Source organism: Haliotis rubra, unplaced genomic scaffold (assembly GCF_003918875.1).
Source record: "Haliotis rubra isolate DU_JTF1 unplaced genomic scaffold, ASM391887v1 Scf89, whole genome shotgun sequence".
Taxonomy (NCBI): domain Eukaryota; kingdom Metazoa; phylum Mollusca; class Gastropoda; order Lepetellida; family Haliotidae; genus Haliotis; species Haliotis rubra.
The window spans coordinates 379,896-524,074 of NW_025767623.1; the positions used below are offsets into that span (position 1 = coordinate 379,896).

General features: G+C 42.1%; 2 protein-coding genes across 5 annotated transcripts; one reads left to right on the forward strand and one right to left on the reverse strand.

Annotated features, from left to right (window-relative positions):
* The first annotated feature begins 61,056 nt into the window (after window positions 1–61,056).
* On the forward strand, window positions 61,057–80,154 carry LOC124263619 (phospholipid scramblase 2-like). Its single transcript, XM_046698269.1, has 6 exons — window positions 61,057–61,291; window positions 68,875–68,952; window positions 71,424–71,619; window positions 73,266–73,377; window positions 73,826–73,925; window positions 76,497–80,154. The coding sequence occupies exons 1-6, from the start codon at window positions 61,126–61,128 to the stop codon at window positions 76,586–76,588; spliced, it is 744 nt and encodes a 247-aa protein (XP_046554225.1). The 5' UTR covers window positions 61,057–61,125; the 3' UTR covers window positions 76,589–80,154.
* A 1,066-nt stretch (window positions 80,155–81,220) lies between these two features.
* Window positions 81,221–118,760, reverse strand: LOC124263555 (serine/threonine-protein phosphatase 2A 65 kDa regulatory subunit A alpha isoform-like). 4 transcript variants are annotated; one of them, XM_046698216.1, is made up of 16 exons: window positions 118,645–118,760; window positions 115,228–115,318; window positions 107,723–107,823; window positions 104,938–105,079; window positions 103,489–103,579; window positions 102,997–103,144; window positions 101,007–101,162; window positions 97,702–97,816; window positions 97,103–97,259; window positions 95,724–95,946; window positions 95,082–95,142; window positions 94,468–94,622; window positions 93,786–93,928; window positions 92,332–92,423; window positions 83,468–83,505; window positions 81,221–82,447 (listed from the first exon to the last, which is right to left on the reverse strand). In XM_046698216.1, exons 1-15 carry the CDS (start codon window positions 118,723–118,725, stop codon window positions 83,486–83,488), a joined length of 1,776 nt encoding a protein of 591 aa, XP_046554172.1. In that variant the 5' UTR covers window positions 118,726–118,760; the 3' UTR covers window positions 81,221–82,447; window positions 83,468–83,485. The 4 variants fall into 4 exon arrangements, with proteins under 4 accessions (XP_046554172.1, XP_046554170.1, XP_046554171.1 ...); XM_046698214.1 differs by having other exon boundaries at window positions 101,007–101,177; XM_046698215.1 differs by having other exon boundaries at window positions 115,216–115,318.
* Between the last annotated feature and the right edge of the window lie 25,419 nt (window positions 118,761–144,179).

A 144,179-nucleotide genomic window follows, 5' to 3' on the forward strand; every position in this document is an offset into this window, starting at 1 on the left:
TGTAATACAATATCGTCGCACACTAATTTGCATAAAGCCATGGTCTGTTCCAAATAAGTCTTTTTGGACTTAGAAAAAAACCGCATTGCTCATTTCTGCACTAATTTCCCCTCAGTAAAGTCCTTTTTCTCCGTTTCCTATCTCTCTACCACCGAGACTGTAGTTAGGCCGAACTTAGTTTAACAGATATTTCACACTTTCACATATCAACTACATAAATTGTAGAGATAAATGAGAAAATACATTTTTTTTCTATTTCCGACAGTACTATAGTTAGTTCACTCTGTGGAAATCTCGAGATTGAGTTCTGTTTTAAACGCTTCATAAGGCAACATAATCATAAACATTTCAACTATTACTGCAATGACATTAACTGCTGTTTGTTGTCTTAAATCTTGATCAATATGTAAACCATTCACAGAGTTTCAATTCAGAAAGATTATAGTGGTTACGGTCACGGTTAAATTGGTTACATGATGACGTTTTTTATAAAAAAATAGTCATGTTTACAGTAGCGCATACGCATTACAATCATAATAACTAACGAAAAAGTAAATGGCAACTTGACCAGTGCTTACAAAAGGTGTCGAATTTGAATTTATGGAGGCGGCATATTTAGTTAGTCTATAATAATCAGTTAGCTCCCTTTGGGTTTCTTTGAATTCTGTTACATTCTTTTGTGATCTTCTGGTGAATATATAATGTATTGTTATTAATGTGATGATGTTAAGTGGGTTATTATTTCTTTAAGGAAAACCAGGGAAAACAATATCTTTTGGTATACTTATATTTATCTGAGCTTCTGATAGCAGTCAATTTTTCAAATCATTCCAAACTGAGCGTATATACATGTAATGGCATTCCCAGAACAAATGGAATATAGATTCCTTTTCTGTAGAACAATAGCTGCATAGATCGCTTTCAACGTATCTCGTTTTATAAATGCGAGAATTTGTGGCTAGGATATTGTGCAAAATCTTATATTGGAACCATTGAAACTTGGTAGAATCTGTGCATTGTGTGCCGAATTATAGCTTGTGCGTTCTCTGTCGTTGATATCATGGGATACTAGTAATTTATGTTCCCATTTGGCGATTTTATTTTTACATTGATGTCTTTGTATCAGTGTTTTGTAGAAATATTGTGAACCTTTCTGAGTTTCTATAAATGAGCAATGTGAAATGGTTGTACAGGATATGCAATTGTGTTCATTCATACTATATTTTGTTTCCTACAATATTGTTTAATAGATTGTATAATGCGTACATATTTTAAGTAGTTTATGAAGATGGAGTTTAGCTTACAAAAAGTTTCTATAGGAGTAAAATTGTCCCTTTTCGTCATTAAAGTCGTGTATGTCTCTTACGCCTATTTTGTACAATATATCTATAAAGATTATTTTATATCCCACCGGTATGTTATCATTAAACCAAACTGATTGAGACATAATATCAGTATTACTTAAAGTAGTTTTGTTCAAACCCTCTATGAACAACCACCAATCTTGCATTAGATCTGTGTAAAACGGATTATGTATGTTAGAAAGGAGACGTGCGTTTTGTTGTTTAATCAGGATTTCATACACACTATGGTTTTTGACAGAATGGGTATTTTAAAAAAGCAGGTGTTTCCACTTAACGTTGGTAGTAAAGACGCGTCGTAATATAGCGATTTTTTTAGAGTGTATAGTCTCTCTTATTTTAGGGCAGTCTATTCCCCCATCGGCTTTATCACAAATGATTTGAGATCGTTTTATCTTATCAGGTTTATTACTCCAAATGAAGTTAAAACATTTCCTTTGAAATGTGTCAATAACACTATCAGGTGGGTTTGGAAGTGAAGAAAACAGAGGATTAAGTTTGGAAGTATCAGTGATTTAAGAATAGCGTTTTTACCAACTGGAGTTAAGTTACGAGCTGACCATATTGCCATTAATGTTTCACATTGTCTAGGTTTGCTTTCATAATTCATGTCGATCATTTCATTCAAATCCAAGAAAAGCTTAATACCAAGCAGTTAAACGTTCTTGTTTCCAATCTAGGTTACATGATGATATGGGTAAGAAAGCAATTTGCAGCCACATCACATCTACCATGTTTTGCGTGTCATAATGTTTGTAGGGAATAAAGTAAACATACTGTGACCGTTCAGCAATTCAGTATAATCTGAATTGTTTATTTGCCAAGGTTTAAGTAGGTCAACGTGTCACTTACTTTTGAAGGAACTGTTGGCATCAATCAGAACTGTAACAAGAGCACTAAATGCCACGTGCCGAACTCAAGGTGTTCCCGTGGCATCTGCAAGTGTGTTCAGGGCTACTACCACCAGAAAACGAAGAACAAATGCTCGAAAAGTGAGTTTGGTGTATTTACACATAGTTAGTTCACTCTGTGGAAATCTTGAGACAGAATTCTGTTTTAAACGCTTCATAAGGCAACATAATCATAACCTTTTTTAACTATTACTGCACTGACATTAACTACTGTTTGTTGTCTTTAATCTTGGTCTAATATGTAAACCATTCACAGAATTTCAATTTAGAAAGATTGTCGCAAATTATGTCCGTTTTCTTGCTATCAACTTACCAATGATCATTCTAAAACCGTCACGGTTAAATTGGTTACAGGATGACGTTTTTTTATAATTATTTATTTTTGTTGCATGTTTACAGTAGCGCATACTCATTACAATTCATAATAACTAACGAAAAGTAAATGGCAACTTGATCAGTGCTTACAAAAGGTGTCGATATTTGAATTTATGGAGGCTGCGCATATAGTTAGTCTATAATTGTCAGTTAGCTCCCTTTGGGTTTCTTTCAATTCTGACACTTTCTTTTATGATCTTCTGGTGTATATATAATGTTTTGTTATTAAAAGTGATGATGTCAACGTGTCACTTGCTTTTGAAGGACCTGTTGGCATCAATCAGAACTGTAACAAGAGCACTAAATGCCACGTGCCGAACTCAAGGTGTTCCCGTGGCATCTGCAAGTGTGTTCAGGGCTACTACCACCAGAAAACGAAGAACAAATGCTCGAAAAGTGAGTTTGGTGTATTTACACATAGTTAGTTCACTCTGTGGAAATCTTGAGACAGAATTCCGTTTTAAACGCTTCATAAGGCAACATAATCATAACCTTTTTTAACTATTACTGCACTGACATTAACTGCTGTTTGTTGTCTTTAATCTTGGTCTAATATGTAAACCATTCACAGAATTTCAATTTAGAAAGATTGTTGCAAATTATGTCCGTTTTCTTGCTATCAACTTACCAATGATCATTCTAAAACCGTCACGGTTAAATTGGTTACAGGATGACGTTTTTTTATAATTATTTATTTTTGTTGCATGTTTACAGTAGCGCATACTCATTACAATTCATAATAACTAACGAAAAGTAAATGGCAACTTGATCAGTGCTTACAAAAGGTGTCGATATTTGAATTTATGGAGGCTGCGCATATAGTTAGTCTATAATTGTCAGTTAGCTCCCTTTGGGTTTCTTTCAATTCTGACACTTTCTTTTATGATCTTCTGGTGTATATATAATGTTTTGTTATTAAAAGTGATGATGTCAACGTGTCACTTGCTTTTGAAGGACCTGTTGGCATCAATCAGAACTGTAACAAGAGCACTAAATGCCACGTGCCAAACTCAAGGTGTTCCCGTGGCATCTGCAAGTGTGTTCAGGGCTACTACCCCAAGAAAACGAAGAACACTTGCTTGAGGAGTGAGTTGGGTGTATTTACTTTATTTAGTTAGTTCACTCTGTGGGTAACCTGAGATCTAGTTGTAAAGACGTAAATCATTTGCGCAGCGTCATCGAGAATATGTGGATACACGTGTTAAGATTGGCAAAACAGTCGTTTGAATAAGACACTTTTTTTGGTGAGTGTCCATTTTTGTAAACATAACCGAGTGCGCTTAACTTTATACAAGGTGTATATTCGTAAAGACTATCTGTTCATGTCTTCTTCGCATTTATTAAATAATGTTTGGTCCTCACGTTTGTGGATGAATCATGAGAAAATCAGAATTGAGGTACAGAACCTGTTGTAAACAGTCAATTTTCTCACACTGGTTGAGTGTGACTCAAGAAAGCGTTGGCGTCAATCACTGGCTATGCTGATTATTTATGGTGTTCTTGCAGGTGCACGACGTAATAAGAAAAACCGACAGTCGTTTCAGCCACTAAGCTATCCAGGTCATTTATGATAATAACCTCGCAACACACACTTTAATGATTTTATCGTCCCTCACGCATCCTGAAAATGGGTACACGAGAAGATCCGGATATGAACTGGTCTCCAGCAATCCATGCTTGTCGTGAGAGACGACTAACGGGATCGGGTGGTCAGGCTATTCACTTAAAGAAATTCTCACACTGGTTGAGTGTGACTCAAGAAAGAGTTGGCGTCAATCACTGACTGTGTTGATTATGTTAGGTGTTGTTGCAGGTTCACGAGGGACGAAGGAGAGGCGATCTTCGTTTCAGCAACGAGGTTTTCTAGGGAATTAGTTGCTTCTTATTTGTGGTGGTCTTGGTCCCACAACACACACTTTTATGATTTTATCATTCCTTACACATCCTAAAACTGTCACGGATATGTTGGTTACCTGATGACATGGGTAAGAAAGTAATTTGCAGTCATATCACATCTACCATGTATGTAGCGAAAAAGGTAAATATACAGTGACGTGTTACATGTGTTTGACTGACTGAGTTTAGTTTTACACCGCTTTTAGCAATATTCCAGCAATATCACGGAAATGGGCTTAACACATTGTGCCCATGTGGGGAATCGAACCCAGGTCTTCGGCGTGACGAGCCAACGCTTTAACCACTAGGCTACCCCACCGCCCCTACTTGTGTTTGAAGGAACTGTTGGCACGAGGTAATAAGAAGAACCGACCGTCGTTTCAGCCTCTAAACTATACAGATAATTTATGATAATAAACTCGCAACACACGCTTTTAAGATTTTATCATTCCTCACGCATCCTAAAAATGGGGTACACGAGAAGACCCGATTAGAACTTGTCCTCAACAATCTATACTTGTCGTGAGAGACGACTAACGGGATCGGGTGGTCAGGCTACCCATTTAACAATCTGACGCACCCTTTTGAACATATTCAACAGATTACGAATTTTGGGAATGTTATTTAGGAGATAAACATCATGTGTTGGCCAATTTCCGGGTGTTATTAAGTATTTGAAGCACGGGAATTCATTTGGAACCGACGGCGTCAGCCGGAGGTTTCAAATGAAATATCCCCGTGCTTCAAATACTCACATGATGTTTATCGACATTGTAAACACAAAAGTAAACCAAAAGGACCAGACACGTTTTTGTGCCTGCACTCATTGACATCGAGTACGGGTACAGCAGTGAAATGCCATCAGCCGGCCGTTTCGGCTGTTTCCCACGGTAGCATCGGGAGCTGCTTATTTGTGACGTCATTCCGACTCTACGTCACAATATGATTTTAATGACGTCATCACAGCTGACGACGTAACAATACAATGGTGTGAGCGATGTTTGCATGTATTAATACGCAGCGAATTTCCGGGAATCGAATACCATTTGATCACGTTTTTCAACCAATCAGATTAAAGAACACAGTGACTTTTGGTTTACAATATTACTTGATGATAGATTCTCCATCTATCTTTACTGTCCAAAAGCAAGAATAGATTCGGAATTGAGGCCTAGAACCTGTTGCAAATGGTCAATTTTCTCACACTGGTTGTGTGTGACTCAATAATGCGTTGGCTTCAATCGCCGACTGTGCTGATTATTTAAGGTGGTGTTGCAGGTGCACGAAGGACGAAGAAGAGGGGATCCTCGTATCAGTCAGGAGGCTATCCAGGTAATTTATGCTTATAACCTTGCCACACACACTTTCAACATTTTACCATTCATCACGCATCCTTAATAATGGGTTACATTTAATGTGTCACAAGACCATAGTAAAAATATGACACTTTTAATATACTTAAATGATTTTAAACAATTCTGTTGATAGACATTGATAAAAGCTAATGAACTGAGTTCTAGAATTTGTTGAGTGTGACTCAAGAAAGCGTTGGCGTCAATCACTGACTGTGCTGATTATTTAAGGCGGTGTTGCAGGTGCACGAGGGATGAATGAGAGGGGATCCTTGTATCAGTCGGGAGGCTATCGAGGTAATTTATTATAAAACAAACTTTCAAGATTTTGACATTTATCATGGATCCTTAATAATGGGGTCCATTTAATGTCTCACATGAACGTAGAAAAAAATATGACACGTTTAATACATTGATATATTTTTTAACAATTGTGTAAATAAACCTTGAACCAGGGATACTCTACAACCTTATAAAGTCTACCTGATTGAACACAGTGATGCTTAGAGAGCACAGCATGTCAATGTCCTCTTTGATGAACAAAACCATTCGTACGGTACTTGTGGCACTTAATACAATACATCAATTATGACTGTATAGGAAACGCTTCATAAGGCAATATAATCATCAACATTTCAAATGTAACTGCACTGACACTAACTACTGTTTGTTGTTTTAAATCTTGATCCAGGATGTAAACCATTCACGGAGCTTCAATTATGAAAGATTGTTGCAAATGTGTAGAAATATCATTACCATAAAGATGTAGTGGTTTGGGTGCATTAAAGTCTGGTTTTGTGTCAGTACGTCCCAGGTAATGATTCAAGGTAGTACTTTTACGGGTGCATCTTTGAACTTGTATGTTGCCCAGCGTTATAGTTGGTTGTGAATTGGAATTGCAAATATGCCTAAATTGTGAATTTACCAAATATTTACGAACTATTCATTGTGGGTTAGCTATGTTTACCACCGCATTCAACCCATGAAGATCAGGTTAGAACAGCAACCCATGAAGATCAGGTTAGAACAGCAACCCATGCCTTGTGTTCTTAAAACGCTGATCAGTCATTCTAGAATGAAAATAAAGCGTCTCTGTTTTCAAGTTGTCTACCTTTAATCGTTGATTTAAGACCGCTATTAAACAACCTCACGCTAACGCTAATGTTTGTTGTAAGAGGCGACAAATGGGACAGGGTGGTCAGGCTCGCTGAGTAGGTTGACACGTGCCATCGTATCCCAGTTGTGTATATATGCTCATAATGTTGGTCACTGGATTGTGTGGTCCAGACTCAATCATTTACAGACTGTTGTCATAATGGAGGAATATTGCTGAGTGCGGCGTTAAACAACAAACAAGCAGAATGAGCACCAATCTGTTTGGACGTGTGAACGTTCTAAGTTATTAGTTCAGCCACGGATCGAGTTAATGGTTAAGGTCACATTTTCTGTAAACAAAACTTGTGAGCGTCGGCTTCAGAGCCATGTGGACAGCTACCCACCCATTGTAACGCATTATGCCGTCTAAACCAGTTGAAAGTGTTCATTGTCTGTATTTCAATCCTCTGCGGTGGCTGTCTTGATCATGCGTTGTGAAGGTTTCTTAACAGGTAATTTATCAATATAAAAATCGTTACTCACCATCTCCTCATTGTTATGATATATATCAAAATGTAAATACCTAAATAGTTACATAGTGGTCTCATCTGATGTCATTAGAACCATTAAAACATAATACAAGACAAATATATGGATAACAACATTTGTATTTGTTTCTGACGACGTTTCAAATGAAGAATTCGAAGTTATTATCCAACTTCTAAATGCCTTTGAAGAACTTTTATTAAAACGTCGGAAAATAATCACCACAAAGGTCCTTCAGCTTCTGCAAGTTCTGAGGCATTTCATGTAATATCTGAGTGTTTGTGCCGTTCCTTCTTCGTGGAAGAAGCGGTCTTAAGATATGGGAGCCTGCGCCTGACAGTCTAGTGATTCGGTGACCTGCACCAATGACGTCTGACGGAGTATTACCCGATCCCGTTGCTTCCGGTTTCTCTGCTCCAACCATATGCGAATGAGTGACTTTGCATTCAACCATTTCATGGTGTATTCTCATGTTATCAAACTTCATCCTACAGAGTTCTTTTTTAGATATAACAAATCATATTATTAATGATGAGGGTTACGCCAATGAGTTAATTATTGTTAAAGGAACTGGCGGCATTAAGCAGATGTGTCCACGGAACGGTCAGTGTCGAGTGGTCAACTCTGTTTGTCATAAGGACAGATGTAAGTGTACTCCAGGCTTCAGCTACAACATACCTGCGCAAACATGCGTCAGAAGTAAGTTGGGTTTCATCATAATTCATTAACATTCAGCATGACCGCCTCCGTGGTGTAGTGGTTAGAGCGTCCGCCCGGAGAGCGGAAGGTTGCGGGTTCGATCCCCGACCGCGTCATACCAAAAGACGTTAAAATATGGTACTTGTTGGTCCCTGCCTGGCGCTCGGCATTAATGGGTACAACAAGGACTGGTCGGCTCGGAGTCAGTATACTGTGTCTGAGTGGGGTATTCATGCTTCACTGCGACATGGTATCTCAGTGGGCTAGCACTATAAAACCAGCTTTAGTCTGGGCTAGTACAAGCAGCCGCACATACACATACACACGCACGCACGTCGTCATATAAGTGAAATATTCTCAAGCACGACGTAAAACCCAATTTCACCTCACCTCACCTCTTATATTTAGCTGAAAAGGTGTAATCACACATTTATGTAATGGGTCACTTTTCTATACTGAACCCACCCTTTTTTCTGATATTTTTTTTTAACATCAGGTAATTTTTCCAAACTATGATGAAGTGTTTCATAATGTAGATTATGAAGATGTGCTTACCATGATCACTTACTCAAGTAGACGTTACTGTTATATTATCAATGTTATTGTTTATCATTGTCCAAGAGTGATGGACAGAGCCAACAAGCATGTCCTTTTGAACAAATTTGTCATTTGGGGGGAAACAGAATCTGAGCATTGAGCTGTGCCAATTTACACGTATCAGAGGGGCACACGAAGTCCGTGGTCTAGAACCATGATCACTGTTAGGAATTGTAACATGATGCTTTTTCATTAATATCGTTTTAATATATATGGGGGATGTCTATAGGAAGGGAAAGATTTCCAGAAATCTTGTCGATTTAAATGTAAAAGTGAAATAATTACACTCTGTTTCTAAGAATTTTTTAACTGGCTCACGTCGCCCTAAAACTATAAGACTAAGATTTGTTACAAAAGTTTGTTTATCAGTGTGCCTGCACTTCAAATGGTTATCAGGCATACACGAGTAGTAAACATAGTTTTTGACATTGGTTTGTATCACCCAGATACTGGAATATCTGTTTGTGTTCCAGGGTGCCAACGGTACGGTACGACCGCCTCTATGTATATGGGTCTCGGAATTACAGGTCACAATGACAAGAATCTTGAAGCACATTCTTCCTCGGAGTGTATGTCTATGTGTGCTTCGGAAACATCGTTTCTGTGTCTCAGCTTTGATTATAAACTAAGGGAAGGATGCCATATGTCTTCCTATGGGTATCTCGACGTCAGAGAAAAATATCGCGAGACTGATTCCACGGGCTGGATATTTGGAACCAGAAATTGTGCAAGTTATCCTCATCTGTGAAGTTGCCACCTTGAGAATGTCAGTTCATCGAACCCCATCGCCTCCATATATCTTCTCAATTATCTGGAAATTTTCGATGTTAAGGCAGGACACTGGTTAGGGAATGCAGTACATCACAGAGCATACTGAGACTTTCGAACTTCAATTAAATTATGCTTCGTGGCATCTGTTTGAAAACACATTTTATTTCCATTTCGAAGGAGAATAGAACAGGGCCAATCAGCAGCCCTGTTGAACTGATCATATTCTCCAAAAGTGTCATATAATTTCAAATCTCCAAAATCGATAATGCTGACATTTTATTTCAAAATCGGTAAATCACTTTAGAAAGAAAGAAATGTTTCGTTGGAGGTTTGTACTGATTATAATGCTGGATATATGCATTGAAATGTACGGTTAGTGACACCTTTTACCCGGAAAGATGCCATAATAAACTTGCAGTACCAATATTATGTTGTATTATGTCTAGTTGCACAGCTTATTCATCTAGCTACCCGTGAAGGTCCGGGTAAGAATATTGATCTTCAGTAACCCATGCTTGTCGTAAGAGGCGATTAACGGGATCGGGTGGCCAGGCTAGCTGGCTTGGTTGACACATGCCATGCGCAGATCGATGCTCATGCTGTTGATCACTGGATTGTCTGGTCCAGACTCGATTATTTACAGACCGCCGCCATATAGCTGGAATATTGCTGAGTGCGGCGTAAAACTAAACTCACTCCCTCACTATTCTTCTAGCTAGATGTTGGTGGCTGGACAATCGAGTCTTGATCCGATAAACCAGGGATAGGTACATGGCGACGATGCTCACCTTTGGGATGCGAGACACCCCATAAACAAATTTAATTAGCCTGATCACACCACTGATCTGATCGCGATCATACAGAAAATGCAGAGGACAAAGATATGTTATTTAGTTCATGAGATAACATTTTATAGCAACGTCAATATGAAGTTCAGGTTTCAGACTCGTACAACACAATGTTTCATATAAAGATCAGTTAATAGCCTTTCTAAAACTCGTTTTTGATAACAGGGAAGCAGTATCTGCCTGCTTGGGATATGTTTCGTAGAACGCTCATTTAAATGTTGAAGTGTTATGGAATTTTGACGTATATAAACTGACGTTCAAAAGAAAGTACACACCTGATTCTTTGGTAAAATAGTTTCTTTAAAACAGCAGTGATATTTAAAAAGTGTTTTGATTCTGCCTTGTCAAACATTGTGCAAGTGTTTCCAAAACACCACAGACATTGTACCAAATTACAACATTGCTAGCAAAAGATTTATGGTTTTAATGGGAATAGTCCCAAAACACCAGGTGTGTACTTTCGTGTGTACGTCAGTATAGTTTGTATATTGCTTGAGATTGGTTCCTCAAGATCAGTCCTTCTAGTTGTAAAAGAAATGGAATTGATTCCAAAATTTTGACTGACTATGCATTGTAAATAGTTAAACATTATCTCGTAGATTGTCAGTTGCTGTGTCCTCAACGGGATTGAAGTATCATGAAATTATTTTGCCCCTGAGAGAGTACATTAGTCCATGTTATTCAGTGTGTTTTCATACCTACTGGTATTTTCATAGTATACGATGAGTCCTCAGGCATGCTTGGTTCAACCAGAAGAGGTGGAAGAAGATTGTGAGTGACGAGTCACGCTTCACATGGAACTGTACCGATGTCAAGGTAACGGTGTGGCGGTGTAACGTCACCCATCGGACCTGACCGAACACATTTGGCATGAGAGGGCGACAGCAGATGAATCAACCTAAGATCTTGCAAGAACCTCGGAGAATACCCGTTGACCAATGGCGACGATTTCCTGTGTTTCGACAGATTCGACTGCCCATGAGAAGACATGTTATCGTTACGACCGCCAAAAGAAGTCGCACTTCAATCCCAATAGTTAGTTTTATCAGTGTATACATGACATTGGGCTGGGGAGTTGTGCAACGTTGTGCAAAATCCACATTTCATCGTATGCATTTTTATTTGGACAATAGGGGTAAGATACACTAGTTTCATCATAATCCACACACATCTTCCATTGTGGGATTCAAAATTAAGACGTATCACGTCTTCAATTTTTCCAGTAGCTATACTCTTTGGTGCTTCATTCAACAACTATGTTGGCACAATAACACGCTCATTGCTGATAGTGAATGATTTTTTTTGATTTTTTTTTGATTTTTTTTTTATTTTTTTTTTTTTTTAATAATTTATTTATTATTATTTTTATTTTATTATTTTATTTTATTTTATTTTTATTTTATTTTTTGGGGGGTGGTATGTTGTTGTTGTGTTTATTTCTTTTCTTTTTTTGGTTTTTAAGTGGGTTTTTTTGGGTTTGGTTGTTTTTGGGTTTTGCTTTTTGGTAATACAGTAGAACATGGTTATAGCGAACACGGATATAGCGTACAAACGGATATAGCGAACAAATTTAAAACTCCCGTCAACAGTCCTTTATAATATCATTAAAATTATACGTGAATAACGAACTCGAGAGTAGCGAATAAACGGCTATAGCGAACTGATTTACTACCCCCAAGACCCAATTAACGACGTGATTAGCGAACTCACTCAGTGTCAGCTCAGTCACTTAGCGGTATAGTATATCCGTGTTCTACTGTAACTCATTACTCATATATCAATCTTACAGGAAAACGGAAATTTCCTTTTACATTTTCATTTACTGTTTTTCAGGTACTTAGGTGGGATTTATTCCCGGAGTGGCCCTTCCCACAGTAGCCCCTGAGTTTTCACGCCTTGTTAACGACCCTTCCTAGAGTGGCCCCCGAACACTTAAGTGTTCCCACACTGGCCCCTCTTAATCCAATCAGCTTAATTACCAACTGTGTTGGACTAATCAGGGAGGTGTGATGCTTTGAAAGAGCTCTGATGAAAAAGAAACAACAAACCAAAAACTGTTTTACGGTACATTTACATTATTCATGGCTTTACATTTACATATCAATACATCCTCACTTTGAGAGGGGAGCAACAAGTCAATACACAAGCCATATCACAAGTCACATATCACACGTCACAAACCATTAATGGTAACCAGACTCATTTTTTACTCTGAAGTTACCACCTTCTACTCCCAGTAGCAGATTAACTCTTTGTTTGACAACGTTCACACCAGCATCAGCAGCCTCAGCAGATTACTACTACTGTCTTCTGACTGACTGACTGACTGAGTTTGGTTTTACGCCGCTTTTAGCAATATTCCAGCAACATCACGGCGGGGGACACCAGTAATGGGCTTCACACATTGTGCCCATGTGGGGATTCGAACCCGGGTCTTCGGCGTGACGAGCCAACGCTTTAACCATTAGGCTACCCCACCGCCCCTACTACTGTCTTCTACTCACAGTAGCAGATTAACTCTTTGTTTTGACACCCAACAACTTGTCCCACACTGGCCCCCACGTTCACACCTTCTTAACGAGTTGTCCCGTAGTGGCCCCTGAATTTGGTTGTTACGTAATAGACAGAGGGGCCACTCTGGGAATACACCTTATGTAGGGATATATTTACGGACAAATCTATATTGTCATCGCGTTGTGAATTTCAAACGAAAAGGGCTTTGCTCATCCATGTTGAAACATTAACAACACAAATGCATGCACAACTTGATTTGCCTGGTGCGATATTATTTTCATTTTGTATATTATTGTATTAAGTGTTAAACACATTAAAGGATGAACAAAACCCATAAATGATCAAACCGTCATTTCAAATGTAAGACAAATCACATTTTCTTTGTCGAAATATCATCTTTTCTCCTTTGTTGAAAAGGTCCACCTCTCATATTGTTTGGAAAATATATACACCTAAATCTGATCATAATTCTGTACATTCTATGATAAGAGTACGGGTTCATGTCAACACTGGACGTGAGATTCTGACTTCTTGAACAATGACATCCCAATGCTTCAGGGAACAATGTCACCACTCCTGGTCCTTGTTAAGTATAGTCGATGGTTGCACTACCAATGTTCGTGGTATCAATGTATGTATATACACATGTTGACGAGAGCATGTGGCTTTGTATGCGGTTCTCAGTACATGGTCATCTAAAGAGAAGGGCGAACGTCGGCATTGACACTCATTGACATTGTTCTCTGTAAGGCAATGTGTACACATTTGTAGGGAATAACATCCATCTTTGCTTTCAGCTACGGAAGCCTAATGCTGCCAGTTTTGTAGAATAAAATATTTTTTCACTGCTTCGAGTATTTCCTCGTTATTTCGTTATTCCCCTTATCAAAGCAACGAGAAATTAATCGAAGCAATGAGAAAGTAGTTGAAGCTACGAGAAAATACTCGAAGCAACGAGACCTTTCGCTGAATAAAAAATATTCGACATTTCAAGTTTTTGAAAGAATGTATAAGCAAAGAAACAATATTGGAGTAACGAGAAAATACTCGAAGCAGCGAGAAAATATTCGAAATTTCAAGTTTTTGACAAGCTTGAAGCAAAGAGAAAATACTCGAAGCAACGAGAGAATACTCGAAAGTTGAAGTTTTTAAAAAAAAACTTTTTAACGAAGAAATACTCGATACAAAGAAACAATACTCGAAGCAATGAGAAATTATTCGAAGCAATGAGAAAATAGTTGAAGCTACCAGAAAATACTCGAAGCAACGAGAACTTTCGCTGAATAAAAATATCTTATGCTACAAAAGTGGCAGAATTAGGCTTTCCAAATATGGCTGGTAAGTTGCATGTACTTCCGGGTATCCCAACTTACTTCCCTAGTATATTCCATCCTTGTGCATCCTTGTTACATCTCTGTATCCTCCTGAGAGTGTACCTAAATCCCGAAACATTCAAAATACGTTTAGACCTACCACTTTATTTAGTAGTACAATATATGTGTTATTTTAATTTCTGGCTTGATTTGTGTACAGTCCCTAACATGTAAATCTACTTAGGGTCAACGCAGGTAGTAAAAGTACTGTAAGTCCCCATGGTCTCTAGTATGGTGATCTACCTTTAGTTGATTGTGATTTATAGTCCGGTTTTATGAAATGTCACGTCTTGAAATATCGTTTCATGGTTACTGGCTAGTTTTATATGTAAATCTGTGATATTCTATTTATTTTACTGTACTCTATAGATCTATATCTATAGCTGTATCAAAAGTTGTTTTTATCAATATATAGCTTTCATAGTCAGGATATGCCTGAAATACTTCCGATGTGACTCAGTCACTCACTCACTCACTCACTCACTCATCACTCACTCACTCACTCACTCACTCACTCACTCACTCACTCACTCACTCACTCACTCACTCACTCACTCACTCAAACCACTGACTTTGGGAAACATGTAGAATGGTATTCTAGCTAAATTGTATGCAATACTTTTACTCTGTTAGAAATTATATTACCACTTTCATCTTTGATTTTCAAGAAACTGTTCTCATTTAACTGATAAATTAATTACAAACACTTCAAAGGAAAATCATCTGACCTGATTTCGATCACTGGATTGTCTGGTCCACTTGATTATTTACAGACCCACTTCATATACCTGTGTTGGTTGGTTTGTTGTCTAACGCGGCACTCAGCAAGATTATACCTATATGGCGGCGGTCTGTACATAGTCGAGTTTGGGCCAGATAATCCAGTGATCAACAGCATGAGCATCGGTCTACGCAATTGGGATACGATGACATGTGTCAACCAAGTCAGCGAGCCTGACCACCCGATCCCGTTAGTCGCATTTTCTCGACAAGCCATATAGCTGGAAGGTGTCCTCCCATTTGTGAGAACTCCCAGTTGTGAGACACATTAATTAATGGTTCAGTGCACACAGGTGGTGCTTCCCCATCCCTACGATGAAAGTGGGAACAGCCCTGTTGCTGAAGAGTACCCGCAGGAGGCATAGTTCATTAATGAGTTAATTAACACAGAAGACATTGTTCGTTGAAGAGCATTGATTGTTTTCAATAGATACTGAATTACTGAAAAAGATTATCCTGAACTGGTGATATATTCTACTTGTTGAAGGCCTGCCATAATGGTGATCGGAAAGAGCAGTCAAAGGTTAATAAATACATTTGGGTTAATTATAGTGACAACAGTTATTGCTAGATTTTTCAAACACGTAAATCTGAGTAGGTAAATTAATTTCTCTTTCAAATGATCACGAAGTTACCTACACAAAGTGTTTATTTTTTAAAGCCATTTATCTGAGTAGGTTAATTACTTTATCTTTTGAGTTTCATTAAGTTACCTCCACAAGATTCAGTTAAATAGCTAATCCATAATTAGCTGGCGTTAAATCCATTCTATCAGATAGGGGAGTGAGGTGCATTTTCTTTGCTAAGTACCTGCTCCACTGTCTCACAACTGGGAGTCTCACAACTGGGAGTTCTCACAAATGGGAGTAGACCAGCTGGAATATTGCTAGTAAACAACAAACAAAAGACAAAATAAATCTAATTGACAGGTCAAATGTGACGTGAAAGAGGATCCTAGATTTATGACACGTTACATTTTCTTCATTGCTATATGATCCCGAGAAAGAAAGACGCTATTGCGTGACACACCCTAATGATAGAAATCTGCAGATTAGATTACCAGAGGGGCCACATATTTAACCCGCGCATGTTTCCACTCAGCGGACCAACGTGGATTCCTCCAGTAAACAATGGGGCCACAATGCTATCACGGATCTCCAGAAACTTTCGCTGTCTGTTTCCCATTGTTATACACCGAGGACAGATAAGTAGGCAAACGGGTAGTCTCCGTGTTCGTTGTGCCGCCCGTGCTCTCACCGAGTTGTAAGCGGTACCATGCGAAATACAACGGACACTTCAGTCGTGTTTTCCACGCACGGTTTGGTCCTGAGGGGGGACCTTTGGATCCTGATGGAACTGGTTTGATCCTGATGGGAGCGGATTGATCCTAACGGCAGCGGTTTGATCCTGAGGGCAGCGCTTTAATCCGGAGTTTGATCCTGAAGGGAGTGGTTTGATCCTGACGGCAGCGGTTTGATCCTGAAGGGACCGGTTTGATCCTGAGGGGAGCGGTTTGATCCTGAGGGGACTGGTTTGATCCTGTGGTAACTGGATTGATCCTTTGGGCAGCGGTTTAATCCTGAGTGGAGTGGTTTGATCTTGAGAGGAGTGGCTGGATCATGAATGGGAAGCGGTTTGATGCTTAAGGAACTGGTTTGATCTTGAGGGAGTGATTTGATCCTGATAGTTGAGTGTTTTGATCCTGACAAGGTGTTCATCCCGAGGGCGTAGTGATTTCATCCCGAAAAAGGAATGGTCGATTCCGAGAACGGATTGTTTTGATCCCGAGAACTGATTGTTTTCATCCCGAGAGGGTAGTGATTTCATCCCGACGGGGTAGTGATTTCATCCCGCGGGGGTAGTGATTTCATCCCGCGGGGGTAGTGATTTCATCCCGAGAAGGGTGTGATTTTGTCTCGAGAAGGGTGGGAGTGTGATATATCTCGAGAGAGAGCAGGGGGTGATTTTATCTCGAGATGGGGGTAATTTTTTTCTCGACAGTGGGGTGCTAATTTCTGGAGAGTGGGGTGATTTTATCTCTCGAGAGTGGGGGGTGGGGTGGTTTATCTCGAGAGGGAGGGTTTGATCCCGAGAGTAGGGTTCCATCCTAAGACGGGACAGATTTGATCGTGGAATAATTTCCCTCTAGAATGTATCAGTCCAGGGTCAGGTTACAGTGTGATCCTATCCTCCGCTCTTGAGTTAAATGTAGGGGGAGTGATGTAATCCCTCCACGCCGGCTATAACCCACAATAATATCGACGTCACCCACCCTGTAGGATAGTGCCCTGTCATTACAGGTCTGCATTTGGGCCCCATCGCACGAAGCGATAGTAACTCTCATACTTCAACATAGACTTACGACAGTCGTAGCGCTATGATCGCTTTGAGGAACGGGGCCCTTGAGTCTATTTGGCAGCCCGGAACCTTGTCACACACAAAAATATGAGAGGGAAGGAGTACTTGAAGCATGTCGCCTAAATATAGCGCATGTCAAAGCCAACTACTTATGTTGAAATCCGCCAGAGTAAATAAGGCTGACTCACCGGAGAATGAGATTACTGGAGCGTTTATACCAGTATACGCGTACTACTCTGGGTCCCCTGGATATAGTTTTGTTGATCAAGATACAATCCATTTCGACATAGAGGATTTCGCAATTAATCACATGATGCTTTATATTATAATCCCGGGATATGTAACGCCAGACACGCTATGGTCGTCAAGGTGAATCACCCAGGATCACCTGAGGGTACGGCGTTGGGGGTTTACCCTCAGCTAGCTCAAAAATGAATCACTGGATCTCAAAATCAGTTGTGTAACGATGCGGTAAATTGACATGTCTATAGCCAATTACTGACTGACTGACTGACTGAGTTTGGTTTTTAGCAATATTCCAGCAACATCACGCCGGGGGACACCAGAAATGGGCTTCACACATTGTACCCATGTGGGGATTCGAACCCGGGTCTTCGGCGTGACGAGCCACTTTTAACCACTAGGATACCCCACCGCCCCTTATAGCCAATTAAGCTATAGCGCGTATCAGACTTCGGGTCGCCGGTAAGGCAGAATTGTGACCCTCACATAAGGATATAAAGTTAATTAACACTATATATCTCCAGTATATCTTCTCCTTGTAACTGTTCTTCTTTGTGTACTCATAACCAACATGGAGTAATATACTTGACCTGAACGTTAGCATATTAGCCATGGTGAATGATGTTCCTGTACAATATCAACACACTAAATCCAACCGACACTAAAGGCACAACACAACTCAGACAACCATAACAACACAGCACAATACAACAGAGTACAACAGTCACAGTACAACAGAGTACAACAGTCACAGTACAACAGAAGCAATACATCACACACAACACAACGCAACATTTCTTTTCGGAACACCCAGTAAAGATGTTGCTCGAGTGGCAACACTAAAATTACAACTAAGTGTAAAACAATCCGTGATAAAAGCTCGTGGTTATGTTCCGACACCATCACGTTTCAATGTGTTCATGTGAGTCTGCAGTCATGAGTGAGGCCAGTTTGTAAGGGGGCGAGGGAGGCCAATTATGGGGGCGATGGGTGGGTGGGTGTGGGTGGGTGTGTGTGGTGGGTGTGTGTGATTCTGTGTCTCTTCAGAAAGTACCATAAATCTGAAAACATCTTTGTGGTCCATTTATGCCTAGTTTCTCTAAGTAAATTATGTTTATGTTAATCTCGAGTCTGTGAGGGGACTGTACCGGGCCAAACACTGACTCTATTTGCATCCAATCCCCCAGACCACAGGGGTCATAAGACTCATAACATACTAACATTGTCATACCCCCTTTCGCAATGCACAGACATTCCCCACTACTGACTCACCCGTGAAGATCCGAGTTAGAATTTATCTTCAGCAACCCATGCTTGTCCTAAGAGGCGACTAACGGGATCGGGTGGTTGTCACATGTCATCGTATCCCAATTGTGTAGATTGGTGCTTATGCTGTTGATCACTGGATTGTCTGGTCCAGACATGATTATTTTCAGACCGCCGCCATTTAGCTGGAATATTGCTGAATGCGGCGTTATACAACTAACCAACCATCCACAACTGACGCAAGCGTTGTCACTGTGTACATGTTGCACAATGTCAGTGATGGTCAAAGACACATTGTGCAGCTGACAGGGGTCGCTGCATTGTGTAAATATTCTACAGATCAGGAGGTAGAAGATGAATACCATTTCTAGCTTGTTTGTCCATTGTATACAAATATCAGAAAAGAATATATACACAAAGAAATATTTCTATTTGAACCCCCGAACAGACAAATTCTATACCCTCATGTCATTCCAAAATCAACCAGTCACAAGTATATTGTAATGTATATATACCATGCAATGTATATCATATCCTCCGCATTACAGATGTGATACTATTTATGGCATATTAATTTCTATTGCACCCTTTGCTACTATATGTAAAAATGTACTATAGGCCTATGACCTCTTCAGTAGGTGTCCTCCCATTTGTGAGAACTCCCAGTTGTGAGACACATTAATTAATGGTTCAGTGCACACAGGTGGTGCTTCCCCATCCCTACGATGAAAGTGGGAACAGCCCTGTTGCTGAAAAGTACCCACAGGAGGCATAGTTCATTAATGAGTTAATTAACACAGAAGACATTGTTCGTTGAAGAGCATTTATTGTTTTCAATAGATACTGAATTCCTGAAAAAGATTATCCTGAACTGGTGATATATTCTACTTGTTGAAGGCCTGCCATAATGGTGATCGGAAAGAGCAGTCAAAGGTTAATAAATACATTTGGATTAATTATTGTTACAACAGTTATTGCTAGATTTTTCAAACACGTAAATCTGAGTAGGTACATTAATTTCTCTTTCAAATGATCACGAAGTTACCTACACAAAGTGTATATTTTTTATAGCCATTTATCTGAGTAGGTTAATTATTTTATCTTTTAGAGTTTTATTAAGTTACCTCCACAAGATTCAGTTAAATAGCTAATCCATATTTAGCTGGGGTTAATCCATTCTATCAGATAGGGGAGTAAATATAAGAAAGATTGATTGATTGACAGATGTCACCGAAGAAAATGTTTGTTTAGCACCCCTCACATCACCTGCATAGGTATTGCCCAAGACTATATACCCAGTAATATTTAAACCCTCAGGTATTAGGAGCTCTCAATAGCAATGTGACCCAGATGTTATATACAGTATTGAGGAAACGAGGAGCGTTCATGATCCCTTAGCTATTTAATAACCCAACAGTATTAAGCAACAAGAGTTTTACAGAAAGCACCAAGTGTTGAGGTACCTTGAAGTTTTAGGAAAATGTTCATAGATATTGACTTCAAGGGTGAGAATGTGAGGAGTAATGACTTCCAGTGAATGAGAATGTGGCTGCTAGGGCTGAGGTTGTGAGGAGTTTTTGGCTTCTGGGGCTGAGAATATGAGGACTATTGGCTGCTAGGGCAGAGAATATGAGGACTATTGGTTGTTAAAGTATTGGTTGCTAGGGTCGACAATGTGAAGAGTATTCACTGCTGGGGCTGAGAATGTGAGGAGTACTGGCTTCTGGGTCTAAGAGTGTGAGGAATAATGTCTTCTGGGGCTGAGAATGTGAGGAGTATTGGCTTCTGTGGCTGAGAATGTGAGGAGTATTGGCTTCTGGGGCTGAGAATGTGAGGAGTATTGGCTCCTGGGGCTGAGAATGTGAGGAGTATTGTCTTCTGGGGCTGAGAATGTGAGGAGTATTGGCTTCTGGGGCTGAGAATGTGAGGAGTATTGTCTTCTGGGGCTGAGAATGTGAGGAGTATTGTCTTCTGGGGCTGAGAATGTGAGGAGTATTGTCTTCTGGGGCTGAGAATGTGAGGAGTATTGGCTTCTGGGGCTGAGAATGTGAGGAGTATTGGCTTCTGGGGCTGAGAATGTGGGAGTATTGTCTTCTGGGGCTGAGAATGTGAGGAGTATTGGCTTCTGGGGCTCAGAATGTGGGGAGTATTGGCTTCTGGGGCTCAGAATGTGAGGAGTATTGGCTTCTGGGGCTGAAAATGTGAGGAGTATTGGCTTCTGGGGCTGAGAATGTGAGGAGTATTGGCTGCTGGGGCTCAGAATGTGAGGACTATTGGCTGCTGGGGCTGAGAATGTGAGGAGTATTGGCTTCTGGGGCTCAGAATGTGAGGAGTACTGGCTTCTGGGGCTCAGAATGTGGGGAGTATTGGCTTCTGGGGCTCAGAATGTGAGGAGTGTTGGCTTCTGGGGCTGAGAATGTGAGGAGTATTGGCTTCTGGGGCTGAGAATGTGAGGAGTATTGGCTTCTGGGGCTCAGAATGTGAGGAGTATTGGCTTCTGGGGCTGAAAATGTGAGGAGTATTGGCTTCTGGGGCTGAGAATGTGAGGAGTATTGGCTGCTGGGGCTGAGAATGTGAGGACTATTGGCTGCTGGGGCTGAGAATGTGAGGAGTATTGGCTGCTGGGGCTCAGAATGTGGGGAGTATTGGCTTCTGGGGCTCAGAATGTGAGGAGTATTGGCTTCTGGGGCTGAAAATGTGAGGAGTATTGGCTTCTGGGGCTGAGAATGTGAGGAGTATTGGCTGCTGGGGCTCAAGAATGTGAGGACTATTGGCTGCTGGGGCTGAGAATGTGAGGAGATTGGCTTCTGGGGCTCAGAATGTGAGGAGTATTGGCTTCTGGGGCTCAGAATGTAGGGAGTATTGGCTTCTGGGGCTCAGAATGTGAGGAGTATTGGCTGCTGGGGCTGAGAATGTGGGGATATTGGCTCCTGGGGCTGAGAATGTGAGAGTATTGGCTGCTGGGGCTGAGAATGTGGGGAGGAGTATTGGCTCCTGGGGCTGAGAATGTGAGGAGTATTGGCTTCTGGGGCTGAGAATGTGAGGAGTATTGGCTGCTGGGGCTGAGAATGTGGGAGTATTGGCTCCTGGGGCTGAGAATGTGAGGAGTATTGGCTGCTGGGGCTGAGAATGTGGGGAGTATTGGCTCCTGGGGCTGAGAATGTGAGGAGTATTGGCTTCTGGGGCTGAGAATGTGAGGAGTATTGGCTGCTGAGGCTGAGAATGTGGGGAGTATTGGCTCCTGGGGCTGAGAATGTGAGGAGTATTGGCTGCTGGGGCTCAGAATGTGGGGAGTATTGGCTCCTGGGGCTGAGAATGTGAGGAGTATTGGCTTCTGGGGCTGAGAATGTGAGGAGTATTGGCTTCTGGGGCTCTGAATGTGGGGAGTATTGGCTGGGGCTGAGAATGTGAGGAGTATTGTCTTCTGGGGCTGAGAATGTGAGGAGTATTGGCTGCTGGGGCTGAGAATGTGGGAGTATTGGCTTCTGGGGCTGAGAATGTGAGGAGTATTGGCTCCTGGGGCTGAGAATGTGAGGAGTATTGGCTGCTGGGGGCTGAGAATGTGGGAGTATTGGCTCCTGGGGCTGAGAATGAGGAGTATTGGCTTCTGGGGCTGAGAATGTGAGGAGTATTGGCTTCTGGGGCTCAGAATGTGGGGAGTATTGGCTTCTGGGGCTGAGAATGTGAGGAGTATTGGCTTCTGGGGCTGAGAAGGTAACATTATATTGTCGCGACATCACGAGGGTCCGTATATATGTCCCGCCTCAACGACTCAGTCTTCATCATAAATTACCTTTGGCCTATCATCAAAATAATACTATTTCTATAATTGCTTAAAGCTATTTACACAAATAGTGATAAACAATATTTAATTTCTATTTTCCTTGTTTATCTTTTCACACGACCGCCTTCATCCTGGTTGAAGTCGGAAATGACCTTCTGTTGTTCGTTGTTGTTGCGCAATATCAACGAGAAAAAAACATGTACAATATCAACACAAACTGTAAACTATCAAGACAACACAACCAAACTACGGACCTTTGACAATTTGCCAAAACAACGATACGTAAAGAAATATCTACTTACACGTCTACTTATCTATACAAGTAGCGACATCACATGCAATTAAACCTGGCATGAACCATATCTATGATTTGTGTAAGGCTTGTCGCGTGATATCTTTCCCCAATGAACTGTACACTGTGATTGCTGCCTAGCAACCGACCACAACCGGTTATACAGGGTACCGTGAGATGCACAATACCTCTTACTTAATATGCCCGTTTCCATTGCTGCACGACAATATTTACCGTTATGAGAAACGTCCTTCACTTAACGTTATATCTAAACTGAACGGCAAAAGAAAGTATACCAAAAGTTAACATTTCTCAAATTTTAAAGAAATATTTTGTAGGTAAATTATACACTGAAACATGTTGCCCCAACGTAGCAATTTGATACCTGCAGTGAAATTCACGTGCACGTCGTGAATAAAACGTCGAAGTTGTAAATTGTATAAATCATGATTTTGGGCCCCTGTCAGAGTTCCACATGCACTAAGGGTATAAAAGTTAGTGTGCGGACAAGTTACACTTGCAGTTTGAAAAAGATCACCACAGATGTGCCACGACTATCAGCAGTTGAACGTGAGAGGGCTATAGGTATGCTCCAGATGGAGTCGATACACGCCAACGTTGCAAGAACCTTCGGCTGCACCCGTGTAGCCGTCTCCAGACTGTTGCAACGTTACAGGCAGACGGGCCTGACACAGGACAGACCAAAAAGTGGGAAAATGCGAGAAACAACACCAGCTGAAGACCGGCATTTGAGGACGTTACACCCGAGAAACCGTTTTCTGACGGTAACGTCATTAGCGGCGAATTCCCTTGATCACCGTGTCAGTCGATACACGGTGGCTAGACGTCTTCTGGCAGCAGGTATCAGAGCCTACAGGCCCTTCAAAGGACAGGTGTTGACCCTTGAACACAGACGTCACGGATTGCGTTGGGCCCAAGTTGTTCGTCGTTGGTAGCGACGAGAGAAACAACGTGAACATTCTACAGTGGCCAGCGCGTTCTCCAGACATGTCCCCGATCGAGCACACGTGGGATGCACTAGACAGACGCGTGCGGAAACGCCCTAACCCACCACAGAATAGACAGCAACTTGCACAAGCCCTCCAGGACGAATGGCGTCGCATACCACGTGTCCTTGTCCGGCGTCTGACGTCTTCGGCTAGAAGGAGGCTGCGTGCCTGTATTGATGCAGGGGGTGGACATACAGGATACTAAAGTGATGGTAGTGAACATTTATTGTGTGAAACTCATTACCTGCTTATCCTCCATGTGATTGAACACTGGTTTTAAGGAATCCCAGTGAACTTACTGAAAAAAAAAGTTCATGTCTGACATCACTTGCCACATTTTCTGACTTGTGTGGGCTTTCTTGATATATTTGCTTCAGGGTCTGTACGAGAGACTAGGAATCCCAGTGAACTTGCGCATGTCTGACATCACGTTTCTGTAGTATGCGTGTAATATTTAGCTCAGGTTGAGTACAGATGTTGGTAACACCACTGCATTATGTTTGTGTGTCTAGGTAGTCTGGGTCAATGATAATGACCTCTTGAAAACCTTGTATACTTTCTTTTGCCGGTCAGTATATATCACATCACGTAATGGTGACACAATACTGTAATAATGATTGGTCAACGCAGCAATATTCCATGTGTCAACCAAGTCAGCGAGCCCATTTCTGGCGTCCCCCGCCGTGATATTAATAATAGTAGTAGTTTATTATAGTGTCATGTGTTATAAATGATGAGACAGCATAGTACAGCATATAAAATGCAAACACCAGGCCTCGAGAGGCCGAAATGACACCTTAAAAAATAATATTAGCAATATTTAAAAAGCGTTTAAAAAATATGAAAGGATTGTTGACATATATACACACTTAGATACATACATAGGTACGTATATACTAGCATCGATGCGTACAAACATAGATATCTACAAAGATACATTCATACATAAATTCATCCATACATAGACGTATACATACGTAAATACATACATAGACACATGCATACATATACCTTTACATACACACATAGATATAAAACAATACACACACACACACACACACACACATACATACATGAACGCCACATTTTGACATTCACACGGGGCTTGAAATAAGTACAGTAGAACACGGATATAACGAACTCCAAGGGACCGAGAAATTTAGTTCGCTATATCCGTTGTTCGTTATTCACATTTGACCGCCATCTTGGATTGTAGAGATGTAGAGACATGTATATGCTGAGGCTACAAATCTTTATTCTTGTACATGTACATTGACATAACACTTAGTGTTCGGTGGAAGGAAGACCAGTTTGACGTGTGTCCGGTGTTTCACAACAGGATGGGCAGGACAATTGTCTACAAACATCAGGATCTTACGTTTTTGTCTCGTCATACTCTTTTCCGCTTGATGTATACCGCTAAGTGGCTGAGCTGACACTGAGCTGACACTGAGTGAGTTCGCTAATCACGTCGTTAATTGGGTCTTGGGGGTAGTAAATCAGTTCGGTATAGCCGTTAATTCGCTACTCACGAGTTCGTTATTCGAGCAATATCACGGCGGGGACATAAGAAATGGGCTTTACACATTGTACCCATGTGGGAAATCGAACACGGGTCTTCGGCGTGAAGCGCGAACGCTTTAACCACTGGGCTACCCCGCCGCCCGGGACTTGACGTAAACACAGATGACGACTTCCTCATTCCTGAGCAAAACCAGGAAAGATTGATTGACAGATGTCACTGAAGAAAAAGTGCATGTTTGTTTAGCACCCCTCACATCACCTGCATAGGTATTGCCCAAGACTATATACCCAGTAATATTTAAACCCTCAGGTATTAGGAGCTCTCAATAGCAAGGTGACCCAGATGTTATATGCAGTATTGAGGAAACGAGGAGCGTTCATGAGCCCTTAGCTATTTAATAACCCAACGGTATTCAGCAACAACAGTTTTACAGAAAGCACCAAGTGTTGAGGTACCTTGAAGTTTTAAGAAAATGTTCATAAATATTGACTTCAAGGGTGAGAATGTGAGGAGTAATGACTTCCAGTGAATGAGAATGTGGCTGCTAGGGCTGAGGTTGTGAGGAGTTTTTGGCTTCTGGGGCTGAGAATATGAGGACTATTGGTTGTTAAAGTATTGGTTGCTAGGGTCGACAATGTGAAGAGTATTCACTGCTGGGGCTGAGAATGTGAGGAGTACTGGCTGGGGAGCATTGGCTTCTGGGGCTTAGAATGTGAGGAGTATTGGCTTCTGGGTCTAAGAATGTGAGGAATAATGTCTTCTGGGGCTGAGAATGTGAGGAGTATTGGCTTCTGGGGCTGAGAATGTGAGGAGTATTGGCTTCTGGGGCTGAGAATGTGAGGAGTATTGGCTTCTGGGGCTGAGAATGTGAGGAGTATTGGCTTCTGGGGCTGAGAATGTGAGGAATAATGTCTTCTGGGGCTGAGAATGTGAGGAGTATTGTCTTCTGGGGCTGAGAATGTGAGGAGTATTGGCTTCTGGGGCTGAGAATGTGAGGAGTATTGGCTTCTGGGGCTGAGAATGTGAGGAGTATTGTCTTCTGGGGCTGAGAATGTGAGGAGTATTGTCTTCTGGGGCTGAGAATGTGAGGAGTATTGGCTGCTGGGGCTGAGAATGTGAGTTGTATTGACTTCTGGGGCTGAGAATGTGAGGAGTATTGTCTTCTTGGGCTGAGAATGTGAGGAGTATTGGCTTCTGGGGCTCAGAATGTGGGGAGTATTGGCTTCTGGGGCTGAGAATGTGAGGAGTATTGGCTTCTGGGGTTGAGAATGTGAGGAGTATTGGCTTCTGGGGCTGAGAATGTGAGGAGTATTGGCTGCTGGGGCTGAGAATGTGAGGAGTATTGGCTTCTGGGGCTGAGAATGTGAGGAGTATTGGCTTCTGGGGCTGAGAATGTGAGGAGTATTGGCTCCTGGGGCTGAGAATGTGAGGAGTATTGGCTTCTGGGGCTGAGAATGTGAGGAGTATTGGCTGCTGGGGCTGAGAATGTGAGGAGTATTGGCTTCTGGGGCTGAGAATGTGAGGAGTATTGGCTGCTGGGGCTGAAAATGTGAGGAGTATTGGCTGCTGGGGCTGAGAATGTGAGGAGTATTGGCTTCTGGGGCTGAGAATGTGAGGAGTATTGGCTGCTGGGGCTGAGAATGTGAGGAGTATTGGCTGCTGGGGCTGAGAATGTGGGGAGTATTGGCTCCTGGGGCTGAGAATGTGAGGAGTATTGGCTGCTGGGGCTCAGAATGTGAGGAGTATTGGCTTCTGGGGCTGAGAATGTGGGGAGTATTGGCTCCTGGGGCTGAGAATGTGAGGAGTATTGGCTTCTGGGGCTGAGAATGTGGGGAGTATTGGCTTCTGGGGCTCAGAATGTGGGGAGTATTGGCTCCTGGGGCTGAGAATGTGAGGAGTATTGGCTTCTGGGGCTGAGAAGGTAACATTATATTGTCGCGACATCACGAGGGTCCGTATATATGTCCCGCCTCAACGACTCAGTCTTCATCATAAATTACCTTTGGCCTATCATCAAAATAATACTATTTCTATAATTGCTTAAAGCTATTTACACAAATAGTGATAAACAATATTTAATTTCTATTTTCCTTGTTTATCTTTTCACACGACCGCCTTCATCCTGGTTGAAGTCGGAAATGACCTTCTGTTGTTCGTTGTTGTTGCGCAATATCAACGAGAAAAAAACATGTACAATATCAACACAAACTGTAAACTATCAAGACAACACAACCAAACTACGGACCTTTGACAATTTGCCAAAACAACGATACGTAAAGAAATATCTACTTACACGTCTACTTATCTATACAAGTAGCGACATCACATGCAATTAAACCTGGCATGAACCATATCTATGATTTGCGTAAGGCTTGTCGCGTGATATCGTTCCCCAATGAACTGTACACTGTGATTGCTGCCTAGCAACCGACCACAACCGGTTATACAGGGTACCGTGAGATGCACAATACCTCTTACTTAATATGCCCGTTTCCATTGCTGCACGACAATATTTACCGTTATGAGAAACGTCCTTCACTTAACGTTATATCTAAACTGAACGGCAAAAGAAAGTATACCAAAAGTTAACATTTCTCAAATTTTAAAGAAATATTTTGTTGGTAAATTATACACTGAAACATGTTGCCCCAACGTAGCAATTTGATACCTGCAGTGAAATTCACGTGCACGTCGTGAATAAAACGTCGAAGTTGTAAATTGTATAAATCATGATTTTGGGCCCCTGTCAGAGTTCCACATGCACTAAGGGTATAAAAGTTAGTGTGCGGACAAGTTACACTTGCAGTTTGAAAAAGATCACCACAGATGTGCCACGACTATCAGCAGTTGAACGTGAGAGGGCTATAGGTATGCTCCAGATGGAGTCGATACACGCCAACGTTGCAAGAACCTTCGGCTGCACCCGTGTAGCCGTCTCCAGACTGTTGCAACGTTACAGGCAGACGGGCCTGACACAGGACAGACCAAAAAGTGGGAAAATGCGAGAAACAACACCAGCTGAAGACCGGCATTTGAGGACGTTACACCCGAGAAACCGTTTTCTGACGGTAACGTCATTAGCGGCGAATTCCCTTGATCACCGTGTCAGTCGATACACGGTGGCTAGACGTCTTCTGGCAGCAGGTATCAGAGCCTACAGGCCCTTCAAAGGACAGGTGTTGACCCTTGAACACAGACGTCACGGATTGCGTTGGGCCTAAGTTGTTCGTCGTTGGTAGCGACGAGAGAAACAACGTGAACATTCTACAGTGGCCAGCGCGTTCTCCAGACATGTCCCCGATCGAGCACACGTGGGATGCACTAGACAGACGCGTGCGGAAACGCTCTAACCCACCACAGAATAGACAGCAACTTGCACAAGCCCTCCAGGACGAATGGCGTCGCATACCACGTGTCCTTGTCCGGCGTCTGACGTCTTCGGCTAGAAGGAGGCTGCGTGCCTGTATTGATGCAGGGGGTGGACATACAGGATACTAAAGTGATGGTAGTGAACATTTATTGTGTGAAACTCATTACCTGCTTATCCTCCATGTGATTGAACACTGGTTTTAAGGAATCCCATAGACTAACAACTAGTCTCTGAAATGAACATATTTTACTGAAAAAAAAGTTCATAGTAAAAAAAATATATATAATGAAAAGGAGCCCTGAGACTTTCTTCATTTTGACTTGCCACATTTTCTAGACTTGCGTGGGCTTTCTTCGATATATTTGCTTCAGGGTCTGTACGAGAGACTAGGAATCCCAGTGAACTTGCGCATGTCTGACATCACGTTTCTGTAGTATGCGTGTAATATTTAGCTCAGGTTGAGTACAGATGCTGGTAACACCACTGCATTATGTTTGTGTGTCTAGGTAGTCTGGGTCAATGATAATGACCTCTTGAAAACCTTGTATACTTTCTTTTGCCGGTCAGTATATATCACATCACGTAATGGTGACACAATACTGTAATAATGATTGGTCAACGCAGCAATATTCCATGTGTCAACCAAGTCAGCGAGCCCATTTCTGGCGTCCCCCGCCGTGATATTAATAATAGTAGTAGTTTATTATAGTGTCATGTGTTATAAATGATGAGACAGCATAGTACAGCATATAAAATGCAAACACCAGGCCTCGAGAGGCCGAAATGACACCTTAAAAAATAATATTAGCAATATTTAAAAAGCGTTTAAAAAATATGAAAGGATTGTTGACATATATACACACTTAGATACATACATAGGTACGTATATACTAGCATCGATGCGTACAAACATAGATATCTACAAAGATACATTCATACATAAATTCATCCATACATAGACGTATACATACGTAAATACATACATAGACACATGCATACATATACCTTTACATACACACATAGATATAAAACAATACACACACACAAACACACACACATACATACATGAACGTCACATTTTGACATTCACACGGGGGCTTGAAATAAGTATGTATTTTTAGCAATATTCGACCAATATCACGGCGGGGAACATAAGAAATGGGCTTTACACATTGTACCTATGTGGGAAATCGAACACGGGTCTTCGGCGTGAAGCGCGAACGCTTTAACCACTGTGCAACCCCGCCGCCCGGGACTTGACGTAAACTCAAACTCAAACTCAAACTCTTTATTCTCTATAAACCGCCCACGGCGGTACATGAGATAAACGTATATACATTTACATCATATACAAGACAGCAGCTTACACCATAGAAAGATATAAGATAATTACAATATTTCATTTTTTAAATGCATTAAATACATTGTTCAGTAATTTAGAAAGGCCTTTAAGGTCGCTTATGCTGGTAGTAGACAAGAGTTTCTTAAAGATGGACAAATTTGGAAATTCTAGGTATTTAGTGTTCAGAGACTGACGTCGGAATTGGAGAAAAGCTTCACATCTAAACAAGTAGTGAAACTCGTCTCCAACAGCGTTTGATTCACAAAGTGGACATTGTCTGTCTTCACGTGGAATGCCCAACCATCGGCCTGTCTCAATTGGTAATTTATGGTTAGATGTTCTAAACTTCAAAATTGGGTAGTATATATTTTTGGGAAGAAGAAGATATTTTTCTAAGATTGGTTGAGTTTTGAAATATTTATAATAATCCCCCTTGGAACTAGAATCAACATTTGACTTCCAATTTTGGAAAAACTGGGCTCTATAGGTGTTTTCGACCATTGAGACAAGCCAGGGCGTAGAACATACAGACGGATTTAGAAACATGTAGGATAGACCGCAGTTATCAAGGATATATTTCACAAAACGTAGCCATGGAACTTTATTTGTATTGTCACAGATGTGGTTAACACAGTTATATATAATCTGGGATGGCTTCCAATATGTGTTCTCAGAGGCTAATTTATGCCAATGTGAAATAAATCGCTTATAGATTTTAATACTCAAAGGCTCTCTTCCAAATTCACCGTAAAGCATATAACTTGGGGTGCTATTTCTCAAACCGGAAGCTAATTTCAGAAATTTTAAGTGAATTCTTTCTATTATTTCTAAGTTCTCGTGTCCCCATATTTTTGAGCCATACAATAGAATTGGAACGACCATAACAAATGCATCGAAAAGGCAATCTAAAGGTAAATTAACATTCCTGGATTTCTTTAAAAGACAATACATTGCTTTGGTGGCGCTTTCCGTAAGTGATTTAATTGCTTGGACAAATCGCCCATTTCATATAACAATATAATAAAATGGTATAAGAGGTCGATGCTGTTAGTTTGCGTTTCATATTTAAAACCAGTACAACTACTATCAAGGAGGTGTTGTTCAAGATCATTTAGGTATATCGAGAACAAAAGAGGCGACAGGTTTTCACCTTGTCGCACACCCTCGTAACACGGGAATTCATCTGATATGGTATTTCCAATCATTACCCTAGATTTTATGTTGTGATACATATTTCTTATGAGTGTGAAAAATCTCCCATCTATCCCAGTTTTTGTTAGTTTATGCCACAACCCAATTCTCCAGACTTTATCAAATGCTTTAGTGAAATCTACAAATACCGTATATAGTTTCTTTTTAGAGAGTTTTAGTATTTGGATCCTCATTTGCATAGTAAAAATGTTATCACATATTGAGAACCCTTGTCTGAAGCCTGCCTGTGTTGGGTTAAGTATATTGTTAGTATCTAAAAATGTATTCAGTCTGTTATTTAACACTCTTGTAAAAAGTTTACCAAGGCAACTTAAAATTGTTATAGGTCTGTATGAGTTGGGATCCAGTTTACACCCTTTACCTTTATAGATTGGCTTAACAACGCCAGTAACCCACGACTCCGGTAGAATACCCGATGATAGTACAAGGTTGAAATGTTCTAAAAACAGAGGCATAAGTAGATCTGTTGAGTCAATCAGAAAATCATTTTCGATTAAATCAACGCCCGATGCTTTATTTCTTTTTATTTGTTTTACCGCAAGTTTTATTTCTTCTCGTGAAATGTCGCTGTTAAGGGTCTCAGTATTGAAAATACATGTCTCAGTCAATTTCTCGTCGAGATCAGCCTCGTTTGGTTCGAATTCCTCACTTATTCCAACAAAATATTTGTAAAAAAGTGTCAACATCAGGGGTATTTTCAGTTTGTTTACCGTGCGCTTTGTTGAGCATTTTCCAATATTCTCTAGGCGAGCTCTTCTTATTCTTCCGGAATAGATCATTTATTTGATGTTGATAGTTTCGTATGTGTTTATCTAAAACATTTTTATAGTTTTTGACATTAGTCGAAAATGTGCTCTATCAATAGCTGAATTTGATTTTTTAACTTTATATTTGGCTTTTTGGAATAATTTTCTACTGTTCCGGCATTCTTGACCAAACCAGGGCTTATCCGTATTTTTGAATGAATGGCATTTAATTTTATATATTTCTTTTCTCCAAATGTTGTACAGGCTGCGTCAATAAGCACATTCCCGATATCACGAGTCACGCTGTTGATCACCTGTTCATTTACCTGTGATCCACGCGCTGCACGTGCGCTCAATCAGTTCACACACCTTGCCTTGATTGATGTTGTTTTGAAATGTGAAGGATAAATCAGAGTCATATCGTTTCGGTTTTCTACTTTCAAATGGATTTCTATCTGGATTACCTTTGGATGTGTTTGCATATCTGTCTGGGGAATTGTGGCCTTGAATGAGAACTTTACGGGGCAATGCACATCAGAAAATAGGGGTGAGTAATCTAAGATTTCAAAATTTGTAAAATGTGATAGACAGAGGGGAGTAGTTATAACATAATCAACCACAGATCTGTCTTTACAGGTTGCCTTACCAACCTTATGATCTTTTCCCAAACGACCATTACATATTAGTAAATTAAGATGTTTACACATGTCGATAAGTTTGACTCCAAAATTATTTGTCCTATCTATATCCTTTGTTGATCTCTCATGAGGTAGGTTCAGTTCGTCTAGAACCAATTGTGGCTTAAGTTCAATATTCAGTTCATTTAAGTCTAGTCCAAATTCATCTATAATGTGTTCATCAAATGCACTAAAATCACTCAAATTTCTAGTCCTTGCGTTAAAATCTCCAAACACAATAATGTAATCGCTCACTGAAGCAAGATTAAGGATTGATGTCTCAAGTTCTGTAAATACATCATGATGCACATATCTCGAACCCTCTGGGGGTATATATACGCAACCAAAGTACAAGTCTTGATTAATATTTACAAGTGACTTACATACTCTGATCCATAGCACATACTCATTGTCATTGTCAAACATTCTCTTTCATTAATTAACACCGTCACGGTATGTTGACCACGCGATGTCGACGCTCCGGGTTCTTTGTTCTGTCGACGGTTAGCAACATCCTATTTTTCACTTGTCGATAGATCGGGCTGACACCCTCTATAATAAGCGCCGAGTCTGGAACTCCGTTGAAAAAATAAGCCTCCGGGCGCGCGCTTATTATAGGAAATACGGTATATTCACCCATTCTTGTCGTAAGAGACGACTAACGGGATCGGGTGGTCAGGCTGACTAACTTGGTTAACACATGTCGGTTTCCCAATTGCGCTGATCGATGCTCATGCTCTTGATCACTGGATTGTCTGGTCCAGACTCGATTAGTAGTATATACAATGGGGGTTCTGGATCACTTTCAACCAAAGCCTCTGCAAAGCCTTATTTCACAAGTAAGGCTTTGGTCGGACCCTTAGCTCTTGCTACCATTTCCCCTACTACAAAAGTTGGGGGATGCGAACGCACCTCCTAGCCGCGCTACCGGGGGCATGGCTGGAGTGTGTTGGTATCCTGAGGTTGCACCATCCAATACTGGACTGCGTCTAACGTGCCGCTATGGCACTATGCCATGTTTACCTCGATGAAACAGTTTAATGTGAATCGCCTATGATCTCTTTGGTGTTTGTAATAAAGGCTTGCCGGGCTTTTTTCACCCCTTGTTCTATGTACTTTTTTTTTTTCTCGTCCTCGCTGATAGTAGACTTACGAGACTTGGATCGAATCTCTTGTTTCATTTTGTTATATTTTGTGAGTTCAGAGAGTATTGAACTAAACTCATCCTCTGAGATCTTACTGTCAGTAAGTGCCGTGGAAATACGCTCACTTACTGTGTTCAGTTTTGCTTCGGGCCAGAACCCTGATCTCGTCGTGTTTCAATGCCTTACGATGCAGTCTACGTGATACCAACTTAAGCGCCAACCCTAACACCCCTGCCACCCCAGCTGTTATTTCAATACCTAGTACTATAGGTGCAGCCACGATGGTAGCTAACAACCCAACACCTGCCGCTCCCAGCCCCATGCTGGTTGCCATAAGGGCAGCGTCAGCCCCGTCCACGATATTGAAAGCTCTATGGTACTTTTTACATAGTGCTTTCCGCGTGTCGCGGTCTTGTTCTAGTTGGCGTTTCACATCACATAACTGCCTCAAGCGGAACCCGTCTACGGTTTCCAGGGTCTTCGCTACTTCCTCTACGACTGGGTACAGCCCCATCCTATAATATATATTACAAAAGATATTTTAATTGAGTATCAGTTAACCTTCGGCTAATGTACTTAAAGCTGATATAACTTAGATTAGTGTGCACGTAAAAAAACGGGGTCTTAACTCTACTTCCATTAAAGAGTCTAACACCATCAAGGCTTGCTACAGGTCTGTTTTTCCCCGATACCTTAGTAATACGGCAACGTTTGCCATTACACCTGGCTTCCCAATTTATGATCATTTCGGCCATAATGTAAATATACTTCCCAGGCGACGGGTTATCTCCGAGATAGACGTCTATGATGAATGTGTAGTTTTCCGCGACATTTCTAAAGACCTCTTGGTGATCAAGTAATTTGATCTCTGTCTTCACCTCCTCCTGGAAGTTAACATGTTACCCGAGTGGTCTGGTATTGGTGCGATATATATATTAGATTCTGGATATAGCACTCCATCTACAAGTAGGCCTGTGGGTTCCGGAACGAACGATCCTATAATTATGCCATTGTTCTTAAGCTCGGAGACAGTACCATCTTGTCTCAAGGTGATATAAGGTGCAGTGAGGGTTAAGTTGAGTAACCATTCAGGCTCTTTAAAATCTGATAACGACACCCGCCTATACACGTTGTCTTTGAAGTGTAGGATGTATAAGGTGTCTTCCTCACCAGGCTGATCGAATCCCTCCGTGCCCCCTAGGCCCTCGAGTGTGGGCTTGGGTAGATGATCGGCCATTGCTGCCCGCCTATACACGTTGTCTTTCAAGTGTAGGACGTATGAGCCTTCCTCACCAGGCTGATCGAATCCCTCCGTGTCCCCTAGGTCGTTAAGCGTAGTGTTGGGACGATGACTGGTCATTGCTATAATACTATTACGATATAATTTCCAACTGGTTTTCTGATAATAGGTCAGGGGTTAACTTCACCCCCATGAAGTGTATGTTGTCAGGTAGGAAGATCTTGGTTAGTGATATAGTGTTTTCCACGATCACGGTGACACCCTGCAGACTGGTGTTGGAGCCGACACCCACCCGCACGTAAACTGTGCAAACGTGATACTGGTGTCGTTTCACCCACCCAAGTTTGATCCCCTTCACGATCTCGACATCATTCCCCGATGGTTCCCCTAGGTAGACTTTGATGATCAGTGTTGAGTTCGCCGGTAGACTCTCTAGTATCCTGACCACGCCTTCAAATTCAGACACCAACTGCAATGTCACGTTTTGCATGCCCGCTTTACTCGATAGCATGTGGGCTGCCATACTGGCGACTGGGCTGATGACTACGCTTACGTCTCTGAGTCGGGACGTAAGCCACGAGCAGGGTTCCGTTGTTAACGACTTTGTTTAGGTGGTTGTCTTTGTTATCCGTGAACACGTAGGGGGAGCCGAGCCTAATATTGAGAAACCAGTCGTCTTTATCTGGTATCAACACCCACTTGTCATCTTCGGTGAAGACGAGCATATATGGCTTGTTTCGGGCGACGGTAGTGCTCTCAACATCGTCTAAGTCGAACAGTTTGCCCCCGAACGATGGGTATATTATCCAATTATCATTACCGGTGGTGACTAGGGTGTACTTAGTGTTGACTACCGCCTTGAGGTATCTACTATATCACCTAGGGCTCCACCGAGGGGACTTCAACGCGTTTGTAAATGTTGTTTTTCAGTTGCAAGGCGTACAATTTACCATCTACCTCGAGCGCCGAAACCGCTGCGGTGTCCCCGAGGTCGGAGATCCCCACATTGACGCATTTTTCACCCCGGCCCTTGTGCGCTGGTCATTTTATGTGAAGCGTTAAGCTGAGGTATCCTATATTCACGGGATTATGATTTATATCTAACACCGATATTATCAGCTCAGGTATGTTGCCCTGAGTCAACCTCTTATACTGCCGCGGTGAAAACGACTCGGTTCTACCGTCGTTGTATTTCTCCGTTTTCACCGGCACGGCTCTCAGTATAGTGGAAGGGTGACCCCCTTGAATGTTGTACGTTGTGCTCACCTGACCTAGATGAATGTACAGCCTCGGTACGGTACTAGGTCGGGTAACTTCGTGCCTGTGACGGTTGTTGTTGGTTTTATCTCGTCAGGTGACATACCGAGTGTCTTCGCCAATGGCCGGCCGAGCCTCAAGGAGTTTCTTCCGTTGTTGATTAACACCACTGTGCCGTTTGAGTCGTTCATCTTGAGTTCGGCCCCAGGGGTTTGAAGACCTCATCACTTAGCGAGCACACGCTGTAGTAGCCGCCAGTTATCTGGCTGCGAGTTCCACTAACGAACAGCTTATTGTTGCTGGCGTTGATGTTAGTCCATTGGCGGTAGGTAGGTGATATCGCAGAGTGCGACTTCGAGTTGACCGGACGATTATCGATCGCGTGCGCCAGCTGAACTGCCTCGCCGCTCGTTATTCCTGGAAGTGTTATGTACATGTTAGAGTATATATGCTCATTATATAATAGTTTTAAAATGTATTCCCAAGGAGGAGCATCCTCGCAAGGAGTGTCTTACTCCCCTGGTGTGTTTTACCCTAAACTGGACATAGATTTCTCACCCATGAAGATCGCGGTTGCTGATGGGATGTATTTCAACGCCCAGCTTTTAGATGTGTTCAGCCTGTATAAATTTTCGGTGACTAACGCTAAGGTAGTTCATGCTTGGTTCAACAACCCGATGCAGTTCTGGCAGAATCAAGTCAACTTCGCCGTGTGGTGCGCTACAACGGGGTGTGGTGTGACATTGACCGACACTCGGCGGGGACCGCTGAGTCAGTCTGTGTTCAAGTTCCACGTGTACTACCAGGTCAGGCGTATCCTTAAAGAAATCAGCGTCCCGCTCCCACAGGACAATGCATGGAACCCATTAAACAACAAGTACGATAGGCGAGCCTATGAACGTATTTGCAACGAATTCGAACTAAACCCGAAGACGGATTGGCGTTTGCCGGGGCCGAACCACGGGTTGGGTATCCCCATCGTTCACCAAATGCCCCTTGTGGAAGCCAGCAAACTGCTGGTGAAAGATTGGGGATACAAGTCGTATCATCTCTTCACAACCAACGAGTGGGATGACCGTTACATGGCTTTCAATGCCAACAAGGAGTACAGAGTCTGGAGGTTTGATCAGGGAGGGGCAGCAGATGACTGGAAAAAGTTTATGTTGGACACGTCGAAAGGGTTTACTCGTGCCGGCACTGAACGCTTAAACGACTCGATTCGAACGTACGTGTGGGCGGTGTTGGGTGCGCAGACGCAAACGCGTTCCAGTATTATCGGTAAGGGGACTGCTTACGACGCTCAGAAACAGTTCGTTGCCAACGTTGAGGATGCTATCAATGCTCCAGTTGATCTCCCGAGTGCCATCAAACGCTACCAAGACGTGTTGGAATATGCCAGGTCGAAAGTTGACTACGTCTTCGACGTGGGGCTGTACATGGCTCCGAGTGATATGCAACTGAGGGTAAAAAAAGTAGTGGGCTACAACAACAAAATAGTTGTAGCCACGGCGGACCAAAAGTTGGGCATCAACCTCGATGTCAACGTCCCCCACGTCCCACCACCCACAACCGGTGAAACGGGTATAGTAGCGCCACCCCCGGAGCCTAGGGTTCAACCAACGCCCCCTGTGGGGGTGGCTCCACACGTTCTGGAGCAGCACATCGATCGTAAAACAGCCCTGGTGGTTGGTGGGGTAGCTTTGGGGCTTATTTGGTTAAAAATTTCTTAGCCGCTACGTACACCAGACCCGCCACGGCGACGATGGCTGCCCACAGGTTTTGACTAAGCCACGTGGCAGTTTTAGCCAGAGCGCCCAACAACCACGAGACGATGCTACCCAGGATGCCGGGCAGGGCTTCGGCAGCCTTACCAGCCAGTTTAGCCAGGGCCTCCCCGAGGGATTTCAGGTGTTTTTTAATCCAGTCTTTAACATCCCCACCACTTGGTGGTGTGCCGCCACTTGGGGGTGTGGGCCCCCCACTCAGTGACACCACCAGGGTTGATATGATGAAGCCCAATGCAGTCAGAATGCTGGCGATGGTGATGCCTTGCTCCCGGAACAGTATCCGAATCCTGTCAGCTAGCGTGGTGTCTTCATTTAGGACTCGATCGATGGTTTCCGTGACTCTACTGATCTGTGATCGGAGGGCTTCCCGTTAGAGGAAGCGGATTCCAACCGAGTCCGTCTCTCGCCTTCCAAGTTTTTATTCTCCTCGATACGACGCTTCATATCACCATCCGCTTCGGTGAGTTTTATTTTCTCGCGAAAGCAATGTGCTCATCGATTTCATTAAGTTTCCCCATGTTGTTCACGAAGTTCTCCGCGCATACATGTTTGTTGTTGCCTAGGCCTCGCAGTTCCCTCAGGGGAAATTCGAGACCCGGCAAGGGTTTGTCATGGTACGTGGTCAATATTTTCTCGATACTGTCTGACGTTTCTTTAGCATCCCCAGTATTGGCCCTGGCTGCTTGCAGATCTTGGACGGCCTTCGGGGGAAGCTTTGGCCGCGCGCCGCCGTAATCTATGAAGCCTAGTTCATCACGGATCAGCTGACCCCCATGGCGACTGGTGAGTGTTGACAAAGCATACGGCTTCCGATCTTTTTTTATGATATCGACCCCCGGGTGAGCCTTCAATCGCAGCGTGCCCTTCTTATCAACGGTAAACTTGGAATAGTCCCTCCCCAACGGCTTGATGTTGTCTCTATTTTCAACTGCGTTGTAATAATCGCCGACAGCAGGCTGTATAAGTTCAGTACTTAAGGGGGTAGTGAATGTGGTGTCATCCTCGAATGCCTGGGCACTATCATCCCACATATCATCCATAGGTATGTACTCTGCCATTATTTAGTATTAAAATATATTTCATTTATATAACAATGTACGGTAGAAAACTAGATCCTTTCAGAAGATCAAGAGAGCCTCTAGGCGCCAGAGCCGCGGCGCCAGTCGGTGACCATCACCAACAATCCCAGCAAGATAGACCAGAATCAAACGCTGCTGGTTAGATTCCCAAACCTTGGTGAGAATGACCTCATTGTACCAGGCACGGTTCGACTGGCATGCTCAACCTCACGCTGACCTCCACCAACGACAAACGCGAGCTAGTGCGGAACGAGGTCGGGCCATCATCAAGAAAACCACCATCAAGATCAGTGGTAACGAGGTGTTGAGCATCGACGACAGCGACGTGTTTCACTGCTACGGGACCTCTGGAAAAGCGAGGGAGAACGTGTCAATGACGGTACCAGGGTATCAGCAAATCGACCCGGTCGCCAAGATAGGGTATGCCTTCACGCAAGACCAGCTAGACAAGATCACGGACGGTGAAAAGGCCATCGCCAAGCCGCACGGGAACCCGGTTCTGGCGCGCGCCGCCGACTTCGAAGTTGCTCACGGACACGCGCCGCTTTACCAGGCCGCTGGGTGATAGGCTTGAATACGAGCTCACGCTTAACGACTATAGCAAAGTAGTGCGTACGCCGAACGGTGATGAGGCCAGTTACGCCATAGACAACATCTCTGAGTTCGACATGGTCACTAGCCCGAGCTGGCCAGGCAGGTTAGAAGCCAGTACTCTGGGAAGATGGCCATCCTGTACGACCGCATACTGAGGCATAGATCAGTCGCTCGAGATAAGAGCGACACTGTGTGGAATATCAACCTGAACGTACGGGCGCCGATCGATGAAAGGCATCCTTGTCGCCCCCGTGGAGGATTACGAACCGCCCGAGGGACAGCGAAGTTTTTAACCCCGAGATTGAAAAGGTGGAAGTGACCATAGAGGGCGTGCCCAACCAGTTGTTCAGTCATGGTATGAGGCCATACCAGCAGTGGGATGAGATAAAAAAGCTACCGAGCAAACAACATTACATAACCAAGGACCTGGACCTATCCTCCGTGAAGATCGGTGAATACCTGACCACCAAGTATGCCCTATGGTTGGACATGCGATCCACAGATGACGATAAACTGCACGGTAGTGGTCGTCGCATAGACAATGGCAGTGAGGGGATAACAATCCAGATTACCAAGAAGGCTCAACCTGCTGGTAAGTTGAAATTATATCTGTACGTTATTATGGACGCGCGCAACTTAATATAGACAATGGGAGATTCGTGCAAGCCATCTACTAGGCCACTGCCTGCCAGCAAGCTATTGCTACCCCGCGACCCACACTGCGCCATAGTGTGCGGGCAGACGGGCTGTGGGAAGACCGTTTTCGTGTTGGATATGTTGGAGGGGTACTACAGGGATGTGTTTGATAACATCGTTATCATGTGCCCTACTCTGAGCATGAATAAAACGTACACGGAAAGACCTTGGGTGATGACGGACCCGGACGTACACAAAGTCGACCCGGGAACACGCCTACAGGACTGGTTGAAAGCTCTTCACGAGAAATTTAAAGGGGAGTCTACACTGTTCATACTGGACGACTGCAGCGCTAATCGCGAGATAACAAAAAAGAGAGACATGCTATCGTACCTGGCCTTCTCCGGGCCGGCACGCAAATCACAGCGTCTGGGTACTAACGCAGAAGTTCAACTCGGTGTTGAAAGACCTCAGGGAGCAGACGCGATGGGTGGCCTTATTTCACTGCAAGGACAGGGATTCGTTCGAGGAGTGTTTGAGAGAGAACGATGTGATGAGCAAATTAGAACGGGAACGGGTGAAGAAACAGCTCGCTGAAACTAAACATGCTAAGCTCGTGCTCAAGACCGACCAACCAGTAGCATATAGGGTGTTTTAGCTTAGCAAAGCTTAGCAAAGCTTAGCAAAGCTTAGCAATGCTTAGCAATGCTTAGTATAATGCTTAGCATTTAGTTATAGCTATGGTATTTGAAGTGTTCGTCGTGTGCAACTTAACCTTCATTTCCCTGTGTTTTGCCTGCATCGGGTATTATATAGTTAAAACTAAATCTTACTTGTTATATTATAAGATGGAGTGTGAGGAATTGCTCGAACAATTGTTGGTACCCCAATCACCACAGGTGGATGATGACAAGCGAGAGAAACTGGTGGCGTTGGCTGTTGGTGGCAAAGCCAAACATTACTTTGGGGAGTACACTCCAGATAAAATTCACAAAATGTCAGCCGAAGAAATCGATAAGCTGTACGCTAGATACGAGTCCCGGCTCGGAGCAGAAATGACAAAGACAATAGGATCGGCTATGACCCAGATATACACTGGTATTGCGGCATACTTCCTTCCCATTCCCCCCGAGAGCCGACTTTACCTGTGGGAAGACCTCGAGAAAGACCCTTTTATCGAGCACGCCTTGAGCTCTATTAGCTGCGAGCTGTACCACAAATATGGTATGTTGTTAGCCCCGGTGACGGCGGCGATTATTACGGCAAAGCATTGCCAATTTGAGAGGAAAAATAATAATAATAGTATAGATGGATGCACAGGAGGAAACCCCACCCCAACAACTGGAGGAAACCTCCAGGGAGGAGACCCCACAACTGGCGGAAACCCCAAAGTTGGGGGAACCCCAACCCCCTACAGTAACCAGGCAGAAGAATCCTAAGAGAGTAGCTGCCGGTAAAAAACGGTGGTGTAACCAACATAAAATTATCAGGGTGACTCACCCGGAGCGATTCTTGTTAGTTGTATGCGTAACTGCTGCCGTGGCTATCTCGTGGTTATATACACGACACAGGAAGGGAAACCCACACAGGAATCCTAAGGATTCCGGGGAGGGAGACCCTCTCCCCCAATTAGAGGTCGACCCGCATATCATGTTATAATTTAATATTTTATATCATATACATAATGTCTGAGGGGAAAACGTTCGTCAACGACGCATACCACGCCACAGTGGTCGCCAGTCTAGCCGTAGGATACGCTCGGTTGACCAAAATGGTGCTTAAACAACCAACTATCAAGCTAGATTTCAACCTGCAGGATATGGGTATGCTCATAATGAACCTTGGTATGGCGATGGCTACAAAAGACATCCTAGTAAAACAAGGGATACTACCTGAAAATATTATGAAGTAAAGATGGCCACGATAGCTATGATGGTCGGTGGGGCGTTAGTGAATGCCCTAGCATTTTCCGGGAGTAATTTCCTCTCTCGAAACTACGAGAGTCACACGCGGCTGAAATACAGGAAGAGAGAAAGCGCATAATCTCGCTATTGAGAAATTACAGGCTGCCCAATCCGAAAGCACGCTAAAAACGCCTCCAGAGGATCGATTACATTAACGAACAACTCAGGCGTGAAAACCATGCCGCTCAAACATTCCACGATGTTGACGACGCAGCTTAAAGAATACTACTTATTAACTGGTAAACGGTTGCAACCACTCAATAAACCCCACACTCGCCAGTACTACACACCATCCAAGGGGCAAATGGACCGTGAACTGGGCTTCATAGCTGGGTATAGCAGCGACTGCATTGGTTGCGTAAACAATTAGACTAAATACCCATATAAGTATGCTAAACATGAGACCTGCTCCATACCGATGCGAATACATACTTATGGGGAAGACCGAGGCCTGTGGTAGGAAATGCAGGACTCAGGGTACTGTTGTTTCCACATGGGAAGCCCTAACTACGTGTGTTCTGTGTGCGGTATAGGGTTAAAGGGCACTACTGTCTATGTAAAGCTCACGGGCTTAACGAGTCAGACATCACCTCATCTACGAGAATAAAAAGGCCTACATAAAAGAACGTAGGCGATTTCTCAAGATAACAGTGTAAGGCTACAGTGGCCCAATTAGAGATTATACACACATACGTATAGCTATGTTTGTGGAAACTGAGCCCAGGGAAGGTTGCCTGAGCAGCTGGCAGATGGACGTGGGGAAAAGTATAGATATTAGTGTCCTCAAACCCATGATTATTAGTGAACTATATAAGGGGTGCTCGTTTACAATCATTGTAAAAGTAGGGTTTGATGTGCCATGGGCTGGGCACACTTGGAATTACTTTGATGGTGGGCGAGTAGATGTGCATGGGGATATAGATATACTTGTTGGGGACTCGTTGCAAGTAATACAAAACACCCTACTATGCTGCGCATATTCCGGGTGGGTTGAGGGAATAATCGATAAGGTGTATCTTGATTTTTACTCCACGGTGGGCCAATTAGACATTGGTTCTCTTAGGTGTGTACGCAACTATGACCACTGTTGGTGAACTTAAGCCGGATCGCCAGGCAGAGGGGTGTAATTGGGTATTCTCGAATGCCCAAACCAGCATTGTTGAAATTACTAGGTTTAGAAGCCCCTCCTACGGTAAAACAATTAAAAGCTCAAGCAAAACAGCTTGGATTCACGGGTTATTCAAACCTGGGGAGAGCCGGGTTAATCGCATTGTTATCACATGCCCCCGTAGCAAAACCTCCCACTGTAAAACAATTGAAAGTTCAGGCACGTGATTTGGGGTTAGGGGGATATTCCCGAATGAGAAAGCCACAGCTTGTAGAACTGTTACGGCAGAATAGAGCTGTCGACCTACAGTTCGTGCGCACTGAGCGTGCTGTAGGCAACTATTTGAGAGGCTGGCGTATGCATGTTGATAGGAACATAGATATCGCAGATATCAAACCTCTGATAGCTGATAAGGTCAACCAGGAACTAACCAGTCTAGGAAGTATCAAATTTCAAATCACAGTTAAAATGTCACTCGATAAGCAGGTGGGGGGAGGTGTCACTGAGTACGTTCAGCCTTACTTCCGGGTAAACAAGAGGTCGTGACCCATATAGAGACCATTGACGCATCAATCGATACTAGTTTTCAGCAGATAAGAGAATACCTAGAACGCTACACACACTTGGGGTCCGGGTGGACTGTAGATAAAATCGATAATGTCTATCTAGACATAGCTAACTACGTGCCGTTCAGAGGCGGGTCATACCTAGACTTGCCTCCCTACTATAGGAAAAAAACATGCCATAGTCAACGTCAGGAATAGAGGAGACGATTGCTTGAGGTTAGCTATCAGGTCAGCCTTGTTTCCAGCTGACACTAATTCGAACAGGCCTTCTAGTTATCCCCAAGACGATGGGCTCAACTGGGATGGTATAGATGAACCCACCCCATATCCCAGATAACCAAAATAGAAAACAGAATAATCTAGCTATAAATGTCTTTGGGCACGAAGGTAACACAACAATAGTGCACAGGGTCAGCCCAGTGGTGGGGAAACGTGTTATCAATATATTCATGATCCAGCGAGGTGACAAGTACCACTCACGCTTGATAAAACACTTTAGCAGGCTGTTGTATGACCAATCGGCACACAGAGAAAAGACCCACTTCTGCGAACGGTGCCTACATGGCTTCACACGAGCTGATTTATTAGAATCCCACCGAGGATTGTCAAGGTGTGGGGCAGACGGCTATACGAGTCGACATGCCTAAGGAAGGTGATAATATCCTAAAATTCGGTAACCACAAGAACCAAATGTCTGTGCCTTATATCATATACGCCGACTTTGAAGCCTTGGTTAAACCAGTTGTTGGGGATACCCCACAGGCGGGCTCCCACAGGTGAGAGCTTCACCCACAAAACACAAGAGCATGAAGCCTGTGGGTTTGGATACATTGTCGTCCGTTGTGATGGGGAAACGAAAGCTCCCGGTAGTGTATAGGGCCCTGACGCGGCTGAAAGGTTTCTAAAGTGTTTGCAGGAGGAAGAAAAATTATTAGGAATGCACTGTATAGAGTCGCTCCCATGCGTATGACCCGAGCCGACAGGCTAGCTCACGCCTGTAGCACTAACTGTCACGTGTGTGACTCACCACTGAATGGTGATTCGGTGAGAGATCACTGCCACGTAACCGTAAGTATAGAGGCGCTGCTCACAGCACGGTAACCTCAAGCTTAGAATCAACCCTAAGACAATAAACATCCCCGTTGTCTTTCACAACTTGAGAGGGTACGACTCTCACTTAATCATGCAGGCCATCGCGAAAATCGATGGTAATATAACGTGCATTCCCAACAACATGGAGAGATACATCTCCTTCAGCTTAAACGGCCTTAGGTTCATAGATTCAGTACAATTTCTCTTGTCTTCATTAGACAGTCTGGTCAAGGCCAACGATACCTTCCCTATCACCGACCGATACACAGATACCGAGACTAGACCCCTGCTTATGAGGAAGGGTGTGTACCCCTATGAGTACATGGATAGTTGGGTCAAGTTCGCCGAGACCAGACTACCCCCCCATCAGAGAATTTTACAGCAATCTGACCGACTCGGAAATATCCCAAGACGATTACTCACACGCTATTAATGTATGGAATAAACTGGGTTGTAAGAACCTGGGTGACTACCACGACCTGTACTTAAGGACAGATGTACTGCTGTTAGCCGACGTGTTTGAGACGTTTAGGCGGACATGTTTCAAGCAGTATAAACTCGACCCCGCATGGTATTACACCAGCCCAGGTCTGTCGTGGGATGCCTTGCTTAAAAAGACCGGAGTTAAGTTGGAATTGCTTACAGATTATGACATGCACCTATTCATTGAGAAAGGCTTGCGAGGTGGGATCTCCATGGCAACCAAACGATACGCGAAAGCAAATAATCAATACGTGAAGGGTTACGACCCTAGCAAGCCAAAGAATCACATTCTCTACCTCGACGCCAACAACCTGTACGGCTGGGCTATGAGCCAGTATCTACCCACAGGGGGGTTCGAATGGGCGTCAAAGGAGGTCGATGTTATGAGCATCGCACCAGATTCGAATAAAGGTTATATCCTCGAGGTTGACTTGGAATACCCCAAGGCATTACACACATCACACAACAGCTACCCCCTGGCCCCCGAACGTATGAGGGTTAACCCAGACTGGATGTCTGAGTACCAACATAACTTGTTAGGTGGGCGTGTGACAGACGTTGAAAAACTCGTGCCCAACTTAATGAATAAGACCAAGTACATCGTTCACTATCGCAACCTACAGCTGTACCTGTCGTTGGGTATGAGGCTGACCAAAATACACAGGGTGCTCGTGTTCACCCAGAGCCCCTGGATGGAGCCTTACATCAGAATGAACACAGACCTTCGAAAGCTTGCCACCAGTGACTTTGAGAAAAATCTCTATAAGCTCATGAACAACTCGGTGTTCGGTAAGACTATGGAGAACCTGAGGAAACGCGTGACCGTGAAGCTGGTTCGGTCGAATGAGGAAGACAAGCTCAGGAGACTGATAGCCAGTCCGGCATTCAACCGTAGCAAAATATTCACCGATGACCTAGTTGCCCTACACATGAAGAAAAGCCACATAAAATTCAACCGGCCTGTTTACGTGGGGATGAGCATCCTCGATTTATCTAAACACCTGATGTACGACTTTTACTACAACGAGCTTAAGAAACAGTACGACGACAGGTGTGAAGTGCTGTACACTGACACGGATTCCCTGCTGATGGAGATTCGAACCGAGGACGTGTACGTTGACATGAAAAAACACCTCGATTTGTATGACACCAGCGACTACCCTAAGGGCCATGCCATACACAGTACGGTAAATAAAAAGGTCCTAGGTAAGATGAAGGATGAGTGTGCTGGCACGCCCATAGCCGAGTACATAGGGTTGAGGCCTAAGATGTACTCCATACTGAAGGCCGACAATGGTGAAATCCGGAAGGCTAAGGGTGTTAAGAAGTATGTGGTGAAACAACACATCAAACACGCCAGATTCAAGGAAGCCCTGTTCAAGACCCGTACCTTTAGGCATAAAATGAACACACTTAGAAGTGATGGGCATAAGATATACGGACTGACTATAAACAAGACGTCCCTGTCGCCTATGGACACTAAACGTTGGATAGCTATTGATGGGATAAACACGTACGCGTATGGGCATGAGAAAATTGAACCAAGAACATAGATATAAATATCGGGACGACATGTCACGGAACCAGAGAAAGTTTGAGGCTATTTACTACAGCCCGCGTGGGTACTGGAAAGGAGCTAGCGCTGTAGATAAGCTAGCTAAAATGGCGCGAGTACCCCTCGAGGAGGCCAAAGCGTGGCTTGAAAACAAGCCCTGTGGCAGATCTATTTGCCGGCACCACGCCACGTGCCTAGAAGGAGGTTCGGTATTAACATACCTAATAGCGCTCACCAGGCAGACCTACTGTTCCTACCCCACCACGACAAGAGGTACAAGTATGCCTTAACCGTAGTGGACGTAGCCAGTCGCTACAAGGAAGCCGAACCCTTGACCGCGAAAGATTCGCCCAGGTAGCCAGAGGATTCGAACGATATACAAACGCGAGTCCGCTGACGTGGCCAACAGAGCTGCAAGTTGACCCCGGACGGAGTTCATGGGTGACGGTCACAACTGCTAGCCAAACACACGATACAAAGGTCAGGCATGGCACGGTTGGAGCCCATCGCAGCCAAGCCATAGTTGAGAGATTTAATAGGACTTTGGCTGAGCGATTATTCGACATCAGTATGCGAGGGAGATGGCAACCCGGAAAACGATCGACTGAATGGGTCGCGAGGTTACCCAAGGTGGTGTCGGCAATCAACCATGAAGTCACCCGCTCACTGATAAGAAACCGGCAGACGCTATCAAACTAAAATCAATAGTTGCAGAGCCGGCTGCTCCATTGCGCGGGGAAGGAGAAACAGATACCAGATAGGGCCCTAGTGAGGTATCTATACCAGCCGGGGGAACACGAGGGTGATAGCCGTAGGCGAGCCACCGATCCTATATGGTCAGTCAAAACTTACAACATAGATAAAGTGGACATCAAAGCAGACGAGCCTAACTTGTACTACTTGAGGGATGGGCCAGGTAGGGGGTTTGTGAGAGAAGAATTATTGATCGTACCGTACGGTACAGTGTTACCTCCAGTCAACACGGCATAGCGGTGTCCCATTACTCCAGCCATGCCCCCGGTAGCGCGGCTAGGAGGTGCGTTCGCATCCCCCAACTTTTGTAGTAGGGGAAATGGTAGCAAGAGCTAAGGGTCCGACCAAAGCCTTACTTGTGAAATAAGGCTTTGCAGAGGCTTTGGTTGAAAGTGATCCAGAACCCCCATTGTATATACTACTCGATTATTTACAGACCTATGTCATATAGCCTGAATATTGCTGACTGCGGCGTTAAACAAAAATCCAACAAGCAAACATCCGATGATAAGGAAGATGTTGAACTCGCTCCTGAACTCAGCTGTAGCGTCGAATATTTCCAGGGCGTATTGTGAAGTACATTTGAAGACGTTTCCTTAAAACTTCATTTACCCATGTATTTTTTATAATAGCCGGTCAAAATACAACGATATCATATCCCCTTTGTCTGCTTACATTCTGCTTTGTCGGCAAACATTCAACGTCTCCGCTCTTATCATAAACCCCCTCCGGACCTAACGCTATATATTGTATAAACGTCAATTATCACGTGCACCTCCTTACGTGGATGAATCTTACGTTTGTACGTGGACGAGGGTCAATGGACTTGCAACAAGTGTAAATCTGACTGAAATGGTCATTCAGAAAAACGAGTCCAGGCTCCGACTTCTGGAAACAAACTTAGGTCTTTACTCAAATTACTTTGAGTTTGAAATTTTGCCTCAGTTGAGTTTTTAACTCGCTTTCAAAGTAAAGTCTCAAAACGAACTCAGATTATCGACAGAAGCGAACATACTGTGTGCCTACTCGCGGCGTCCGTCAAGGCCGTCGCTTCACCTACGACTACGTCGACGATTACAAATCGCCATCCGACTTCTTACAGGTGTACAAGTGACTGGGCATGTCTCCACGCTGGGAACATTGGCCACTCGGCCACGTGACTGTTACGTCACATGACTACTGGTACTTGTACCATTTCGACTTGGTTCAAACCAGTTACAATAAACAAGACTGCTGTCATGTCAAACATCGATCCTAAGTTTTGCAATCTTGAAATACCAACCGCGGGTCAGCGCGGTAGCCTGGGGTTGAGGTGTTCGCTCGTGACACCGAAGGCCCTGGTTTGATTCCCTACATGGGTACAATGTGTGAAACCCATTTCTGGTGTCCACCGCCGTGATATTGCTGGTATGTTGCTAAAAGCGGCGTAACAGAAACTCACTCACTCACCGACCGTGCAAAATAAGCCGGGCCTTACCGTTTCCTTTTCGTTTGTGGTTGTTACAAATGTGTTTCATTTCTAGAAATATAACCAGTTTAACAGATCAGACAAAGGATACTATTGTTCTCCAGAACGTGGTAAATGTAACATCGCTGCAAGATGCTGCGTTTGGACGATGAGAAATGGCGTTATTACGAGACTTACGTATGTACCCGTGAAGGAAAATAGGGCCTGTAAGTCTCGCGAGGCGCTACTTCCGGTACTAAGCTGGATTCCAGTTCCTTTGCGCGCGCCAACTTGCGATATGCGAGACGGGACCCAGCTTACTTCCGGTACCAGGTTTCCGGTGACAAGCGTATATTCCAGAACCAGTTCTGGTTCCAAATATGACTTTATAGACCGGACCAAGTGTATAACCCTGCTTGGCTGTGACAGCTGTTGACAACCATAACAGCTGGCAAACTTTGGGATGGTTAGATCGGAAATTTGTTATTCCTCCAAGGATTATCGGCTCCTTACTGTCAACTGACAACCATGAGACCATTCGAAAAGGTATGAAACGTTGTTTGTCACTGAAAGTACTAAGGTCTCGCGAAATGCCGTGACCTACTTACGGTCCCTATATCCGTGCACATAAGGGTATACAAACGGTGACCTTGGCAAACGAACGTATCAGTCAACAGTATAACATCGTTGTTATAAACGGTATAAAATCATGACATGGGTAACTGCTGAATAACGAGAGTAATTAATTGGTATTGTGCATCGGGGGCAAGTTACGTACCTCGCAAAGACATCTACTGTACGTAAACTACGTACGATCACGTAGTTCAGAAGGCGTTACAGGATGAGAACAGCCGAGAGGTCACATAGTGCAAGACGGATGGTCACGACCACCACCGAGCACGTACAGCAGCGGACCTTGCACTACGTCACCATCTGCCCTGACTGGTCCTGGGCGTGTCATCACCTGTCACGCCATACGTCCAGCAGAGATGGAGAGAGCGTCATCGGGTCACCCTGGTCATTCAGAGGAAGGAATGTTGACGCTTTACGTTCGATACACCACGTTCAACAATTACACGTCATATATACATGAGAGGGTGCGACCACCCCCACCCCAGCCCCACCCCACCTTTTGTCCTGAAAGTTTATTAATGCTCCTCCATTCCCCTTACTCGAAAAGCTGTATCGGCCATGCATATCATTTTCCCCAAAAAACACAATGTCTGAGACAACAAAGTATATGCTCTCTGCTCCGAGTGCTGCGATTACAGGTTATATTTAAGTATCCAGGTAACGCTTCTATGTCTGATGCTTCAACATCCACATTAGGAGACAAATGCGTGTAGTCCTTGTGATCTTCCGACTCCAAGCAGAATATGCACCGATTAGCGAGTCAGTCAGTTGCAAAAACCGAATTAATAAGCCTTGTTTGGAGTAGGTGACACTCCTGGTTACACACACAGTCGGGGTTGCAGAGCGCGCAATCCCCTTTTTCCCCGAAAAATATTTCCCTGAGGAGCATTTCCCCTAACATTTGGACATCATGATTAATGTGCACCCTTTCCAAAATCCTGTAATACATGCTCTCTGCCTCAGTATATACTCCCACATGTTGTGTTCTTCGTGATAAAGAAGTTGACATCCATACAAAGCTCTTTCTAATATAAGTGTGTGTGCGGGCGTGCCTGCGCGCGCGTGTGTGTGTGTGTGTATCCTTTAACTCATAAATGTAATCTGTATTCAAACCATATATTATATGGTCTCTGTTAAAACTTATCCTATCTCACACTAATAGCTCTCCACAGAATGTAGTAAGGCCATGGCCCCAGTATGTGTTGGCTTTCAACAATGTAAACAGCTTAATGGCGCGGGTCCCAGTAGGGTGCGCGCAGAGATCCCCCGCAGTGACGTTGCTTGGTAACAGACCCTGTGATCTGCGCAATGCGCCTCTCTTTCCGTTCGACTCGTGTGTGTCTTTCTTCACAGGGTGAATGAGGGTTCTTTTGTGCCGCAGTGCAGTCGACAGTTTTAGTGATACAACCTCGCGTAAACAAATAGGCTGCCCCTAGCCACCAGTGTGACCATTTTCCCAGGTCGTCGGGAAACAGTCCCATCTTCGTTGTTGTCACGGGTCGATGTTGTCCCACCGCAGTCGGCAATATCCCATGCAGGTGTATGACCGCGGTCTATAAAAGATTGGAATCTGCACCAGACATGCCAGTGATTAATATCACGCACATTGACCTAATCAGTTGGGATATTGAGCTATTTACGACAAGCATGTGTTACGGAAGACCAATTCTAACCCTGATATCCATCTAACGCCGATCCCAGTTTGTTTGTATAATACCTAGAATTCTAAATGATTCAGAATTCCATTCAAGGGCCAGATATGGTCTATATTTAACGTGGCAATGTACTTCCGAACCTATCCAAACAACCTGTGACTTGTCATAATTAATCCTCAGTCCAGATATTCTAGTAAATAAGTCTAATGTATCAATAACATTTTCAGATGATTTTTGGAGTCATCAAGAATAAATTCAATATCATCTGCACATTGTGCAGTCAGACACTCTATATCATCGGGGCGGTTGGGTAGCCTAGTGGTTAAAGCAGTCGCTCATCACGCCGACGGTCCGGGTTCGATTCCCCACATGGGTACAATGTGTGAAGCCCATTTCTGGTGTCCTCCGCTGTGATACTGCTGGAATATTGCTAAATGCGGCGTAAAACTAAAGATACTCACTGTAGAGTAGAGTGAAGCAAATATAGTATGCTTCCGATTGTCTGGGGTAGAGTGAAGCAAATAGTGTATGCTTCTGATGGTCTGGGGTAGAGTGAAGCAAATATTGTATGCTTCTGATGGTCTGGGGTAGAGTGAAGCAAATATTGTATGCTTCCGATTGTCTGGGGTAGAGTGAAGCAAATAGTGTATGCTTCCGATGGTCTGGGGTAGAGTGAAGCAAATAGTGTATGCTTCCGATGGTCTGGGGTAGAGTGAAGCAAATAGTGTATGCTTCCGATGGTCTGGGGTAGAGTGAAGCAAATAGTGTATGCTTCTGATGGTCTGGGGTAGAGTGAAGCAAATAGTGTATGCTTCCGATGGTCTGGGGTAGAGTGAAGCAAATAGTGTATGCTTCCGATGGTCTGGGATAGAGTGAAGCAAATAGTGTATGCTTCTGATGGTCTGGGGTAGAGTGAAGCAAATAGTGTATGCTTCCGAAGGTCTGGGGTATAGTGAAGCAAATATTGTATGCTTCCGGTGGTCTTGGGTAGAGTGAAGCAAATAGTGTATGCTTCCGATGGTCTGGGGTATAGTGAAGCAAATATTGCATGCTTCCGATGGTCTCGGGTAGAGTGAAGCAAATATTGTATGCTTCCGATGGTCTGGGATAGAGTGAAGCAAATATTGTATGCTTCTGATGGTCTGGGGTAGAGTGAAGCAAATAGTGTATGCTTCCGATGGTCTGGGGTATAGTGAAGCAAATAGTGTATGCTTCCGATGGTCTGGGGTATAGTGAAGCAAATATTGTATGCTTCCGATGGTCTGGGGTAGAGTGAAGCAAATAGTGTATGCTTCCGATGGTCTGGGGTAGAGTGAAGCAAATAGTGTATGCTTCCGATGGTCTGGGGTATCGTGAAGCAAATAGTGTATGCTTCCGATGGTCTGGGGTAGAGAGAAGCATATATTGTATGCTTCCGATGGTCTGGGGTAGAGTGAAGCAAATATTGTATGCTTCCGATGGTCTGGGGTATAGTGAAGCAAATAGTGTATGCTTCCGATGGTCTAGTAGACACAATGTCGTAGCACAGCCCACGTTGCGTCTTACCAAAAGACGTTTAAAAGGCCTGACGCTCGGCACAACGGCTAAACCAAAAACCGGTTGACCGGTTGACCGGTTGACGTACCTAGCAACATGTGTTAGTTTCTTACTTTTAGATCCGAGTTAGAATTGGTCTTCAGCACCCTATGCTTGTCGTAAGAGGCAACTAACGGGATCGGGTGGTCAAGCTCGCTGACTTGGTTGACACATGTCATCGTATGCCAATTGCGTAGATTGATGCTCATGATGTTGATCACTGGATTGTGTGGTCCAGACTCGATTATTTACAAACCGCCGCCATATAGCTGGAATATTGCTGAGTAAATCTACACTAAAATAAACTCACTCTCTCTTACTTTCAGTTGTTCAGAGCCGAGGTGAAAAGAAAAGTCTACAGGAGCATTGAGAAAAGGCCCCTTGTTGTATTCAGAAATGTTGCACACCACATTTAAAATCAAAACTAATTGTTTCAGTTTCACAGACAGTTTTAGACAAAATTTGAAACACGTGAATTTCATGTACTATGCCCCATAAACCTCCACGTTCCCAGGTTTTACAGAACTTACAAACAGAAAGAAACAAGAAAAATAGATACGCAAATGCTTAAATAAACTTCAGCCGTTAAATATGCTTATATTACAGGTTTGATAGACTTCCCAAACAGATGACGGTTTCAGAAACAGTACAAATACTAGAATACCTTCATTGTTAAAGCGAGATCGGTGGCCGTTTGCTGAATGTGCCAACTTCATACAGCGATCGAATGGATGCGCCCGCAGCAAATAGTCATGCTATGATTTTGTTGTTTCTGATTAGTGGTAACTTAGAGTGGTGGACAAATTCTAGTGGCTCTCAAGAGACTAAACCGTGGCAATATGTGGCCCACACCGGACAGAGCTGTTTCTCATTAATGTAAATGTGTTACGGTACTAGTAGCGAAACCCCATTATCGTGTTTTACAGGACAATGTAGGACTTCACACAGCTCAACAGGGACGTCAGTTACGGCCTCCCTGGCTGTTCTGAATAAGTCCACTACAAGCACAAACTTCGCGTATTCTGATCTCTGACCCTCCATTAGACAGTATGTGAATGATAATTGAGAACAAAGCTGAAACACTACAGTTGTGAAAAAGCTGCACGACATCAGGCCATGTATTGGAGGTCATATTGGAGGTCTCTCTCGACAGGATGAAGTTGTGTTGCAGCGGTGCCGCATTGGGCATAGCCATTATACACATTCATTTTTTATCAAAAGGTGAAGATGCGCCATTTTGTATCCCTTGCCATAGTCAAATAACAATCAAGCACATTTTGATTGAATGTGTTGATTCTGGACTTGTCAGACAGCGTTTTTATGATAATGTTTATACGGAAACAGAACCTTTCACAACGGTTTCTAACTATTTAATTTGAGCTTTTTTAAAAGAAATCAAATTATATGACAGAACATAGAATTTTACCTCAATAGTCAGGTTTTATCCTTGAATGTAATATACTCATGCCAATAACGGTTTTCACTCCCTTCAATTATTTTAATTGGAGAGGGTGGGGTGGGGGTGGGGTTAGGGTGGGAAGGGGTGACAACCATTATTGGCATGAGTATATTTGCCTGAGAATTTTAGTGAATTTCACGATCACTCTTATTTGTACCCTTAGTATATTTTAATATCAAAGATATTTCTCGCCCGAATAGCTGCAAACTTTATAATGCTGCGTAAAACAACTTGCACTCACTCACTCACTCCTCTCTCCCTGATCCAATAGAAAGAATTCAAAATGGAGTTATCCTTTTGAAAAAAATACAGTAAACCTTAGGTATGAGTTTTCATCGCGCGTAATTGCTATGACGTCACAACGTACATTGTGACGCTAACGATTTGACATTACATTCGTTTATGAAAAGAGCACAATATTCACACATTGTACCCATGTGAAGAGTGAGTGAGTGAGTTTAGTTTTACGCCGCACTCAGCAATATCCTATATGGCGGCGGTCTGTAAATAATCGAGTCTGGACCAGACAATCCAGTGCTTAACAGCATGAGCATGGATCTATGCAATTGGGAACCGATGACATGTGTCAACCAAGTCAGCGAAACTGACCACCCGATCCCGTTAGTCACCTCTTACGACAAGCATAGTCGCCTTTTATGGCAACATTTAACAACCGGGCTTACCTATTGCCCAAGACAGTTTAAAACTAAATTCAACTAAACTTTAGTTATACTCAGATCGATGTCTTTGGATTTAGAGGTACGCTTACGTACTAAAATGATCGATAATCGGAAATATCACCGACAGGAACAATTAATAATGATTATCGATATGAAACTTGTGTTGTCGATAATATCGTACATTAACGTTTGTGATAGGGAAAATGTTTAATCACTCAATATGCAAGTTTAGGACTTTATTCATGGTCTGCTTCTACATTGAGTTCTGGACGCTGTTTTGTTAATAATCCATGCAAAAACATGTCACCTCTCGCCAGTGATGTGAAATGTATTCATTTCTTTCAAACATTTATGGCATTTTTGCTCAAAAGTACGTTTCCGATATTATCATTTGTCGATGTTTAGTTAACGATTATCGCGCACTATGATCTATATCCATAGTCAGGGGCGGTGGGATAGCCTAGTGGTTAAAGCGTTGGCTCGACACGCCGAAGACCCGGGTTCGATTCCCCACATGGGCACAATGTGTGAAGCCCATTTCTGGTGTCCCCCACCGTGATATTGCTGGAATATTGCTAAAATCGGCGTAAAACTAAACTCAGTCATTCAGTCAGTATATCCATAGTCAGCCCTAATTACATAATATACATCTTAATATTCAGGTATACAACACGCATCAACAAATTCACCCATTAGTGAGTACAGATCTATATCAGAGTACAATACTCAATTGTAAAAGAGGCGGTGGGTAGTTTATTGGTTAAAGCGTTCACACGTCACGTCGAAGACCCGGGTTCGATTCACCACATGGTTACAATGTGTGAAATCCATTTCTGGTGTAGCCCGTCGTGATATTGCTGGATTATTGATAAAAGCGGCGTAAAACTAACTCACTCACTCAATTGTAAAAAACGATGGTGAGAAGCCTATGCGTTACCTCGATATAACGCTATGAAGCTGAAAACAAACACAGGGCGATGTGCCGGCACCAATAATACGTTGATATTCCCACACCAGAATAGCAAAAATATATGTTTAACGTTTAATGCCCCAGACTATATGTTACCTCGATATAACGCTATGAATCTGGACACAAACTCAGAGAGGTGCCAGCACTAATACATTATTATCCCCACACCCAAATAAATGTTGTACGTTTGATATCTCAGACTGTATGTTCCCTCGATATAACGTTATGAATCTTGCGTGAGTGAGTGAGTGAGTTAAATTTTGTTCTACGCCACACTCGGCAATATTACAGCTACATGGCGGTGGTCTGTAAATAATCGAGTCTGGACCAAACAATCTAGTCATTAACATCATGAGCATCGATACATTGGGACACGATGACATGTGTCAAACCACTAAGGAAAGTTATGTCCATTATTCTTGGAAGTGTTTTATTAACATAACTGAATAACTGCCCTAGGCAATTATTTCTATTTAAAAGCAATACAATTGTACTTATTTGGATGATCTTCATCATGCCTAATACATTACACGCATATTAAATAAGTATGCCATCGTGGTGTATGCCGTAAGCCGTTTAATCACCCTCACTACAGTTTATTAAATAACTACCTTGTAAGGGTGATTAACCTATACACAACCAAGTCAGCGAGCCTGACCGTCCGATCCCGTTAGTCGCCAGCCAATACAGCAGAATAGCAAAATATGTTTCACGTTTGATATAGTTACTAGCTGTATCGTGTCATGTGACAATTCTACACGTTTTCTTCAAGATAACTATAATCTGTGAAACAGATTACACAGGTTCCGGGTCGTTTCACTCCAAGTAGTAGTTTCACCCGGGTCGTTCCACCCCGGGTTGTTTCATCCCAATTCCAAACTAGTTCAATTCATCCCATATTAGGGGTTATTTCACCCCTAATCAAGAGTTGTTTCACACAACAAATTCAGTATACACGGAGAATGGCATTAATGCTTAAATCTGTTACTCCTAATTAAGCATTGTTTTACAAAAACCAGGTAAGTGCTACTGTGTCTGTGTCGAGATGCCACATAGGGCTTAAGCTTACATCACATCTAATCTCATCTCATTAAAACCTAAATGAACATTTAAATAAGTCAAACCCAAGGTTCAGAATAGTCTTCTATCAAGAGACAACAGGCAGAAATTCGAAAAGATGCACGAGAAGCTTCTTCACCTTCCGGACACGGTACACAGACAAGGAAGTCTCCACAAGTTCATCCCTGTCCCAGGCAGCTACTTGCTATCGTCACTGAAGGACTTCACCCGATCCAACACAGCCAATATGAACTGATACATTTATGTGATAAGATAACACCTCACTGAACTCAAATTACCAAATCAATAAACGTACTCACCCCTAAATTCGTTTGGTTTCGAATCCATAGGCGGATCCAGACGGGGGCGGGGGGTGCAGGGTGCATGCGCATCTCCCCTCCCCCACCCCTTGTCCTGAAAGTTTATTAAATGACCATTGAAACTCACGTGAAAAAGAAGTGTGCACACACAACACACACCACACACACACCCCTTTCTCAATAGTGTGCACCCCTCCTTTCTCAAAAAAGCTGTATCCGCCCCTGGAATCATATCATATATATAGTAACTTGAGCCACGAGAAAGAAACTGCAGAGGTGGTTTGATGGCATATGTTTGTGAAACAACGAACACGGGAACGGAAGATCGGAATATTGTAAGATCTCAAATTGGAGGACATACGGTAACTGTCATCTGTTGCATAAACAGTAGGTGTTTTCGTCTATTAGTCGTATCCTGACGCTAGTGTTGACAGTTATTACGCAGTCTAATAGGTCATATTGCCCACTGGTGCATAGGTTGTTGAATGGTGTATGTTTTGGGGTATAAGTATTCTTTTAGATGCATAAATGCAGAGTTGAAATGCACAGCTAGCATGTACTTAAAGGGCCACTGATCCAGAGCGATTATTGTTTCCAGCCAACAGTCTAATTACGAAACATAGCTACAAACTGGTCAGCCCCTGCTCCCTCGACCATGACGGACACGGGGACTGGGCTACTGTCCACTTTGGTAGAATTTCTTCAACCTAATCAGGGGGACATAAGGAAGGGTGGATGCCCATCAGATGCCGTTATTTGAAAATATCCCCGGTAGTTCTTGTCTGATTGTAATAAAGTGTCTCAGCAGTGTAGGCTTTTTTTCAGATTATCAAATGTTTGGATGGTATAGTGACTGATCCAATTTGATCCTATTTCTGTGTTTTTTACCTCAATATTTAATCATGTAAAAATATGGTGTCTATTACGTATGCTATGATATCAAAACACACATTTGATATATTTGAATCCATTAACTAAACAACCCCACTTTGCCATTGCAAAATAAATCTGAAATTTTACTTAGGTACATAGGTATATACAGTTTTTAACTAAGTACACAGCAAATGCTTATATATATTTCTTATGTAACAATGAAGTTCCGTTCGTATCCTCAAACCAGTGTCGGTCCATAAGTTTTTTTTTCAGACAATCAAACTTGCATGCAATACAGCGATTACTACTTTCTTGCTGTAACCCTTGTTTGGTGGTAAACCTATACACATGTTATTAATTGTCATCATTCACTTGATAGTTTCTGTTCTCAGGTATGAAATAAAAACATAGATATATTTAAAGAGAAAACAACACGTAAACAATTAGATCTGAAATAATGATCATGATTTTTCACTTCGCATTATTTTCCGTCTGTGGGTGTGGAGTGTTTGTCCGTACAGACAACATAGGTGTTGTGAGGTACAATCGAGCGGAACAGACATCGACTTTGAAGCCACTCACCTGAATGGGAACCCATTTAGCCAATCAAATCGTGTCCTAGAAGAGGTTAAGGTTCACGCAAAGGTCAATGTCGTCGCTTGGCTGTTTTGATGTGTTTTCGCGAATGGTTCTAATGCCGGGAACATTGTACACCCTTTACGTGTTGAGCAATAATTATATTTTGCTTTCATATTTATAAGAACAGAATTCATTTTTTACTTTAAGGTATCAAGGCAAAATCGTTGGACACTTTGCGGAAAGTCAATTAATTTTTGTTTGTTATACGAAGAGAATCGTCGAAAATATAACTGTGTGAATGTTTGCGCAACCGCAGTACGGCGTTATGCCGCTTCATATAATAGGTGATGTTCATGAGATTTTTTTTTATATCAGTTGTTCTGAATACACTATAAAATATATTGTTTCTTTCACTTAAATTCCTAATTATTGCTCCAATTTCCAGGTCATGATTTCCCAAGGGCGTTTGTGATTGCTTTAATTATCCAAAACCACTGCACCTTCGATGCTGAAAAGTGGCCTCATATTATTGATGACAAGATTTTCAATATGAACACCACGGCAGCCATATTGAAAGAGTACACAATTTCATCAAAATATAATCTTAGTTCTCGATACCACAAAATGAAGTAATGTCTGATTCAGACCTGATGTCCAAAGGAATATTTACTGCTGGGATACAATACAACCGTAATAACTTTTGCATATACGGGTGACCCGTATACCCGGGATTGGTGGGTAAAGAGTTGGACCCGTGTATCTGTCTCAATACCCGCACCCTTATGATCATGTGACTAATAGATTAAACAATGTAATATGTTTATGATTAAATATGTAATATGTGACTAATGTAATATGACTAAAAGGATGTATTATCTTTAAACATTTAGACATAATTTACAATCGCCTGTTTTGAATAATTATAATTCATGGTTAAGATACTGAAAAATTCGAAATTTAGCCTCAGAGCTGAAAGATATATTGTCATTTCTTGCAAATTTGATGTCAGGAATTAACATAACGGGTATCAGGGTAGGGTAGGTTTATAGGGGGTGGGGTACCCGGGTAGAAAATTTGGACCCGTCCCAGCCCAAAACAATACCCTCCTCATACGCAGGATACTGACTTCGGACCGTCCAGTGGTTGCATTACCTCTCTAGGGGGTGGGGGTAGGGGTGGGGTGTTAGCCTAGTGGTGAAAGCGTTGAATATACTCCAAAAAAGCGAGGTCCTGATATAACAGTAAAACTACACTCAAAAACGCCCAGTTCCTCATAATAGAAAAGTTGGCATCCATAACTCTTTCCCTTTTTGTGTATCACTTCTAATGCCATTTATTAATAATTTATAATATTGCCTTGAAAACGCTAAAATGAACTGAACTCTATTTTGTACGCATAAAACAATCCAATACTTTTATGATTAAAGATAAATAGATAATTTCCTCATCGATTTGCATCCTTTGTTGCACTATTATCATAGAAAATGTATCATTCCTTGACGATAACGAGCTAGGTTCCATAAATCGACCGACTCATGTTTTTCAGCAATAACAGTGTTCTCGGAAATAACGCGTAGCGGTGAAACGCATCCCGGGCGTGTCTCTTCCGGTGGCTTTTTAAGACAAGCCATAAGGCCTCTAAGCTCAGAAGCGAAACACGGACAATCGAGAAAATGGCGGCTGTAGTAACGCAACCAACTGACGGAAAGGGAGCTCCAATGCAGATGATCGCACAGCCCCCTCCGACGGTAGTGATGGCGCAGGGTTTACCCCCTGGCCTGGCATATCTTGGTGGTTTGCCTGAAATTAAGGTTCACCAAATATTTGACATGCTTGAAGGTACGTAGGTTGACAAAAGTCGTTTGGTTGGTTTCTCGAAATGTGAGAAGGGTTTTTTTTTCACGAGATGACAGCTTTGTTTACGGTTTGATTACGTATCAGAAAGATGTATCTAATCGTATTTACGATGTGTCGACGTTGGAAAATGATTTCGAGGCCTGAACTATTGTCTTTTTACCTTGGATTTTACCAAGTGTGCGTGTGTAAATATGTACCGTAGTTTCTCTCATAGTTGTTTTGGTTCAAATTGGTAAAATCTACAGAAAGTGTTCCTCCCATTCAGCAGTGGGAGGACAGAGAGCTCTATTAAGAAGGGTCACAATAATGTAATTTAAGACAAATTTAAATCCAAACCAACAAGGTCGGGAAATAGCAGTTGAGCAGCTCTCGGATGATTAGTGGACAAATTGTGACAATACATAATTACCGTATTAGTTATGCCTTTGTTGCAACATACACTTTGAAGTAATTCTTATTTATATGTGCCAAGCAACACCGTTGCTAGGGTCATTATTATGTAAACTCAACCCCACAGCAGTAATTATTAAAGCAGATCAGTGCTCCAGATAAGGGCCATATCAGCGAATGTACGGATACAAAATATGCACGATACGATAGGAAATAATTTAAAATACGTAACAGATATGCATCACAGCAATGGTGTATGGTCTTAAAATCATGTACAGGTCTATTTATCTGAAATAAGTATTGTTTTATTGTTTATTGACCTGTTTACACAGGAGTAGCAATGTTGTGGTGCATACTGAAACGAAACACAAGATTACTGATGCGCCATTAAATTCCATTCAGTACTCTAAATGTACTCTTAAGTTTTTCCAGTACTCCTGTATTGACAAAATAAGGACTACGTACTCCTGATGTTGAAACATTATCTGGAGCCCTGGCAGATTGTTTTAGGTGTTTTCACATGCATGTACATGCCCCTTCAGTCCAGAAATCCATCCATCTGTGTATGTATATGTATAAACGGTTGTGTCCCACACACATTGTAAATTCGCAAATGATTGCTTGTGTTTAAGAAAATACTGTCTTTATCATATTTTACAATGTTTATGATTGAGTCCAAAACATATAAATATAACATTGAAGGATCTGTTGAACAAGTGACTTGTATGTAATTGAAATGTAGATACATCTAACAGTGTATTGTTGAGATATGCCAATCAGTGGCAGGGCTCCAGATAAGGGTCGTATCGGCGTATGTACAGATCAAAAATATGCAAGATACGGTAGGAAATAGTTTAGAAAGCGTAGTAGATACGCACCACAGCAATGGTGTACGGTCTTAGAATCATTTCCAGATGTAAAAGTATTGTTTTATTGTTTATTGACCTGTTTACACAAGAGTAGCAATGTTGTGGTGCATATATGAAATGAAACACATGATTACTGATACGCCATTAATTTCCATTCAGTACTCTAAATGTACTCTTAAGGTTTTCCAGTACTCTTATATTGAATAAATAAGGAGTACGTACTCCTGATCATGAAAAATTATCTGGAGCCCTGGGTGGTTATGTAGAAGTCTCTCATACAGACCCTGAAACAGATATTTCCAATACAGATCATGCAAGTCTAAGTTACTGCAGTTTCTGAAAATGAAGACTTGTCGGAGTTGGTGTCCATTATATTTTAATATGACAATACAAAAACTGTTTTTTGTGTAAAATTTGTTCATATCCGAGACTAAATGTCTGTTTAGTTATGTAGAGAATATACTGGTGGTAGTACTACTGGTCTCTAGGGCTGCAACGATTCAGTTCGATTCATCGAAAATCGAATCTGACACCTTAGTTTCGGTTTTCGATAACCATTCAATTGTCACTTTTTCGTTTCATATTTGAATACCTATTTAAATTATTTCCACACCCAGAATGTAATTTGGACTTGAACTCGAGCAGTTTTGAGCGCTAAAATAAGAAGAAACGTGAATGGTTGACGCCAGGCTAATTATCCAATGAGAATTGTTGTTAGTAGACATCGTCAAGATGGGGATGGATTTTGTGCTAGAAAAGCCGACTCGGAGGTTAAGTGACATCTGATGTTTTTACTTGTATGAAGAATCGAATCGAGGGACCAATATCGAAAACCGAATAGAATTGAGGTCTGGGTGATTCGTTGCAGCCCTGACCCGTGAAGATCCGGGGTAGAATAAGTCTTCAGCAACCCGTGCTTGCCACAAAAGGCGACTATGCTTGTCGTAAGAGGCGACTACCAGGATCGGGTGGTCAGGCTCGCTAACTTGGTTGACACATGTCATCAGTTCCCACTTGCACAGATCGATGCTCATGCCGTTGATCACTGGATTGTCTGGTCCAGAGTCGTATATTTACAGGCCGCCGCCATATAGCTGGAATATTGCTGAGTGCGGCGTAAAACTAAACTCACTCGTTGCAGCCCTACTGGTTTCTTGATCTTCTTCTGCCTCGAAATCTTCCTGACAGTAGGTCTGGCTAAAAAGATAGATAACTGGAAACAGCATTGATGGGAATCATTATTAATGTTTATCGATATGAAAATTATTCAATTGATGATATAGTAAATGAACAATTGGGATGAATTAATTTACAAATTTACTCAGAAAATACACAAAGTTAGGTCTTTATTCATGAGCTGCTCCTAAAGTATGTTCATGACGACATGTTCTGCTGGTAATCCCAGCCTTAGTGTCACCACAATTGTGAAATGTGTTGATTTTTAGTTATTTTGCTCAAGGTTACTTCTCCGATATTTATCGATAATCGATCGATGTTCATTTAACGTTGATCTTACTGTACAGGGTTCGAAATACCCCATATATTAGTGTGCCATGGCACAGTAAATATTGAAATGGCACGGCTGGAAAATGTTCTCTGTGCCCTTTTGACACGCCTAATTTTCTAGACCCATAACTCACATTCAGTCATTTAATCCCCAAACCAATTATTTTTTTCCAAACTGAATAATACCATACATATTTGAATGCTCATAAACCCATTTCTTTATTTAACACTAAATTTCCAATGATCATCCTCATTGTCATTTATTCTAAAAACATGTGGGCATACTTGATTTCTGAAAGGCACACCTAAAATATTTGTCTGGTGCCCTTAGGCACACTTAGAAAAAAAAGTATTTCTATCCCTGCTGTATGATCTATATCCATAGCCAGCCGGGTGGTTGGGTAGCCTAGTGGTTAAAGCATTCGCTTGTCACAAAGTGTGAAGCCCATTTCTGGTGTCCCCTGCCGTGATATTGCTGGAATTTTGCTAAAAGCGGTGTAAAACCCAACTCACTCTCCATAGCCAGCCCTGTCTGACAGTGATGCTACACTGCGTCAGCAAACCACTGACCAGTCAAAATGCAGCAATGACCTTTTGTTACATTTGTGTGTTGCAATATTCCAACCATGTGGCAGTCGTCTGTACTAAGCCTGGCTAAAATGATCGATAATCAGAAATATGGTCAATGGGGAAAATTATTAATGATTATACTATTTATAGATATGAAATTTGTGTTATTGATACTATCATATATTAACTTTTGTGCAAATTGAGGACTTTATTCGTGGTCTGCTTTTAAATTAAGTTCAGGAGGCTGTCTTTGTTAAAAATTCATGGAAAACATTGTCACCACTCACAAGTAATGGGAAATATATTCATTTCTTTGAGACGTTTTTTTGCATTTTTGCTCAAAGTTACATTTCCGACACTTATCGATAATCAATTGATATTTAGTTAACAATTATTGATCACTGTTTCTATATCAATAGTCGACCTTACTTTGGATATTATCAGACAACAAATAAATAACATTTATTGTTATGTACCTCAAAAATCCTTATTGATGTTGTCATGGCAACCAAGTCTGAGAAATTGTTCGATTGTTTTAAGGCATATATCCCATTTCAGTTGTGTGTTTAGCTAGTACTATTTGAACCAAACAAAAATGTTCCCATTTTCTGTCTATTTTATTCACTTCCAAATTGTATTAAAATTGAACATACCAAAGGCATTGAGAACTGAAATACAACCGTCATGGAGCACTACACTCATTTTTACCGTTTCTTACTTTAATTTAGTAGTCTTGGTTAACTTCAATGGCAGGGCAATAGCGGATTTCATGGAATTTGTTTAACAGTGTTCACGAATAGTGTTTCAAAGTAACAGGACATTGGGTCCTGTAAGTTTCAGATGTCTGGCTCACCCACTGAAAATTCACAGGACCCATAGAATAAAAATTAAACACTCATTTCAGATTTAACATTTTTTATCTTATAATTGGCGTTGAAATTATTAACAAATGTAAAATTTATAGACAGCAAACAAGTGTGACACATATAACAACTTCAGTCGAAGTCATTGTGCAATATACAGTCAGACACTGGGGCTGACGGGTTGTAAACTTCCATCAGACCGTCGGCAAATGTAGCGGATTTGTTTGAGCTTCTGACGCTAATCGTGAACACTGGTTTAATATGCACTCAAAAAGATCAAACTGTGACTCGTGAAATCCCACTAATCCCAGGAAAAACCAACCTGTCAACCAACTAGACTTGCACAAGTCTTTAGCATGTCTGGGGACACAATTATTAGTTTAAATCTTATTCCTAGATCTATATGCAATAAGAACATTTCACCCGTCTTTAACTTGCCATCAATTTAGATACTATTGCAATATTTCCATGGGCGTCTTATTCAGAACAGACTGAGCAAGTCTACTGGCGGACCTAAGTATGGCTTACACAGTTTTGCATGCTTGCAGTTATGCATTTACATAAGGCAAAGCCGATCTATAAACACATGTTGACTAATCGTTCAATAAATAAGATAAGTTGTAGGGGAAAAATTTCCTCCAGAATCTAATTGTTAAAGTTCCTTCTAGTGCTGATAGAAGAAAAAGAAATATGCTAACATTTGATGTCTGCTAGAAATATGCAGACTTTTTGCATCTGCTCAGTTTTATATAATTGGATTGTTTCAGTAAACAGAAGCAGCAAATACAAGCTTTTATAAAATTATCCTAATGGAAACAGTAAGACTAAGAATGGAATCCCCAATTCCAACCTTTTCCCCTATTTGCCTGCCAAGATAAAAAAGTGTTTTTTCCCATTCTCTTTCCACAGAGGTTACTGAAGTCATATCTTCCCAGGTAACCTCTGTTCTAATATATGTCCTGATTCTAGTAAAATCCCCTGGCGGCCAAAAATAGCACCAAGAATTATCTCCCTTCTTTCTATCCAATCAGAACATGTGTTACATCGACATAGATCCAATATGGCGGCCGCCATGGCGTTAGTTGATCAATATGCGAAGGATAGATTCGGTATTTCATGTTTAACTGAAATTAGAAACTAGCAATAGAAAGTATGGCCACAAATATTCCTTCTCTGCTTATGACTTCTGTTGATGTGACACAAGAGCTGGTTATCGTTACATTTTGTCGGTTCGATAATCGCTAGTGTCAGATCAATCGATTATAATCGTTTGGACGGTCATTTCATAGTCAAATACCTACGTTAGCGAACTAACTTCCGGGTTGTCAGCACGTGTCAATTGTTAACGCTAGCAAGTTACTTACTTTTGCAGCGTCTTTGGATCATCAAGTATCCTATCGTCTCACATTTATTGTAATATGTTTTCGATCGGCAATTACAGTTCCCGTTCATGGCGCAAAAATTCGAGAAAATCCATGAGAAGCATCCCGAATGACAACAAGGTGATCCTCGCTATCGGTCTGACATAAATATGCTACGAATCAAGTTTCCATGTGTAGGCACAGTATAAAACCCCCACTAAAGATTCATTTTAACTCCGGGATCCTTAATGCAATCTCTACCTCATAATCAAATGCACAAAAGTCCTAAATCTTTACTTCAAAGATGCCATTAATGTTTTGTCTGCTTAGTTGACATCCCACCTTACAAGATCACGCTACTAGTCATGAGAGCACACTGTTAAATTTATTTTCATGGCATGCCATTTTTTAAAAGAACTTTTTTCTGTCTTGTGTTGATGTTGAAGGGTGAACAAAGACTTTTCCTTAATGTTGAAACACAAAATTTATTCTGTGAAGTATTATAATTATGCATTGTATCGAAAGTTCAAGAGAATTCATGAAACCAAAAATAGCTCTATTCTTACCTGTCTTTCGAAAGTCACGTGTTTGTATGCAAATGCACCTCAAGGAATTCCCTCTTTCAGCCAATTAGAAAATAGCTAACCTGTAATACCTGGGTCTTCAGTAACCGACCAGTAACCTACGTTTGTCGTAAGAGGCGACTAACGGGATTGGGTGGTCAGGCTCGCTGACTTGTTTGACACATGTCATCGGTTACAATTGAGCAGATCGATACTCATGCTGTTTATCACTGGATTGTCTGGTCCAAACTCGATTATTTACAGACCGCCGCCATATAGCTGGAATATTGCTGAGTGCAATCGAGTCTAACCACCCGATCCCTTATGACGTATCCGATCGTTGTTCATGATAACAATCACTGTCTAGGGTTGATTACTATAGCTACTCTCATCATAGAGCCAGAGTACTGTTGACTGTGGTGTTAAACAACAATCACTGGATTGTTTTGTCCAGGGTTGATTGCTAACAGACTCTCATCATAGAGCTAGAGTACTGATGACTGTGGTGTTAAACAACAATCACTGGATTGTTTTGTCCAGGGTTGATTAAACACAGGCTCTCATCATAGAGCTAGAGTACTGTTGACTGTGGCAGATTTACAGGACGCGAATTCCTGCATCCTATAAGCTTAAAATTTGACAATGGACGCATTAAAATGGACGCAACAAAATTTATTAGCATATCCACAGGGACGCAGAAAAAGTCCAAATAATTTTGTAAAAATTCCAATCAAGTAACAATAAGTTATCACTGAGTTTGCTACTAGCTGGGATATGGTATCATTTGCAATTTAATTACTGTAACAATGTGATGATGATGATGATACACAATATAATAACAGTATTAATAATAACATTTAAGTGTCTGGGACCCCCATTTTGTAGTCCAGGACCCCTGAAAGTTAAGAGTATGAGTCCCAAGGTAAATCCCTACTGTGGTGTAAAACAACAATCACTGGATTGTGTGGGCCAGGGTTGATTACTCACAGACTTTCCCATATAGCTGGAATATTGCAAGGTGTAGTGCTAAACCTTGGCCTAAAATGTGAATATCCTTGCCTTGGAACTTTCAACACTGATCATGCTGATCAGACAGTGAATGTTGACAAGGCCTAATAAAAAAAAATGATGTGGTTCCGATTGCACCTCTTTAAAAGTTAGGGTAGGTAGGATTTTTTTATTTTATTTATCACAATGTGTAAATGTTTATTCAGTCGAGCTAGCAGCCAGCATGTCGACTTTCTCTATCAGAATAACCGATGCCTATCAGTGCCTAGAAAAAGACAATGGTATCGGAAAGCCTATTTTATTCATACCGCTTAAAGAGAATAGGGTCGGCACCAAAATTCAAGGGTCGGTCGGGTAGTCGGAAACCACAAAATTTAGGCCCAACTAACCTGTTGTTTCAACTTTCAGGAAGTAAACTTTGTTGTTTTGTTTCAGTTGTTGTGGGCTGGGAGAGAAACAACCGTTATTCCATCTGCAACTCAGGTGAACAACAGTTTATGTTCGCGAAGGAAGGTAAGACTCTTGATGACATTATTCACTGAGGTATCTCCAGATTCACAGATATAACACCAAAATATCTGTAACAATATGGTTCATCAATGTATTTCGAAAGTACCAAGATGGGATACACCTACATATGTCCTATGTCATTATTCAGTGGTTTATTTCTTCCAGTGTTCAAGAAGTTACATAGCCTAATCATTAGTCAGGTTAGTGTAACCTTCTGATTTGAAACCTGTTTTTCAAGGAAAATATCAGCTTTGAAAACATTATTGATACTATACATGTACATGTCATATAGTATTTGAAAGGTCTATTCCTACTGCTAGGGTCTAACCCTTAGCCCTCCCCTGTCCACTCAACCCTCCTCACATGACTTACGTCTCACTACACCCCGAAACCCTTAACCCTCCCCTGTCCACTCAACCCTCCTCACGTGACTCACTTGTCACTACACTCTGAAACCCTTGGCCCTCCGTCCACTCAACCCTCCTCGCATGACTCACGTCTCACTACACCCTGAAACCCTTGGCCCTCCCCTGTCCACTCAACCCTCCTCACGTGACTCACTTGTCACTACACTCTGAAACCCTTGGCCCTCCTCTGTCCGCTCAACCCTTCTCACATGACATCTCACTACACCCTGAAACCCTTGGCCCTCCTGTCCACTCAACCCTCCTGACATGACACATCTCACTACACTCTGAAACCCTTGGCCCTCCCATCCGCTCAACCCTCCTGACATGACTCACGTCTCACTACACTCCGAAACCCTTGGCCCTCCTGTGTCCACTCAACCCTCCTCACATGACTCGCGTCTCACTACACTCCGAAACCCTTGGCCCTCCTGTGTCCACTCAACCCTCCTCACATGACTCGCATCTCACTGCACCCTGAAACCCTTGGCCCTCCTGTGTCCGCTCAACCCTCATGACATGACTCACATCTCACTACACTCCGAAACCCTTGGCCCTCCTGTGTCCACTCAACCCTCCTGACATGACTCGCGTCTCACTACACTCTGAAACCCTTGGCCCCCCATCCGCTCAATCCTCCTGACATGGCTCGCGTGTCACTGCACCCTGAAACCCTTGGCCCTCCTCTGTCCACTCAACCCTCCTCACATGACACGCGTCTCACTACACCCTGAAACCCTTGGCCCTCCCATCCGCTCAACCCTCCTGACATGGCTCGCGTCTCACTACACCCTGAAACTCTTGGCCCTCCTGTGTCCACTCAACCCTCCTCACATGACACGCGTCTCACTACACTCCAAAACCCTTGGCCCTCCTGTGTCCACTCAACCCTCCTCACATGACACGCGTCTCACTACACTCCGAAACCCTTGGCCCTCCTGTGTCCACTCAACCCTCCTCACATGACTCGCGTCTCACTGCACCCTGAAACCCTTGGCCCTCCTGTGTCCGCTCAACCCTCCTGACATGACTCGCGTCTCACTACACTCCGAAACCCTTGGCCCTCCTGTGTCCACTCAACCCTCCTGACATGACTCGCGTCTCACTACACTCCGAAACCCTTGGCCCCCCCATCCGCTCAATCCTCCTGACATGGCTCGCGTGTCACTGCACCCTGAAACCCTTGGCCCTCCTCTGTCCACTCAACCCTCCTCACATGACTCGCGTCTCACTACACCCTGAAACCCTTGGCCCTCCCATCCGCTCAACCCTCCTGACATGGCTCGCGTCTCACTACACCCTGAAACTCTTGGCCCTCCTGTGTCCACTCAACCCTCCTCACATGACACGCGTCTCACTACACTCCAAAACCCTTGGCCCTCCTCTGTCCACTCAACCCTCCTCACATGACTCGCGTCTCACTGCACCCCGAGACCTACAAACCATCTCTCTGGTTACTGTTCACCCTTCCCCCTCAACCTCCCTTCCCACTCAACCTCCCCTCAACCTCCCTTCCCCTCCCTTCCCACTCAAACCATTTCCTCCAATATGCACACTGACCCAGTGTCTCACCTACATGCAAGTGACCTGTGAAGATCTGGGTTAGAATTTGTTTTCATCATCCCATACTTGTTGTTTGTAAGAGGCGACCAACAGGATCGGGCGGACAGACTCGATGACTAGGTTAACACATGTTATCGCATCCCAATTGCTTAGAACAGTCCCTGAATTGTCTGGTCCAGACACAATTATTTATAGCATGACACCATATAGCTGGAATATTGCTGAGTGTAGCATAAACAACCAACCAACCAACCAACCAACCAACCATTTCCTCCAATAAGGGGGCGGTGGGGTAGCCCAATGGATAAAGCGTTGGCTCGTCACACCTAAGACCTGGGTTCGAATCCCCACATGGGCACAATGTGTGAAGCCCATTTCTGGTGTCCCCTGCCGTGATGTTGCTGGAATATTGCTAAAAGCGGCGTAAAACAAAACTCAGTCAGTCAGTCCTCCAATAAGGACATTGACACACTGTCTCAGCTACTCACCTTGATCTGGTTACAGACACAGACTGCTGCATGCGACAGATGTGCGGACCGATGCGAGAGTTCAACATGAACATCACTGACAACCAAGGTCAGCAACTTATCTCCCTTTACCGCCCATACCGATGTCGTGGTAGTCTCCTCTGGTGCTGCTACCTGCAAGAGCTTGAGATCCAGTCTCCCCCCGGCTTGACCATCGGGACAGTCAAGGAGGTGTAAGTACGAGTTGCTGATTCAGGGCTAGGGATGGCCCCCAACAACCTGTTGTTGTAGTCAGAGGTCAGCTGTTGAATCATGAGGTAGGCAGGGATCTATATCAGTCAACTCCAAGGCCGATATTAGTCACAAGTCTGACAATAAAATCTGTGAATTAGGGTTAGAATTGGTTTCCAGCAACCCATGCTTGTCTTAAGAGGCAACTAGCAGGATCAGGTGGTCAGGCTTGATGACTTGGTTGACTTGGTCATCGTATCCTAATTGACGTGATTGATGCTCATGCTGTTGATCACTGGATTGTCTGGTTAAGACGTGATTATTTCCATCATATAGCTGGAATATGGCTGAATGCGGAATTAAACAACAAACAAACTGACAGTAAGAATTACCATTTTGAATAAAAGATGTCCCTGTTTCTCAGAATTTACAAAGATAAAATGTAAAAAAATCCACATTTAAACATATGTTTGTTTTCTTGTTTGTCTGCTAGACACTTAGTTTAGAATTTGGGGTAATCTGTGGGCCTGCGACTTTCACTTGATTTTGTATTCTGGTGTCCCCCGCCGTGATACTGCTGGAATATTGCTAAAAAAAACTAAACTCACTCACTCAACAATACACAATAATACGGTTATTGGATTTAAATGGGCCAGGATCAATGTACCAGGAGATATTGGTTTTTGATAGGTCTGCAACCAACCCACTATGAGGCAAATGTGATACGAGTCACAAATGCAATAACTAGACAGCAGTTTATGTATTTTTCATTATATTCAATGAAATAAAACACATTGGTATGTTTTGACCCTGTTGCAGTGTTAATCTATCAAAGAACAGTAACAGCGTTACTGTCACATAAATATATCAGAGTGTTAACTCATATCCTGCCACTATATGTTCCATTTTGTGTATCTCGCTTTCATGAATGGCACCCGAATTCCAGTAAAAACACTTCCTTTTGAAAATGTTTCGATGATTGCGAATAACGAATTAAGAGTTATTGTTTGATTCACAGTCATGCCTATATCAGATATATATACTGTAGGAGACAAACACCATTTAATAGTTGATAACTAACATACAGTTTGTTAAATGTTAATATGGGGTAATGGATTGAAAAACTGACAAAAAATGGTAATAATTCAGTTATTTGTTGAGGGGGCGGTGGGGTAGCCCAATGGTTAAAGCGTTGGCTCGTCACGCCTAAGACCCGGGTTCGAATCGCCACGTGGGCACAATGTGTGAAGCCCATTTCTGGTGTCCCCAGCCGTGATGTTGCTAGAATATTGCTAAAAGCGGCGTAAAACCAAACTCAGTCAGTCAGTTATTTGTTGTGAGGTTCTGGGCCATGGTAGAACTTGGTGAGGTTGTCTCAAGAAGTTGAAATAACTATGAATTATGTGAAAATAACATGGCAAATTGATTTTTAAGATGAAATATGATATTTGAATTTTAACAATGATAAAATATAAATCAAGTGTAGACTGTGAGTTACTCCCAAGAATTTCTTATATTGAGGTATTTTTGTTATTTTGTTTTGTCATTGACATCTGACATATTGCCTTGGAAATGTAACAGACATGTGTAAGGATTGTCGTAAAGGAAAGTGAGATGTTTATATGATGAATGGTGCTGTTTATTACAGATGGACAGCGTGGACACCAAAGTACCAAGTATACGACAACAACATGACGTTGATGTTCACCATCGTTGGGGACTGCTGCTACTGCAAGTGCTGTGCTGATGTCATGTTCCGAGTGAGTCCGTCTTAACTCGTAGTAACTCCATACTACTACTGCAACATTGTTTCATATTAGGGCTGCAACGATTTACTCAGACCTCGATTTGATTCGATATTGGACCCTCGATTCGATAATTTTTTATTCAATTGTTTTAAGTAAAAAACATCAGAGTCAAACTTCAAACTTTCAGAGTCGGCTTTTTTTGCCGTGAAATCCATCGTAAACTTGGCGATGTCTACTAACAACAATTCTCATTGGATAACAAGGCTTGTGTCAACAATCACGTTTCGCCTTATGCTCCAAACTGCTAGAGTTGGAGTCAACTCAACAGCTGAGCTAGATATCGGCACTATACAAATGTGTGGGTGTGCGCGCGTGCGTGTGTCCAACTAATTGTTCAGGAGAGCCTGTGACATTTTTCTCTCTGCATGATAATGGACAGTGATCTCCCTTTGTTTTGTAGGTTCTCGAGGGAGATGAAGGACAAGAGATTGGACAGATCGTCAAGCATTGGGGAGGCTGCCGGGAGATCTTTGGCGGAGTCAATGACTTCAGTCTCAGATGTAAGTACAGATCACATGACGCATTTCTAGATGGCAATATGACTAGCAAGAGACATACAGGCACATTCATTGACAATTGGTGAAATATATACTGGACAAAAATAGTTAGGGATATATGTACATTTCGAAATTATGAATAATGATCTATTATTCATTGATACACTGATAAAATATCAATCATAACAATACCAATATCCCTAACTTATTTTGTCCATTATATTTACAGACACACATTCACAACCGTTGATATATATTTACAGACAGACACACACACATTCACAGACATCAGCAAGACACACACCCAGTCACACATTCATGCACAACAGCGAGACACACACCCAAGTCACACATTCACACACACCCAGTCATATTCACACACACCAGTAAGAGACAGCCTCCGACACACATTAACAGACACCAGTAAGAGACAACCTCAGACACACATTCACACACACCAGTAAGAGACGATCTCAGACAGTCACACGCTCCAGTAAGAGACAATCTCAGACACACATTCACACACACCAGTAAGAGACAACCTCAGACACACATTCACAGACACCAGTAAGAGATCTCAGACACACATTCACAGACACCAGTAAGAGACAACCTCAGACACACATTCACAGACGTCAGTAAGAGACAAGCTCAGACACATATTCACAGACACCAGTAAGAGACAACCTCAGACACACATTCACAGACACCAGTAAGAGACAACCTGAGACACACATTCACAGACACCAGTAAGAGACAACCTCAGACACACATTCAGAGACACCAGTAAGAGACAACCTCAGACACACATTCACAGACAACAGTAAGAGATTAACTCAGACACACATTCACAGACACCAGTAAGAGATGAATTCAGACACACATTCACAGACACCAGTAAGAGATTAACTCAGACACACATTCACAGACACCAGTAAGAGATGAATTCAGACACATTCACAGACACAGTAAGAGATTAACTCAGACACATATTCACAGACACCAGTAAGAGACCTCACACACATTCACAGACACCAGTAAGAGACAACCTCAGACACACATTCACAGACACCAGTAAGAGATTAACTCAGACACACATTCACAGACACCAGTTAGAGACAATCTCAGACACACATTCAGAGACACCAGTAAGAGACAACCTGAGACACACATTCACAGACACCAGTAAGAGATTAACTCAGACACACATTCAGACACCAGTAAGAGATTAACTCAGACACACATTCGCAGACACCAGTAAGAGATTAACTCAGACACACATTCGCAGACACCAGTAAGAGATTAACTCAGACACACATTCACAGACACCAGTAAGAGATTAACTCTGACACACATTCACAGACACCAGTAAGAGATTAACTCAGACACACATTCAGACACCAGTAAGAGATTAACTCAGACACACATTCGCAGACACCAGTAAGAGATTAACTCAGACACACATTCGCAGACACCAGTAAGAGATTAACTCAGACACACATTCACAGACACCAGTAAGAGATTAACTCTGACACACATTCACAGACACCAGTAAGAGATTAACTCAGACACACATTCACAGACACCAGTAAGAGACAACCTCAAACACACATTCACAGACACCAGTAAGAGACAACCTCAGACACACATTCACAGACACCAGTAAGAGATTAACTCAGACACACATTCACAGACACCAGTAAGAGACAACCTCAGACACACATTCACAGACACCAGTAAGAGACAACCTCAGACACACATGCACAGACACCAGTAAGAGATTAACTCAGACACACATTCACAGACGTCAGTAAGAGACAACCTCAGACACACATTCACAGACACCAGTAAGAGATTAACTCAGACACACATTCACAGACACCAGTAAGAGACAACCTCAGACACATTCACAGACGTCAGTAAGAGACCTGAGACACACATTCACAGACGTCAGTAAGAGACAACCTCAGACACACATTCACAGACACCAGTAAGAGATTAACTCAGACACACATTCACAGACGTCAGTAAGAGACAACCTCAGACACACATTCACAGACACCAGTAAGAGACAACCTCAGACACACATTCACAGACACCAGTAAGAGATTAACTCAGACACACATTCACAGACACCAGTAAGAGACAACCTCAGACACACATTCACAGACACCAGTAAGAGAACCTCAGACACACATTCACAGACACCAGTAAGAGACCTCAGACACACATTCACAGACACCAGTAAAAGATTAACTCAGACACCAGTAAGAGACAATCTCAGACACACATTCACAGACACCAGTAAGAGACAACCTGAGACACACATTCACAGACACCAGTAAGAGACAACCTCAGACACACATTCACAGACACCAGTAAGAGATTAACTCAGACACACATTCACAGACACCAATAAGAGATTAAATCAGACACACATTCACAGACACAAACGAGATGCACACCCAGTCACACATTCAGAGACATCAGCAAGACACACTTACAGACATACATTCACAGACACCAGCGAGATACATCCCCAGACACACACTCACACCTTCCTTCTGTTTGCAGTCCCACCCAACATGGATGTGTTGCCGAAGGCCATTCTTCTGGGAGCCACCTTCCTCATCGACTTCAACTACTTTGAACACCAAAAGAACTAGATTTGAGGTTACCATGGGAACAGTTGCCAAGGCTTCAGAAAGAGACATTTTGCCATGACAACAAAGCTTGGTTATTTTATTTTGCATGAAAACGTCCAGCTGGCTTTTGTCAAGGCCTCATTTTCCACCACCGCGGTGTACATCCGGGAAGCACCGCACTGATTTCTTCAAAATAACCACATTCATTGCAAAGCTTCTTCATATAGTTAACAATTTAATGTGGTCAAGTAACAGCTGGTATTTTACTCAGATGATCCTTACAGCCAATCATCATATAGGCACGTGCATGCAATCTTCACAAATGTACAGAAAGGACATAAAAAATATATGTTTGGCATCCATGGGTACACAAAATAATATTCGTTATTACAATTTGTTGACAAGATAGTAGTTACTGTAATTAAAGTAATTATTACATCTTAAAAGCCTGATTTACTTTGGCATGTGTTTGTTAACATTCTGGTGCCTCGTAAGGCTTGTATACTCCTCAGTGAGTTGAGAATGTAATTCTAGTGCACCTTGATTCACTGACTGGCTATCAATGCCATATACAGGGATCTTCAGACATATCACAAATGTTCATCAATATTATTTTGTAATATGCTTAGACCAAATTATGTGATGACCAAATCGTATGGCACATTATTGTTTAATATCACAGTGCACTAAATCTGCCTTATCAAGCCTTTTTGCCATTGGTCCATCCAGTTTTGGTAAACATGGAGCCGTTCATCTAGCCAGGAACAAACTTTTATTAACTGCTCCCTCCTAATGAGATCATTGTAGATATTTTACATAATTTTACAATGTTTTATATGTTAATATTTTTATGATTTCTTGTGACATAATATTTCTTGTCTTAATGAGTTCTGTATGACCAGTTGTTTGTATCATATTGAACTTGTATTGCAGTTTATTGTTGTATATTTTCAATGACCAAGTTTGGTACGTTTTAAGAGTATTTTTAAACTGTTGATAAGTTTTAATGACATGTTATTGTAACCATTCCCTCATTTACAGAGGGTTTCATAAAGTTCTCCTTGTGTTCATGTTAACTGTATCTGATCCAAAACTGCACAAGCTGAATAGGTGTTAATATCTTCAGACGTTCAGATGTCTAGCAGACATGTTCATAAAAATAGGCATAATAGTTTTAAATAGTATGTTTGGCTTTTTATCCAATCTGGTGTCTACGCTGGGAAGTTGAGCGAACCAATCACAACTCACTATCGCTTCTTAAATTATCTAACCGTTTAAACTTGGCAACACAATTCATGCACAGGTACTCTGAAAGAGGTAGAAGGAGTTCTTTCATACATATTTTTAAAGAGTGATATTGCAGGAATATTGCTAAAAACAGTGTAAAATTATACTCACTCACTCACTCTCAGTCATTTGAATGAGACCGTAATATTGTACCGTTGCACCAGTGCAAGTAACAAAGCACTAAATCGAGCCCTGTAAATGCAAATCTTGAGTAAAAGAACATGAAGGGAGGTGTATTGGATCTTGCCGTTTCAAATCATAGAGGATATTATTTGATTTGATATTGCAGCAATATTGCTAAAAGTGGCATCAAACCACACTCACTAACTAACTCCCATGCAGGTCAGTTACTGTATTCAGTGGACAAGTCTTGCAATAGAAGTAACTGGATCCAAATGATAGTGGGCACATTTACTTGACAGATAATGTCCAAGTAGGTGAACTGAATAAGATAAACTGCCTTTTTAACTTTTCAAAATTGTTCACTTTTAAGGTTTATCCGGTTTGTGGAAGATTTTGTTGTCTGTTGCAAAACTTTGTTCTTTTTGATAAATGTGTCAACTTAGTAATACCCTGTCACTTACTCTATCATTGTTCTTGGGCAGAATTCCCATGATTAATGATTTGCAAGATATATATGTGCATTCTTCCTTGGATATTCAGTTCTATTGCCGTTAGAAGGCAGTGCTATTGCCCTGTAAATAGGCAGTTATATTGCAATGTCAACGCTTTCCCTGTCCTGTTCCGTATATATACTGCTCAATAACAAAAGTTATGGGTCACCCCAATTTTCAATATTAAAGTATTTTTAAAATGGTTCATATTATGATCCGTATAATATTTAAATATTGAATATTGGGGTTTTCCTTAACTTGTTTGGTTTCCCATGTATATGTGGAAATATTGTGTATCTACCTGTCTTGTGTGGAAACAGTGTAGCTATATCCTGTATACCATCCATATGAGAAAATAGTGTGGCGCTATACCCTATATATCATCCATATACGGGAATAGTTTGTAGCTATATCCTTTTCCCATGTATATGTGGAAATAATTTGTATCTACCTGTCTTGTATGGAAATAGTGTGTAGCTATCTGTGACACACTGTCATCGCATCCAATTACGTAGATCAATGCTCATGCTCTTGATCACTGGATTCTCTTTCCAGAAACGATTATTTACAGACATGCTGTGTGCAGCATAAAACTATACTCGTTCACTCAAGGGACATTACCTTTATTGAGCTCAATGTCACTTAAATCTTTTTCCCCGTCAGAACAACAAATTTGAATGTTCAATCCAGTCGTCTGTTGTGTTAAGATTTGCTTTGCAGGTTGTGTTGTCGAACTATTTTGTTGTTCCCTGCTGTGATATGGCTAGAATGTTGCTCATTTTTTACCCACTAATTACGAATAAACAATCAAATTAACAACTTACTTCTTGATAAACGAGAATATCACCATATTGTGGTGAAGTGTTGTACGGATGACAATCTTTGGATGAGTTGAGCGTTTTGTTCCTCATAGACTACATCATTGCACTATCAAGTGTAACTAATCACCCCAGACACCTATCGCTGTCCCTGGTCCTTATCTCCAATCCAGAACAATTTAGTCACTTCAGAACACAAAAGTCGTCCCAGGATACTTAATCTACCCTCAGTGTGAAGACCCTGGTTCGAATCCCCATTTGGGTACAATGTGTGAAGCTTATTTCTGGTGTCCCTCACCATGAATTTGTTAAAAGTGGCATAAAAGTCACTCACTGATCTACCCTCAAACGTCAAAACCATCTTAGTACAATAAGACTACCATGGCCATCTGAGAATTATTAAGCCGTTTTAGGCTAAAGCCATCCCAGGACAATTAACCCAAAATAGAACACTCAAGTCAGGACGATGGAACTAAAATCACATTACATCAGCAGGATCAGTTACTCCGGAAAACAAGAAACAAGTCCTATGTAGATGTTTAGTTTTTAGAAAAGGTTTGTGAAAAGGTTCCTCTGAGATCTGATACCTCCAACTGGAGTTCAGGTGACCTTCCTGCTGAATTAATTTGTATCAAGGCTTCAAAATTGTGTGAACAAAGCTGAATTGCGTTTGAAGTCTGATTAAGAACCTGTACTTAATTGATATAGATTAAGCAGTGAATATTTGCTCTGTGGCAAGGTTTGTAAAAGATTTGATTTTGATGGGATCATGTTGAGTATACTTGTTGATAATGGCAGTAACAAATGCTCACGGTCATATTTGTTTGCTTACTTTGATTGGATCAGAACATTAAACTTGGAAAGTCAACATTGCGTTATGTGTTGCTTCTGAAGAACAGGTGAAGTTGTCGACTCAATAGTGCGATGTTCCTTCATCAATGCTTCCGACCCCGGTTAGTCACCTCTTACGATAGCATATGTTACTGAAGACCAATTCTAACACCGATCTTCACGGATCACTTGAATACAGCTATATATTGTATTCAATGCGCCTGGAAACTTTTACAGGTTGAAAAAATACACCAGGTGTATGGTTCTGCCCACGTCTGAAATAGATCTAGATTACATTTCATGATAGATCACATATTTGACTAGAACCAACTGGAGAATTTACCAGAGGGATGAATCTTCAGTCACATGTAATGTTTTCAAAGGTGAAGCTTAGTTTGGAAGTTCAGTGCAAAACAGTGACATTTATGAATGTCATGGTTTTCTAAATATCATAGCACTAAACTTGACTACATACTGCTTTCAATGCCGAGGTTGCTGTTCAAACTGATGAATATCCACCCCACCATGATATAAAACTATAACTGATATACTGGTCAACTTACATCTCACCTACAGTGTTCACGAATGGTGTTTCAAAGTAACAGGAGATTGGGTCCTGTAAGTTTCAGATGTCTGACCTACTGAAAATTCACAGGACCCATGGAATAAAATTAAACACACATTTCAGATTTAACATTTCTTATAATTGGCATTGAAATTATTAACAAACATAAGATTTATAAACAAACAAACGTCACATATACACAACTTCAGTCAAAGTCATTGTGAAATATACAGTAAGACACTGGGGCTGGTGGGTTGTAGACTTCTATCGACCATTGGCAAATCTGCCGGATTTGTCCGAAGGGTCAGAGGCTATTCGTGAACACGGCATCTACCCATGAAGATCTGGGTTAGAACCCATGCTTGTTGAAGATGCTTGAGATCAGGTGGTCAGGCTCGCTGACTTGGTATCCCAATTTGCGTAGATTGATGCTAATGCTGTTGATCACTGGAATATTGCTGAGAGAGGCGTTAAATAGGAAACCCAACAAACAAACCAACCAACCAACCAACCACTTCCAGCAACAACAAAAGCAGAGTGACACATTCAACATTTTATTACAATCTGTTCACTGGAACATGGGAGCTGCAAATAACATGAGTCAGGTGATATTACAATACATGTGGCTGTGGTGACAGTGACAGCGCCACGGTGAAGCGGCGCGGGGCTATGTGACGACATGAGAGAAGAGAGACAAATAGAAGCAGAATTAAATCGCCACAACACCTCGCTACCAACAACACGGCCTTGTACGTACATCTGACAGGCTTCCTCATCCGTGACGGATACAAACATAACATCACAAGACTTATTAGTACATCCTCATTCGATTACAAAAACTGATTAGAAAATGTGATGAAAATAACAGGATAACACTTTAAGAGGCAAGCTGTTTCACTTTTAGTTAAATTTAAAATTTTAATGCATTGTAACTATTTCACTTCATTATTTGATTGCAATTATTTCTCATTCATCAAACGTTTAATTTATCTGGATGTATGTATTTTTTTTATCTACAGTGAATTTGATTACATAAACAAATTAATAAATAATAAGAATAAAGACAAATGATATGCAACTGATTATCCAAAATTCACTCTAGTTTTATTGCTTTTGAATTGAAAACAACTTTCAATTGAAGGCAGTGTTTTATTTAATTTTTAATAGATCTTTGAATTATATATTATCTGCCCTTTTTGATAAAAAATGAAAACACAGAAAACCTTGTTCCCCAAAATAAAATAGTGGTTGCACGTTCCTGATAAGAAAGAATGTCATCACCTATTCATTCTCCGGCACAGAACATACCATGTTTAAGTACAAGAAACTCATAAACAACGCAAATTGATAACAAACTGATACCAAAGCTGAGGATTTCCAATACGGCTGAGGAAGTTTGTCAAGTAAAGAACTGTATTTTTTAAAAAGTCCAAGAATTGATCATCATACAGGGAAGGATCTTTATACAATTGTTCATCTTGCCCGAGCCCTGTGGAGGGAGCTCTGTATTGCTGAGCATCTTCCCACTCTGGCTACATCGGTCACGTGACACAAAACACAGTAGGTAATCCAGTCTTTGGGAAGCAGCACACGGGTGTGCGTGTCCATCCGTCCATATATCTCACTACAGTAATTATAACGATATTAGCAAGTTACACAGTCTCCTCCAAGCTGCTTGCCGAGCTACTCCGGGACGGCCGAGGTTCCTGTCGCGAAGACTTTGTTGATCATCACAGGTGTCGCCACGGGAACCTCGCCACAACAGCTGCAAGAAGAAACAAGAAATATCGGTTACATTTTGTACACCCACAGCTGAATAAAATAGTGGGTCTGTGAGTATGGTTTTACGCCGCTATTAGCAATATTCTAGCAATAACACAGCAGGGGACACCAGAAATGGGCTTCACACATTGTACCCATGCGGGGAATCGAACCCGGGTCCATGATGCGCGGACACATTAACCATTAGACTACCCCCCCCACCACTGAACAAAACAATTGTAGTGTATGACAATGACTAACTGAGAGATGGTCAGTGTGAAAACTTTCAGTTTTATCACGACAGTCAATTATGTCAAGACTAACAGACCATTCATTCTCCAGGAAAACGTTCTCACAACTAGATTTGTTCGTTTGTTATTTAACGCCGCACTCAGCAATATTCCAGCTATATGGCAGCAGTCTGTAAATAATAGAGACTAGACCAAACAATCCAGTGATCAACAGCACAAACATCTACGCAATTGGGATACGATGACATGTGTCAAACAAGTCAGCGAGTCTGACCACCCGATCCCATTAGTCGCCTCTTACGACAATCATGGGTTGCTGAGGATCAATTCTAACCCAGATCATCACTGGTCTGGAATGGAGGTGGCCAACTACTGAAATGAATCTTCTCATCTGCACATATTTTAGAATCTTAAGTTCAGACCAACAAGAACATACAGACACCACGTTTCTGAGATCATATCATTGCAGATTGATAACAAACAGCATATCAAGTCAAATTATTCATAGTTCCAGCACTCCAGCACAATACTTGCTAATGTTCAAAACCACTTCAAATTATTCTACCTCCAGTTCCACAATGTCCTCTTAGCACTTCAACTATTGTGCCTATGTAAAAGTAGGGGAGTTGTGATCTTAAACCTGAGACCTCTGGGATGTCATAGCGAGGTATTGCCTTCAGTCACAGCACAGCAACAATCACATCAACAGAAAGACAAGAATATCAGTGTCGGTTTCTATGTTCGCGAAACTACAGCGAAAATGAAATACTCACATCACAAATTAGGTTAGCTTATGCAGACAGCTTCAGGGCTGAAACATGAGAAACACAGTGTCAGGTCTCCTGGCAATTATGGCCAACATATCACATCAACATGGGGAATATAAGCAATATCAAGCTGCCTTCAACGGCTTGAGATAATGCATGTACACAATGTTTTACATGACACATATTTCCTGTGTATTTGACTACAATATTTCAAAATATATTTACATGAGCCACATTTTCTTTTCTTGAAATTATGACAGCGATTATGCATAACAGACATTACCACTCTAGTTGTAGCAGCTAGCAGTGGTGTGGCGGTCTACTCCCATTTGCGAGAACTCCCAATTGTGAGACTCCCAGTTATAAGACAGTGGACTAGGTAATTAACAAAGAAAACACATCATACTCCCTTGTCTGATAGAATGGATTAACCCTAGTTAATTACTGATTTGCGATGAATCTTTAGGAGGTAACTAAATGAAACTTACTTTTTTTATATGTACTTAAAAATATATTTATGCAAAAGTAAATATCGATGACGTCACATCCTCCATTTCATTTTGTATTTTATGTTGCATGGGAAGCGGTGTTAACATAAGCAGTAATGCTTGTTCACCAATCCCAATTCATTTTCATAAATAATAAAATATGTTTAAACAAAAATGACTTTCAAACTTCATAATAGTCAATAAAAATGTGTTATCATAATTACATATTCTTCTGAATAAATAAAATATTTAATGAACTATTTCTTCTGTGTAAATATAATCTTTGATAATCTATTTCATTAATCAACTCATCAATGAACTATGCCTCCTGTGGGTACTCTTCAACAACTGGGCTGTTCCCACTTTCATCGTAGGGATGTGGAAACACCACCTATGTGCACTGAACCATTAATTAATGTGTCTCACAACTGGGAGTTCTCACAAATGGGAGGACACCGGGGTGGCTGATAGGAGGGGGTATTGGGATCTACTATTTCTGGAACTTTCTGGCAAGAATTCATGCAAAAATGACGACACCACCCTAGTCCCCGCTCACAGAAAGCTGGGGAGGGCGGTGGGTGATGGATGGGGGGTACTGGTGATCTACTCTACCTGGAATCAAGACAGTGTTTCTAAATATCCAACAACACCAGCCTAGAGGAGTGACACATATACTTAAAAATAGCTACTAAATCCAACAATAATTCAATACCAGACAACTCCATGGAGTTAATTATGGAGTCAATGGAGTTAATTATCACATCAGCCAGAATTAGCATGATTAGGAAAACCACCCATATGATCAAAGAATACTTTGGAAGAAGCTGTTAGTAGCCAAACTATCTCACACTGTTTAGGACAAATATCAAAGAACTCAAAGAACTAATGCAACAATCAATGTCAAGGTCACTGACAGTGATCCCAGACTGTGTGCATCTATACAATAAAAACATGGGTACAGCATTGTGTCTTTGACTTGATTTGTTCATTGTGTACACTCGCGAATATTCCAGCCATAACTGCAGTCTTTAAAGAATCGAGTCTGAACCAGACAATCCATGAACATCAATTTACGCAATTGGGATACAATGACATGTGTCAATCAAGTCAGCGACCCTGACCACCCGATCCTCTTAGTCGTCTCTTACGACAAGCATGGGTTCTAATCCGGATCTTCACGGGTATTAGTATAATAAGCATTATCTACACTTGAATCTCCAGTCACTAGTCAGTGGTGGTCTGAATCACAAGTCTAGTAATGATGTATTTACGCCTGTATGCTTGGTCATTCAATGTTTACATTAACATTTCTCTGAAACTATTGAAAATAACACCAAGAGCAAGTTATGCCAGGTAGGCTAAAAATAAGTAAGCCTTCTCTTGTCAACAAGGCCCAGCCTATATTACCACCAATATTCGAAAATGAATTTGAACAGACTGAACAAGGACTCCTTCAACCTTAAACTAAGCGGTCTCCTGCAAAGATCGTATTTCAATTAAAACCTGATACGCTGGTTATTACCAAATAACATTGATCAAAACAAACAAGGGTGACTTCAAAATAGTTTTGTGTTAATAGAAAGAATGGAAAAATATTTGAAAAGTCTTCACATGTCAGCACAAAACAAGAAAAAGCGAACAGGTACTTGACAAGCTTACACCAATGTTCACAGAGAAAAAGCATGTAATTTTTGGAGTAAAATTGATATTTTATACTTATCCTGACTCATGCTCTTTTTGCTTGTCTTCTTCTTCTTCTTGCGAACATAGTGGAACACTTGTATCTCCCCTACTAATTGAAGTTACCTCCTTCAATTTAAAATCACTAATTAGTATTCACCACGGTTACCTCCTTTCCACAAGCGGGAGCGAGGGCCACCCTCTACCCATGTGCCTCACTCTCTCCTCATATACTGAGCCCAACATTTGAATTTACAGGAAATCCAAAGTGTTATTTGGGGAGGATGGGAGGGCTGACCTCATGAGTCAGGATAAGTATAAAATATCAATTTTACTCCAAAAATTACATATTTTTCCTTATCCTGACTCATGCTCTCTGCTTGCTTGTAGCATCCTACAGACGGAGGTGGGAATATCTAATACTTTGGATTTTTAATAATTAGTGATTTGAACTGTGATGATTGTAATAACCCTATGGGAACTTCATAAAGGCACTGAACTGATGAATTCCTGCTGCTAACTTATCAGCTGCCATATAAAGGTTATTACCATGTACTTATTATGATAAAGTATATATAACATTAATACAATGCTTAAGACTAATAGACTTAAGCTTGTTAATATGCTAGTATAAACTCCTTAGAGTTTGTTAGCTAAAATACTTTAAGATATAACATAGTACTAAGCTTAAGATATGATTAAACTTAAGCTAATTATATAATAGCAAACTCTTTAGAGTTTGTTAGTTAATATACTTATATGATATAGATATAATGCTGAGCTTAAGATATGAATAAGCTTTAGCTACATATATAATAGCAAAAACTCTGTAGAGTTTGTTAGTTAATATATTTTTATAATATGAGTATAGTACTGTGCTTAAGCTATAATTAACTTAAGCTACATATATAATAGCCAAACTCTGTAGAGTTTGTTAGCTAATATATTTTTATAATATTAGTATAGTACTGAGCTTAAGATATAATTAACTTAAGCTACATATATATAGCAAAACTCTGTAGGGTTTTGTTAGCTAATATATTTTTACAATATGAGTATAGTAGTGTGCTTAAGATATAATTAACTTAAGCTACATATATAATAGCAAAACTCCATTAGAGTTTGTTAGCTAATATATTTTACAATATGAGTATAGTAGTGTGCTTAAGATATAATGAACTTAAGCTACATATATAATAGCAAAACTCCGTAGAGTTTGTTAGCTAATATATTTTACAATATGAGTATAGTATTGTGCTTAAGATATTATTAACTTAAGCTACATATATAATAAAAAACTCTGTAGAGTTTATTAGCTAATATGTTTATAGTGTAACCATAGTACTAAGCTTAAGATAAGATTAGACTTAAGCTAAATGTATATAGCAAAATAAACTCCTTAGAGTTTATTAACTAATATACTTTTATGTTAAAAACATAGTACTGAGCTTAAGTTATGATGAAACTTAAGCTATATATATATAATAACAAAACTCCGTCGGGTTTTGTTAGCTAATCTGCTTTATAATGTAAACATACTGCTTAAGATATGATGAAAACTTAAGCTAATTGTATAATAGTGAAAACAACCCTTTAGAGTTTGTTAGCTATGATATAAACCTAGTATTGAGCTTATGAAGGAAAACTTAAGCTACATATATAATAGCAAGAACTCCGTAGAGTTTGTTAGCTAATACATGTTATAATGTAACCATAAAGCTTAAAATATGATAAAACTTAATGAAATATATAATAGCAAAACCCTCTTTTAGAGTTTTGATAGCTAATATACCTATATGATATAAACATAGTACTAAGCTTAAGATATGAATAAGCTTAAGTTACATATATAATAGCTAAAACTCTGTAGAGTTTGTTAGCTAATACATGTTATAATATAACCATATTGCTTAGAAATATGATGATACTTAAGCCAAATAGCAAAAACTCTTTAGAGTTTGTTAGCTAATCTACTTATATGATATAAACATAGTACTAAGCTTAAGATATGAATAAGCTTAAGCTACCTATATATAATAGCAAAACTCCTTAGAGTTTGTTAGCCAATATATTTTAATAATATGAGTATAGTACTATGCTTAAGGTATAATTAGCTTAAGTTACCTATATAATAGTAAAACTCCGTAGAGTTTGTTAGCTTAATTAACTTAAGCTATGTATAAAATAGCCAAAAACTCTGTAGAGTTTGTTAGCTAATGCATTTATCATGTAACCATAGTATTACTCTTAAGATATGAATAACTTAAGGTAAATATATATAATAACAAACTCTGTAGAGTTGTTAACTTATATATTGTATGATGTAATAATCATAGTACTGTGATGATAAAAGGAACTTAAGTAAATTATATATAGCATGAAGCTATTTAGTATTGTTATAAGATAAGTAAAAATCTGTTAGATTGACTTATCTTCTCGAGAGAACTGTCAGCTGTTGTCTGAGGACCATGGGATCAATTGGTGTATACCTGAGGCGTCCTCGGTGGTGATATCTCTCAGATAATGGTTTGCAACCACCATATCAGTTTCAGAAATAAACCCTCCATTATTTCAATCATATTTGTGTACAACAATTGTAGAAGTTAAGCTATAATATCATGAGTATTAAGCTCATGGAGGGTGGAATAGGTCCATCCATATGCGCGTAGTATGACAGTTCTGATCCAAATGGAGATATAATACATGAGACTTCACTCTGCGTAAGTTGATGATAGAGAAAATAATCTGTTGCATTTTTTCCTCCTGTTTGGTTTGGTGGAGATAAATTTACAGTGCTCTTGCTGGCCATCTTGATAGAATCATCGTATCATGGGGTCCAAGTATATCATCCAGGCGTGTTCATAAACCTCACTTGTGAGGTGTTGGAACACTATATTCATATCCCCAGGTTGAAGTGAAATTTCCGTTTATTCTCCAAACAGAAGTTTAGTAGGTTTACTAACCATCTAGTTGTGTTAATTGGCTTGATGAAATTCAGCTGTAGTCTGAAGCTGTGGATTTAGATCCACTTGTATCTTTCGTCTAGGTAATTAAGCTGCGAAGTCCTTGATGATGTAGGTGCACAACCAGGTGTGTCTGTCCTCGTTGAACTTTATGTAAAATCGCCTGACTGCCGATCCCTCGTCTTAACTTGACAGGGGAGGTCTCTAACTGAAGAAAGGCAGTCTAATCATGAATGTTCAGGTTAACTGGACTGTAATGAGGCTTGCTTTCGTTCACTGATATATAGTTGTCACTTGTGGCGTAAGTCTTGAACTGTGAATAGAGATCGACCTCTGTGTAGGTCGTTGTCCCTCATGGTCCAATCAGAACAAGGCATTTTGATTCTGTATAATACCAGCTGTGATGTCACGGTGTAGCGGGAAAAACCCACCTTGAATAAATTCTTGTCGTCGTTGATATTAGCATAAGCGTCGGTCTTCACCGTAGCTTCGAAGTTATCCGGTGACCCGCGTGTTTGAGGGTTAATGGTAACAGCTTGAAACCTCCGGTATGAAAAATCTCGCTCTGTAATTTTATGCTGGGTAGGTTATTTTCCTGGTTGTCGTGAAAGTAATTTCAGTTTTGAATATAATTCCGACTTCCTTATATATAAGGGTATAAACAACTTGCAAGTTGTGAGCTTGTAGACTGTATACATGAATGTATCGTCATAATTGTAGAATTAGCGTTGAACTTGTACATATTTCTTCTCAGAAACTTTTGCGATTAAGAGTTATACTCGCTGTAACAAGGCTGCTGTTCAATTTCGATATTGAATTGTCTGCAGATATGCGTAATGGTCGCATGTAGATAATCGTATCGTCGTCGGGATTGTATATTAGCAATTTATCACGGAATAGTTGATTTCTGTGAAGATCTATGAAATGTCGTTGACTAATAATACAGCGGCGTTCTGTGTTGTAAATAGCCTGAGCAATTATCTTAGCGTAGGCTTATAGGCGGCATCTGGCATACAGTTGATAATCAACTTATGCGGCGTCTTGAAACGGACTGGCGCAGTAGCTATATATGGCGAGTGGCTAGTATATGGAAACCTTGGAGGAGACTTCCTCGGTGAGCGCCCGGAGACTTAGCGAAGTTCTCGAAGTATCCCTTCTAGATCTTCTGGGTGAAGTAGACTTGGAGCCACTTAGCCTTAGCGACCATCGCGAAGGTGTCGAATCAAAGCCGATTAGTATATATATATATATATATATATAAATATATATATGGCTTGCCGTGAACAGCCTCTGTGTTTAACAGGATGTGGGATCGTGGCGCTTGCCTAAATAGGGCGCATGGATCATCTTATCATATTCAGAAGTGGAGTATTCACGAAGTCTGGTGATAAGTGTCTAATTGATCGTTCTAGATCTATTTAGGCCAGCGAACATCACGTCTCGTCATGGATTCAACAGAACCAATATCACGATTGTAGTTCTTATACTTGATATCGATGATCAACTTGTCTATGGGTTGATCTTCTCGGAGACTTGTGAGGAGCGTTGATAGTTTGTGAAGCTCTTGTATAGTCCCTCGATGTCCTTCTAGATGATGATGATCTGGATTCAGGTGTCCTTGGCATGCCTTAGCGAAGCTTCCTCTGCGTCGGTCGAGGAGCGGCGATATGACCTTCAGCGAAGGCTTCCGTGATGTCTGATGGTCGAGTCCACATCTAGGGATGAAACGCGCCAAAAGGTGATGATCTATCCTGCCTTGCGCGAAGTCCGAAGGCTGTATCTAGGTTCTTTCGCCTTAGCGAAGGCTGTACATCTAGGTCCTTTCCGCGCCGAAGGCCTTAGCGAAGCTGTACATCTAGGTCGCCGTCAAGGTGGTCCGTGACTTCCCAGCGAAGGTGACATCGTCCTGGCTGCTCGTTGGCGGGGGTGCCTCTGGGGTGCTGTCACGTTGGAGAGCCAGCGAAAACTTCGGACCCTGCTACGCGCAGATATTGGTCCTCCATGATGTTCATAATTTGTCGCATCATGTCTTCTGGGATGGTCTGCGGCGAAGTGCGTCGGTGCTTTATCTGCGGTGTTAATGGAGGGTCCACGGGAAAATCGTCCGACATCAGTGTAGAGGCATCAGGCTGCATGGTGATCTCTGCTGATGTCGTTGTAATAATCACCGGTCGTTTCTTGTGGCGTCGTCGGGGATGATGATCAGCTGATCATCGTAGAGGTCCAGGTCATCGGCTGGAACAATCTCGGTTGAGAAAGTCCTAGTAGACCGTTGATTTTCCCTCAGAGGTCGGCGCTGCCCTGGGTGTCGCGGCGTCTGCGTTGAGTGTTAGTAATGATGGGACCCTCAGGGGCGATCGCGCATATCTGCGTTGGTACATCAGGCTGCATGCTGATCTGTGCCGACATCGGTCAATCTTTGATGTACATCGGTATGATGACCGGCTGATCATCATACAGGCCCAAAACCCGATGGGAGCGGTCACCGGTTGTTGAGATGTAGTAGAAAAACCCTCTAGTCTTCTGCTGCGGCGATGGGATGTCTGGGGAAGCAGGATGCTTCTTGGAGATGGCGGACTCGTCCACACCTCTCCACCACTCTAGCGGAACACCACACGGGAGAAGTGGCCAACAGCAGTAGACTGGCGAGGGTTCGGTGTATCAGTCATACTAGACTCTGCATGCAGCGACCTATCTGCTGTCGTGCCAAAGCGCCAAAGTAAATATTAATAAAAGGTAGAATTGGATAAATTAGTACGCAACTGCAATGTGAATATAATAAACATGGCCGTACATCATATTAAAGGCGGATCAGCAGCAGCATAAAAAGCGTAATCTGCAATAGTACAGAATTTTCATCAAGCGTAATCCACTGAAACAAACCGCGGCGTCCATTGACTAAACTGTAGAAAAGCGACTAAATATCAATATATAATCGTTGAAGGATACTAGCTAAACCTCTATAGATGTCTATCACGAGGGTAACTAACTAAATATAATTCAAAGGATATAGTGTGTCGGGGAGACACAAGCTCTCGTCCAGCTCACTGGGCGAAGAAGGAAGAGTGAGGCACATGGGTAGAGGTGAAAGCCCTCGTTCAGCTTGTGGAAAGGAGGTAACTTCGTGGTGAATACTAATTAGTGATTTTAAATTGAAGGGGCTTCAATTAGGGAGATACAAGTGTTCCACTATGTTAGCAAGAAGAAGAAGACAAGCAAAAGAGCATGAGTCAGGATAAGGAAAAATAAAGCTTTTACGAACAAGATTAGATTACTATTTTGAGCCAAGGTTGATTGTTGTTTAATGTCATATTCAGCAGTATTCCAGCTATATCAGTAAAAGGCATCGGACTTTAAATAATAAAGTCTGGACCAGACAATCCAGTGATCAATATCATGAGCATCGATCTACGCTATTGGGATACGATGACGTGTCAACCAAGTCAGCAAGTCTGACCACCCGATCCTGTCAGTTGCCTCTTACGACAAGCTTATGTAACTGAAGATCAATTCTAACCCGGATCTTCACGGGTGTTGAGCCAAGGTATGATGAAAGGTAATGCTTTCAGGGTGACCTCTGATCCATTTAGTCTTACAAGCACAGGGCACAGTGGCACACAGTCAGCCAGGTCATACACCGTCACCACCTTGTGTCACCAGTCCGCATAGCATGTGACTTCACACGCCCCCTCCCACCTTCCCTCATGGTAGGGCACTGAACACTTCAGACATCACTCACCATCAAGAGCTTCCAGGGCAAAATACTGTACATCTATATCTGAATCAGACTTCAGTTTGTCTAGACAAGGTTTGATCTGCTGCTGACACGTCCTGCAAACACAAACATTGGCACTAAGTAACTGTTGACAGACAATCCAGTGATGGATGTAATGAGCTGCCACCATGTTCAGGGTTCGACACTCATGCTTGTCCGCTTGGCCGTGGCAAGTACTAATTAATCAGGGCAAGTAAAATTGCTAAAAGGCTTGCCCGAGTGGCAAGTACATATTTTTTCAACTTCAAACCTCAATTCATTCATTAAAACTCTTCACTTGCTGTGTTTTGTTTGTCTAGTTCTTTCTATGCCATAAGTAACATGGGGCAAGTAGTATCTGTGATGGGCAAGTAGTTTAACTTTTCTACATGCCCACTTGGCAAGTGGGAGAAATCAGTGAGTGTCAAACCCTGATGTTGTGGGAGCACATCAACACTATTCATTCACACATAAATTACATCAAGGGTTCATCTGCATGTCTGCTTCTGTTCCAACAAATTGGTGAATAAAACAAAATGGATTTTACAGCGAACGGACACCGCATACCAGGAATATCATGATCACCACCATATTGAGGGTTCCAACAATTCTTTATCCCTACGGATAATGAACCTAGAAAGACAAGCTACCAGTTTAAAGGCACTATATCACACCACAATTTATTCCCAAAAATTCATGCGTCTAAATTACAACATTAAATTAAAAGGTTTGAATGAATAAATGAAACCAGTTCGGCAAACACTGTCAACCCTGCGTGCGATGTTTTTGATGTACATAGCAGTTGTTTACATTCCATATATGGCAAGTGTTCTCTGTTTGGAAGCTGTTCGCTTCGAAGTTTCAATTATTGATTTCAGGCAAGTCATAAGGGACAGTAAGTTTTTTATTGCATCAACAGGAAGCTAAAGTGAGTGCATATGCCCCAATATGTATAATAAAGGCAAAAATATTGTCGAAAATGTGTGATATTGAGCCTTTAAGTACCAGGCTGCATCCTAATTGTTGGACCCCAAGAGTGGTTAGGTAATGCATTGACAAAATAGGGGGAGACAACTCAAAACAGCCACACACTCCACACCAGGGTCTCGATCCACAGAGCATTCGTAACCTTACCTGGCGTAACTCTATAGCTTATCACAGGCTTACGAATACCGTAGTGCTACAAATGCTTCATGGATCTGGACCCTGACCATCTGGTTTGTGACTTAATATTACTAGTCAATTCTGAATTAGGTGGCCTTGGAAAGATCAGCGATTAAGTGCCTATATAATAAAAAATACACCTAAAAAAACCCACCAGTAATCAGATTATTAGATTCAAATAGTTTTGGCACAGGCCTTTAGCACTTGGAACACAGGTTACATGTCAGTTTGACTTCATTACTTTGTGTTGGTAAGAAGTGACAATGACAACTTACGACTGGTCAAATAAAGGTCCTAATTTCTGTAATGTTTTGGCGACGTTGAATCTGACATTAGCGACTGCGTCTCCTGCCATTCCAGTGACAGTGGGTAGCATGAGCTTCAGAGTGAGATCCGACCCGCAAGCCTCTGACAATAACTGAAAAAAAGACATGGGACTCATTCAAGGATATTTGCACTTCATAAAAATGATCCCAAAGTGTTTTACCAATAACTGGTTGTCGTGCATACTAAGCTGAAGTTGTTTAATGACACACTCAGGAATCTTCCAAAAGAGTTAAATATTCTGGGACAGACAATCCAGTGATCGATATTATGAGTAGCCATCAATGCTGTGTGAGCAACACTTCGACAACCCAATCCATTCAGTCACATATCCACCATGTCGTGTACAGGTTCCTAATTCAGCTTGTTACAGCTAGCAATAGGGTCGGGGGTAGGGTAGGGGTGGATGTCATTGGGGGTGGCAGATGGTAGGGGTGAGGAAGGATTGGGTGTGGTGGGGTTGTTGGACATGAGGGGACGGATGGTAGGGGAGGGAAGAGGACGAGGACAAGGGGTGGGGGTTGAGGACATGGCAGATGGTTTGGGGTGGAGGAAAAAGGGATCGGGGGTGGGGTTGGAATGATTCATGGCATGGGGGTGGAATACATGAGGATGAGGCATCAAGGTACTCACGTTAATACAGAATAGACAGGTCATCCTGTGTAGGTAGTTCTGGTCCCGAGCCATCTGAAGGACTTTGGGGATGACTGTCTGCTGGGCCCAGTCCACTCCGAACTTTTCCACCAGCTTCTTCAGGTTTTGTGTGGCTGCATCACGGATTGCGTACACTGAAGGTGAAAGATAGCAGCTTGTTAGCAGCTTGTTACCCTAGTCTTTCAGATTAGTTTATTTCTTCAAATCTTTCAAATCACTGGAAATAATTCCAACACGAGCTTTTACTTCAAGCATACAAGCTGTGTTGAAGTGAGATGAGGTGAAATGGGGTTTAACGTCGTACTTAAGAATATTTCGCTCATGTGACGACATGCATGCTTGTGTATGTGTGGCTGCTTGTACTAGCCTGACATAACGTGGTTTTATTGGGCTAGTTCACTGAGATACCATGCTGCAGTTAAGCATGAATACTCCACTAAGACACAGTATACTGACTCCGAGCCGACTAGTCCTTGTTTTACCCATTAATGCTGAGAGCCAGGCAAGGAACAAAATTTAGTACTGAAACGAAGCAGGACCCATGACCACATGAAGCAGTGTGTTTTGTTATGAATACTGCCACCAAAACTTACCATGGTCCACCAGCCATGTCATGCACAGCGAATTTAGCTTCTCGTCAAAGAACTCCACACCCTGGAAGCAGAAACAGAATGTTACGGTTGACGTACGGTTGTCGTTGTCTTCAAAGCAGCACTCACAGCAATATTCCACAATGTGTGACAAGGCTAGTAAATAATTATGTGACTGAAAAGCTGGCAGCAATCCAGTTACACATTTTCCAGTTGACCATAAAATATTTTGTGAACTCATGATGGTAAGTAACATTAAGAGTGACACCAGAAATGGGCGTCACACATTGTACCTATGTGGGGAATCGAACCTGGGTCTTCAGCTTGACAAGCATAACACTAAGAAAGAGATGAAACACTAGTCCAGTTTGAATGAGTGAGTATGGTTTTGTGCTGCTTTTAGCACTATTCCAGCAATATCACAGCAGGGGACAACTGAAATGGGCTTCACACATTGTACCCACATGGTCAATTGAACCCGGGTCTTCAGCAAGCGAACAGTTTAATGACTAGGCTACCCCCAACGCCCCTATTCAGCAAGGACTGACAGACAAAGACGATAATTCCTGTCACAATCTGGACCATGTCAGTCAGTCCTATTCAATGTCATCACTGAAGTTACAACCAAGTGTTGGAGATACTCACAAGTTGACCGGCCAGGAGGGGCATGTACTCAATGATGGCGAGGCGGACACGCCACTTGGTGTCCTCCGCCAGCTCCACGATGGCGGGCAACAGGGACTGAGACAGCTGGGCAATGCCGATCACCTCGTTGACGCAGTCCAGGTTAGAGATGATGTTGAGTCTCACCTCGGGGCACTCATCCTTCAGTTGGGACAGGAACAGTGGGAGCAGGTGTTCTATTGTGCTGCAACACAGATGGGGAACATCAAGTCACTCATATAGATATGTAATACAGGTTGGGGGAAGGAAGGGGGTGTCACATACAAGTAGTCCTGGACTGACTGACTGACTGAGTTTGGTTTTACGCCGCTTTTAGCAATATTCCAGCAACATCACGGCAGGGGACACCAGAAATGGGCTTCACACATTGTGCCCATGTGGGGATTCGAACCCGGGTATTCGGCGTGACGAGCCAACACTTTAACCATTAGGCTACCTCACCGGCCGGTAGTCCTGGAGCGACTGATCAATTAATCAGTCAATCAAATGATCTCTTTCCTTTTTTTTATTTTTATTATCATTATTACTAATAATGGTACATAGCACTTCATGTTTCATCAAAAATAATACATGCAACTTAACACATATTACAGTTGATCAATTATTGATGCTGTTATTAATGTCCTGAGATTACAAACGAAGAGGGCGGGGAAAGCGAGAGATAAGGGAAAGTGAAAGGGTGCAGAATAGAGAAACTCACTTTGCTAATTTGAAACTTAGTTGTCTTGGAGGAGGCATAACCATTTCATTCTAAAATCAGAGTGGTCTTCCCAGTACAATCAAACAATCTCGCTTGCTTCAGGGATCATTTATGAGCTCGGGAGACTAATCGATATTCACAAAATGAAACATCAAATTCAACTCAAATTGAATTAAAGTTTGTGTGCTTTTAAGTTTTGTTTGTTAAAGCCATAGAGATGCATTGAGCTAACTGTCCAGGCAGAATATTTCCCATGTTTAACTCCACACTCATATTACTGTTTGTTTCTAGTAATTGTTTAACTCCACACTCATACTTGTCTTTGCCTAGTATGGTGGAGACCCATGATGATGGAGGCTAGAGCAGACTCACTTGTCTTTGCCTAGTGGATCGGGAGAGACCCATGATGCAAGCCTGACTATCTAGTATCGGGAGAGACCCATGATACTGGCTAGAGCAGACTTACTTGTCTTTGCCTAGTATCGGGGAGAGACCCATGATGACGGAGGCTAGAGCAGACTTACTTGTCTTTGCCTAGTATCGGGGAGAGACCCATGATGACGGAGGCTAGAGCAGACTTACTTGTCTTTGCCTAGTATCGGGGAGAGACCCATGATGACGGAGGCTAGAGCAGACTTACTTGTCTTTGCCTAGTATCGGGGAGAGACCCATGATGACGGAGGCTAGAGCAGACTTAACATGTTGGTTGGCATCAGAAACCAGGTCCTTGACGCAGGGAAGGATGTTGGTCATGATGATGTTCTCGCGAACATCTGGGGACAGATTCTGGCAGAAATCTGAAACACAACAGTCATCGTAATGAGGTAATCAGCTGCATGAACCAAGAAAAGCATTTACATTTAATACAAGAGGAAGTCGTGATAAAGAGCTAAGACCAACTACTTATGTTTCCAAATATGCACACTCAAAATGTTACTACATCTACTCTTTCCAGCACTACTTTTTGGGCACATACATCTCTAAGTTCAGGTATTCTTAACATACATGTCATTGAGTGAATGAGCGAGTGAGTGAGTTTGGTTTTACGTCGCTTTTAGCAATATTCCAGCAACATCACGGCGGGGGACACAAGAAATGGGCTTCACACAATGTACCCATGTGGGGATTTCGAACCCGGGTCTTCGGCGTGATGAGCCAACGCTTTAACCACTAGGCTACCTCAACGCCCCTACGTGTCATTTCCCTACCTATTTAATGGCCCTTTCCCACCTGACCTACCTTTGACTTTATGAGCTGATGCAGCCCTGACCTCAGCCTCACAGTCCTTCAACAGACTCTGGAAGGCTGGAACCAGGTCGTTCTTGGTGATCTCAGGACCCACCGCCTTCTGGAGCTGCAACACACAGGGAGATATTGGTCAGTAAAGAGTGAGGATAGGGTGAGTGTACTTGACAGGACATGGGTATGTACTGACACTGGCCATGGGCACTGGGCATGTGGGGGTTGGGTGGTGAGTGTACTTGGCAGGGCATGGGTATGTACTGACACTGGCCATGGGTACTGGTCATTTGGGGGTTGGGTGGTGAGAGTACTTGGCAGGACATTGGTATGTACGGACACTGGCCATGGGTACTGGTCATTTGGGGGTTGGGTGGTGAGTGTACTTGGCAGCACATGGGTATGTACGGACACTGGCCATGGGTACTGGTCATTTGGGGGTTGGGTGGTGAGTGTACTTGGCAGGACATGGGTATGTACGACACCGGCCATAGGTACTGGTCATTTGGGGGTTGGGTGGTGAGTGTACTTGGCAAGACATGGTTATGTCACGGACACTCGGCCATGGGTACTGGTCATTTGGGGGTTGAGGTGGTGGAGTGTACTTGGCAAGACATGGGTATGTACGGACACTGGCCATGGGTACTGGTCATTTGGGGGTTGGGTGGTGAGTGTACTTGGCAAGACATGGGTATGTACGGACACCGGCCATGGGCAGTGGTCATTTGGGGGTTGGGTGGTGAGTGTACTTGGCAAGACATGGGTAAGCACGGACACCGGCCATGGGCAGTGGTCTTTGGGGTTGGGTGGTGAGTGTACTTGGCAAGACATGGTTATGTACGGACACTGGCCATAGGTACTGGTCATTTGGGGTTGGGTGGTGAGTGTACTTGGCAAGACATGGGTATGTACTGACACTGGCCATAGGTACCGGTCATTTGGGGGTTGGGTGGTGAGTGTATTTGGCAAGACATGGGTATGTAACGGACACCGCCATGGGCAGTGGTCATTTGGGGTTGGGTGGTGAGTGTACTGGCAAGACATGGGTATGTAATGGACACCGCCATGGGCACTGGTCATTTGGGGTTGGGTGGTGAGTGTACTTGGCAAGACATGGGTATGCACGGACACTGGCCATGGGTAGTGGTCATTTGGTTGTTGGTTGATGAGTGTACTTGGCAGGACATGGGTATGTACCGACACTGGCCATGGGTAGTGGTCATTTGGGGGTTGGGTGGTGAGTGTACTTGGCAAGACATTGGTATGTAATCGACACCGCCATGGGCACTGGTCATTTGGGGTTGGGTGGTGAGTGTACTTGGCAAGACATGGGTATGTACTCGACACCGGCCATGGGCAGTGGTCATTTGGGGTTGGGTGGTGAGTGTACTTGGCAAGACATGGGTATGTACGGACAATCGCCATGGGCACTGGTCATTTGGGGTTGGGTGGTGAGTGTAACTTGGCAAGACATGGGTATGTAATCGACACCGCCATGGGCAGTGGTCATTTGGTTGTTGGGTGATGAGTGTACTTGGCAGGACATGGGTATGTCACGGACACTGGCCATGGGTAGTGGTCATTTGGGGGTTGGGTGATGAGTGCAATTTGGCAAGACATGGGTATGTACGGACACCGCCATGGGTACTGGGCATGTGGGGGTTGGGTGGTGAGTGTACTTGGCAAGACATGGTTATGTAATGGACAATCGCCATGGGTACTGGTCATTTGGGGGTTGGGTGGTGAGTGTACTTGGCAAGACATGGGTATGTACGGACACTGGCCATGGGTACTGGTCATTTGGGGGTTGGGTGGTGAGTGTACTTGGCAAGACATGGGTATGTACGGACACCGGCCATGGGCACTGGTCATTTGGGGTTGGGTGGTGAGTGTTCTTGGCAAGACATGGGTATGTACGACACCGCCATGGGCAGTGGTCTTTGGGGTTGGGTGGTGAGTGTACTTGGCAAGACATGGTTATGTAATGACACCCGCCATGGGTACTGGTCATTTGGGGTTGGGTGGTGAGTGTACTTGGCAAGACATGGGTATGTACTGACACTGGCCATAGGTACTGGTCATTTGGGGTTGGGTGGTGAGTGTACTTGGCAAGACATGGGTATGTACGGACACCGCCATGGGTACTGGTCATTTGGGGGTTGGGTGGTGAGTGTAATTTGGCAAGACATGGGTATGTAATGACACCGCCATGGGCACTGGTCATTTGGGGTTGGGTGGTGAGTGTACTTGGCAAGACATGGGTATGTCTGGACACTGGCCATGGGCAGTGGTCATTTGGGGTTGGGTGATGAGTGTACTTGGCAAGACATGGGTATGTCCTGACACTGGCCATGGGTAGTGGTCATTTGGGGGTTGGGTGGTGAGTGTACTTGGCAAGACATGGGTATGTACTGACACCGCCATGGGCAGTGGTCATTTGGGGGTTGGGTGGTGAGTGTACTTGGCAAGACATGGGTATGTAATGACACTGGCCATGGGTACTGGTCATTTGGGGTTGGGTGGTGAGTGTACCTGGCAAGACATGGGTATGTACGGACACCGCCATGGGCCGACACTGGCCATGGGTAGTGGTCATTTTGGGGGTTGGGTGATGAGTGTACTTGGCAAGACATGGGTATGTACGGATAACCGCCATGGGTACAGGGGCATGGGGTTGGTGATGAGTGTAATTTGGCAAGACATGGGTATGTACGGACACCGCCATGGGTACTGGGCATGTGGGGGTTGGGTGATGAGTGTACTTGGCAAAACATGGGTAAGTACGGACACCGGCCATGGGTACTGGTCATTTGGGGGTTGGGTGGTGAGTGTACTTGGCAGGACATGGGTATGTACGGACACCGGCCATGGGTACTGGTCATTTGGAGGTTGGGTGATGAGTGTACTTGGCAGGACATGGGTACACATTGACACAGGCCTGGGGTACAGGTCATTGGAAGGTTAGGTGTGAATTAGGCTGAGGTTGGGTGTTGAGTGTACTTGGACAGACATTGGTATGTACTGACACATGGGTATGTAATGATACTGGCCATGGGCACTGGTCATTTGGGGTTGGGTGGTGAGTGTACTTGGACATACATTGGTATGTACTGACACTGGCCAGGTGTACAGGTCATTTGGGGGATGGGTGGCGAGTGTACCTTGCAGGACACTGGTATGTACTGACACAAGCCCCTGTCAGTGACTTACAACCTGTCGACCACAACTACCACCAGTGTCCTATCAGTTCAAGCATTGAAGTAATGTAACAGGCATTGTTTCTCCGTGGGCTGTCAGTGACTTACGTCTGTGAACTTGTCGGCCACCATGTAACGGACCCTCCAGGACTTGTCCTCTGCGGCTTGACGGAGGGTGGGCATGACCAGCTGCTCCGTGTCATCGGGCGGCAACAGGGAGGCAATGCTAACGCAGGCTTCTACAGCGAGAAGCCTTACCGAGTCCTGAAATATTATGTTCTTCAGTTTGTATGAAATACAGCAACATGCGAGAGTGTGGCGCAAACACAGCACAGTCAAGAAACAAAAGTCACAATATCAGTGATTCACTGGGCAACTCAATAACTTAGGTGAAATTAATCATAAAATATATGTTAAACATTGAAACGAATCAAACAAAATAATCTTTAATAATCCTGCATAAGACCAACATATATTACATTGAGAGCATCATGACTTCACTCTTGAATCCAGCTATCACAATAACAATTATCTACCACAGATAAATGCATAAATGTTTAACAATAGCATTAAACTGGTATTAATAAAAAATTAGATCAGATAATAAGTTTTATAAGCAACAGTACAAAAATTACTGTGGAGCAGAAAGAGGCACATATAAAGTTCAATATTATTATGCAAAAGCAATCAAAACTCAAAACATGAACAAAAGTGTTGTACCTGGTAAAACAACTTACTTATTAATAGTACATATGGGCAATCATCATAATTAAAGAGAATTATCAACATAGCTGAGAGAGAGTGAGTGAGTGAGTATGGTTTTACGCCGCTTTTAGCAATATTCCAGCAACATCACGGCAGGAGACACCAGAAATGGGCTTCACACATTGTACCCATGTGGGGAATCGAACCCGGGTCTTCGGCGTGACGAGCCAACGCTTTACCCACTAGGCTACCCCTAGAGAAAGAACAACTTGAAATAAAAATGAAGGTTAAGATTTGTGTCCTTGAATAATCCTGAGAAACACATATATCAAGGGTGAACACTATCTTAGACCGCAGGTTGTATGTACTGCTCCATGCGTGAGACCTAGTCAACCAAAACATTGGCAGTGTTTAGCCAATCTGGAACAAGGGTGCCATGACACTGTCTCAACCTGGTACAAGGGTGCCATGACACTGTCACAGCCTGGTACAAGGTTGCCATGACACTGTCTCAACATGGTACAAGGGTGCCATGACACTGTCACAACCTGGTACAAGGTTGCCATGACACTGTCTCAACCTGGTACAAGGGTGCCATGACATTATCACAGCCTCATACAAGGTTGCCATGACACTGTCTCAACATGGTGCAAGGGTGCCATGACACTGCCACAACTTGGTACAAGGTTGCCATGATGCTGTCTCAACCTGGTACAAAGGAGTCACGACATTGTCTCAACCTGGTACAGGGGTGCCATGACATGGTTTCAAAGAGGTACAATGGTGCCTGACACCACCTAAACCTGGTACAAGGGTGCCATGACTCTCTCCCTCAGCTTGGTGCAAGGGTGCTATGACACTTTCAACGTGGTACAAGGGTGCCATGACACCTTCTCACCCTGCAACCAGGGAGCCACTAGAAACCAATGACAAAAGTGAAGCAGAGTGAAAGGCACCTGTTGCAGCTGTGGTACAAACATCAATAAGCAGAGACAATACTGACCTCAGTCACAATCTATAATTCTTGTGGTGAGTAAACTTTGACAACAGTGACAAACAAGCAGGCGTGAAGACAGCAGTCACTGAATTACAACACCTATATGTAACTGTTACAACTAACACATTAACCTCTCTGTAACCCTACTGCAATAACTGACCAACAAACACACAACAATATCCAGAACTACATTGCCCACTGGGTATGTCTGCACTAGATGTATATGTACTGATACATTAAAAAACCTCTGTCAGCATGAGAATAAATGTAGTACCTTTATTTATAAAATTAATGAACGTTCAAGTGAGATGAACTGTGACTTGCTGTCAAAGCTGTACAAAGCCAAGGCTAGAAAAGAAAAGAAAAGAGAGTAGTTACCAAGTTGTCTCCCCTTACCTGCTCATCCTGTGCTAGTGTAGTGAAGAGGGGGATGAGCTCAGACTTGAGGTACTCAGTCTCCACCACCTTGGCAAACTCCCCCAGTTTCCCCGCCGCTGCACGACGCACCATGGGCGTATCATCACCGCACAGGTTCCGGAAGTGCCTGAACATAGACGACAAACGTCACTAAAAGAAAGACTGTCACCAGGATATTATCGAAATATTCTTTGTCTGCTTTCAATATTGGTCAGTATATCTATAGTTCAGTTCCTACAACATTGACATCCAAATATTGTGAGGTGTCCATATTCCATGAACGTTGGACATTTGATCAATTAAGGCATTCCGACCCCCCCATCTCCATACAAAACGTTCTTGTATGCAAAATTGTTAATCACTGTACAGGATGCAATGATAATTCTTTTTATTAGCTGACCTGTCATGGCAGCTTTTTTCTGAGATCATTGATAAATATGTTTTAGTATATAATACAAGAAGTCGACTTACTGTCTGAGATCGGACTTGACACTGTTAGACACACGTGGATAGCAGACAGAGAACAGTCCGCAGGCTGACGTCCTTGATGTGAACCAATCTCCTGCGAAGGTAAACAACTGAGATTTCAGTATTTGCCACATATACCATACACAAAACACGAACATCATTATTATCGAGTTAAAAGGGCATATTTTCAGTTAAATGTACATTTGTGATCTACCTAATAGCCACTTTTCAGGACTCTATTTAAGAGATGCTAACCTACTTGCACAAGGTGCAACCTAAGATAAACACCTAGTTGCACCAGGCAAATTCCAGTTGCACTGCTTTTATTGCAATATGTAATGCAAGAAATATACTTTTGAATTATTTAGATGTTTTATTCAGAGTTTACCCACTCATAAATTGGTGCAAGTTAGACTAATAACGAGGTTTCACATTGTAACATTGGGTTGCACCAGTGCAAGTAACAAAGCCCTAAATCGAGCCCTGCATTTGTATTCTCAATTTGGCATATTTTCCTTGACAGGTGTGATATTCAGCCCACCTGGATTAGAAATATACCCAGGTGGGACAGTAAAACTATGTAAAGGGTTGAGTTCTCTGTAGATCACCACAAATAACAAAGTAGAAAGCAACTCTGAATTGGAGGAGTGTAAATGCAAATCAACTTCTAACCTCAGTGATCCTAGCTATCTGATTCAAAGTCCCATCCTTGGAAGATCCCTTGCTAGTTTGCTGGCCAGCCAGCATAGCCATGCCATGATGCTAGACATGGAATCACTTGCTTGTCATATAACATAGGCTGATCAGACTTTATATTTCCAAAACTTGTTGGGTACAATGCATACAATCTCAAGCAAGCCTGAGTCACCAGCTAGTACAATCTATACAATCTCAAGCAAGCCTGACTCACGACCTAGTACAATCCATACAATCTCAAGCAAGCCTGACTCACCAGCTAGTACAATCGATACAATCTCAAGCAAGCCTGACTCACCAGGTAGTACCATCTATACAATCTCCAGGGGGCCGGACTCATCAGTAAGTACAATCGATGCAATCTCAAGCGAGCCTGACTCACCAGCTAGTACAATCGATACAATCTCCAGGGGGCCGGACTCACCAGCAAGTGCCATCTATACAATCTCCAGGGGGCCGAACTCACCAGTAAGTACAATCGATACAATCTCAAGCAAGCCTGAGTCACCACCTAGTACAATCAATACAATCTCAAGCAAGCCTGACTCACCAGCAAGTACCATCTATACAATCTCCAGGGGGCCGGACTCACCAGCTAGTACCATCTATACAATCTCAAGCAAGCCTGACTCACCAGGTACTACAATCTATACAATATCAAGCAAGCCTGACTCACCAGGTAGTACATTCGATACAATCTCAAGCAAGCCTGACTCACCAGCCAGTACAATCTATACAATAATATAGCAAACTCACCAGCTGACAGCCTCTTCAGTAGTGGGACGAAGTGGTTCTCCAGGTCTGCGGGCGAGTGCTCGGCGGCGATCTGTCGCAGCGAGTCCACTGCCTTGTCTCTCACCACAGTCTCCTCTACAGTGGCCAGGCTCTCTAGTGGGGGCTTTGGGAGAAGACGATAAGCATCAGCACCACTTACAATTGTTGCAGACATCATCAAACCCTACCTAAACTAAGTATGTTCAAAATAGGACTCCATCATAGAGATGGCATATACCCAGCTAATGATTTTAAAAAGTGTAGACACATACCATTTGTGTTAATTTCATGACCTTGACCTTTCAATTTTTCATGTTATTTTCAAATGGATTCCCCTTGACCATTAATGTTGAGACTGAAAATCAATCCAATCCATGTAAGAGTGAGTGTGTGAGTATTGTTTTACTCCGCTTTTAGCAATATTCCAGCACTATCACGGCAGGGGGAACACCAGAAATGGGCTTCACACATTGTACCCATGTGGGGAATCGAATCTGGGCCTTCGGAGTGCCGAGCGAACACTTTAAACTACTAGGCTACCCCACCACCCCAATCAAATCCATGTAAGAACCTCATCAGGCTCATGACATTTTCAAAACATCTTGTTACATGGATAATCATGAGCTGAACGAACTTCATTGGAATCTCTTTAGGTTCAGATTCATAAATATAAATTCAGCTCATAAACTCACATCTGGTAAATATTTATTTTTCTCAACTTTCGACTGTCGCTGCAGTTTGGGAGAATCAGAACGTTTGGAAGCCGATGTTTTCTTTTTGGTACTGCCTCCTCTATCCAATGAGCGTACAGGCAGTGGGGGTGAATGAGGGTGTGGCTTAATCTGATTGAGCAGGAGAGACAGAGATTGGGGGAGAGGCTTCGACTGCCGAGATGGAGATGTAGAGTCACTCTGTTTTCTTTGCAGAAATCCATCGTCCATGGATTTATGTTTAGTCAGCTTGGACTTGAACTCGAATTTGGGTACATCTGGCAAAGCTGGGACAGGTGTTGTCCCCGGGGCCATGTTAAAGTAGTTGTCTTGCACCATGTAGAAGGCCCCTGGACACGCTGGCAGAGTGTACACAGGGACACACCAGCCGTGGCGGGAAGGGGGTGGTGTCCCTGGGGCAAACGCTGGGGAGGGGCTGGATGTTGGTGGGGTCCCTGGTCCAGGCAAGGGGCAGTGATGTAACTGTGCAAACACAGGGGAGGGGCCGGATGGGGTTGGGGTTCCAGGGGCAAATACTGGGGAGCGACGGATTGGGGGTGGGGTTCCAGGGGCAAACAAGGGTGAGGGGCTTGACATAGCTGCTGCAGGACAAGCAGAGAGGGGAGGGATCAAGAGGAACAACTCAAGCAGGATCACAACGAAAACAACCAGGAATCGGAAAGGCTGTTGAGGTGACAGAAGTCAATGAAGTCTGTTTACTAACACTTGAATGTTCTCTGTTGTCACAAGAAGCACATGTTTAAGGTTCAGGCTAACAAAGTTGTTGGAGTACAGAAAGCTTTAAGTCACTGTGGTGACACTTATGTAAATACACCAATAGAAATCAGGCCTACTATAGCAGATAGCAGCCATCCTTATTCTCACTCCTGCATAGTCACCACAAGTTCTCCAGAATTACACGGAAACAGTCTCAGTCAATCACAGTCAGCATGTAAACCTAATACACTCAACACAAAGGGCTCTTCAAAATAACTTCAAATCTACAACCTGTACATCTCAAGAATTACACAAAATCAATATCAATGGATAACAAACTTTGCATAAACCAGTTCCACTCGACACAACGCTCAGTTCTCTTCCCAAAGACTGCAGTCCACAACCAAGACAACTCCAGAACAACGCAAAATCAGTGTAAGTTGATCACAAGCTCCTTGTAAACCAGTTCCACTCAACACAACGTTCTGTTCCCTTCAAACAACCTCTGCAGTGTACAAGCAGTTTAACTCCACAACTACGCCAAACCAGTGTCAGTAAACCACAAGGTCTGTGTAAACCACTTCCATTCAACAGAACGTTCTGTTCTCTTCAAAGCAACCACTGCTGTGTCCAAGAAAGATAACTACACAAAATCAGAGTCAGTAGATGACAAACTTGGTGTAAACCACATCCATTCAACACGTTCTGTACTCTTTAAAGCAAACACTTCAGTGTACAACCTATACAGCTCCACAACTACGCCAAATCCGAGTTAGTAGATCACGCGCTCTGTGTAAACCACGTCAACTCAACGACCTCTTCCCTTCAAACAACCACTGCAGTGTCCAACCAAGCCAGTAGTCTCCAGCGTCGTCATCACACTAATCCACTTCTGGGACCTCACCCAGTCAAGCAGCTTGGCCTGCACGGTCAATCAGTAGGCTAAGTTTGGACGCCAGATCAATAGCTGCACTTCACGGCCATCTTGATATTAAATGGTTATATAAACAGCTCCTCATTATTGTAAAAACCTTGGTGATAAAAGCTGGGATTCAGATCACTTCATTTCAAGGAAACTGACTACTTGCCATCCAAGATGTCCTGGAGAAATTTCCCAAGAGTTTGGATTTCCGAATTTTAAGACATTAAAATATTCTATTGGTATCAGTAACCTAACCAACTTAGACCTCAGGTGACTACTACATTCATACTGACACAAATAATCTTCAGGCAACTTTGGAAATTGAGCTGTGTACCCATAAGTGCCCTGGATCTGATTTCAACACTTTGTCACCTTTTTGTCAATGAATGACCCATGGCTGCTTTCATTGTGAACTTACCAGCAGACAGTGGACACACTCAGGGCCACCGACAAGTGGTGTGAACTGTCCCAGCTGCTCAGCCAGTGCCAATAACACCTCATCTTCGTCATATATCGTATCTGAAACAGAACCTCAAGTTCAACCAACTTGCACAATATCCCTAGGGAAGACATGGTATGAGCAGTCTGTGATGAAAAGTTAAATAGACTTCTTCATTCACAGAAAACAGTTGCTTATTTCCGATATTTCGGAATGTCATAATTACAATTTGACTTAACTTCACATGTCAACTCTACCAACAAGATGAAAGTATACAAATCCAAAAACTGTTTTTTTCTCTGAATGTGTTGCGATGTGTATTCATCAGAACTTCATTTTGTGATGAACCAGTAACTCTATACTAGTTGTAACGAAACACATCTTTATGGATCACAACTTCTTCCTTATTACTCTTAGCTTTATAACAGTGTGAGAATCTGCACCGAAATGTCGCTCTGTGCAATAAACAGGAAGTTGTTATCCATAAACTTCTAGAATGGGGATAAAACAATGTGGACTCCTAGGACTTGTATTAGCAAAACTTTCACAACAGAAACACATTTAGTGATGGAGAACAATATATGGATGAACAACTCCCTTATTACAGCGACATTTTGGTGTAGGTTCTAACACCGTTATCAAGTAAGTCATGATAACAATGTTAGGACCTACACCAAAACATCGCTCTAATATAGAAGTTGTTCATCCATGCCTTGTTATTCTTCCTTGCTGCTCCAACTTCTAAATGCCTCTCAAAGAAGCGTGACTAGACTAGGACTTTAGACTAATAGTTAATGTAGCAGATTCTACTAAGGGGGCAAATGTAAAATTTAGCAGGTAAGTCAAGGCATCCACGATGGGACAACAAACGTAAAAAAACCAGAGGATTTCTAGATTAATACACAACCATACAACAAAAAATTACACAATTCTATTAAAAAGCAAATTAACCAGTAGCATATTTACAGCAATGTTGCAGAGATTTTGGTTGCATGTATGGTGCTGACAAAGGATTCCAATCCCAACTATCTCATGGCATATCTTCATCAGTTCATCCAAAACAACTTCCCAGTCTCTCAATGAATGTGGAAATCAAAACCAGTCTTGCCCAACTTGAAGTGTGACAATTTTCACAGAAACAAATGATTCAGATCAAAGTCTGATAACCAAACAATCAGTAGACGTTTGAGTCAATTATGAAATAATATTCAATACAAGATAACAAATACTAAAGAGATGTCTTGAAGAGCTTTGTTGTATAACCATTCCAACTGTGTCATTCACGTCCATGTTCTTACTTATATCACACTTTAGGACAGTCTCTCGGATTGTTTGGTCACAATGTTCTATGTATCATGAGACGTCATGGTAGGTAACATTGATCAAAATATGGGCAGGCTTTTTAAGACTGACCATCTTGCCACTGTCCCTCTTATTGCAAAGCTGGCAAACATACTAAGCCGTGTACTGATTGGATATTGCCTAGCCACCTTACTAATCAATTGGTCAGTATTGCTGAAGTACTAGAAGGGAAGTAAATTCTATACCAACAACCAACTGTCAATAGTGCTATGAAGACAATCCAATGTCTGCATTATGGCACCATGAATGAAAGTATTTTAAGTTTTAACTTTTTATTACTGTTTGTTTAGTGAAATGAGGTGAGGTGAGGTGAAATTGGGTTTTACGTCGTGCTCGAGAATATTTCGCTCATATGACGATGTGTATGTGTATGTGCGGCTGCTTGTACCAGCCCAGACTTCAGCTGGTTTTATAGTGCTAGCCCACTGAGATACCATGCCGCAGTGAAGCATGAATACCCCACTCAGACACATTATACTGACTCTGAGCCGACCAGTCCTTGTTGTACAATTAATGCTGAGCGCCAGGCAGGGACCCACAAGTACCATATTTTAACGTCTTTTGGTATGACGCGGTCGGGGATCGACCTTCCGCTCTCCGGGCGGACGCTCTAACCACTACACCACGGAGGCGGTCTGTTTAGTGAAATGATTACAGTTGTTAAAAGTAAACAATCTAAGACTCAATATGTTTACTTAGCTTTGCCACTGTGATCCAAAACTGGAAAGTGATTTTTCACTTCCAGATACAATCACGCACTGATTTTTGTCCCACCCACCACTAATGAAACCGTGAGTAAATACTCAAATTACAATGTCTAAAGGAATTAGCTTGAGCCCTGAGTCCTGCTAATGTTTTCGAGATTTCACGACACACAGCTTAACACTGATCACACAGACACGAGCCTGAAAACAACTCATTAGAGGACTCCCGACAATTAGCCAGGAATCAATACAAGCTTATTGTGCTGCTGCCACAGAATGTTGCCCTTCACATGCAATGGAACATGGCTGCAGACAGGGCTGGCTATTGATTAAGTGTATTATCAGTATATCATTTTTTTGAAGTTCATTCTTTCAAACGATACGGATCACAATATTATTTTGAATGTTTAGTGTATCCACGATATGGATCACAATATTATTTTGGAGTGAGTGAGTGACTTTAGTTTTACGCCACTTTTAGCAATATTCCAGCAGTATCACAGCGAGGGACACCAGAATTGGGCTTCACACATTGTACCCATGTGGGGAATCGAACCCATGTCTTTGGCGGGACCACTAAGGTACCCCACTACCCCAAGCTAAAATGAATTTAGGGCCTTTTTAGGCTGTTATGTCCAAATTCAGTTTTTGTTCAAGCCTGAACAAACCCAGAACATATTGTATCTGTTATGCATGTGTAGTAAAGGCCTACAACGCACATTCTACAACTGGATTGTTGTATCTGAATTGTGGTTGATATGATACAAAAAACTGTTCTGTTATCTAACTGGTAATGAGACTGTCAAATCTATCAGTGGATAAAACACTGCCAGGTGACGAGAAACCGATATAATATATCATCACTGGTCTTAAGTCAAGGCCACCTGTAGCACCTCACCGCTAAAGCAGCACTGCCACAACATGGCTCGGAGAAATAAGTGATTTTGAGTTCAGTTTTACACCGCTTTTAGCAATATTCCAGCAATATCGCGGCAGGGGACACCATAAGTGAGCTTCACATATTGTACCCAGTGTTCATGAATGCTGTTTTAAAACAGCAGGACATTGGGTCCTGTTAGCTTATGATGTCTGTCTGACCCATTGAAATTCCCAGGACCCATACATTAAAATTAAACACACATTTCAGATTTAACATTTCTTATAATTGGCACTGAAATTTATTAACAGACATAAGACAGCAAACAAGTGTCACATGTCAAAAATAACAACTTCAGTCAAAGTCATTGTGAATTATACAATCAGACACTGGGGCCATCGGGTTGTAGACTTCTATCGGACCGTTGGCAAATCTGCCGGATTTGTCAGAGGGTCCGACGATATTCGTGAACATTGGGTACCCATGTGGGGACTCGAACCCAGGTCTTTGGTGAGACAAGCAAACACATTAACCACTAGGCTACCCCACCCACTAGTTGATAATTTAATTTACTGTATTTTATTAAAAAAATCGTATATTTTTACTGCTATCGTACTAGCGTATTTTTTGTTGTTGTTTTTCGTAACGAATACGATAAAATCGTATAGGTTGGCATCTCTGCACACTGTATGACACAGTGGCTCCTTAATTTATTATTGAATTGAAAGCCTGTCATACCATTTACACTGGAACCTTGTTTATCTGGAAACCTCACAAACCGGATAATATTGACATGAAATAAAATATATACAAGATTAAGTGCTCTATGTAGGCAGAAATTTAGCTTCTGGATCTGGACAGTGAATTTCAATTATCAGCAGTAGAAAATACACAGTACTTTGTAACACTCATCGACAAGCACAGTTGGTAATTTTAGTTTTGCAATTCACCAACTCCCACCCCCCGCCCCCCACATGCTGCATATTAAATGGGCGGCTTTCATGTGATCTGTATTTATCTAGCCATGCCATCAAACATACTAGTTATAAATTAATGTTCAGTACATATATGGATTTATGTTTATTAACGTTTTATATTTTAAAAAATGTATAAATTTCAATGAATGTTGTTGCCACTGATTTCAGCAAAATCACTGATCAAATAAATCACCAAAAATCACAAGCCTATTAATTCTATGTAAGCATTGAAATGAAAATTTGTTGATAATGGATCAATATATCACCAGTGTCACACTTTGATTCATTAGAAGTCATATTTGTTGAAGCATGAGAATTATTTTTCAACACAAGGCCACACTTATTTTATTACTTGCTTTACGGATCCTCTGACCATGGTCTTTGCTAAAGTGGAAACAAATTAATTCATTTTTACCATTTTTTAAATACCGCCGATAAATAAAATCCAAATAAATCATTTAAAAATCTACTTTATCGAAATAAAGTTTCTGTTATGATTTTAGCATTGTTGCAAATCAAAATTTAAATATTGAAACAAATTAAATCGCCAGGTTGAGGTTCTTTAGACCCTAACATAGTAGAAAATGAGAACACTGAATGGCTGATGGCATATTCTATTTTTCAAACAGCCTATCTGTAGTGAAAGCCACTTACAGATAAAAATATGAAATAGCATTATTTTTTTTTAAACTTACTGACAGGAGTACTGCTGTATAAAAATCTGTAAACCAAGTAATCAAAAAAAGTGAGGCCTAAAGAGCAGGAAAACTATGACTGATCGAGTGTCAAAACATATCTGGCAACAGCAATCAGCTGTACAAAATTGGTATGCTTCCCAATGTCAAAGTAGTTATATATTTAAGCCATGTTGTGAACTTCCTTGTGTCATAGTATTGTTTTATGTAACTGAATCACCAATAGATTGGGAGATGTGTCCAGCTGATTGTTATTTCCGCCTTGGTTTCGGTTTCAAATTTTACATATATTGACCAACTTTGTTATCACTCATTCCTTTGCATGAAACCACTATTTGAATTTTATAAAGTAACCGCTTGGTGCAATTATTAAAGAAAAGGAGGAGATGCAGGCATGGCTATTTGGACTGGATCAATCTCAGGAGGTGGACCAGATGAAGAGCCAGGAGCTACGAAGCGGATGGGCTGGAGTAGAGCAGGCGGCTGTATTTGGTTCCAGGCTGAGGTTATGGCCCTGATCATCATAGTTTTTAAATCCCGAAGTTGAGTGGAGCTGTAGGAGTGGAATTGTTATCAGGTTCCCATGACTCAGCGATGATCCTAGAGTGAGTGAAGGATTCTCAGAGAGCGTGTAGGCGGAACATCGTAAGAGACTGTAGGCCTATTAGTGGTATCAGAGCAATGATCACCCGAACGTCGATCAGAGGAACTGTATCGAGATCTCGATACCGAAGTAGGTTGGTAAGCCGGTGATCTGGATTCCCTAGTATGGCTAGGTGATCCGGTATGATATGAAGAACTAGTCCAGGTCACTGTAGTTCTAGTTGATCTGGTTCTGATTGGAGCTCTGGTTCGACCATCTGAATAGGATCGGCCATGAGATGTGGATCTGTACTGTGATCCCGACTGGTCAATGGCTCTGTAAGGTGATCTAGATCGTATAGGTGACCTGGGTTAGTAAGAGGATCTGGATTTGTAAAGTGATCTGGATCGATTCGATGCACTAACTGGAAACTGTGATCGTGATCTGGATCTATAAGGTGATCTGGATCTATAAGGTGATCTGGATCTATAAGGTGATCTGGATCTATAAGGTGATCTGGTTTGCAGTTGCGATCTGGCTTGATATGGTGATCTTGATTGGTTAGGTGATCTACTTTGATGTTGTGATCTGGATCGGTCTGGCGATCTACTTCGATGTTGTGATCTGGATCGGTTAGGTGACCTAGATCGGTCCGGTGAACTGATTCGAGGTTGTGATCTGGATCCATTCAGTGATCTGGATCGGTCCGATGATCTACTTCGATGCTATGATCTGGATCGGCTAGGTGATCTGGATCGGCTAGGTGATCTGATTCGAAGTTGTGATCTGATTCGAAGTTGTGATCTGGACCCGTTTGGTGATCTGGATTGATCAGGTGATGTGGATCACAGTTGTGCTCTGGATCGTGACTGTGATCTGGATCGATTCCTGTGATCTTGATCGGGCTTGTGATGGTGATCTGGATCGCTGTGGTGATCTAGAATGATGTGGCGATCTGGATCGGTGATTCAGTGATGAAACCTGAAGTGTTGATTCATGATGAACGTCCTCCGGTGACGCTGTTGTAGCCAGCTCCGTCCAGTTCAATGAACTGTGGGGAGACAGTTGGCTGGTTGAACACGGTTGGCCAGGCTCCAAACAAACTGAGACAGTCGATGGGATATGTACCGATGACCTGGATGATGATAGTGTCGATCTAAGGTCCCCTGGTAGTATAGATGGGACAGGCAACGAAGAATTGTCGATCACAGCCACCCGCGAGGGATCTGACGCTATGGAAGGAGGTGATTGATGTGATAAGTAAGAATCTGATGAAGCGTCCATAAAATCCTCCTGAACCACAGACATCACTCTCTTGCGTGAAGGTACAATTTTCTGTCGGTGTAACTTGATACGCTTGGTGGGAGTGGGATCAGATCCTGTTAATTTCCTGTCCCTAACTGCGATTCTCTGGGAGCAAACACGAAGGTAGGCCCTAAAATCCTCATCTTTTAGTGAATTACACTTGCCACATCGTTTGTTCTAGTTATATTGTGCAATACAGTCACTGCAAGACGAGTGAGGGTCGAGGGACTAATAATTCGTCTTGCATTGAGCACAAACTTTCCTTTTCCTTGACTGATTATCAGTTTTCCCCACGATGTTAGTGTGAAATAATGTCCCTAATATACAGCACGTCCACACAGTCGTGCGACAAGAAAGAATGATCATTCAAGGTAGTCACGTGGGCAATTAGTGGAGCATGCTGCAAGCTTTAATAGGAACTCGGAAGCTAATTAAGGAGAGCAGCATGGAGTGCACAGGCGAATGAACAAGGAGGCCTATGGAAAAAAGTTTACAGTTGTTCCACTAAAAGTCGAAGCAAGAGAGAGTGGTGCTAGTCGTGAGATAGGATAAATTAAAAAATCATTTATGAAATTTTCCTGGTTATTTAGTTCTTTGGGTGTTTTTTTTGCAAATTGCACAAAATGCATTTGTAAATTTCACATCTTTAACGGATGACTAGTATGTTAGGAACAAAAATTTCTTGAAGTCTTTAAGATAAATTCAATCATGACATGGAACGAGCTTGTAGGGATTATGAAATGTAAATTTAATGAGAGACAAAACCAGCCTTGTGAAAAATATTATTAATGCAAACAAGTGTTCAAGAATTGTTTGTGTTCGATTATGAGAAAAAATGATCGATTGCTTGGTCGTTTAATCACTGCGACCAATCTTCGATTATTTCAATTAATCTGACCACCACTTCTAATTAGTACAGGTAACGGTCAACTTTCTGACACTACAGTATTAGTACAGGTAACAGTAAACCTTGCAAGTCACCTGTGAGGAAGGGAATGAGCTCGCTTCTCGTCCTCTCCACGCCCAAGGCCAACGCTATTGTAGACAGCTTCTTGATACTGTTCAGTCTCAGCTGGAACAGGAAGGAGAAATCATTAGTGTGACATAAATACTCGTTATGTCTGAAATACTTCAATACAGGATGTTTTTTATAAATATACATGATTGTCACATGCATAATATAAAACTTACAGATGTACTAAACAACTCAAGTGTCATGGTGATTGGTGACCCACAATATTTATTTTTTGGGGAGTCATTTTCAATATTTGTGAGTCTTAAAATGTTAGTGTAATATTTATGTGTGTATATCAAAAAGCAAGAGTTTTGCAAAGATTTTATTGTTTTGTGTTGTATTGTCATTTCTATGTTAGTTAATAAATAGTACATTTTTCACTGTTCAGTTCAGTCATAACAAACTCCAATATACTGAACAAATAAATCAGTATTGTGATTTATTCACTCTAACATACAGTTATTAACATGAAATGAAAGAAATATCTAAATTACAGAAGATATCACGAAAACTATCATTGTTTGCTTATCATACCGATATTATTGACTCTGAACTGAATTCTGAGGGTCACTCATAAAACTTGCTGACTCATATAATATTTTGAGAGTCTTTTACAAAATTGTTGCGTCAAATACGCAAGAAACATACATCATTTAAAACCCTGACAACTGGTTATGCCTGAGAATACAAGTATGTTTCATAACCACCATTTCCAAGTACACTTGTCATGTATGGTTTACAGAGTAAGTGAGTATGGTTTTACGCCGCTTTTAGCAATATTCCAGCAACATCACGGCAGGGGACACCAGAAATGGGCTTCACACATTGTACCCATGAGGGGAATCGAACCCGAGTCTTCGGCGTGATGAGCGAACGCTTTAACCACTAGGCTACCCCACCGCCCCGGTTTACAGAGACATTTGACAAAGTGAAAAAGAGTTAGTACTTGAACAGTTGTTGCGAGGACAGAAACAGTGTGAGGGTCATTTCTTCAGTTAGTCTTGCAATTCATTTTGACAGACATTTTCGTTAAGCTACAATGATTCATATATATATTAACATGTCAAAGTGTCAATCAAAATAATTCCTAGTCACCCTCACAGTAATGCTGTTTATGCATTCCATGGTCTTGGTTATTTCTTGATTAATGCAGTCCCATTTTCAATCAATAATAACTTTTTACAGTAACAGTGGCAAAAAGGTGTGTAATGACATGCTCATTTTGCCTTATTCTATACCCATACATCTTCTTACCGTTCTGTTTTCTGCTTTTCCCCAAAACACAGAAGCACCAATTAACATTTGTTCTAAGAAATCATGATCTGATTAATGCCTTGACAGTAATTTATTTGTCAGAGAATGGATGCACATCATAAATTACACACTTTGATGTGACAAGTCAGATATGTTGTAGTTGACAATATAATGGTAACATTTTTCTTTTCGCGATCAAAATGGCAAACACCGCAGGAAGTCCAACAAGGACAATGAAAAATGCTACCCTTATGGTTATTATTACTTTAGATATGTGCATCAAAATATCATAATAAATAACACAATAATAGGATACATAATCCATGTTAAAATAACTGCATAAGATTAAAATCATCAAATAGAACTTCTTTGACGTTGTATTATCAAATCGTTTTAAATTGAATGACTGGGACATTGAGACAACTAATGGCGCTATTTCCAGTTTAATTAACGGCATGGTAATCCTTAGTTCATATGAATAAACTCGTATTCTAGCCAAGGCCTACATCGAGTTTATACGGCGAGTGCATTTTCTTTGATGCACCTTTCCGCAAGAAATTGAGCGGAACAGTTTTAGGCGGAAAAACAAGAATGAAAACTCAACCCATCGACTGATGCATGTGCATGTATTACTAAAACAAACAATCGTCTTCAAAACAAGACACTTACCTCCACTAAAATCGACTCACTTTATTACTAAATGACCTGAAAACATAAAGACCCCCCACCAACTTTCCACCATTTGTCGACCATTTTGGTTATGGTAATTAGCAGTTGTATCAAAAAAAAGGAATCGTATTAAACGGACCGTGATTACATGACGCTCTGAAATCGGAGGAAGGAGGACGAACTTTTAGCAGTTTCTATTTGTTCCTAACTACGTTTTAATGCGTTTCCACTTTTTATTGAACTGCTAATTACCATAACAGTATGGCCGACAAATGGTGGAAAGTAGGTGGGGTCTCTGTGCTTCAGGTCATTTAAGTAATAAAATGAGTCATATTTAAAGGAGGTAAGAGTTTCGTTTTGAAGATAAATGAAAGTTTTATCAATCCATGCACATGTATTAGTAGATAGGTTGAGTTTCCACCCTCGTTTATGCCTAAATCCGTTGTGCCTCTCTACCTAGAGAAGTGCGTCAAAGAACTTGAGTTCGCCGGCTAGACGTCAAGCACACCTTGGTATAGAGCAAAGTCGTCTAGTTATATGCTGGACTAGGTAATCCTTAGCTCTACATATAAAAAAAATGTCTAATATACCAGGAAATAAAATTGAAATGGTATATTATCATGTCTATTGTTAAACAGCACCTCAGCAACATTCTAGCTGTATGAGAGATATAATGACATGCATCAACCAAATCCACCTGACCCCATTGTTGCTTCTTACAACAAGCATGGATTGCGAAAGACCAATCCTAACCTGGATCTTCAATGATTACCATGTCTGTCAATGTTTAATTGCAAGGGGTCCAAGGACCACCAACTCCTGCTTTGAGTCAGTTAAAATTTTACTTCTTATTCATAGTAAGAATTTTCTGACCTCAACACAAACATGTGATACTGCACAAAAAGAGTGCCTTGAGATTGCCTCATTTAATTCATAATCATGATAATGAATTCTGCCCTTACTTTCACCTATCCATATAATACATAAGCTTTAATGATTGTCAACACGTCCTTATCAATGCTTATTGATACGGACCGACCAGAACCAACTTGCACATTTGAGAGTAACCCATTTAATAAACGTAAACATGGTAAAGTTACCATTAGAAATACTTATCAATCGGTTGTCACGTGAAGGCGGTGGGAGAAAATGCAATGTTCCTTTACTCCTGATGAAATGTGCATTAAATATAAGATTGATCGGGCAATAAATATCTATGTGTACTGGATTTCGATGGCCATAAGTTTAAAAACATAAGATTGGAGTATAAAGAGCAATGCGTTCGGAATATAACTTCCAATAGGACAAAATCGTGTTGTCAAAACACACCGAGATAAAATGTCGGCACACGATTCTGTCAGTGGAATGCCGATACAATACTAGGGAATCATTCTGCACCCCGAGTGCTGAGAATGCAAAATACTTTTTCTATAAACGTTAAAAACAACGTTTCTGTATACCTGAACATCTTCGTTTCTTAATTCATCGATTAAAACTGCAATTGGATAGAGAGAATCATCTCCAGACTCGCTCGCCGCCATGTTGGATTTTGAATATGTGGGATTTCCGCATTAACATAAAGGACAAATTCTAAAGATTGGAGAAATATCAGCCAGTATCACTGTTTTATGTCAATGTGACAAAAAGCATGAGAAACGGTATCACATACATAATTTTTACGTTAAAACTAGTGACACATGTTTGCCTTGATCGAGGCTATTCAGATGACGTAATGCATCCCGATTGTTTCCGGAAATAAACGAACATCCACGACAGCAGAAGTTATCGTAATATACATTACTCAGATATCTACGTCGTTGCTATCTGTTATCAACGATGAACCTGTCATGTGTACATTTTGACTCATGGCGATAAAGTTTGTGTTTGATTTGTAAGGTACTATATTTAAGCACTCAGTCATTTTGATTAGGGGTTGACCTAGTAGTTAGAGTGAGTATGGTTTCAGGGGCGGATACAGCTTTTTGAGAAAGGGGGGGGGTGCACACTATTGAGAAAAGGAGGGGTGCACATTTCATTTTCACAAGAGTTTCAATGGTCATTTAACAAACTTTCAGCACCAAAGGGGGGGGGGGGGGACCCTGCACACACACACCCCACCACCCCCTCTGGATCCGCCTATGGGTTTTAAGCGGCTTTTAGCAATGTTAAGATAAGAAATGCTTTGACACGGTTCAACTTTATAAGTTGAATTTGCGTTTTTTGATGATTTGTATCTGTAAGTCCATACCGAAAGGTATCAGAATCTGAAAATTTGTGTTTTACGTTGCATGTGACCTTTAACATTGAAAGACCGCCTCCGTGGTATAGTGGTTAGAGCGTCCGCCCTGAGAGCGGAAGGTCGCGGGTTCGATCCCCGGCCGCGTCATACGACATTAAAATATGGTACTTGTTGGTCCCTGCCTGGCGCTCAGCATTAATGGGTACAACAAGGACTGGTCGGCTCGGAGTCAGTATACTGTGTCTGAGTGGGGTATCCATGCTTCACTGCGGCATGGTATCTCAGTGGGCTAGCACTATAAAACCAGCTTCAGTCTGGGCTAGTACAAGCAGCCGCACATACACATACACACGCATGCACTTCGTCATATGAGCGAAATATTCTCAAGCACGACGTTAAACACAATTTCACCTCACCTTTAATATTGAAAACACATACGATGCAACAAAAGATACTCACACACATAAGACCACAAAAAACACCCATACATAGGTTAAATATTGCTAAAATAGCTGCAACAACGCCCAGTATATGAGGTAAAGATAAATGATGAATAAATTATAATATAGATTTAGAGCTGTAGTGGCGACATTAAAATTATGCTGATGAACATTAGGGACCGTTCATAATTTATGGCTAGGGGGGTGATGATGATTTTAAGGGGGGGTCATCAATTTTGTACACACGTACTAGGGGGGTTCAGCTATTTTTTACATAAAATTATGTTTAAAATTATGCTTAGAAATTATGGAAAGGGGAGGGGGGGGTCATTGATTTTGTACATGACATGCAGTGGGGGCACTTATTTTGTACATATATTTTACTTTTTACTTGTACTTGCTTCTCCGTAAAAAATTTATACAGTGAAACATTGTGAAAAACTATTGATACAGTCATTTGTCTGACTGACTGAATTTAGTTTTACGCCGCTTTTAGCAGTATTCCAGCAATATCACGGCGGGGGACACCAGAAATGGGCTTAACACATTGTGCCCATGTGGGGAATCGAACCCGGGTCTTCGGCGTGACGAGCCAACGCTTTAACCACTAGGCTACCCCACCGCCCCCAGTCATTTGTATATGAAATAAATAAAACCGGGGAAAGAACACAACCGTGCAGGGCACCAGTGGATATGAATGTTGTTGCTGATTGGGTGTTATAAAAAAATCCTATCCATTTTATAACACATGGGTTGTCCGACGTATTACAGAGCTTTTGCATCAACATGCGAGGCTGGATGGTATTAAGTGAGTGAGTTTAGTTTCACGCCGCACTCAGAATATTCCAGCTATATGGCTGCGGTCTGTAAATAATCGAGTCTGGACGAGACAATCCAGTGATCAACCTGGATGGTATTAAAAGCTGAAGGAAAATCAACAAACCGAATTCGTACATAAGAATGTGAAAGTTCTAAATGTTTATAAACAGTTTAATAAAGTGATGGTAGCGTCCTCGACACTTCGCCCAGCCCTGAAGGTAAACTGAAGAAGGACGAGAAGGTGCCCTGTTTCTTGCAGCAGCAAACGCTTTACAATTTTTTCCAAACACTTCACAGGAATAGGCGGCGAAGTAGCCTGGTGGTAAATCGTTCGCTCGTCACACTGAAGACCCGGGGCCCGGGTTCGATTCCCCACACGGGTACAATGTGTAAAACCCATTTCTGGTGTCCCCCGCCGTGGTAATGATGCAACATTGCTAAAAGCGGCGTAAAATCATACTCGTTCACTGATTACTTGATCTGACGTTACCTATTGTTATATGACGTCATTACATTAAAAATGACGTCATTCAATTTGTTCTAACAGTCATTTAACCGACAGATAAACAATCAGTATCTCCATCGCCTCTCTGGAGCCAGATGAGGCCGATACCACTTGGATGCAAAGGTTTGGAAACATCTCCGGGAGATGACTGGTAAATATGTACACATATCATAGTTGTTAAAATATGAATGAGTAAATTCAGTGAAATGAGCGGATCATTTTTTCTTTCTCTCTTTGTGTTTTTCTTTTGTTTTGTGTTTTTCTTTTTGTTTTGTTTTTAGTAAAATGTTTGTTGGGTTGGGTTTTTTTTAGTAAAAACGTTTTTTTTTGGTTTTGTTTTTTTGTTGTTGTTGTTTGTGTGTGTGTGGGTGTGTGGGTTGCTGAAAAGTACTAGATCATTTATAGTAATATAATATGACGGTTTGAGACAACTGATTCACTGTTGAAACATAATACAAGAATAGCGTGAATTACTTTTACTGGACAGGTTATCTTCATAAAATGATTTGATGGCGTAGAGACATTATGTGCCGCAATTTCATATCATAACAATTTCCCGATGGGTGACACTTGGTCTTCAGTAACCCATGCTTGTCGTAAGAGGCGAATAACGGGATCGAGTGCTCAGGCTCGCTGACTTGGTTGACACATGTCATCGTATCCCAAGTGCGTTGATCGATGCTTATGTTGTTGATCACTGGATTGTCTGGTCCAGACTCGATTATTTACAGACCGCCGCCACCAATATCTTGTCTTTTTTCGACTTCAAAGTGAAGGTTAAAGAGGGGGAGCGTGTATGCCCCCTGCCATCCAGACCTGTGAAAACCTATTAGTTTTCAGTAACCCATGCTTATCGTAAGAGGCGACTAACTGGATCGGGTGGTCAGGCTCTAAGGCTTGGTTGACACATGTCATCGTATCCCAATTGACGCTCATGTTGTTGATCACTGGATTGCCTGGTCCAGACTCGATTATTTACAGACCGCCGTCAGATAGCTGTAATATTGCTGCAAGGGGCGTTAAACACCAACCAACCAACCCTGTCATCAAGGGGGTGTTAATACCACAACTACTTTCCGAACAATGTACATGTATTATGAAATTGTTGTCCGATTCAGGAACTTGTATTTTTGTTTCAAGCGGGCAGCGCGGATCGTTCTAAATGTATCAACACCAATTTGTGTTTTACTAGTATATCTTTTATTTGCCTTCAACAGTGTTATATTTTAGCGATCCATATTCATCAGTTCTCCGAAGACCCGTCATGGTCAGATAATATCTGGCGACAATTTCAGATGCCCTGTTGAGGAATATTGTTGGAAGCGGCGTAAAATCCCATTCACTTTTCAGGTAAGTGTAAACACACGACAGTGAATGGAGATATGATTTGAGTGAGTGAGTATGGTTTTACTCCGCTTTTAGCAATATTCCAGAAATATCACGGCGGGAGATACCAGAAATGGGTTGTACCCATGCGGCGAATCGAACCCAAGTTTTCGGCTTAAACAGCGAACGCTTTAAACACAATACAACAATTTGAAAAGTTGTAGCTAGTTGTGTCTTTCCACTGTAACTCATATCATTTCGGCCAGGTCACAATCAGGGATCATATATTTTAGATACGAATGTTACAAGGTCCTACATGGATACTAAAAGCGGACAAGAAGATCACATTTATTTTTCATTTAGCCGGCCATTCTTCTCAAAGAAAGGTTTTTTTCGTTATATTTCCTAGGATTTTCCATTCATTTTTGTGGAGCTCATGTGTCCATAGGCGGATCCAGAGGGGGGTGAGCGCGCGCACGCACGCACGCACGCACACACACACACCTTTCTCAAAAAGCTGTATCCGTCCCTGTAAAGTGTCAGTATTGCTGTTCTTTTGGGTTTTTTCCAACATTTGGAATAGCTAGCTAATTCGCAAAATATGTCATGATTGTTAGGTGTAGTCTTGATAATGGATGTTGGTGAGTGTCAGATATTTCTAAATTTTTTATCTGTGTCAGTAGCCATGTGGCTGTTCAAGAAACGCAAAAGCGTCAGTGTAATGTACAGGGTGTCCAAAGCAACTATCTCAGGGTGGAGTTGTTTGAACTACCTCGTATCAACAGCTGTGACATTGGAAAACTGTCCGTAGACCTGTAATCTCCCCCTATGTTGATATCTGGTATGTTAACTGAATAGTTCAGTTAGTAACTTTATCCGATGGTATGTTTCATTTTGTATGTGTAACTACACTAATCTGAAATACCGTTACAGGTCCAATACAGTGACTTTTGCTTCTAATCCCTGTTACGGGGTGATGGTTTATTATAGTTGTTCTAAACTTTTGCTTTTTCTACACATTTATTTGTAGACAGTTTATTTAAATTTAGGAAATATTCAAAAGTTCATTGACCATATAAAATGACAACATCAGATTAAAAAATAACTAATTGTGCTATTTACTGTAAACAACATGGGGCTATGGACACTTAATTATTTCACGATGTACCCGGGGGTTTTATGCCTACTCTGGGTGACAACATGGGGCTATGGACATCGAGAATACTACACGATGTCCCTTAGGGTTTTATGCCTACACTATGGACATATGGAGAATACTACACGAGGTCTCATTACATACGAATTATACGAAACGATTGTCCTTCCTATGGTATCTGACCGAGCGAAAGCGAGAAACCACACGAAGGCCATGAGACCGAGTGTGGTATTTTATTTATTACCAATATTAGCGTATTTTTGTTATGTTTTTGGTTTCAAACCGAAACCGGTTTCATAAAGAGGTCGCGGAAGAGTTTTGTACTGTAGTACAAGATTTGCATGACGTCACACTGTAATGACCTCACTGCCTTGGTAACTAACGTCACGATGCATGTCAGTTGTCATCGCCTCGTACAGCCTCCTACAGTAAACTACTCCGTAGCACCCCGTTTCTTGGTTTGCAGTTGCTTCATTCGGCTAACATCACTGGTGGAAACATTGCGTTTATGTTTTTCGACGGATATAAAGACTCAGTTCGACTCACGATTAACAGCGATACGGCAACGTTAGCAATGTTTACATTCCTACAATGCATTTAAGTTGTAGAATGAATGAATTCACGTGTTTGTTATGAATGAAAAAAATAGTTACGTCAAAATGTGACCTAATTGAGAGGTCATCGGTTATCCAATCAAATCGTTATAATCTCAGGTCAAGTCGTTACAACACAGGTCAACGCGATACGACACTCGTGTGACGTACGAGAATAGTATGCAACTACCCATACGTTGACCACGTGGGTAATAAACTACATTATTTCACGATGTCCCTGGGGGTTTATGCCTACTCTGGGTGACAACACGGGGCTATGGACATTACATTATTTCACGATGATTTCCTGGGTGTTTTTTATGCCTACTCTGGGTGACGAAAGTTTGTTGGGTTTAAATCATAGTTTCCTTTCAGTACATGAAAACATAATAGCCGTAATAAATAAACAGTGTTAGATCTTGCAGCTCATTAACAAACGGTTGGTACCAGTGCTGAATTCACACGGTACAACTATACATTACGAATTGTAAAATGCCATGAAACAAGTTTGCTGTTCCCATGCTGCTATGAAGGCTAAAGTCTCCAATGTAGACTCATGAAGATCAGTTAGAAGGTATGTACTTGTTGAATAATCAATGCAGATATGGGAAGATAATTGTGAAGTGATTTACAAGTGATACACGTAAAGGATGAAAACATATGTATGTCAAGGTCTTTAACATGAGGAACACCGCGCGTACCACTTGTTATTCAATGTTATTCAAATACTATTAATACCTAGTGAATGTTTGTTTATGATTTAATAACGGCGGTTTGTCTGGAGCAGATACCCCGCCGTAGGACTGGAATATTGCTAAAGGTTTTGTAAAACCAAGCTATCATCCAAGTGACCGAGGCTGACCACCCGAGCCCTAGTCGCTTCTTTCGACCGGAACAGGTTGGACCCGTGAAGATCCTGGGCCCCGTTTCTCAAAGCGATCGTAGCGCTAAGATGATCGTTACTCTCATACTTTAACATAGACTTACGACTATCGTAACGTTGAGGAACGGGGCCAGGGTTACAATCAGTGTGCGAAAGAGCCACTGGCCCGCTAGCCTGTGGCTGGTAAAAATCCAGCTGGGTCAGTAAATTTCCACAGTCACTAGCCCGACTGGCTAGTGAATTTTCATAGGGTCATTTTGTGAATATATCACTCTCTCCGACTTGTTAAGTTATAATACACTTTTAAATCATGCAAGATTATGAGATTATGAGATTATGGCATGATAAAAATATTCATCATATTAGCAGCTTAATGATGAAACCCGTGTCTAAATTCAAATTTCGGGCTAGTGGAATAATTTGTGGGCTGGTAACTTTCAGGCATAATTAGCCCGACTGGCAAGGGAAATCTGGAAACTATTTCGCACTCTGGTTGGAATAGGTCTTCAGCAACCCATGCTTGTTGTAAGAGGCGACTAACGGGTTTGGGTGATCAGGCTCGCTCACTTGGTTGACACAATGATGTGTCATGTCATCGTATCCCAACTGCCTAGATCGATGTTCATGATGTTGATCACTGGATTGTCTGGTCCAGACTCGATTATTTACAGACTGCCGCCATTTAGCTGGAATACTGCCGAATGTGGCGTTAAACAAAACAAGAAACTAACCAACCAACGGAACGGGAATCTGTTTTGGGAATCACCGTGTGGTCCAAGTGATTTTCTGGCCTTATCTGGTCAAAGCGTTGGGTCGTCACATGAACAATATTTGAACCCAAGGGCTGACCCATCTGGGACATAGCTGGACTATACCTAACTCACATTGGTCGCAACTCGCCCCTTTCCGTAACCATTCGGCTTTTCCCGGAATGGCACGAGTTGGTCACGCAAGCTCCAATATGCACGTTCGTTCATATCAGATTTTCTCAAGGTGTTACCTTGGCCTCATATTGTGTGGTATTGTGTCAGGCGCGTAGCAAGACAATTTTTTCGTGTAAGCCCGATAGATTGCAAAGCTATATATTCAGATAGTATTGAGGGCTTGCCCAACCTTTTCAGCAACAATCATGTAAGCCCGGGCTTTTTTCTATAATGGTAGCTACGCCTCTTTCAATTAGACGAGTGATCTGGACCCGGTTTCACAAAGCTATCGTAGCGCTACGACTGTCGTAAGTTACAGTATAGGAGTTACGACAGTCGTAGCGCTATGATAGCTTTGTGAAACGGGGACCTGGGGCCCGATCCACCAAACTTCGTAGCTCTACGACATTCATAAGCCAATAATAAACTATAGAGTTACGACAGGTCGTAACGTTACGAACGCTTTGTGGATCTGGGCCCCGTTTCACCAAGCTATCGTCGCGCCCTTATTCTCGAAACGTTCGTAGCCCTAAGAATTCTTAACTTTGATCGTAGCCAGTGTATAAAAGAATGGGCTTAAGAAGTTCGTAGGGCTACGAACGTTTCGAGAATACCTAGCCTGGGTCCCGTTTCACAAAGCTCTCGTAAGCCTAAGATCTCGTAACTTTCCTCGTAGCATTCGAACTTCCTATGTTACAGTATGGGAAGTACGAATGCTATGAGAAAAGCTACGAGATCTTAGGCTTACGAGAGCTTTGTGAACAGGGTCCATCTAGATTTTTGAAAAGCGCTAAGATAGTCGTAAGTGCCATACATTAACATTAACTTACGACTATCTTAACGCTAAGAGAGCTTCAAAAATGTAGGCCCTGGGCTTTACGTCACCGAAAACAATTATGCTGCGGCATGCAGCTATATGTGGGAGGTGAATGAGTATGGTTTGATGGGTGTGTGCACCAGGGGGTGTGCTTCACGCAATACAGAGGATATCACCACATGATAATGTAGATGTTCACATTGCACTATTTGTGTGAATAAAGTTAAGAATAATAATTTGAGTGACGCTCTAGGCAATTCTGTGTATATAACTGTCCCCAGAAACCGATGCCTGGGGCTCCTTTCACGAAGCAACCTTTACTAAGGTTAACCTTAACTCCCATTCTTTAACATTGCACTAAGGTTACCTTAGTGACTTACGATCACCTTAGTGCTTTGTGAAAGGAGGCCCACGTCCCGATCCACAAAGCGTTCGTAACGTTACGACCTGTCGTAACTCTATAGTTAACCATAGGCTTACGATTGTCGCTACGAGTGCTTTGTGGATCGGGGCCATGTTCCGATGTTTTGTTTTATAGATTGCGAGGTCAACCTCCGTTCGGTGTTTCAGTTTAGTACATAATAGCGTTCTGAGAGTTACACTCTCTTAACCAGTCACCGGCTTGTCTCGTCGAGACACGACTGCTAACTTGTTGAAATATTGCAGCTGAAACACACACCCCCCAAAAAAACAAAAAACAACACAACAAAAAACAACAACAACAACAACAACAAAAACAAAACAAAACAATGGAAAGAAAAAATTATGAAAAGAATACATGTAATTATTGAAATTTGAACCTAGACCGGCAGATCGGGACACAACTAAGGGACATAACCCTACCCCGCAGCTGCTAATTGCGGCCTTTGAACCCCCGTTCTCCCATGATATGACCTCATATGCTTGAGTTCATGTCGGAGCCCGAGACAAGTCTATTGGTGTTTTTTATTTGCCCCAGCTACCGCCGTTATCTGCCGATGAAGGAATTTCCCCGGTACCAGCTGAACAAGGACAAACGTCTGACCCCATTACACACTAATAGATACAGTGTTCCAGCTTTGTCCTGTTTTCTACAAAGGTTATTATCCGTGTTGGGTTTAACGTTAAAGCCGCATGCCTGTTATTTATGATGTTGATAGAATGTCAATTGAAGAAGTGGATATTTTATGGCAGGGGTGAGTGAGTGTGTTTTTGTTTAATGCTGATTTGAGGGCCATTTATTATCATGGCGTTTTCGCCTTAAAGATAAAAGGGACCACCAGAAAGAACAATATCTCATGTCCCGTGCATGAATGTATAGAGAGAGAGTGACCGATGTCCTGTGTATCAAGGTGTCGAGAGAGTGATCGATGTCACGTGTATCATGGTGCCAAGAGAGTGACCAAGGTCCTGTGTATCAAACTACCGAGAGAGTGGACAATGTCCTGTCTATCAAGGTACCAAGAGAGTGGACAATATCCTGTGTATCAAGGTACCAAGAGAGTGACCAATGTCCCGTGTATCAAGGTACCAAGAGAGTGACCGATGTGCTGTACATCAAGGCACCAAGAGTGCGACCGATGTCACGTGTATCAAGGTACCAAGAGATTCACCAATTTCCCGTGTATCAAGGTACCAAGGGAATGACAAATGTCCTGTGTATCAAGGTACCAAGAGCGCGTCCGATGTCCCGTGTATCAAGGTACCGAGAGAGTGGACAGTGTCCTGCTTATCAAGGTACCAAGAGAGTGGACAATATCCCGTGTATCAAGGTACCAAGAGAGCGACCGATGTCCCGTGTATCAAGGTACCAAGAGAGCGACCGATGTCCCGTGTATCTAGGTACCAAGAGAGTGACAGAGGTGCTGTACATCAAGGTACCAAGAATGTGACCAATGTCACGTGTATCAAGGTACCAAGAGATTCACCAATGTCACGTGAATGACAAATGTCCTGTGTATCAATGTATCAAGGGAATGACAAACGTCCTGTGTATCAATGTATCAAGGGAATGACAAATGTCCTGTGTATCAATGTGTCAAGGGAATGACAAATGTCCTGTGTATCAATGTATCAAGGGAATGACAAATGTCCTGTGTATCAATGTATCAAGGGAATGACAAATATCCTGTGTATCAATGTATCAAGAGAATGACAAATGTCCTGTGTATCAATGTGTCAAGGGAATGACAAATGTCCTGTGTATCAATGTATCAAGGGAATGACAAATGTCCTGTGTATCAAGGTATCAAGGGAATGACAAATGTCATGTGTATCAATGTATCAAGGGAATGACAAATGTCCTGTGTATCAAGGTATCAAGGGAATGACAAATGTCCTGTGTATCAATGTATCAAGGGAATGACAAATATCCTGTGTATCAATGTATCAAGAGAATGACAAATGTCCTGTGTATCAATGTGTCAAGGGAATGACAAATGTCCTGTGTATCAAGGTATCAAGGGAATGACAAATGTCCTGTGTATCAAGGTACCAAGAGAGTGACCGATGTCCCGTGTATCAAGGTACCAAGAGAGTGACCGATGTCCCGTGTATCAAGGTACCAAGAGAATGACCAATGTCACGTGTATCAATATACCAAGAGAGTGACCGATGTCCTGTGTATCAAGTTACAGAGAGTGTGACCAATTTCACGTGTATCAAGGTACAAAGAGAGTGACCTATGTCCCGTGTATCAAGGTACAAAGAGAGTGACCGATGTCCCGTGTATCAAGGTACCAAGAGAGTGACCAATGTCCCGTGTATCAAAATACCGAGAGAGTGACCACTGTCCCATGTGTCAAGGTACCAAGAGCGTGACCTATGTCCCGTGTATCAAGGTACCAAGAGGGTGACCTATGTCCCGTGTATCAAGGTACCAAGAGGGTGACCTATGTCCCGTGTATCAAGGTACCGAGAGAGTGACCACTGTCCCGTGTATCAAGGTACCAAGAGCGTGACCTATGTCCCGTGTATCAAGGTACCAAGAGGGTGACCAATGTCCCGTGTATCAAGGTACCAAGAGGGTGACCTATGTCCCATGTGTCAAGGTACCAAGAGCGTGACCTATGTCCCGTGTATCAAGGTACCAAGAGGGTGACCTATGTCCCGTGAGTCAAGGTACCAAGAGGGTGACCTATGTCCCGTGTGACAAGGTACCGAGAGAGTGGACAATGCCCCATGTGTCAAGGTACCAAGAGAGTGACCATTGTCACGTGTATCAAGGTACCATGAGAGTGACCAATGTCCCGTGTGTCAAGGCACCAAGAGAGTGACCAATGTCCCGTATGTCAAGGTACCAAGAGAGTGACCATTGTCACGTGTATCAAGGTACCATGAGAGTGACCAATGTCCCGTATCTCAAGGAACCATGAGAGTGACCAATGTCCCGTGTGTCAAGGTACCAAGTGGTTTGAAGCCAAACAAGTCGCTGCCCAGAGTTACGCCCATTAGGTCTTGCAAAAAATTACAACAATGGATCGAATCCCTTTTCGACCTGATTCTGCTTCGTAGCGCTACGACATCCCTAAGCTTATGATAAATTATAGAGTTACGACAGATCGTGGCGCTACGAATGCTTTAAGTTCGGGACACGGGTTTGTCAGCGCAATACACCTAAATGGTAAAGGTATCAAGACCCGACCCACCAAGCGTTCGTTGCGCTACGGGGCGGTGGGCTAGCCTAGTGGTTAAAGCGTTGGCTCGTCACGCCGAAGACCCGGGTTCGAATCCCCACATGGGTACACTGTGTGAAGCCCATTTCTGGTGTCCCCCGCCGTGATGTTGCTGGAATATTGCTAAAAGCGGCGTAAAACCAAACTCAGTCAGTCGTTGCGCTACGACACCCGTAAGCCTATGATAAACTATAGAGTTACGACACGTCGTAACGTTACGAAAGCTTTGTGGATCGGGCCCTGATACCTTTACCATCTTACCATTGCACCTAAAGCCTTCCTCCAACATCTGCTGGGCCAACAGACAATGGCGTTCATGGACTGCAAGAACACTGAGTGAGTTTAGTTTTACGCCGCACTCAGCAATATTACAGCTATATGGCGGCGGTCTGTAAATAATCGAGTCTGGACCAGACAATCCAGTGATCAACACCATGAACATCACACTGACCTTTCAGCTGATCAGGACATGAACCGGAGTATCAATAACTTCTGTCACCAATTCACTATCAGGACGAAACGTTCGAACACGATAATATGACGCGGCATGATATATCAATGAATTCATTTCGGAGAGGGGGCGGTGGGGTGGCCTAGTGGTGCCCCACATGGGTACAATGTGTGAAGGTCCGGGTTAGAATGAACCTTCAGTAACCCGTGCTTCTCGTAGGAGGCGACTAACAGGATCGGGTGGTCAGACTCGCTGGCTTGGTTGACACATGTCATCGCTTCCAAATTGAGCAGATCGATGCTCATGCTGTTGATCACTGGATTGTCTGGTCCAGACTCGATTATTTACAGACCGCCGACATATAGCTGTAATATTGCTGAGTGCGGCGTAAAACTAAACTCACTCACTCACAATGTGTGAAGCCTATTTCTGGTGTCCCCCGCCGTGATAATGCTGGAATATTGCTGAAAGCGGCGTAAAACTGAACTCACTCACTCACTCATTTCGGAGAGAGAGAACACCTTTATCATACACAATGGTCCATTAAAGTCATTAGATATGCTATCAGTTATCATATTACATAATTGCTAATGCATAAGTCTAGGAATGTTTACATATAGACTTGTAAGAAAAAAACACGTAGAGAACACCTGGAAATAACAACCAAACTAAAGGCAAACACACAATAATTGATTTGACTAAAACATTACAAATGTTATGAAAACGGCCCTGTTCAAGAAGGCGGTCTCAATGCGAAGGTAATCATAACTCCCATACCTGAACACTCAGTAGCGGTACTCGTAGCGCTAAGTTCACTTTTTTGGAACGGGACCCAGAGGTCCAAAGCACATCTATGATCCTCTTATCATTCATATCGCATCCAATAACTATGACGTTTTTGTTTCATTTTCTGTCAATGTCCTGGGCTCACTTGCATAGAGCAATCTTAGTTACAATCAATCTTAGGCCCCTACAATCAACTTTACAATCACCATACAATTTCCCTAATCAACTTGCACAAAGCCGATCTTAGCGTGATTGTTAGGCGACATGGATTTAAGATCGCGATCTCAACTAAGATCGAACTCTTCAACGGTGGAGGTACGAATTTTTTTAAACTCGACTCCTGTCTACAGTTGTCTGCTAGTGCGCATAGCATGCTTCGCAAATAAAAAGCGGAACTGGTTACTACACACAACACATACCTCCCTCAATCGCACCTAGCAGAATTTTCATGAAAACAAATCCCACAAATCTTTAAAGGAAACGATTGGAAGATAACATATATTTTTGTGAATTCTAACTGTCTTAAGGATTTACAGTAATTGTATCGCTAAGATTGCCCTTTTCAAGTGGGCCCTGGCTGTTTTTTTCTTTTGCTGTCGCTGCCCGGCTTGGCATTCTAGCAGCGATGTCCACGTCATTCCAGATCTTTGTGGAACTCATCATCACGCCATGTTCAAGGTCACATGCAACCAAAAAATCAAACATAATTTAAACACAATTATCACTTATTCATGACATATAATATACATTGCTGGTTATGAATAAACATATAAACAAAATTATAAGCGTACAATCGCAAATCAAAAGTGCAATATTGTGTACTTGGGTTTACTTCCCAAGAAACGAAGCAGCCGGGATACCGAACCCAGTCAGAGCGGGTGGGTGTGCACTCAAGTGTAACGGCTGGTTCATTTGCAGATGCCCTCACGGCTCATTGTGTGTGTGTCTATATAGAGATTTTGGGTTTTGTAAATACATGCTCATTTTTTTGTGTATAACATTTGGCAATCAACAACAGACATCATAACATCTCATGTTTTCAAGTATCACACCTGCCTGTCTGTGTAATTACAGAATGTGAGAGACCGAACTCGGGCCATATATCAATGCGTTTTGTTTATGGTGTATAGCCTGATTGGTGTTAAGTTCAAATTGCATGTGGTCAGTGATAGCAGCTGTGTATTGAATATTGTCATTAGCAGACAGGCAGGCAGACACACAGGTGTCAATAAAACAGACATTGAGTTTTGTCTGTGACAACGACATATCTATATCAAAGTTAGAAATTCTGTCAACGCTAAATAATGACATTGCTTTTAAGTATCGAACTGAGAAAGTGACTCGGTAAGAAGAACGTGTGGTGAAATAGACAAATGAAATTATATAAACAGTTAATCTACTGTCATAACATATAAAAAGCTCGCGCCTGTGAGATATCAACAAAACATTAGGAAAATAGCTCACACCAAAGCCTTCATTGAGTATTCACCGGATAGGCCGCTTCCAAGTTGCGCAAACCTATTTCACTGCGCACGTGCTATGAGCGCAGCCCAGCTGTTGAAACCAGTTTTCCCCCCGAAAAAACGGGGGAAAATTAGTGAATCGTTTGAACTCCGATTTCGCGCGGTTTTTTTCATTTTTCAACTTTATAAGTTGAATTTGCATTTTTGATGATTTGCTTAGGTAAGTCCATACCGAAAGGTATCGGAATCTGCAAAGTTGTGTTTTACGTTGCATGTGACCTTTCAGTGAAATGATTTGTTGGTTTGTTTTTTTAACGCCACACTCTGCAATATTCCAACTATGTGGCGGCGGTCTGTAAATAATGGAGTCTGGACCAGACAATCCAGTGATCAACATCACGTGCATCGATGTACGCAGTTGGGATACGATGACACGTGTCAACAAAGTCAGTGAGCCTGACCACCACATCCCGTTAGTCGCCTCTTATGACAAGGATGGGTTGGTGAAGACAGTCACAACGCACGCACACGCACGCACGCACGCACACACACACACACACGCCCCGACTATCAGTCTCCCCATTGTTCTCGGTGCCCTTGGTTTGGTACCTCCTGATCTCTTGGCACAGATCAGGAGAGTGTCCGGGTTCTCCACCGGGAGGACAGCCCTTCTGACACTCTGGGTAATGCAGAAGGCTGCAGTGTTGGGTGACCTTCATATTCTCCGGAAAATTCTTGGCGGGTTCGACTAGGCAGCGTTTCCTGGGAGAAGTCACATTAGCTGTCTGGGCTGCATGGAGAGGGGGCAAGGGCAATGAGCTTATGATGAGCCTTACCAGTCTGACTGCGCCAGGATCACCGGAACCCTATCTGCTTCATACTATTTTTAATATATAAAACATAATAAAGATTTCAATACATATATGAGACGAATAGATACTTTTTCATGAGAATCCACAAAATTATCATTGTTTTCAATGTCGTTATTTGGACTGCACCCAACTGGAAGCGAATGTGCAGCGATGATTATTATTTCGCAACTACTGGAAGCTGCAAGTCACATAGTTCCTGATGTCAACATCAGTATGTCATATCATAAAATAATGTTCATGAATTAGTTCGTGGTGTCAAATAAAAGTTGTAGCGTGTCATTTTACTTAAAACGAACAAGGAATTTTAACATTTGTACTCTGTACCATAATAAAGAATGGAAACTAGATGAGTGCAGTACAAAAACCATGTTGGCCATTAACCCACTGGGACACTAAGAATTTGTGTACCAGACTGGTCAGATTGGAGATGGGTGACAAGTCAGGACTGAGCGCAGGCGATGGTAAAGTGGCTGTGTTATCCTGCTGGAGATGGGGGCGGTTGGGTAGCCTAGTGGGTAAAGCGTTGGCTCGTCACACCGAAGACCCGGGTTCGATTCCCCACATGGGTACATTGTGTGAAGCCCATTTCTGGTGTCCCCCGCCGTGATGTTGCTGGAATATTGCTAAAAGCGGCGTAAAACCAAACTCACTCACTCCTGCTGGAGATACTTAGTAACAATGCAAGCCCTGGCCCCGGGGTTGTAAAAGCAATTTCGTGCTCAACTCAATTTCAGGCTCCAGTTCATGCTCATGCTCAAGTTCGCGCTCATCTTTGTTTTGTACTCAGGCAGAGGTTTTGTACTCAGTCCGTACTCAGCTCATATTCATAGTATGCGCAATGGATTCCCTACAAGGATGTCCCAGACATGTTAGATGGGTGAAGTCTGCGCTGTGTGCTGGCCATGGTAAGGTGGTAATGTTCTGCTCGTGCGTTGTGCTGAAACACAACATGACGTTCACGTCGGCGCCACGTGTGCCACCAAGATGATGTCACGGTGGTGCTGTCAAGTGACACGTCCGCGAATACCATGTAAACGTATTCTGCGAGTCAAAGTGATCGCATCCCGTATCATTACGGATCCGCCCCCAAAACGATCGCTCAGTAAAACCTTAACGGCATATGTTATCCGTTCACAAACCATATGTGTGTGAGCGTGTTTGGTTCTGCGTCGCTTTTAGCAATATTCCAGCAACATCACGAAATGGGCTTCACACATTGTACCCATGTGGGAATCGAACCCGGGTCTTCGGACCCTTTAACCACTAGGCTTCCCCATCGCCCCCACAAACCATATGGAGTGTTATCCGATTAAAACACTCGGGGTTTGTATCAGACTGGTCAAATGAAGAGTTATTATATTCTTAAGGGAGTAATACAGTAAATATTGGTGAAAATATAAATGGTATTTTCACTGAGTAGAATAACATGTTATTTCACTGAGTAGAATAACATGTTATTTCACTGAGTAGAATATCACTTTTGCCTGGAACTGCTTTCTGATTAAGAGTTACCTCCCTTGCGACAGAGTTGTGTCCCTTTGTTCGTCTGCTAGAAACATGGCTGAATTGGAATAGGCTGCGCAACTTGTGACATATCAGCTTTGTGATCCCACTCGATGAAATATACATGTTATTTGACAACATTAACAAAATATCCTCTATATATTTTATTATTTATGAGGAGAACGGAGGTCGCGGAAGCCTAGTGTTTAAAGCCAATTTTATTACTTATCTAGAAATCCGGGGCCCTGTTCCTCAAAGCGATCGTAGCTCTACGACAGTCGTAAGTCTATGTTAAAGCATGGGAGTTACGACTGTCGTAGCACTACGATCGCTTTGAGGAACGGGGCCCTGGATTCCTGCCATCTCCCGACAGTATCCCGATCTCGGAAACGATATTCAGAGCCCTGAATCGGAATGATTAAGTGTGACAGTGTAGTTGACATTCGTGCACCCGCGTTATTCCTGTTCCAGGGTCTATGACTTATCGCTGTCTAAATATATAATGCCCCTGACACGAAGCTTAAAATGTGTGTGTATCCAGACATGTACTTTGACAAACAATTGTTTTCATTACACACTATTCATGACAATGTTCCTTTATTTATTCTCAGATTTCCTCTCACAGCGCTATTCCAAGCTGGTGATGAAAACTGGAAAATATAAGGAACACTTGAATTTTGATGTGTTCCTATATTTGTTTCTCTCAGTATAAATGCTGAATATCATTGGACCAAAGTTACTGCAAAAACATTCGAACCGTTTTCATCACGTTTCTGATTTTCCTCACATGGGGAATTCACTGAAACTGGACGATACATAAATATTAATCAGGACCCCGTTTCACAAGGCTCTCTTACCTCCTGTACTGTAACATTGACTTACGATTATCGTAGCGCTACGAGAGCTTTGTGGAACGGGGCTCAGAAACGTAGGACATGTAAACTCTGTAACTTAATCCTATTGACATTTGAAAACGTTTTTCTTATCATAGTCCTCCTTGTTTGTCTCTTATGCTTGGTTCACAATTGGCCTGCGATGGGTATACGGCGCCCGTAAACTGCCCGTACCTCCATTTGCGTGCGGTCGCCGTGCAGAGGCAAGCGGCGGCCGTACGATTATTGCACAATTCTACGAAGGCGTAGCACTATTTTTGGAACTAAAGGATCGTGAGATATCCGCACGGCCATCGCACGACTACCGCACGATCACAGTGCGGCCTCCGTAAGATCTCCGTACGATCTCCGTAGGATTTCTGTGCAGGCTCCATGCAGGTTTGCCTCGGCCAGTCCTCAAGGAAATCGCACAATGCCCATAGACAATGTGCACACAGACGTCGAAGCCCGCGGTCACCCACGATGCCTAAATATCGTACGGAACACTGTAGACTACTTTATCGTACGGCACATGTGGCAAATCACGGCGGGGGCACCAGAAATGGGCTTCACACATTTTACCCATGTGTGGAATCGAACCCGGGTCTTCAGCGTGACGAGCAAAATAACCACAAGGGGGGCGGTGGGGTAGCCTAGTGGTTAAAGTGTTTGCTCGTCACGCCGAAGACCCGGGTTCGATTCCCCACATGGGTACAATGTGTGAAGCCCATTTCTGGTGCCCCCCGCCGTGATGTTGCTGGAATATTTTTTTAAAGCGGCGTAAAACCATACTCACTCACTCACTTTAACCACAAGGCTACCCCACCGCCCCAGATATTTTAAGAAGTCGTACATATATCAAACAGGTCAACAAGCCCTTAGCTGTCTCAATTATGTATTGAAACAGTTAGTACAACCAGAAATTATTGAGAATTTTTCAAATTGTAAATTTTTTTTTCACTTATTACTCACGTATTTAATGTGAATATTAGCAGAACATAACTCCAGATTCAAAGACAGGTGAACAATAAGTATTTTGCCACCATGGGCAGCAATGCAGGCTTCAATGCGGCGGGGCATACTACTGATCAAAGAAGTTAGAAAGTCGTGGTCCTTGCTGTCCCAATATCGGACCACCTCTTCTTTCATTTCAGCAATACTTGTCAGATTTTTTCTTATTGACACTTTCCTTCATAAGTCCCCAAACATTTTCTATTGGATTTAGGTCAGGGCTATAGCTTGGCCAATCTAATAATGTCATATTTTGGGTCCGAAACCAGGCCTGTGAATGCTTTGAACGATGTTTTGGGTCGTTGTCCTGCTGGAAAATCCAAAAATGTCCATAGAACACGTGAGCAGATGGAAGTAAATGTCCCTCGAAAATACCTGTGTACCGCTCACTGTTCATATTCACTTCAAATACACAGAGGGGCGTTGCCCCTAACACAGATATGCCACCCCACACGTTAAATTTCGGACTGTACTTTGGCGCTGATACAAAGGTTTTTCAGTTTGTTCGGTCCAGAATTTCAGTGTATTAGGAAACAGCCACACAGAACTTTCATCTGAGAAAATCACATTGTCCAAGTTAAAATTTCTATGCTGTAAGCACCAGTTCAACCTTCGCTCATTTTGTTCAGGTTTCATGATCGGTGATGGAATTCCTTGACTTTTCTGCCAACCCATTGTATGCAGCTCAGTTCTGATTGTCTTCTTACAGACAACCACAGTTCCTCTATCAATCATATCCAGCCTTAAGTTTTCTAAACTCCTTCGTTTGTTTTTAGAAACAAGATTACCAATCCGCCTCCTGTCACCGACAGTCAATTTTCTGGGCCTACCTGCGCCTCCCTGGTGCTCAATGCCATATCCATTTGCAATATTTTTCAAAACACGATAAACAGTGGACAAAGGGATGCCTGTTCTACTTGAACTCACTTTAGCTGATTTGATGTCCTTGTTATAATACTCTAAAATCAACTTCCTCTTCTCTAAATCATCCATACTGAGGATCACTGAAAATGTCGTCTGCTAGCAAGTAAACAAAGGGGGGCAACTCTTCACAAACTAATGAAAAAGGATTAACGGAGTTGTCTCTCTTGAATGAAACCAAGCACTTGATAGCTGGTCAAGGTTGTTTATACTAAAAAAATCCAATAAAACATATTCCTAAAATTCTCAATAATTTCTGGTCATACTATATGTTGAAGCAAAGGTCAGAGAATATGTTTTGTGGAAACTATTTTTGTTGCTTTATCTTTTAAATATTATCTATGATCATCTACAAAGTCTACGCCTATAAGTCTACCGTGCGCAACGGCCCAGGGCCACGTTTCACAAAACTCTCGTAGAGCTACGACTATCGTAAGTCAATGTTACAGTATAGGAGGTAGGAATGCTAGGAGGAAAGTTACGAGATCTTAGGCTTACGAGAGCTTTGTGAAACGGGGCCCAGATCCTATGTATGTAAAGAGAACTATGCCCCATTCTATCAGTATAAATATGTTACAAACTTCATAACCACCAATAAACAGTGACGTCATACAGGATTTATAAACGTTCATACACAAATCTTCCATGTACAAAAATATATTTCTCAAAGTTGATTAACACATATCGGCGAATGTATTGTCATGTATATGGTATGAATTGTATATATTGTATGCATAATGTATTTCATGTGTCCTTCTCAGTGACGAATAGTTATTGATTGTGGCTGAGTATCACTGCTGACACTTATAAGACCCATTGTATTATTGTGATTGCAAACAGGAAAAAGGTTTTTGTATAGTTTAGTTTTTTGGGTTTTTTTATATCCTGCTTGATCACAACTTAGTTCTGTGTGAGCCGATTTTTATGTTTCAATTCGGAAATTACCTCGTTATATTTTGGTGTTTAACGTCACACTCAGCGGCTTCCATGTTTTGTTTTGTTGATGCAGTAACTGCTGAGAAAAAGAAAGTAGCGTAGCGTAAAACTTCACTATTAACGTAGCACAGACAACACTGTTGGCGGAAAACATAACGTCATTCTTAAAGTAGTATAGACAACACTGATGGCGTAACACATAACGTCACTATTAACGTCGTACAGACATCACTGTTGGCGTAACACATAAAGTCACTATTAACGTCGTACAGACATCACTGTTGGTGTAACACATAACGTCACTATTAACGTAGTACAGACAACACTGTTGGCGTAAAACATAACGTCACTATTAACGTAGCACAGACAACACTGCTGGCGTAAAACATAACGTCAGTATAACGTAGCACAGACATCACTGATGACGTATAACGTCACTATTAACGTAGTACAGACAGCACTGTTGGCGTAACACATAACGTCACTATTAACGTAACACAGACAACACTGTTGGCGTAAAACATAAAGTCACTCTTTACGTAGTACAAACATCAATGTTGACGTAACACATAACGTCACTTTTAACGTAGCACAGACAACACTGTTGGCGTAAAACATGGGATTACTAGCTGTTGTTTGCTTCGTTTTTATCGACCCTCAGCCGAGACTATATAATGGCAGTCTACATTCATATTTGAACGTTTTCCGTTTCTGAAGTGTCATTCTGGCCGAGCGACAGCTTGTTCCACGTCCCACCGCGCCGGGAGTTTTCAACTCCAATTATCTATTTCCGAGTTTTTGTTACATATCCAACATCTATCAGGTAGATATATCCATTTATATTCATGGTTTATTCGCACAAATGTAATCATTCCAAAATATTTAAAACACAATCGCCAGACAGTAATCAGTCTCACATTTATGCAGGGATACTATGACGTAAAAAACAAAACAGTAATGAACGTGCACAGAATGCAACTGCGAGAAACATGTTAAGGCACTATGCTTTAGTTTAATGTTAGATGCGACTCTACTAAGTATGGAAGTTACGACTATCTTAGATCCATATTACACAGTATTTGAGATACGATTAGATTGGATCTATTTTACGGTATGGGAGTTACGACTATCTCAAATCTATTATACGGTTTTGGAGTTACACCATCTTAGATCTATATTACAGTATTTTAGATACGACTGGATTGAATCTATTTTACGGTATGGGAGTTACGACTATCTCAAATCTATTATACGGTGTGGGAGTTACGACTATCTTTGATCCATATTAGAGTATTTGAGATACGACTGGATTGGATCTATTTTACGGTATGGGCGTTACGACTATCTTAGACCTATATTACAGTATTTGAGATACGACTGGATTGGATCTATTTTACGGTATGGGCGTTACGACTATCTTAGACCTATATTACAGTATTTGACATACTAGTACGACTGGATTGAATCTATTTTACGGTATGGGCGTTACGACTATCTTAGATCTATATTACAGTATTTGAGATGCGACTGGATTGAATCTATTTTACGGTATGGGCGTTCCGACTATCCTAGACCTATATTACAGTATTTGAGATACGACTGGATTGGATCTATTTTACGGTATGGGCGTTACGACTATCTTAGACCTATATTACAGTATTTGAGATACGACTGGATTTGATCTATTTTACGGTATGGGCGTTACGACTATCTTAGATCTATATTACAGTATTTGAGATGCGACTGGATTTGATCTATTTTACGGTATGGGCGTTACGACTATCTTAGACCTATATTACAGTATTTGAGATACGACTGGATTTGATCTATTTTACGGTATGGGCGTTACGACTATCGTAGATATATGTTACGGTATTTGAGATACGGTTCTCCTGTATGTATGTTAAACTATGGGACTTGCAATTATCGTAGACCTACGTTACAAATGATGCAATGATTATATAGGTGATACTTCATACGAATAGATCTCATCAATGTTTGTTAGATGCAGGATGTTTTTTCAGGATTATCTCTAGCGAAACACAACTTTCTCTGAGTAAAACCTGAGGAAGAAAACAATTCTGTAACAATTTCTGGAAGAAATTGTCTTCAAGATGAATCCAGAACCTTCACACCCTTGCTTTGCAATCGGTGGTGTCATTAATACAGTTTTTCATGCACAACCCACACGTGCCATACTGAAGCGTCATTGAAGTTTCAAGTCTGGGATTCGACCCACGGACCTTCTGATACAGAGTCGGACGCTAGGTCATCATGACCAACAATGTGACACGGTAAGGATGCGACCTGTGGGAGACTCCAAGCCCTGCTACAATTCCACACACTCTCTGATTAGTGTTGATTGCACGTTCAGTCAGAATGACAAAAGTATTAAAGCTATTCATTGTATGTAAAAATATGGACCAGTTGTATCATGGTTTTGTGGGCTACATACAAAGTAGAACACAAAAGTCCAAGCAAGGAAGTCGTAGGGTGAGGCACGTCATCCAATCCCAGTTGATCGTTCATCATTGTACCAGTGACTGCCTTGTCTGGTTAAGACCCGATTATTCAAAGGAATTCGCAGATGCATGCTACAATATAGGAATTACAACTATCGAAGAATTATGGAAATTACGCGTGGGAGTTACGCCTATCGCAGATCTAAGTTAAACTGTTGGAGTTACATCTGTCGTAGATCTAAGTTAAAGTATGGGAGTTACGATCAGCGTAGATCTACGTTTAAGTATGGGAGTTACGAACAGCGTAGATCTAAGTTAAAGTATGGGAGTTACGATCAGCGTAGATCTAAGTTAAAGTATGGGAGTTACGGACAGCGTAGATGTAAGTTAAAGTATGGGAGTTACGATCAGCGTAGATCTACGTTAAAGTATGGGAGTGACGCCTATCGCAGATCTATTTTAAAGTATGGGAGTAACGCCTATCGCAGAACTATTTTAAAGTATGGGAGTTACGCCTATCGCAGATCTATTTTAAAGTATGGGAGTTACATCTGTCGTAGATCTAAGTTAGAGGCATGGGTATTTAACAGTTGAAAATGTTACTCGGTCTTTGTCTCGCCACTACAGCGATTAAACGCGACGTCTTCACATAGTGACCTGATGGCCTGGTTTTACATGACATGTACAGCAGGTGGAATTTCCTACCTTTTACAGACACACAGGACCGGAATATACTGGATCTGTCTGACCTCATGCAGCTGTGAGTGGTTTATATCGACCTTTGACACGAGATAAGGCATACGTCAATGTAAACTCTGTCAAAAAAGAAACGCAACCCCTGTCCTCAGATATGAAAAATTCGTTTGAATGAAGTTATTGCTTCCAAGCTAAATGTTATTCGAATGTATTGAAATTATACACGTAATTAATGAAGATTACCATCCAAACAACTGCATTTGTACGCATAAGTGTATTTTATTGCTTATTCCGTCACAACGCATGAAATGACCCTCATGGTGACTTCGCACAAAAAAAACACATGCAAATCATGAAAATGGCAGTTAATGTAGGGGTGTATAAAAGCCCATGTGCTTTCGTATTATATTCATTCATTTGTCGCATGAAAAGCTGTGTGAAAAATGCCACGATTGAGTGCTGCCGACCGAAATATCGCCATTGGTCGTGTTCAAGCCGGAGAAAGTTTTGGAACTGTTGCACGGCACCTAAATGTTCACAAAACAACGATATCCCGACTTTGGAGCCGCTACAACAACTTCAATTTGACCAACGATCGCCCGAGAAGGAAGGCCAAGAATCACGACCCCTTCAAGATCGGTACATCCGGGTCCATCACCTGCGTAATCGGCATGCCCTACCAACCGTGACTGCCACACAAATACCAGGTTTGAGGAGAGTGTCAGCTCAAACGATTAGGAACCGTCTGAAAGAAGCGGGTTTACGTGCCTGTAGACCAGTTGTTGGACCTGTACTACGCCCCTACATCTCCGCCGACGACTCAGGTGGTGCAACAACGTAAGGATATGGACTTTACAAAACTGGAGGCGCATCTGGTTTTCTGATGAATCCGTTTTCTTTTGCAACATCACGACGGAAGAAAACGTGTGTATAGGAGACGTCATGAACGTTTTGCGCCCATCTGCGTCCGACAGGGGACAGATTTGGCGGAGAAAGCGTTATGGTTTGGGGATCCATCTCATACAACCAGAAATCAGACTTGGTGATCGTTGAAGGGAACCTGACAGCCCAACGTTACATCAACCACGTATTACAGCCTCACCTTCTCCCGATTATTGACCAACAGACACAGATTTTTCAACCAGACAACGCCCGGCCTCATACTGCACGTGCAACAATGAACTTTCTGCAGAATTCCAACGTCAATGTCTTGCCATAGCCCTCTAAATCACCAGACCTCAACCCTATTGAACACCTGTGGGATACTCTGGGTCGACGCGTACGTCAACGTCAGCCGCCGCCACAGACGCTGCAACAACTCGGCGTTGCACTGCAGGAAGGAGTGGAGAGCCATTCCCCAGGAAAGAATCCGGCGTCTTATCCGTTCTTGTCCAAGGAGATGCCGTGCAGTGATTGCAGCTCGTGGTGCTCATACGAGATACTGAGAAAGACGCCCCCCTGGTGACAAACTGGTGTCTGTGAGATGACTTTTGAAATGACAATTTTAAACATGCCCATCTGGGTTATTATTCTGCCAAATTTCAGACTTCTGTCTTAAATAATAAAAATGCTGTGTCGTCTTAAAACTTCAGATCAAAATCTCTAAAATACAGGGGTTGCGTTTCTTTTTTGACAGAGTTTTATTTGCATTATTTGACGGGGGTGCAA

Excerpts from the sequence above, each read along its gene's own strand:
- LOC124263555 (XM_046698213.1), bottom strand. The coding sequence starts at position 118,725 with ATGGCGGCGAGCGAGTCTGGAGATGATTCTCTCTATCCAATTGCAGTT. Across the intron at positions 95,947-97,102 it reads CCGATACTAGGCAAAGACAA|CACAATAGAACACCTGCTCC; the intron begins GTAAGTCTGCTC and ends TCTGTGTTGCAG. Across the intron at positions 92,424-93,785 it reads GGACCTTTATTTGACCAGTC|GACGTGTCAGCAGCAGATCA; the intron begins GTAAGTTGTCAT and ends TTGTGTTTGCAG.
- LOC124263619 (XM_046698269.1), top strand. The coding sequence starts at position 61,126 with ATGGCGGCTGTAGTAACGCAACCAACTGACGGAAAGGGAGCTCCAATG. Across the intron at positions 61,292-68,874 it reads AATATTTGACATGCTTGAAG|TTGTTGTGGGCTGGGAGAGA; the intron begins GTACGTAGGTTG and ends GTTTTGTTTCAG. Across the intron at positions 73,926-76,496 it reads CAATGACTTCAGTCTCAGAT|TCCCACCCAACATGGATGTG; the intron begins GTAAGTACAGAT and ends TTCTGTTTGCAG.